Source organism: Pseudopipra pipra, chromosome Z (genome assembly GCF_036250125.1).
Source record: "Pseudopipra pipra isolate bDixPip1 chromosome Z, bDixPip1.hap1, whole genome shotgun sequence".
Taxonomy (NCBI): domain Eukaryota; kingdom Metazoa; phylum Chordata; class Aves; order Passeriformes; family Pipridae; genus Pseudopipra; species Pseudopipra pipra.
Window position 1 is genome coordinate 56,663,229 of NC_087581.1, and position 121,896 is coordinate 56,785,124.

The 121,896-nt window shown below is 37.8% G+C and overlaps 1 protein-coding gene across 4 annotated transcripts; it reads right to left on the reverse strand.

Moving 5' to 3' along the window:
• Nucleotides 1-43,362: 43,362 nt before the first annotated feature.
• On the reverse strand, nt 43,363-121,290 carry DTWD2 (DTW domain containing 2). 4 transcript variants are annotated; one of them, XM_064642627.1, is made up of 7 exons: nt 121,150-121,290; nt 116,256-116,327; nt 96,119-96,209; nt 90,004-90,098; nt 76,827-77,016; nt 52,186-52,314; nt 43,363-46,945 (listed from the first exon to the last, which is right to left on the reverse strand). In XM_064642627.1, exons 1-7 carry the CDS (start codon nt 121,269-121,271, stop codon nt 46,775-46,777), a joined length of 870 nt encoding a protein of 289 aa, XP_064498697.1. In that variant the 5' UTR covers nt 121,272-121,290; the 3' UTR covers nt 43,363-46,774. The 4 variants fall into 4 exon arrangements, with proteins under 4 accessions (XP_064498697.1, XP_064498698.1, XP_064498700.1 ...); XM_064642628.1 differs by lacking the exon at nt 116,256-116,327 and having other exon boundaries at nt 121,150-121,286; XM_064642630.1 differs by lacking the exons at nt 116,256-116,327; nt 121,150-121,290 and adding an exon at nt 120,594-121,012 and having other exon boundaries at nt 96,119-96,211.
• Nucleotides 121,291-121,896: the final 606 nt, after the last annotated feature.

Consider the following 121,896-nt stretch of genomic DNA (forward strand, 5'->3'; position numbering starts at 1 on the left):
CTTGAATGAAATGGCCTTTATTTACTGAGCAGAGACCTTACCTGAGAAAGCATTCAGCATCACTTGGTCAAGCAAATTGCTCACATGAGAGGGGGAACTGGGGTCTTAATTTTTAATTCTGCCACCCACTCATCCCTAGAGAAAAGGGGGTCAGGCCCTGAGAATTGGCTTCATAAATTGGAATCACCATGGAAGGATCTGGCTGTGGAGTGGCACCACCATTTGGCAGCACAGGTGCTGTTTGTAGCGGGGAGGCACTGGCAGCTCCTTGGCATGCTCCTCATACTACAAGTCTGTGCATGTGCACTGGGCTGTCTTTACAACTGGAGCAAGATGCTAAATCTGTCATTGTCTGTCTCTGACTTGCCTCCAACTGCTGTCTGCTGGCAAATGCTGACACACAATGCCTGAATGGGGGCTCTGTGAAGTGTGCACTTGCTATGGTCCACTCCCCCCATCTCATGTTTCAGGACTGATGAGATTTGGAACAGTCTTTCGGGAGCTATAGGTGTTAGATGAGATGATAAGTCTCATCAAGCACAGCTGGGAAATCTCCCTTTTAGGATCCATATAAGAATTATCAATCAAAATCTGTTCCAACTATCACAAAGTTCGTGCTCCCCCACACAAAAATATACATATTTCCCGCTGCCTTTAGGGGTCTCCTAAGAATTGTACAAATAGGAGAAAACTTTTCACAGTGGGCTTATTGTGACTGATGTGCTACTGAAGTGTAACAGATTGAAACTGCATGGCATGTTGTGCCATAATGTCTGTATATGGATTATTCCCTGTTTCAGCAGCTATCAAATGTGGGTTTATCTTCTTTTTTTTTTTTTTGAGTAATTTTTGCTGAATGAAAATAATACAGTCCCTCTGAAGCTTCTGAGGCTTATAAAAAAGGTACTTCATCTTTTCATTTGTGTTTGCACACTTGGGGTTCCTACAGTTTGCGCTCAATCAGTAAAACTGAATGGAAATAAAAATGAAAAATGAAAGATGCAAAGCTTACAGATTTATTTTTATCTTGAGAACCTTCAGGAAGGAAGATTTTTCAGTCTCTAATCTTAATGATACAGCAGTTAGAAGGAGTGATTTTCTCTCTGAGCTATACATATTAATTAAGCTGTATTGTATAGTTTTAGTTGAACTAGTCCTTATTACTACCACCGCTGTGAATGTCCCCTTAAAAAAAAATACAGTTTCTAGTTGCAAAAGAATGCTTGATTTAAACAAGGTAATGAGAAGAGTCAGAAGTCTCTGGGAATAGCTGATTTTATAGTCTATTAAGAGCAAAATCTTTTATAGCAAAGTCCTGATCTATGTGTTATATAAAATAAGTGTTTCGAAAGAAAGGATTACTTTTAGATGATTTTGTGTGGGCATTCTGAATGCTCAAAAACAGCCACAGACTCACTACATAACAGTTACAGATATACAGCAAAACACAGTACAACATATCTGCATTTATTGTCCAGATTTTTTAGATTGCCAAATAGTTTGCAAACAGTAATCAGTACCTCTCTGAAACACCTCAGTACACTGAGGTGACTAGTACTGCCTTTCTCCTTTTACTGTAATAACAAGGTCAAAATGTTCCACTTTGTGTGAATGCTCAATATAGGACAACTGAAACCTCATTTCAGAAGGTACTTAGTGTTCTATAGAGCTTCATTTTGAAAGCACAGCTCAGGGATCCTCTTCCAATTTAAAGGTCTCTGTCAAGCACAAGGAACAGGTGCCAATCATTTGTGAAAAATGTAATCTAGGTCCCCATGGCAAAGGCTGAATTAGCCACATTCCTGTTGCAGTGCTTCCTGTGAGAAGCTCCTTTCCCTTCCCTTTCCTCATCGTACAGCCTGTCCAGACTCTGCAGCAGAGTACATATGGCTCCTGTATTGAACAAATTTTTTAGCTACCTACTCTCTGTACACGGGCTTATTTTAACTAAAGCAGTCATTTAAAGTCCTACCTGAAGCTTATAATTTTTCAGCTTTTCAAATTCTGATGTGGTCTGAACAAGAGTGCAACCTAAACATCCTTTGTGTCACATGCCACTGCTTGCTACATCTTGACAGCCTGATCTTAATCCTTGTATTGAAGCACCAAAAGCACACACTTGAAGAAAACATCACTTTGACAGACACACATCTGTAACTGTACCAATGGGTGATTGGTACATTGTCCATGACTCCTCTCATTCTTCTGTTATGAGCAGCTTCCCCCCTCCTTCTGTCATCATACCACTTGGCTCCACAGTGCAGCTGGATCACCTCCCTACCCTGAAGACTTCAAAAGAGCCATGCATTTTCATTCCACCCGTTATCCTGATCTTTTCATATTTACTACCACATACTAGCAGTAAGAGGACATCAATCTTAAACTAATTTTTTTCCAAATTCTTTAAGAGCGTTTGGGTTGACCTAGAAGCAGTGATATGAGGAATCACTCCACACCTCCTTAGTACAAATTCTCTTCACCCACAAAGAGGAATGTAAAAGTATTCATATAGACATTACAGGAAAGACAAGAATAAGAAAGAAGGTCTTTTATTTTTCCCATATTCAACACAGAGCTTTCCATCTGAACACCCTAAAGCAAAAGTCACAGCCTGAATACAGTATTGTGCTTTAAGTTACTGCAAGAAAGCAGAGCATCTGATAAAAAGAAGCATCCAAAATGTCAGCAGGCAGTGGGCCACTTTGGTGCAATACCCAAAGTTATAACTATGGATGCAACCACCATTTCTTTAAAATACTTGATAGCATTTCAAAGAAATTTTCAGTATTCCTACAGGATTTTCTATAAGGGGCATCTACCGCACATGCTGCCATTTTACTTATTTTGCCCTCATTGGTGTGGTATGGTGGAACACTTCAGTAGCACTAAAACAGGAATGCTCACTGTTTTTATGAGGATTTGTAACACGGACTTTTTATTTGGGCCAATTGTTTTCTTTCTAGCTTACAGTACTGATGGGAGTTCTCTTCTCTCATGTTCCACAGGGATAGGTCCTTCATTTCATACATGCCTGAAGCTGTGTTTACTACTGGGAAATATGCTTCCTACAAGACAATCTTGTAGGAATGGAACAATGACAAATCAATCATTCCAGAGATTGAAAATGGATGTTGAAAGCAGAGCTGTGTAAAATTATTAATTCCAAGATAGAGCAGATAAAATCAGCCTCCAATTTATTTAGGAAGTCTTTATATCTCTGAGTCTGCACCACAATTTGAGTTCAAGCCTCCATAGGGTTGCTGGAGCAATACCTCCATACATATCAAAAGAGCCTCAAAGTGATTTCCTCTCCTGGCATTTTTTCCTCTAAGAATGTATACTTTTTTCATTCTGATTTCAAACAAGTTTCCAACTGCATTCCAGGAAAATTAGTTGTTTATTAATGAAAGCATCTACAGAAATTCAAAAAAAAGATAAAAGTGTAATTAGTAAGACACTAGCCAGTGTGAAGCCCTGCTCACATTACCTAGATCATTTGCTTTCCAGCTGTCCAAATCTCATTTCTCTGTTTTGGTTTCTACCATTTCAATTACGCAAGCACACATTTTAAACACCCTGAAGAGTACCTACCACACTAAATGCTGAAATACTGAACACCATGAATAAGCATATAGTACCTCTTGACACCAGTGTCACTCAATGCACTTGCTAAATTACTCTTAGCTTGCAAAGCAAGCAAGCGAAAAAAAATCAACTCTAACATGTCTACAGTTAAACTGGTAATGTGGGCCCCCTACTATTTCCTATGCATTTTCAACATACACCTCCTATATCTTAAAAAAACAATTACTTTCATCCTTGAAGCAATCTGGAAAAGGTATTTGCAAAACAGTAGGACTGCAAGAAGAAATATGCTTATTGTTAACATGAAGAAATTTACATTAGCTGATTAGCTATATTGACGGCTTCAAAACTCGTAGGATTCTATTATTGACCCTCTGAACCTTGAATTTCTGATGACTTAAAATTTACAGAAGCATTTAATTTTCCTGCCTACCATTGGTAGTAATGAGTAAGCTGTACCTAGCATAGAGCTAACAAATTAGATAATTCAGGAAAGTTACAAATTTTTCTTACATTTCAAGATAATAAATATAATAAATGCAAATTCTTGTTTAGTGTTTTACCATTTTAGTCAAAGCAGGAGAGCAATTTTCTTTACTCCTATTTTAATAGGTAATGGGAAGGTTATTTTGAAAGCTCTGCTTTTACTGAAATCAGTGTGCAGCATCTTCACTATTTAGTCATTGCTGATTAAGTTAACTCTGCCTAAAGTATGAGTCATTCACCACTATAGAATTTTTTGTGCTCATGTGTTCCTTCAAGCAGAATAGAAAGAAGAAATTGTCCACAATACCTTTAGCAATTATGTGCAAGACATTAAACTACAATCAAGCAGAAGGAATTGACAGCAATGCTCAGAAACAAATACATTTTATAGCATGTCCCTCAGGCTGGCTTGTAACCTGTATGCTCTTGACTCCATACAAGAGGATTTTGAACAATACTAATAACAATGAAAGAAGAGTATGTTTTGTGAGAACCCCAAGGAACTATTACACCCAGTTCTTCTAATTTTTGGAGTATTGATAGTCTCCTCCGTTATTTTTGTAAGAACAGATAAGTTAATAGCATAAGGTGTTCTTTCTGTTTCAGGTATCAATGGCAGTTTCAATATACACCCTACTCCCTTTATATGACAGACCATTAAATTGACAGACCTTGTATAGAGTCTAATAATTAGGGGTGCTAAAGTTTAAACTGTGTCTGACTAAACTACATTTTCTAAACAGTCTTTCAGTATTGAGCAAGAACAGCAGGACAGGGAGTACTGGAAGAAAAACACCATTTCCTTAGACATCTTCCCCCAGTGACTCATCCCTCTCCCTCAAAGAAGACACAAATTCCCATTACTTCCTACTTTGTCTGATTTTAAGTCCCAGACATTTGCTTTTTCTTCTGGTTCATTTCAGAAAGTTGTTGTTCCCTCTTGTTAAATTCCTTTCCTTGATGATCTAGATGTATTAAGATAAAGGCCTCTCACACTAACACATTTCATATTACACAGTTCACCAGGTGGATTTTTGTTCTATTGTTCCTTATCCCTTAATTTCTTTTTCAAAACAACTACAGAACCGTGTACAATACACATTATTATATAACTGGACATACACTTCCCATTTTCTCCCATTTGAGCTTACTTATTTCAGAAAAGCATCTACAGATATTTTAGGGATGGAATCATCCACTGATAGTTTCTTCTCATTTCTTGTTGGCTGTGACATCCAGATTTTTTTTTGAAACAAGTTCAGCTTGGTTTTTCATTCCTCTTTTTCCTTTGGAATACAGAAATATCTGTATTTAGATACAGATATATCTGTATTTAGATAAAATATGCTGGAATAATACAAAGGAGGGTCACTATAGCCAATTTTTACTCTTCTTACAGTCTTTCTAATAGTCTTATAATTTTTAACAACCATAAGTTTATTAATTTGCAGGTAATAAAATCCATAATGCTTCCATCAGTCTAGTGCATAATCCAATAAATCAACTAGAAATACCACTATTCAAGGTGATTTTATGAGATATGCATTATCTGACTTTGAATTTATTTAATACACACTTGATTTACTGATATTATTTTAGTGTTCTTTTAAAAATGGAATATCATTGGAATGAACACCTTCAGATAGTTATTTTGCAGCTACCTTGAGGAACCAAAACTATAATCTGACTGAACAAGACCTGTTTTTCAGAGAAAAATGTGAAACTTTTTGCATTACAGTTTTGTTTAATCAAATCCAATATCAGGCCCTTCTGTTACAGCGCCTAAGGCTAAGCTCAGTTTAACAAGTTACTCATGCTACGCTTGTCTACTTCAGATATCTCTCAGAAGTGTTATAATCTTCCACATTTATTAAATATTAATGTTAGCATGAAAGACATTTTAACCAGTGGTATTAGACTGTGCAAATTGTTCAGGCTTTCTGTCTAAAGTGTTTATCTTTAAACATTGTTAATTATTATTCTCCTTAGTGAATGAGAAGGCGGTATGTCATCCTCACAGGATAGTGGCACATCATCTAATTTATTTTCAGATACAGGGGAGAAGTGGTTATGAATACTTGCCTCTTCCCTGCATCATCTTTTTAGGACCTCCATCTGTAAATGGACTGTGCCATTCTTTCTCTATTTTATACAAGAAATTTTAAATATTTTGCTGCTCTTGTCCTTCTTAGCACACTGATTCTAGACTTCACTAAGAATGTTCTATAACATCCTAATTTTTAAAGTTTTATAGTAATTCATATTTTCCCTTTTTTTAAACATTGTTTTGATTGTTTCAATTGAAAACTTTATTTCTCCACTAAGACAGAAGGCCTTCACTGAAACTGTGCTCTTCCTCAAACACATTATTGCAGGTTTTTTATTTCCCCTTAAAATGTAAGATCCAAATTTTTATTCACATTTTCCATCAGAGTTTTATTTATAGTTGTACTTATCTTTGCTGAATAAAGTTTTTTTATGACTTAAAGTAAATATTTGACTGCTTGGCATCTTCCCTTTTCCATATAATAAAAGCAAACAGATAATAATTGCTGATTTATAAACTATCGACCAAATTCCAACCCAGTCATAACATTATCTTAATCCATCAATATAGAGCTCTAAATGTGACAAACACATCCATGTAATATCATTAGAGGTAGAAAAACATCATCTGTAATTGTTAGAGACTTCAATGACTTTATACAATGACTGCTTGCACATTTCCTCCAAATTGAAATTTCACAGTAGCAAAAGAAGTCTCATTTTTATGTATTCAAAACAGTACTCTTTTCCTTTTTTCTGATTCAACAATTCTTAAGTCCAGCATTCCAGAATTTAGACCATAATATTCGAGGATAATTATTACAACTCTGTATTTTTATTGGTACATTGATCACATAAAATCAAGCAATGGTATTTCATCAGAACACCACGTCCCTTAAGTATCTCTAAACTACACTGAGTGTCCTAAGAAGAATTAGGCAGCAAATTTGTCTGGCTTGTAATGTCTCAGTACTAACAAATAGCTCCAATCAGATATTAGAAAAAAATTTCTCACCAGTTGGATTTACAGCTTTCTCTTGTCTGTTATTATTGTCTTTTTATTTCTATTTTTTACATTGATTTTTTTTCATTAATTGCAATTAGTTAAAATTGATTGAAAATTTATGGACAATTTTTTTTAATGAATTGAAATCTTTTTCATTCCACAAATTGGTTTGCCATCTAGTCTATGTTAGACTTGCCACCCTAGCACTCTTTCTTCTAACTAGAGCACCAGGACTGTTTTAGGTAGTCTCCAGATACAAAACACTACCTATAAAATGCAGGCCATAATCCCAAATGTTCAAGAACACCTGTCAGATTGAATATCTAAACTCTTCACTATTTCCTACCTTCTCTCTATCTCAGAGAAGAAAATCGACCACTTTTTCCTGTGCTCTCCTTTGTAATTTCAAAACTATCTACAAACACCAGTGTTCAACTGTCATCTAATTTATTCCCATTTACATAATCAATTGGACAAAATTTTCTGAAGACTCCATAATCTGGCCTAATTGTGCAAGTATAATTTAAGCCTTTTCTTGAAGAGAAATTCATATTCCTACTGCAATTATGTCTTCTTCTGAATTTTCAGTATTTTTAACAACAAATCATCCGGCATCTCAATAAGTTTGTTGTTTTATAAAGTATTTATTTTTCTCAGAGGTTAAGATACGGTGTATTTACCAGAATAAATATTCCTAGCCAAGCTGAGCAAGTTATTATTGCCATTTTTCTCTAGTCAGAAATCTCTCACCTATTTATTTAATCTTAACTATTTACAGTCATGTTAATACAATTTTGTTTCTTTCAAGCCACCCATGGTAATCTCTCCTTAACCTTTGTTTTCTTGAATACTGCACAGCATTGGAATCTGAATTTCCAAAATAAACACTTTCTCCTGCAGCTTATGGCACAACTTGCTCTTTGCAAACCAGAGCTCTGGTCTGTCTGTGTTTCAGAAAAAAGAACACCATAAAAACTTTAGGACACCCACTAGGAGCACATTAAGAGACATTTGTACGATCAGAACAGGATGAGGGAATTCAAAGGAACCTTTCTTCCCAGTGGCAAGCATCAATTAGAAAGCAAGTTTCTGCTAGAAAAGACTTCAGTTAAACAGGTTCTCTGCAAACAAAGAATTAGTAGGAAAATGTCTTTGAGATAAAGTATGAAACACCAGGTTATATACCATACAGATACCAAACATGAAGAAATAGTCCTGACCAATACCTGCTATTTAGTAGATCACTAAAACTACTGTGAACATCTGTAAGAAAGAAAAGCTATCAGTTGGGCCTGCCTTTGTTTTCCAGGGGACTGTGGTGTCCAGAGCATAGCACCTTTCATCTGGACAAACAGTAAAGTTGCAGGAATACTGTCTCTGACATCATTGAAGTTCTGCCAGCTAAAAACATACTAGAACAGACAATTTGGCTCTTTTTCTTGAAAATACTCTTTTTAAGAGCAATGAATCATTATCCTGTGCTGATTCTCAGTTTCCCAAATCCATTGGACTAATATTTATAGAGGTATGATTTGAAAATAAAACTCCCAAAAATATTACCTTCTCTGAAGCTTATTTAAAAAAAAAAAAAAAAAGAAAAAGGAAAAAGAAAAAAGAAAAAAAAAGGGGGGAAAAAACGCACAGAAAGGATACATGGGAGTACCAATATTTTGAGGTCTTTCAATTTATCTAAAACATATGGGTACCACACATCTGTAGTTATCTCTCTGCTGGATGCCTGAACCAAATATTTTCTAAATGGAGAAGGCAGTAAACATATTTCCACCTTTAAGTGTGAATTTTGGGCTTCCACATTCATTCCTTTCAAATTACTCATTTCTTAATCTTTTTGTTTTTCACCCCATAAGAGATTCAAACCTCAATATTCATTGCAGTGGCAAAACATGTCTTTAAGAGATGCCACCACAGGAAATAAAATCCTGCATATTGGGCTTCCTTTGCCACAACCTGGGATCTTTCACACATGTGCAAAGTGGATGTGAAGTACTGTAATCCTCAACCAGATAGAGTGGCCACACAACTGAAAACAGAGACAAGCTTGCAGCTTTTGAAAGAAGAGAGCCTAGGTACTGCTGAAACTCTGCAATGGAAAGAAATATTCTTCCTCTCTGGAAGATCTCCACCCCTGGGACCATGCTGATGTTACTGCTGATCAGTGACACCCATTCTGACAACTTTAGCCAGCAGTGTTATGGTCCTCTGCCATAAAACACAGGCACACATAAAATTCTACATATCTCTAAAAATGTTGAAAGTAGGCCATAGGTGAAATAAAATATACAAATTTTTAAAAAGATCTTTCTTTTTAGGTTGGGATGCCATGTATGTGTGTCTATAGTACTCTAATATGCACTCATGATGAAAAGACTTTTGCCTCATCTAAGATTTGAAGCAGGTAATTTCTGTGGTTCTGTATGCAAAAAAGAGTATGAAATACTTGATAAACCTCAATATGACAACAGCTGTTCTGTTTTTCTCAGAGGAATTGGTGGGCTATTAGCCAGGGAATACTGGAGCCTGTAGGTTCTTTTAGTTTACTTTGCAACTGTGACCTATGAGTTTTTAGTTTTATGTGTGTACATCCATCTCTCACAAGTCAACTTCAATTGTGAAAGAGTTTTCCTCTGTGTATATGTAGATAATGAATTCTTCCTGTTGCAAAGTGACCTCTAGAGTCTGAGAACTAGTTTCATTTCAATTTGTGTCAATGAAATACTTGACAAATTGCTCTATTTAGAGGCACGTACATCCTGGATTTCAGTACTGAGCATTGCTACCCCTCTGACAAAGACAAATCAGGCTGTAAGGTTTGCCCTGCCATGGCTGCAATTACAGATGTGAGTTCAGAGTGTAGTCTCTGAACAAAGCAGGATGCATCACAGTGACACTATTTACTTTCACAAACATAGCAGGCATCAAGCAACTTAAAGATTTTAGAAAAATTTTTAAACAGAACATGGGAAGTGTTTAAGGAAAACAAAACCACCTAACTAGGTAAGTGTATACAGATTTTCTAGGTAAGTGAATACAGAGGGGTTCTTTTCTTCTTTTTTTTTTCTTTAAATAAATACTAGTTAGATGCACCGTCAGCTCAGTTTAGCATTGAGGCTATTGATTTAAGACTCTTCGCAGCATAAAGAGCATTTCTGGAGAGAAGCCATCTCTTGGCTTCTTTTCTGACTCTGCAGGATTCTCCTGAAGGAATCATAACACAATCTTCTTTATTAACCAAAAAAAAAAAAAAAAACAAGGAAAATTTTGTCATGTTGATCTAAAGGCAAAGCCTTCATCACAAAGATGATGAAATCATGTGCTTACGGTTTGCCCTTCCATATGCTGCAGTGATACAAGCCAATGTTTCCTGGAGCATCTGACACTTGTTCTTTTTCTCCTTGCTCCTAAATTATTTCAGCTTCACCTGTTCTTTTCTCAAATTAGCCCCAAATCATTTTTCATTTCTAGACTTATGCCAATGATAATAACTGTGCCAACTGGTACCTAGGCCTGAGATCAGTGGGCCACTCACTTCTGAAACTGTATTCTTAATTTCTTTGATGGAATCAAAGGTTTACAAACTTTCCACAAGAATTCAAAAAGAATGGAATTTTTTCCTGAGCAATATGCATACAAGTGTCCAAACTTACACTATCATGTATCTCAGGAATAAAGAAGTATATAATGTAAGCTCCAAGGAACTAAGCAATCAAATGAAAACACAGAAAAGTGTGATTAGATTAATTAGAAATGGTCTGACTCCAGAATCCTCAGTAAGACTGGACTTAGAAAGTTGTTAATGCTGTCAAGTCCACATGCAAGTGAAAATTGGAATATTTCACTGAAAACCTTTTCTCTTTTTAACCTTGTTTATCATGGTAAGCTCTTACTGACTCTAAAACCATCTATAAACTTTACCTTGACAATATCAATTTAGGACTTATACCCAAATTATTATTTAAAATTACAGTTAAGGTTCATGTTTTATAACAATTAAATTCCTTTGTTCAGTAAGAAAGAAGGTAGATACATAGTTTGCATGCTTCAAACTGAAAGGCAGAAAATAAATCTTTTATTTATTCTTCTAATATTTGTGAAGACCAGAGCATTCAGCATTTACAACATAGCTGTACTTAGTCCACTTGCGTTTTTATATTTCAATTATATTTACTGGGAAAGTAAAAAAAAATATTTTTTTTAAGTGTCTACTCTTTCTTCTTGAGATCTGTTTTCCCTACACATGGTTGTTATTTCAATTTGCAAAACACTTCTTTCCTGATCTGATCTTCAGTAATAGGAGAGGGTGAGTTCTAAACCTTTCATTAATGGCTTTTAATTTAGTTCTCCTCAGACCTTACTTACAGCTCTCATTGAACACATCTTAAAACCTGGAATAAGTCTTATTGACTGAAGGTTGCAAAAATAATTCAATTTCCATCTATCATTTATGATGCAACATGACTAATAGACCAGCCACGATTCAAAGGATGTGTGACTTTAAGACAGTTCCTTATGAAAAGTCCTTAACCAGTTCCTACAAATAATTATCAGTAGACAAGATGAATAAGAATCCCTTGTTTATTAATCCCAAGCTTTAATTTTGTAAGAGAACTGATTATCAGAATTTTCCGTATGCTTCATTTTAGGGACCGGCTAAGCTATTAGTAAAATAGGACCCCTACAGGCTCTGAAAAACTGAGAAAACCTGGTGGTGAAATCCATGTCTTTTTCTCCTAAAAGAAATGTTAGAAAAAATGCATGGCAAAACTTCAGTATATTCCAACCCACCTTCTACAAGGACATTCTGAAAAATATGAGTATCGTTACAAGTAATACTGCTGGTATTACTCTGTAGGGAAAAAAATCCCCTCAAACTCCGCAGAACCATGTTTTCTGCAAGCACAAAGTGTTCAGCCTCCTCGTATATAGCTACAGTAAATCAAAGCAGGCTTTTATGCAGATTGTGTTAGAAAGGGAAAGAGAACTAAATTTGATGTCATGCTTACTTTTGTATTTTTAACTGGGGTTTGGACTGAAGATTTTTTAAATGATATTGAAGTAAAATTAAGAAAAGGCAAAAAGTCATATGCAGGATCACTAATGAAACACAGCCTAGATAATGTGCACCATGTCTTGCTCAATGGGAAGTAATTACTATAACATTAGCTTTGCAGTGTTTAAACAACCATTTCATTATATTTTTTCCACACTGATTAAATTTTCTCAGCATTTATAATGCATCATTACATCTGCTTTGTGCACAGATAACGCACAGCATAGCTGCTTATTAAAATTTCACTGCTCTCCTTCATAATTATAAATAAATCTAATTTGAATGATTTGCACAAAGTTTTAAAAAGAATTGTTAGTTCTTTATTAACACCATATCTTAGGTGTGAAGTGACTAGACTTGCCACTTGCCAAAAGCAGGGTTTTTTTCTGTTTCAAGGCCTCAGAGAACTACACATGCCAGAGGTAAATAATAGTGAGCTCTAGTCATGAATACTGGTATACTACAATGGCCCACAGCCAAGCATGGTATGAGCATATGACCTTACTTCCATTCTCCTTGTTGCTATGGCATTTTGTCTCATGGGTGCAGTAACAGAAAAATATTAAAATGTGGGCCTTCTGGTTCATAATAATCTTCATGGGTACGAAGAATACTTCAGAGAACAACTAAGGAAATACCCTGTTGAAACTGTCTCAAAAAGAATTTTATATTCTCTCCAGCAAAAAGCTACACTTACTATTAAACCAAGTGTTACACTGGCTGAAATTTTTGAGTCTTTTCTGCTGCTTTAAACTAAGACATGAAAAGTCCTAGCTTATTTCTTTAAACCATTGTGAAGCAGATAAATATATTTAATTATTGACCTTGATTTCATCATTAAAAACAGAAATTCATTTCTCTTGGTCATTTATGATTTTATTTCTTTTTATCTTTCCCATATGTCTTACTTTATATGTATAAATGTATCTTCTATTTGGACAACATACTTTGCTGCCAGAGATGACAGATCTGGGAGTTCTGAGGACCCTGGCTCCCAAATACACAGTTGCTGATTATCGGGAATGTGAAGCTTCCTTCCAACTCACAAAGCATCCTGAATTCTGGGGGGAAACCAAATCCTTTGTGACCAGGATGAAAGTACTTTCTGTCTGACATCAGAATAAAAAATCCATTTTCTTTTATCTCTCCAGTAGGAAGTTATAAATCTTGACAAACAAGAAGACTCAATCAAAGCCAAGCTCTAGTTTCAGTAACATTGGCACAAATCAAAAGAATCTTCTCTTACTTTTAGGGTGTCAGTAGTATCCCTGATGGGGATTTGCCCTGACATGTTTAATATTTCTATTATTTTAATTAGAATAAACACAAAGACGGAGTGCTAAATTGATTACTTTTCTAATACCAACTCTTTAATTATTTTACTTCTGTAGTGATCCAAAACTATCACATAATTACTGTCACATGCTTCTAAAAATTTCAGGTCAAGATACTGTATTATAGAATCCAAATTCTGAATGATATTGTCAGTAAAGCCATGCAAACAGGTGGTCACTCCCAAAGAATTATCTTATATCACAAAACAGTGAATTGGACAAGTGAGGAAAATATATTTGAGACTCATTTAAAAGAGAATTATGAGTCTTTCTGCTGTACCTTTTTCAACTGGACATGCCTGTCTCATATTGACCTTTTTAGCCACCAGCCCGCTTGTGACAAACGTGGGTAGAGACCTTTCCCAAATCTTCGTTCCCGAAGCCCAGCCATGATGATGTGCAAATCAGTTATGGTTAATGATGAACATTTGCACTGGGCAATATCTTATTTCTTTCCCAAAAGCATGATGGTTTTGATTTGTGGTTTGTTTTGTTTTTTTTTTAAAGTCACCACAGCCTTCTGTGTGCAAGCTGATCTGTGCTGGACTGGCTTGTTTCTGCTTGCTCTACAGGCACTTCACAACAGAGAAAGGAAAGTTATCTTCTATTCTTGCTATAGACACAGATATTTTCTCTTAGGAGAACTTAAAGATTTTATCTGCTGAGTAAAACATAATTCATCCTCTGTCTTCTCCTCAAAGAGAACATGTTTGTCTGAAAATTTATCTTTGATAGGAATTAAACAACACCAACATTTTATTAGATATACTCAGTCTATACTAACTAGATAGTAATAGCAGATTTATACTAGACATGAAAGCCCAGCATCAGTTTCAGTTTTATGGGCACACTGCTAATAATTACTCCTCAGTAATATTTATGTCACAAAGATTGCTCCTCCATCCTCATCCATCTCTCTCTGAAGGCAGAAGTTCCCAAAGTCCTTCTCCTATATTTATACATAACTATTTCAAAAGAAAATACTGGCCTGTGAGCCAGTGCTTCCTCTTTCCTCCTCTTAGGGTCACACTATTTGAGGTTTGCCAAATAAGACAAATAATAAAAAAAAAAATCAGAAGTTTATAAAGGAACAGCATTTCAACAGCTTAACACAACAGAATAAAACTGGGAAAAGGTAAGAAAAACACCAGAGAATAATAGAACCATTCTGTAGTCCTGCAATGACATAAGCTTTTAAGATCCATTCATTAGAAATAATTACAAGTCTCTCTCTTGAAGAGGAGAACAGCCTTCTTCAGAAAGCTTTACTCCCTGCTACCTTCAGCTGCCAGAAAATCAGAGGTAGAAAGCAAACCACAGGACTTTCATCTTTCAGATCATGAGACCAGATCCTTCAGAGGTGAACAGCATAGCTCTCCAGACAATACTATCCTCTCTTTTTCTATAAACAAAAGGAGTAATAGTGCCCTAGGGCTCATTTAAACTCTTCAATGGAGGTAATTATTATAGTTTTCACTTTCTTTTCCTGTAAAACCATTTTATTTCATTTTAGACTCAGAACACCCACCCATCACATCAAAGAGATTAACAGGTGCTTTTCCACACAGACTGATCCTATGACCTTCAGCAGGGCAGCAGAGGCAGGGGTGTATTTGTCTCCAAACAAGGATACATGTTCACTGTACTTAAGGTTCTTGCTTGAAACCCGTAGGATTTGTAGATGAGCACTCTTTTTCCATTGGTAACACTAATACCTACTGCTCTCAGTAAAGCTAGGAAGTCCATACCAGTGACCAGTTCTTCTTTCTTTCTCACTTCTTTTTTTTTTAAATCCTCACAGAGCAAGCAGAGAGGAATAGGCAAATGGCTTGGATGAAAGCTGCCTAAATAAGAAGGAAACAAAACTACAATATGAAGACATCAGTCAATAAATTAAACAGCTCTTAAATCAAACTCAATGAAAGAGATTAGGAATATGTAAATGTAGCATTTTGGATGCTTGATTTTTTTCTAACACAATTTTGGATGAAAATCATCTCCGATCAACTGCAACCAGTGTTTTACTGAAAGAATGACTAAAGGATAGTGCCTTTATTGTTCTGATCAATATCCTGAGCTGGGAAAATCTTTGCAAGATATATATATGTATATGTGTGTATATATATATACATATATATATATAATTCAGACTAAATACTTATATTCTCCCTACCTCACTACCCTTAACAGTAAAACTAAGTCAGTTACTTTTCCTGATCACGCTTTGGCCTAACTAGCTGCTAAAGATCCTTAACAGCTGGTGTACTGTATTATTTTTTATTCACTTGCAGATATCCTGCAGTTGCTACATTGACCTGCAAAACTTCAGTGATAAAAAGCAAATTGTAGATGACTGTATGGACAAATCAACAAATTCAATCTGTAAATTTGAGGCTAAATAGTAGGACATAAAGAAGGACAACAGTTGGAAAGGACAAGAGCTGAAATACATAGAGTTTTATTTAAGATGCAAAGTTGATAAATCTCATAACCACCTCAGTTAAGAATTACAAGTAGTAGAAGTTCAGTTAAAGATAAGTCTCAGTGTATTTAGCTCTGCTTTTTCTCACCTACCAGTTATGTACACATTAAAGTCTTCTGCTAAAGTCCTTCCTTAAATGCAATTGCATCCACTAATCATAAAAACATCCCAAGGCCTCCTGAGCCTTTTGCCATTACAAACAAAATTCCTATTCTGTTCTACTACTCCTAGAGTAACTATTTATCACTTGCTAGCTGCCAAAAAAAAAAAAAAAAGCAAACCACACAACCAAACCAAAACAACAAAAAAACCTTTCTCCTCCTTTTCTATATTTGTCAATATTAGGCTCCAGATATTTGACTATAAGAGATCCCTTTGCACACTATGGCCTTCTCAATAAAGGCTGCTAGCTAGATGACAGGGACAAATTAAAATAGGGACAGATTAAAGTAATAAAAGAGAGCATCTTTAGCACAAAGTTTTCTGAAAAGCTTGCCTGAAAAAAACTCTCTAGGGTAACAGTGCCTTTAGGATATACAAACCAGGAAAAAAGTACCTGATAATGACCTAATGCGTTCTCCATTAAAATGCAATTCTAATTAAATCATTACTTTGGTACTGGAACAAAAGTTTTCTTTAATGCATATAATATGGTGATATCTGATGCTAAAATTCAATGATTATCCTTATGGAAAAAAAAATTTCAGATGCAATTTATCCTATTCATTCCCTTGTGGATATAAAGTAGAACAGCATTCAACTGAAATTTGTCTCCACATATCTGTTTTAGTACAAAAATACTTCTCCTTTTCCACCTATTTTCCTCATGGTTTTCATCTCGTATAATCATAACATTATTGTGATTTCTGCAACTTAAGGTAGGCCAAGAAGCTTAAACCATTTGTGCAAGAACATGGACTTTGTTTAACTGAGTAGGAGTTCAGTAGAATTTGACCCATTGGTGCTCAGAACCTTGTTAAAGAGTTCAAGGGCTTTACTATGAGGATAACTGTACACTGGAACAAGTTGCCCAGAGAAGTTGTGGAGTCTCCCTCACTTGAGATGTCCAACAACCTTCTGGACACAAACCTCTGCCATATGTTCTGGGGTGACCCTGCTTGAGCAGGTAGGTTGGGCCAGATGACCCGCTGTGGTCCATTCCAACATGACCCATCCTGTGATTTTGTGAAGGATGTGGGTGTAGATGTCTGTGTGACCTATGCTTGATCTATCTATGGAAAGATATCTTTTGTCATTCCAAACATTTTCACTCTGCTGAAAAAAAAAAGAGTCAGCAGTAATCACTATTTGGTATATTGAGGATGGAGACAGCTATCCTACAGAAGGGAAGTGGCCAGCTGTGGTAGCCTAGGCACCAATATAATGAGTATTGCAATGCTCGTGGAGGGACATCCTCTGCTCCTTCTGTTTCCCTTTCCAGTCTGGAAGCAGCAGGAGTGTTCCCATGTGCTCTGCTCCCATCTCCTCTGTGGCCATGGCCCAGCCAGGTGCAACCCCTTTAATGCTTTGGGCATTAAAATTCAGCTCTGATTCAGTCTCAAAAAAACTAATTTCTGAGTCAAGCTTAATCAAGAAAACTGAAGATTTAATGAAATAAAAACTTGGGCTAGCCAACAGGAGACTAAGGCCAGATAAGGCTGCCTCATAGAGGATCAGGAGGTGCTGTTCTACAAAGACCTCATCTCTTGAAGCCTGTTCTTTGGAGTTAGGCTAGAAAATAATTCAAAAAAATAATAAAGGGGGGGAAAAAGAGAAAAATGAATGTTTTATTATTGTTCTGTTCTCCTAAGGAGAACAGAAATAAAAATAGAATTTGGGGCAGAGACAGCAGCACATTCTGGCAGCGAGCATACTCATTTCTTTCTGAAAGATAATACTATCTGTCAAGATCTAGCCCATAAAGGGTTTCATACGCTTCTATTCCACTTCCTCACATTCATGCTGAAAAGGTCAGAAATTGTTTTTCTAGGGACTCAGAGTCAGAAATCATTCTTTCTATCCAGGTTGCAGTAAGAATGAAAAAGGTTATCAAGCCCAAAAAGACAATGAAGAAAGGGTGGTATAAAGGGGAAACATTAAAAGAAATGTGGGTGAAACCTGAAAAGAAATGTGAGTAGAGGCAGTATTCGCAATGCAAATTAGACACAACCTACCAAAGAACTTCAACAGGGGCAGGAAAAATTATTTCAGTATAATGAGCTGCATTCTTAGCAATTCCCACAGGTAGATGTCAAGAAATAAACAAAACTTTGCTCTGATACACCATTTTAAATATTACCACTCCAAGAGCAAGAGCCTGTGAAAATGTCCAGACAAATTTGAGGTAGTTCTGCTAAAAAAGCAATGCTACCAGTGGGACAGAACTTGTATCACGATCAGCAAAGCATTCTGTCAATTACGATTCTTCCGTGCCCAGGCTCTCTCAAGTCTCTGCAGGAGAAAGCAGTAATCACTGGCTTGTGCTAAGCTTGGGGGTGTGTGCTTGGTTGCAACTTATTGCAGGCAACTTAGTCTGCAGGCATTCTGGAACATATACTGACTTCAGATGTAAGTAACACTGAACATCAGTCTTTTAGAGCTCACAAGGTGGCATCCCCAGTACTACCACAGTGCAAATACTAAGTAATAGCAGGAGGACACAAAATTCAGAATTTTGTGACACAGATTTGGTACCATACATTTTGGTAAGGATCCTTCATATCTGTCTGATATCACTTTCTTTCCCTGTGGGAAAAGGATGGTTGTATTCCTACACTATCTCTAACTGGGAAATTACAATCTTGTTCATTTAGTGTTGAGCTGCTCAGAATTCCTGTATTTTAAGTAAAGACATAAAGCAGCCAGAGTTGCCTAGTAGTACAGCCATTAATAGTACTATTACTAAAAGAGAATCCTCAGGTACTTGGAAACTGCTTGGATTGGATGTTGTCTTAGATCAAAAAGACTGATACTGGAAAAACTCTTTTTCAAATAGAAAGTAACTCAACCGCTCAATTAAATTGAACTCTATTGCCTCATTCCTGAAGTTGGACTGGAGTTCACTGGAGCTTCACTGGAACAGACTAAAGTCAGGACTAAATGCTATTCAATTTCATACATTCCTCAAAATACCTGCATAAATCACTGAAGTTTTTATGTTGTGGCTTCTCCATGTTTTTAAATAAAAGAATGGTATGCAATCTTCTCTACCTGTCAGAAGCATCGAGCAAGCATATCCACAAGCATTTCAAACTCAGTTACATTCCTTTTCTATCCTTTGTACTGTCTTTAAAAGTATAGATCCTAAACCATATTTGTTAGCAAGAATGGACTGAAACCAGAAAAATTCAAAAACATTTCAATAAAAATACCAATGGCCATATAGAATATGATAGAGTAATTTCATTACTTCCACTTATCACATTTTCAGCTTCATCTATATTTACAGAAGTTCCACTGTACATTTTTCTTTGAAGCCTTAGAGTATGGAGTAAGCATGAGGTTTTTTGATTGGTACTCTTTCCACAGTTAGGGCATTTGTTTTCAACAGCACATGTTACAATTTATATTCATTTCCCTTCTTCTTTCTCAATCTCATGGGAGGAGAAAAAATGCTACCTGAAGTTTTACATCTGACCACTCTGACAGCTGGTCTCAGACAGGTTTTGCAATCAAACAGAAACTACAATTTTTTTCTGATTAGTGAATAAGTATAACATTATTTTTCACATTCCTTAAAGCAATGACACTCTTTATTTTAAAGGACTTGAAACTGTATGGGGGACCTGGGGGTCCTGGTCGATGGGACGTTGAATATGAGTCAGCAGTGCCCTGACAGCCAGGGGGACCAACATGTCCTGGGGGGCATCAGGCAAAGCCAGTGCCAGGGAGGGAATTGTCCTGCTTTGCTCTGCACTGAGGCATCCTCACCTTGAATATTGTGGTCACTGCAATATTAGAAGGATATAAAGATATTAGGAAGTGTCCAAAGGAGAGCAATGATGATGGTGAAGGGCTTTGAGGGGAAGCCCTATGAGAAGCTAATGAGGTCACTTGGTCTGTTCAGCCTGGAGAAAGGAGACTGAGGGGAGATCTTATTGCAGTCTACAACTTCTTCACAAGGGGCAGGTACTGGTCTCTTCTCTCTAGTGACTAGTGGTAGAACACAAGGGAATGGCCCAAAGTTGTGTCAGGAGAGGCTTAGATTAGATATCAGGAAAAGATTCTTCCCCAGAGAGTGGTTGGGCACTGGAACACACTCCCCAGAGAAGTGGTCACAGCACCAAGCCTGACAGAGTTCAAGAAGTGTTTGGACAACACTCATGGGCACATGCTGTGATTTTTGGGGCTGTCCTGTGTAGAGCCAGGAGCTGGACTCAACAATCCAACAATATGGGAAAAAAATGAAAAGCTCAGAACAAATTACTACCAGTGTTTGAAAATACATAAATCCAATATAAATTCTGATTTTGTCCAAGGGCTTCATTTTCTTTCCTACATAACATGATCTAGAGAGTATAACATTTTATCCTATTGAAATCTTTTTTTTTTTTTTTTCTGGAGATTATTTTACAGTCCTGTATACCTTTGTGGATTTCTCTAAAGATAATTTGTTGAGTACTTAAAGCTTAGCTGAGACATATATTTGCAGGATTAGAATCTTAAAATCCAAAACTTGGGGATACATTCTCTCTGAACAGAACTGAATGAAAAAGGAAGAAAAAACAAAGAAAACTAAGGAAAAAAAAATAAACTAAAAGAATAGCAGAGTGGTTTACTCTTGGTTTTTTTAAATAGACTGTTTGAATCCAGTCTTGCCACCATGTTAGAAGTTCACATATCAACTTGCTTTACCTGTTTTTGTGTCTTTAATACAGCACCTTCCTGAGCATCCCCACCCCTCTTTGCTGGACTCAGCAGTGTTTCTGTCCTCAGTCCAGATCAGCATCTACCAGAAGCGAAGAACTCATTTAATTATAATAAAAGGTGGAGAAAAGGGGCAAGAAACAACCTCACTATAAGATAAACTAGAGTGGAGGTTCTCAAAAAGTTTGGGGATTTCAACTAGATGTAGCCTTCTAGACTTCTGGTACATATTTATCACTGCCTATTGAAGTGATGATCGAAGTGTTGATGATTGCTCTAGAATTAATTGCTCTATATGCATAACTTAAACAGGGGAGAACTTCAAACTATCAAGAATCTCAGTATTGCCACAATTCAAATAATGTCACAAGCTATGGCAGGTCTCTATGGAAATGATTTGCTTCTCAAGGAGATAGCTCTGTTTATGAGCTGCAAAACGTTTGAATCTGAGGTCTGCTATTCAAATCTGCTATTTCTGGCAAGACTTTTGAAAGTTACCTCAGGGGGCAGTTCTAGACAAGTAGGGGAATTGTCCATAAAGTTTACAAGAAGTCATTCTTTAAACATTCTTTAAACATATCCTATGGCATATTTGATCATTCGGTAGATTTTCAGCAATGCACAACTCCTTCTCTGTGGCACTTGCTTCATAAAGCTAGAAATTTGTCAGGTCTTCATGGATTTTTTTTTTCACTTGATCTTCTCTTGCAATCTGGGACTGGGGAGTCTTGGGTATTTTGTGCAGCAGAACACAAACTCATTGGAGGTCTCCTTTTCACATTGATGGCATATTACATAAAACAAAAGTAGGTTTGCTCAATTTTACATTCATTTAGAGAACGCAACATAGAAGGAACTAACAATAACTGGGAATTCCCTTCAGTAAGCAATGAGTCAGTCACAGGTGACTCAACAGTGATCAATATGAGCAAATATCAGACTGTGCACCTCAAGGTACCCCACTCCATATGTTAGAGTGTCTTATTTCCCAAAAGTGCAAGTCTCAGCAGTAAGCAGGGACAGGCCCCAACTCAGGGACCATCTTGTTGGTCAGGAGAAGCCTTAAAAAACCTCTGAGACAAGTTAAGTGATTTGAAGCCAGAGAGTAAAGGGTATTTTTTATCTACACAAATGTCAAAATCAAAGCTTTAGGAACATAAACAATGAGAATTTCTTCACTGTTCACATCCCAGATTTCACAGCCATGTGATGAAGCACCTGCTATGAAATAAAATCCTGTACTGGACAGGCTCCAGGCTCTAAAACAGGTGCTAATGACAGTAACTGAGTCACAGTGGAAATCTTAAGTCCTGCAGTGTAGCCATAAAACAGAAAATGAGGGGGAAAAAAGACATAAAATACACTAAGAAAGTATACAATTTATCAGAACTTTACCAACTTTATCAGAAAAACTACTTAAAACAGGTTCAAATAGCAACACTCAGGTCACTGACACTATATACAACTCTTGTTCTATTAGAAATTAGAGGTTAAAGTGAGGTGGTTGATTAAGCATCTTATTCTTCCTTATTCCAGTATCACAAACACTGGATCATGGCATTCTCCTGTCTCATCACAATCTGCCTTTAGGCTACAATCTTTCTTTGCTTATATCTGTCAGTGAAATACCTGAAAGTTTTGGAAGGGAGTGTAAAATCCACCAGTCAGTGCCAGGAATGTAACACGTGAACACATGAACTCAAATAGACACATTATTAGTTTTTCTGTAAATGAATTAATGCAGAAAGATTTTGCATGTCTCTGTGTGTGTGCATGTGATTTTTCAAGGGTAAAAAGCAGAATGCTGAACCAGTACAGCAATTCACCCAGGTACCCAGTCTTCACCCTGTACCTCCTGTCAATCAAAATTAACAGAAGTTTTGTCACTGACTTCAAGGATATGAAGGTATACTGTACTATCTGAAGCTTCACAGATGCATGTAAGACATGCCATGGGGAAGTATCAGAAAACCAATTTAATAAGTCACCACATCCCTCAAGTAAAATAGCTGCTCAATTATGAAATAAGTTTCAAAGCACCCTTAAAAAATCCTGATTTTGGAACAGTCTTCTCAAATCGTTCATCCCTCCCTCAGCAACCACATTCATAACTCCGCATCATCCATAAGGTTGAGGCTGATAAATATACTGAAAAGGTCATGTCATGCAGCAGTTGCTAAAGGGATACTACAAAAGGCCACAAGTAATAAGTCACACAGGAAAAATTTACTCACAAACCTTAAAACCCTTGCAGAAAGGCAAAATTGTTTGCAGGAACAGTGGATGTTCCTGTCTAGCTAACATTTTCAGTACCTTCCTTTTTCAAGTGTTCTACTCTGACATACCACTTGGTACATTAAAACTATAGAAGGAAAGAGAATGAGACTTTCCACAGTTTTATATAGCTCCATCTTAGCATGGTAATTACCTGGCTTTTCCAAATATAAGATGTGCATAAGGTATCAGTGACACAATTTTCTGTGACTCTCACAATATTCTCAGCATATAGGATATCACAAACAGCATGACTTCTGTTTTGTCAACAGTTTTAATTTACCTATTTACTATTTCACTGCAATCCTATTGCAGCACGTGTAATGTCACAAACACAACTGAAACTGTTTTTCTTCTCTGTTATTTCCCCTTACCTACTAAAAAATAAAAACAGAAATAGACCTGTGTCATGTAAGGGTTAACTCCAGAAATGAGTGCAATAAATGCTCTAAAAGCATTCTCTTGTCTCTTGCAACAAGGCATGGATATTGGAAACTCATCTAAGATATAGACTGTCTTTTTGCCATAGAAATCATATTTAGAAACAAAGTATATGGAACATCAGCTTACCTCACAAGAAAAAATGATGTGAATATTTGCTTTGGTAAAACTCACGGAGAAATGATTACTGATTTGTCAAAAATTTTTAAAGGTAAAATAAGGTTTAGCTCGTCAAAAAAAAGTTAACTAAACTTCAACAGCAAGTAACCTAGGAAATCAAGTTTCTTTATTAGTATTTTTTGCTGTTGTGGCAGTTATGCAGCGGCACATAGCATTTAAAATTATAACCAGTAGTCGAGCTAAAAGAAATCTTCTCATAAAGAGCAGCTTTATCAGAAATATATTCTGCTCTATAAATTTTCAAATGCAAATGACACAAGATATGTGTATCTGGCTACAATAGTGCCCCCAGGTGACGCCCTTGTTTCAGTTAGTTTTTTGTGTGCACTGAAAGGGACCGTGTCAGGATGCTTAGGACCAGTGCTTTGGAGCTGCAGTTCATCCTCTGGGAAGTCTGTGATACACGTACAATTTCCATCTGAGCCCCAGAAAAGAGTAGACTACAGGGCATGTAGGATTCGTCTAGATTTGTCTCCTACCCAGTACTTGAACAGGTCTTGATTGCAAAAAAATCAGCTTCTGCGCAAAGCACAGCTGATGGATGCTGCACTGAAGTTTCATCCTGCTGGGACATCAGGACATTCTGAACTAGGATAAGGGACAAGGAGGGTGGTTTTGGAGGAGACTTTTCCGGGTTTTTTTTCCCATTAGACTGGAGAGTGGAGGAAAAAGGGGATGAGCTTAGTGGAGAGGATACTTCAAAGAAAGATATACTGAGAGTGAGTTTCATGAATTTGCTACACAGGTGCCATTCTGTACACCTTCAACAAATATTTCACATAAAAGCATTTATTCTGATACCAATATTTGCCAAGTAGAAACATACTTTACAAAAGTGTGCTGAGAAGCCAATGGGAATTTGCAAGTGAGCTAGATAAACCAGGCCATCAGGCTGAAAAACCATTCAGTAATTGAACAGGTATTTCTTGGACCTTATTCTGAGATCTTGCATTAACTGGAGAAGAGCCAGACATCTCTTTTAGCCCAAAGAAAAGTTTAATCTACGGCTGGAGTAATATACAATGTTCCTGGCTCCACCACTTAAAGCCAAATATGTCCACTCTTGAGCAGCGCTATCAGGAAGTAGTGCAGAAGATGTAATCCCTCAGTTTCCCCACAGATCTACCCTTGAAGCTTAGGCTTTGAATTCATACAGTACAGTGGTCTCCCAAACCTGACCTAACTATATACCTGAAGTCTAGGGAGGCCAACATGCATGTCATACATCCATGCTGTCTCTCCTGAACTGGCCTCAGGAGTCTCACTTAAATTCCATTTACATTGCTGATGGCTCAGGTGTAACCAGCATCTATCTTTCACTGTAAGACAAATGGAAATCAGGTGGGATTTAATGACTACTATTCTCCCAAATATAGACATTGTTCTCTAAAAATCATCTATAAAGAACCATGAAACTTTAATAGAAGTTCTTCTTTCAAACCACCTGTTCTGGACCACAGGTAAGTCCCAGTTAATTCCTATAGGTATCTCTAAGAACACTCACAAATAACTGAAGTCAAGACAAGCACACCCTGCTCATAACTGACTAAGAAACTTAGTGTGAAGGCCACATTTGCTATCCATCCACCTCTTTGTTAGAGAACTTAAATGCTCCTGCTGTCACTTCCAAGGCTATCAAAAGATGCCTGATTGAGTACTACAGCTCTCCAAGTGTGCATTGCTATTGTTGCATCCATTTCAGTGGACTTATTATTCTGTACAATGAGATAGCACGGGTGTGTCAGTGGTATCCAAGTATATCAGAAAGAGGTCTTACTCCAACATATAAAAGATTTAAACAGATCTTCAGGTCTACATGCAAGTGCAGGCCTTGAAGTTGCAAGTGCTCAGAACCTTACAGGACACAAGTCCTTTACCCTAGAAGCAGTGTGATATCCTCCAGACTGGTGGAGAAGTACAGATTCGACTTCAAACAGCAGAATTTGGGTTTGTTTGGTTTGGTGTTTGGGTTTTGGTTGGGTTTTGTTTGGTTTGTTTTTGGTTTGTTCAGTTGGTTGGTTTTGGTCAGTCTGAGTTTAATACAGAATACAATTGTATTTTCACTTGCTGTTACACCTGCCTTTTTGAAAATTGCACAGTTGAAGGGTTGGCTGCTCCAAACATTTAATCAAAACTATGAATCCCCAGGAGTTGAGTTTTGATTTCTCTTTACTCGTTAACTTCTAAATTTAATAAACGTTTCAAGTCTATTTATTTATGTATAGACTAGATTGTTAGTCATGTGGAAGCTGTGTTCACTCCACTTAAATCCAACTGGCAACATTAAAATTGTTGTCATGAGGAACATTATATTCTGACTTCCTATCGCGCTATAAGTGCAACAAATTTGGACATTAGCCTCTGGGAAGAACTCAAACCAAAATGTACCAAAGAAACCAAAACCATGCTCCCTACCTTTCAAAGCTCAAAATTTATCTAGAGATTTTCAAGTCAGTCAAAAAAGAAAAGACACAGCCATGAAATGGCAAACAAGCACTTTTTTTTCCAAGCTTTGAATTCTGAATACCACTGCACAGTAATACCCAGAATTAATGCAAAGGCTGAGAGGGGTGCTTGAGGTGGTAGCATAAAAGCACACATTCATTACCACTTTTCTGTTTAGCACAGTGTTAATGAAGTACAGCCTTTTCCCTTGCAGAGAGGCAGGATCTGCACTGGTTACAGGTTGGTTTTTGCTCCAAGTGCTGGTTTTTGCTCTAACTGCAAAGGAGTACTTCAGCTGCCACCTTCTGGATAATCAAGCCTACTGCACTGCACCAGAGTTCTTTCCCATCTGCCTTCCTCAGTCTTGTAAAATACAGATGAAATAAGTTCTCCTTTAAGTGTACACTTACCCTAATCCAAACAGGTATTTTATTTCCTGTATTTTTCAACAGCAGACTGACAAACAACACTGTATTTTCAGCCTTGGTCTCAAGTTTGACTGCAAGAGACCAGAAAAACTAGGAACTTGGATATAACACAGAAGGAGAGTGGTGGGTCCAGTGGAGGATGGAACAGCTATTGCAGCCCCCCACTAAGATGGCAGTACTGAACTAGGGGGATCTCTGTTATACTAAGATCTCCCAAGACCTGCCAAGTCTAGCCTTCACAGGGAAAATAAAAGGAGAAATCCTTGATGATTTTATCAACATGATAAGGTAAAACTGGTCATTAAATTAACAGCTTAAATACAGGTTTGTGGTAAGGAGGAGAAGGATATTTACATATGTATTTTTTCATTTGATTACTATTGTGACACCAGCTTCCAGGTAAGCCAGTGTAGGTTAGTCATGAGTGATACCTTAACAATGGCAAGAATGAAGTAAAAGTCTTTGGATGACCAGTGCATTACATCAAAGAAGCTGGAGCCTTTGAAATTCTGCATCTTGTTTACATGGGGCTATGACCCTAAAGTAGAAGGAAAAGAAGAGGATTTTTAGCTTCTTTGAATAAGAATTTGTAAGGAGGCTACATCTATCTATCTATCTATCTGCTGCAATGCCCAAATTGAACTACAGAGAAAATGCTTATGACAAATACGGGTATTTCACACTGGTGACTCACTAAAATAAAGAAGTGTAGGATTCTACTTAGAAAACTGAAATAAATAGAAAAAACTGCATCCTGGACCTCTTAGATATTATGTCTCAAGGCACCCTTGTACTAAAAAAGTCAACAGAAACCGAGATGATGACAACAGATCTCCCTACTCATCAGTCCCATTCGACTCTGTTGGACAAGGCCTGGGTCATAGTTGAACATTTGACCTCAAGTGTCACACTTAGTTAAAAACAGGTTCATAGAGAGTGGAAAATCACAGGTACAACTACCCATATAACTGCAGCCATCAGTACTATCTAGTATCTCCTCAATACGAGTCTTCAGCAGCTTGGGGTATTCTGACACTGTGAAACAAACATATCACACTCTCAGGAAATGCAAGTAGCTCAGACAAGGCCATGGCTGCATCCTCTATTCAAAACCTCTGTTCATGGATGAGAAGGCCAGAGAAGCAGAGCAGCAGACTTAATCCCTGGATTTATAAAGAAGCAGCACTATTTCTTTTTACCATAACGTATCACATTTACTTGCAGCCGAGCAAGACAACACTTACATAAAAACAGCACACTGCAACAAAAATTGCTTGTACATTTGAAGTTTCCCTTTTACTCTCATAATCTCCCTGCAAATTTTCAGTTGTTGTGGGTTTTTCTCTTTTCTGAATTATGACTTGTCCAGTGCTCTGCATCACTTTTTGTCTCTATGTAAAAGAGGCTGGGGATTTCTGGCCTAAAAGTGTAAAGATTGTTAAAATACTAACATTCTCTCCTTAAATTCCTAGTAACTTAGACAATAAGATGGGGAAATCAGAATCAACAATTAACATCAAATGGGGAAATCAATGAATCAACATGTTAAGAATCAGCAAAATGGGTTTAGGAGATTTATCTGAGAAAATCTAATCACTTACTCTAACAGCACATGCTCTGAGGTTTATAACATTAAATATCACCTGTTGATTTTCATCCAGTATTTTTTCCCCACTAGACCTCATTCATAGACTCCTTTCTCCCAGTCCCGATGTCAGTCTCCCAAGAACCTCCTGACTCTCCAATTCCAGCTGAGCTCTTCCCCTAGCCAGTGCCACCTTTTCACCGTGATCTAATAAAGGCATTCTTGCTTATCAGCAAGTTCAAAGTAATTTTTAAAGATGGCATTACTCTCTTTTGGCCTCTGCCATGCACTGTGTAGGTTTATACATAAGCCACAGTCATTTCCAAAACACTCTGAAGCTACTCTTGATGACATGAACTGTATAAATCGTTGTGGCCAGTCTTCGCGAACCAAGATTTGGGAAAGGTCATCACCCTTCGAGCCTGCGCAGTGGATTTTTTAGGTGAGACACAGTGTGCGCTGAACTGAGCCCACCCTTTAATCCTGAGGTTCATCTGCCGGGGCCGAGCGAGCTCGGACGGTGGCAGCGAGGTCCTCAGGACGTAGGTTTGTTTAGAGTGACCTTCTCTTAGATGGATGGCCTTACAGGGCTGACGAGCTCCATCTGCCCGGAGGAGTTCCCTGACCAGGAATCAAACCTGGGTCGCGGCAGTGAGAGTGCTGCATCCTAACCACTAGACCACCAGGGGGCCCCTAACTGTACAAATAATGTAATATTTATTTACAATCTGTACCAATGCTGTACCCAGATCTCACGCAATATTTCATAAGTTTAGGGAGTTGTGACAAGGTTCTTATCAATTGTAATTACTATTTGTTAAAAATGAAACAAAGCAAAATAAAACAACAAACTGATTCCCCTCAAATAATTTAATCAGTTTTTGATCAAATCTTGGAAATACAGGAAAAGCTGAACTAACCCCATTACCCACCTCTCTCTCTGCTTCACTCTGTGTTTCAGTCACTTGTCACTAAGAAGCAGCATAGTTTAAAGGGAAAAAGCTTTCCCTTCTGTCTGGCAACAAAGGGCTTCTTGAAACAGAATGCTTTTTCATTTAGGGGCTGACCTTGTTTTCATTTCCTTTCACTCTTAATCTGCACATCACTACAGCAATGTTACTATGGCAGGGAGATAAAAATCATCTGGCTTTTGCAGGAAATAACACCCAAGAAAGTACAAGCAATTTATACACAACTATTAGGACATGAACTTTTTGAGGATTTCCTTCTCTCCACTAGCTGCAGGAGGGATTTACAGTATCTTTCATTGCTGATCTTACCACCATCTCCTCCACTCACAGAGAACTGTGGAATGCTTGCTCCCTTTTAGCATTCTTAACAATGCACAAATTTGACACAGAAGGACAATATTTTACTGCAGTTTCCCAAGGGCACCAATTAGTTTCCTTTCATCTACACTTCCTTAGTAGGCAGGAGTGACGCTTGGTCACACTGAAGAAGACATATCACCATTAGGGCTCACAAATACACAAACAGCACTGCTCTGAAGAAAACAATGCAAGGAATAAACATGAGCCTGTGCTCAAGGAAATGCAGTGTAAGACAGCTGCTGGGTTAAATATGTACACAGATTATTTTTCTGCTTCATCATCCAGATCTGCAAGTAATACAGCTCAGAACTGATGTTTCATCACCTTGAGGAATTCACAGCTATGCAACATCAGTCAGAGCCAGATCAAAGATCCACTGCTAGAGGCAATAACTTTTTGGTCTCAGCTTGCCTTGTTTCAGAAATGCTGTTTCTCTGCAAAAACTGGACTACTGAACTAGAAAATTCACCAAGCTGTTTCTTTCAATTAGTCATCATGACATGCAGAATGGGTTTTAATGCTTCTCAGCATTCTATACATGTTAGCACTGCTTTCTGAAGATCATTTTGAGGCAGCAGTGTTGGAGGGAGGATCAGGTAGGTCACTGTCATTAAAAACACTTTCACTGAATTTTGGCAAAGTGAAACTGCTGATTGTCCATTAGCACACTCATCTTTCCATACATTCAAGACTGCTTCACAACTAGACCTTGAAGCATCCATTGCCTTTGTTTTTGTAATTCTTGCTGAAAACAGAGTTAGGCAAAACACACTTATTTAGTATTCTCATTCATAATCTTTACTAGGATGAATACGTGTCAGTTTTATTCCTGACTGATATGATGTCAGTAGGGGTTATGAATGCACACATATACTGTTTCAAAAACAAGGAAGCTTTGGGATACAAACAAATTACATTGTAAATCAACCTGAAAAAAAGTCAAACTAGAACCTCTGCACACAAAATAATTCAGAATACTAATACTTGAATGAAGCTCATTATTAGACAGCTCACTAGGATATAGAGCAAGGAAGTAAAAAATTATTTTGGGGTTGCCCATTTCATAACAGGGCAAAGAAGGAACAGTCATTTGCTAGTAAAGTGATAGCACTAAGACTTCTGATACTTAGCTAGACAATTAAAAAATAAAAAATAGGCTTTAGGCTAAGCAGTATCAGCATAAGAGGCTAGAGGACAAATCTGAGGACAAACTGAATTTTGGAAAAACTCTTAAAAGACTATCATGTACATCAGCCTAGCCAAGGTGAAGTAAGGAGAAAAGAAAGTAAGTGGATGCAAACATCTGAAAGGAAGAAACATCAAAGGAAGAAGAATCAATTGCTGAAATAGAAAGCTATGTTGAACAGAGAGATGAAATTAAAATAAGGCCATTTAATACGGTTATTACAAAAAATAGCTTGTGCTAAAAAACATCAGGATATGGGATATATCATGAACAGAACTGAAACTTCATAACTATTTAGAGGAAGAAAAAAAGAAATTTTTTTTTTAATAAGAATTCTGCAGCAGAAATGTGATGTTATAGAAAGTACTGTACAACAGTGATCCTATAGCACTTTAGTTGCCATGTCCTGCCAAAACAGGACTACCCATGTGTTGAGAAACTGCAAACATTCAAGTGCTGCATTGGTAGACATTTTTCTAATAACATTGAAGCCTTTTCAGGCCATTGTAATCATTGACACACTTTTCCACTTCATATATAAAACATTGGGAAATACAACATGAGAGTATTTTTGCAACCCTGGAGAGTAAAAGTTTGGGCAGTTTTTTCTGTTTCAGCCCCTACAATGATACCTCAAAGGAAGAGAGTGTCCCAACATCCATAACAGGGCCCTTTAGAATATACCACCACATCACACAAGGCAAACTAGTGTATCTACACACTTAAACAGAGCCGTTTCCCAGGAGATGTCATCCCCCTGCAGCGCTGTGGCAGCACAGGGACTGTACCAGAGGATACTTTTGAGGTTTTTAAATGATCCATAGCTATTTATGTTATTCATTTCATTATTATTAAAACAGTGACAGTCTGACAAAAACTGCATATTTTCAGACAGATCTGCAGAACTAAGTGGCATAAAGCCTGCAGTCTGGCTGTACACACAATTAAAATGAACAGGCTACAGAGACAGATGCAGTCCTCCCTGACCTTAACAGTGTTGATGTTTACATATGAACCTTCCCACTCCACTGCAGATAAAGAATGACAGACAATATTACAAATTAGTGAAGGTCAACAGAGCAGGAGGCAGCAGTTAGTCAATTACAAAAGCAAATCTTCTGCTGAAGTACCAAGTCCTGTGTTTTCTCAGTGTAATCAACTGTCTCAGTCATGAGGTCTAATAAAATTGACCTGTTTTTCCTTCGTCTAATTGACTGATGCTTAGAATTGCATGAACTTTAGGTGTGCTAGAATTTAAGTCTTAATATCATGCAGCAAAAGACAGACATCTAATTAGTCTGTCTTCAGGTCTAATGGCTGATCCTGCAATGTGCAGTTCTATCCAACCATGACTAAATCTTTGCTTTGAAGGTGTTTACAAAGACAAAAAAAATTGTTTACTAGCTATGTATGAACTTTACTGGGTGCTAGTAAAGTTGCTATAGCAAAACAGTTCCTGTGTGAAGAACAAGGATTGAATTATAGACAGAAAAAAAATCAAAACCAAAAAACTCCCAAATCCTAACACTTTGCTTAGACAAAATGTGTTCTTCCTTTCAGAGATGAAGAAAATCATCACGTTAGTTTCCTTGAAATAGCAAGGTGTAAAAATTTTCCTTATATAGTTATCTACATAACTATTCAGACCCTTTAAAAAGCTATATACTGCTTCAAGATCTTAAAGGGTTGGGGTTTTTTCCACATATTACCTATATATTTTTAGCTTAACTTAAAATAGCCTTCAGAGGAAATGTCTCTTGCTCCCTAGTCATAAGTAGCTGCAACTGCTGCTGCTGCTTTTCCTTTAGCCACTTGTGTGTGTTCCTTAGCTTAGACACCACTGTTGAGCTTTAACTGAAACAAAGTTCGACACTGGTTGCAAGTACTATTTGACAGTTGGATTTTCTAAGGAATCTAGCACACCCAAATCCCACAGCAAGTGTTAGTGTCTAGCAAAATCTTAACCCAAACCAGAACATACTTCACTGTGTTTTGGCCATGTCTCAGCGAAAAAATAGTTGGACATGAAAGGCCCAGTAGGTTTACTTTTACATGGGGCTCTATAACTCTCTTTTCCTCCAACTAGACTCATTGAGATTGGAAATTCAAAAGTAGCTGTTAAACTCCACTATTACATCATTTTCAGTAGGAGAGGAATAATTAAAAATAATGATTTTTAAAAAAAGAGAGGAAAAAATTGAAACAAACTCCAAAATTGTACTTTCTGTGTACAACTCCCTGTGCATTCACAACCATCAGGGAGTTTCTGCTTTGGACAAAACAATTGCCTAGGGTTTCCAATAATAAATTCTGCTTGAAAATATATTAAGAATAAAGTTCCTCCAACAGGCCCTGAAAAGGGATTTTTCTAACACCAGAAACTATAGACCAAGAGGCAGAAAAGAACTCAAAGCAAAATTTTAGCCTTCATTTATGTACAGTTTAGTGACAAAGTACATATATTCTCTGTCTCTCTCTAATCACACACAATATTTTACACAAACACAAAATTGTTTACACATTTTTACATGCGCAAATACAGCATACAATTTAGAAATTCAACTTCTAAATTAATTCAGTTTCCCACTGTTCTATTAGTACTCTCTCTCTCTAAACCTCTAACACATTTTTTCAATAGTTCCTTTCTTTTCCCTGGGAAATTTACTAGCTATTTTCCTTCCCTCCCAGCTGCACATTTACTGATGTCTCACTAACACATTTCCCTTGAACTGATTTTCCTTCTCAACCATCTCTATGTTCCCCAGTGTCATACTGCTATTTCTGGACTAAACAATGCATTCTATCACCACACAAGAGTCATTCCCTAAGAGGCAAATCAATTTATTTGCTATTTCTCATTCCTTTTAGCAAGGGGCTCTCATTTGAAAAATCAGAATTTGTTTTCAACATTCCTAAGAGCAGTACACTTAAAATACACACCATGAACTCAAGTTTTTTTAACAATACTTCAAGTACTAACGTACATTCAGAAGTGAGCAGCCATGGCCTCCAAAGAGTATTAAGACAATACTTCACGTTGCTACACAAGGCTATCTAGATCTACAATAAAAGGCCAGGAAAACTGGAATTCCTTTAGTCACTGCCAGGAGCCTACTACATTCATGAACTGTCACAGAGAAACATTTTAAAAGCAGAAAAAGGAAAAATAAGTAGACTTTACATCTTCTGTTAATCAGATTTAGTACATTCTGCAGGTCCATTCAGTTTTAGACAGTTCCACAGACAGGTCTTAGAAACCTTTCAAAAGCTTAAAACTTCTCTTGAATTAACTCTTATTTAGTTCAAGGGAATTCAATGTCTGACAACATTAGCATTGTCATGCATAGTCAACTTTCACATAAATATTTCCATTCCACTGAAAAATTACTTATAGGATAACACAAAAAAAACCCTGAGCAAACACCAGAAGCCTGCACATCTTATACCCATGCTACAAATTAAAACAAATTAGTAGTATAAATTACTTTTAGTAGGATTAGTGCTCAAATGTATAAGATTCCCTTGAGATCTTTGAGAAATCACAGCCCAAATTTTCCTTTTAAATGAAAGATATGCTTTTGTACTAGACCACGTTAGCAAACAGTAAGGCAAATTTTTTTAAAAATACAGCTTCATTCATTAGTAAACTCTGTTTAAACCCCTCAGCAAGGAAGGAATAACATCACTTTGGTGAGACTACAGTCACTTCTGATGCAGTAAAATTGCATCTTAAAAAAAAAGGGAATGCCTTAACATATCTTTCCTCTGGCCATCACAATCTTTGTCTCATTGTCCAAAGAGGCTTTACAAAGATACAGGAGGAAAATTAGGGGGATAGGAAAAATTAGTGTTCTCACACATCATTTGTGCCTCGTGGTAGCTGGGTCCTGTTGCACACGTCAGCAGGATCAAGTACATTTCCTACTATACTGGGTGTGCTCTGCATGTGGAGCTTGTGGAGCTCAGAAAGACAATACTAGGAGGGCTTAGGCTTTCTGTGGCCACACTGAATAGACACAAAAACAACCTCTGAAAAGACTTTGGTAAATATCTGCACCTCTATGCCTAAATTCACTGAGTGTTGTGCATACCAGTTACATCTCTGCTACGGTACACTTGGGCCCCTTTAAAATGCATCAGTTTTTGCCATAATGGAAAAAGAAAGGCTTGTTTCCAGTTTATGTAGAGCTTATGTCCAAAGCTATAGCTTCCTCAAAAAGGGAAGCAGACACAAACCAAAGCCAAGGCCTATTGTGTATGAATATATAGACAACCAAGGGCAGAATTTACATAAGAAGACAAAAGAGCACCAACATAACCTTACAAACTCATCCACAGACATCTCCTATAATACACTGCACAAATTTTGAGCTGGCTCTTGCATTTTATAGCACTTTTATAGAAGTTATGATCTGGTTAATTGTCAGTTAACATACATGAAGGCCAAAGAGGTCCCAAACAGGTAAATTAGTGAGAGCTTCCTGAAAAGCAAATTCAAAACATAACAGGTTATACAAAACAGATGCCATGGCAGCACCAATTCTATGTTGCAGTTTTAGTTTAAGATACAAGCATATGAACCAGAAAATGTTGTAATCTTATACTGAGATATGAGTTCTGTGGAGCAAAGAAAATGGATCTCTGAAAGGAATTTTAATAGAAATCAGTTAGCACAGTAAGGCAAATGAAAGAACTAATTTACATGCAATTAAACTCCAGAGACTCAGAGAAGTAATTCTTAAGTCTGGCCAAACAAAAACTAGACATATAAAAATAAGAGAAAGAATCTGTTAATTTATTAGTTGGGGAAAACTGGTACTCTGTTTTGTGGCAACTTGTCAGACAGAAGCCAAAGGAAATATATTTAAACATAGGGTTTCAGAGAGGTGGGTTGACATATGCTCTACACTGGGAAGCAGACGTTTCAAGAGACACCAAGGAGGTTAGAATATAATTCCTAGCATAAAGGACATGTTGAAAATCAAGGAAAAGACAACAAAGGAATTCTAAAGGCTTGGAAAATCCAAGCAGTCCTGAAGGGATATCTGCAGTATCTCATGTTTTTTAAAGCACAAATTATGTTTCTACTTGCAATTTATGAGAATTACAATTTTGCTATGGATAAATTGCAGCTTGAGTGAGAAACCTCTGTCAAGACTGCAGACCTGATTTCTGTTTCACAGAGAGTCAAAAGTCTGTCACATTTTTTAATGCTTCTGAAATTAGCTAGTTTTACTTTTGCAGGAACAAACTTAAAGGCTGTTCCACTGAGCATTTGAGGCTAACTGGATAGCTCACTGACTTGAAAAACATAATCACAAGATTCTAACCCTGTAACCACGTTGAACATTAACTGCTCTACCTTGCAGCTTGTATACACATGACCAGTTACCACATCTCACCCATCAAGAAACACTACTATACCATATTACCTGAAATATTTTTGTTCATATCACAAACTAAAAATCATACTCAATCATGTACACCACTAAAAGATGGTGATCTATTTTGGTTTAGCCCTTATTTCCTGGGTTTTATTTGCAGAAGTGGACTCTGACATGCTATCTGGAATTACTATTTTTTAAATTAATTAGCTAAAAGGAAATCAAAAGCCATGGGGAGCCTGAAGTACTGACACTCTTTCTAAAGCTGTCATTACACTTCAGTGGGATCACATCTACTTTCCTGAAATGATGTCATACTGTTCCTTAAGAATCAATGACCTATGTATCACAGCATCACAAATACTGTGTCATGTTTTATTAAAACAGACTTTTGCTTCAAGGAACACTGAAACGTAAACATGTCACAGCAGTTTTCTGTGTCAATATGCTCTAAGTGCCATTAAATGTAAGATCTCTGGCATTACAGAGCATCATTAAAATCCGTTTTGTCAAATTGAGTAGGTTTAATTAAAACCTATTTTACCCTAGAAGGCACACTGCAAAAAACATAGAGAGTATGCAAGAGCTATACACAATCAGTTCTAACAAATGCTGTCAAGTAGAAATTGTCATCTTGTTTAAAAATAGAGAGCTGTTAAGTCTTCAGGTGATGGGGAAAGAATGTAGAGTGGTATTTCAACCAATTACCTTAGACACGTAGTAGAATAATGGAATTATAGAATATCTCAAGTTGGAGGTGACCCTAACAGTCATCGGGTCCAAATCCCTGCTCCTCACAGGACTACCTAAAACTAAACCCTGTAACTCAGAGTGTCATCCACACACCCCATGAACTCTGACAGGCTTGGTGCCACGATGACCACTTCCCTGAGGAACATGTTCCAGTGACCAACCACGCTCTCAGTGAAGAACCTTTTTCTGAAATCCAGTTTCCAGTCAGAAAGGTCTTTTTCCTTGGGTCAGATTGACACTGGTCCTAAATTTGGGGGTTTTTTTCTTCCTCTGCAGTACTGGGCACAGACCTTCGCCAGGGCATCTCTAGGCCATTTTGGGTAAGAGCCTGCCCACTGTTCTTGCAGCATAAAGACAGCAGAGGTGCCCTGAATCCCCAGAGCTGCCACTTTTCAGCCATCCTTGCACTCAGTAAAGGTGCAGTTTTGTCTCTGATCTGTTGCTTGTGTCACGTGTGTGCTGGTCTGGGCCCGGGAATCTTGTCCTGCAGCTGTGCTGTCAGCAGTGCATGTTCACGGTACTGGGCTTTTGTGGCAAGTTTGTGGGGGGAACAGGGGAGAGGCTTCTGTGGGAAGGTGCCAGAAGCTTCTCCCATGTCAGAGTCAGTTCCAGCCAGCTTCAAGATGGACCTGCTACTGGCCAAGGCTGAGCCTGTCAGTGGTATCGGTAAGACTCCTGGGAGAACACAACTAAGAAAGGGAAAAAACTTCTGCAGATATTGCAATGAGTTTTTTAATGCCACTGTGCATTAAAACACATTTTCAGCTCTGGGATGCTGAAACAAATTCTACATGCTGCAGTGAAGTCCTTATGCCCATGCACAATGCCATGACAATGGTAAGGCAGAAGCAAAAGGAGCAGTCTCCAGTTGCACATACCTCAGAGAGGCCTTCAGTAGCCACCATCACTGCAGCATGAACTCTGGCCTAACAAAACAGGTAAACAGGAATGGCACAATCAATCCATTAACTTTCCAAAATCTCATTTTAAGCATAAAGCAAACATGTTAGCAGGTTTTGGCACCACAGTGAAAATGCAGAAACTAAGAAATCTTTTAAACCCCTCAAAGTGTCTCAGATAAAAGTCATTATCCTCTGTATAACTCAAGCATCTAAAGGCTGCATTCACAACAGGGAATACTTGCACAACAAATATATTTGTTTAATAAATATGGAAATTAAAACACAAGAGTTGGTATTTACTGTGCATTTCTTATATGAGCTATCATAGATCATTTTAAAAAGATATTTCTATTTGAGCTTGCTTGTGTTGCTGCTCAGATTATTTACTCAAGGAAATTTAACTCTTCGGGAAGAGTTCCTGTTCTCTTCAGGAAGCAGAGCTACATAAAGTGGAGTACCTGTTTCTTTGCTATAATTTCCACATCCATCTGTAAAATTTTGTCACCACACCCTTTCTTAAAAACCAGTTCAGCCTGTCTGAGAACTGGAGCAACATTAGGCAACAGTGAACTTGCATTCCATTTCATTTTAAAACAGAGCATTTGTGACAGCTTCACAAGCAATATACACGAATCCTGTTTGGGGTTCAACCATACTGCATCCTGGTTATCCTACAGGACAAAACTTATTAATACTTAAAGATCAGCATTAAGACTATAATGCATTTTACATAGGATACTTTGGTTTCAACATGATTTCTTCATTGAGTCACTGGTCAGCAAGGCACTTGCTTCCATCTTACCTGAATTATTCATGGGGCATTTCCCTGTAGAAATCATCAACTGAACTAGAAGAATCACTCAACAGAACACTTCTGTCATATTTTATTTTTTCCTCTTTTTTAGGTTTCATCGTTAATCAAAAGCATTGCATTTCTACCCCCAAGAAAGAAACAGTGTATGAAGCATTTATTCATGGTCATCTGTTACCTGCCACATATCAGAAATAGCACCCTGGACTGAAAGGTGGGAAATCTGTTGTGCACATGACAAAGTCCCTAAAAATGATTGAATAAATACAAAGAGGTAGATATTAAAAACATTTTGATATAAATAAAATTTAATATAAGTAACTACTTGCCAAACATCTACTTCTAGGAGCTACTAATTATCTCAAAGGCACTGATATGACTGTAACTTTAGAGGAGCTTATAAAGGAAATGAAATTGAATAGACATTGAATAGACACAATCTATAGAATTATTTCAGGAGGATGACGTTTCATCATGAAAGCTGAAAACATATACAGAGTGCAACTAGGTTTCCATTTTCTATGGCTGCTTCAGTAATTTTGGAGGCAGAATATACTCAGTATTTTACAGGCAAAAAATCAAAGCTAACCGTAAAACCTGAATTTAATCCAAATCACTAAAATTTAATCCAAAGCTTCACAAAGGCAGAGTTCCTCTAGAAAGGGCAGCAAAGTTCCTTTTTAAAAAAAAAATTATTTATTTCAACAGAATATAAAGATGGAGACTGATTTAGTTCTCTGAAAGGTTATCAAATTCACATTACAATTTTTCTTCAAAGTACTGGGAAGTCAGAGCAGATGCAAACTACAGGGTCAAAACCTCTCTGATTCTGTAACTCACACTGCTCTTTACAACCAATTCAACTTTGGTAACAACTTCTCCCATGCTCCTGAATTTTAGAACTATCTTTAAAAACAAAACCAAACCACAAACATCCAACTTCCTGTCCCCACACTCTGTTATCACTTTGAATTAGTATCAACTTCTCTTATACACACTGTGAAAACAACAACAAAAATAATTCAGAGGTGACTGAGGTCAACAATGCTGACTTCAGGTAAGTGAACACTTCTCATTTGATTTTTAAATACATTTAAATTTCTCTTGATGTAAAGTCCTTAAAAACTTTAAAGAGGACATATCCTAAAGAAGAGGCTGCATCCATCCACAGATTTCCTTTTATAGCAGTCATGCTCAGTATTACAGTTTTGAGCTGCACAACAGTCATGCCCCTTTCCCTCTGTCTTTGAAGTCATACATGCCTCTAGAGATAGAAAGACAAAACTGTTCTTCTATTCCCTTGAACAGAAGGGCTGCGATTTTCCTTGCATCTTGTGAAGGTCACATAAGCAAGGACCTGCTGTTACAAGCTCCTAGGTAAAGTGTAAAATCTGATCCTTAAAAGTTTGCTTTCATAATTTGTCCTTTATCATTGGACAATACTGACATTTTATTTTTTCCATTTCAGATAAACCCCTAGTAAACAGTAACTGCAACAGAAATTGGTGTGTTCCCCCTTCTCTTATCAAAAGCACATAATGCCCCAACAGTGCCACAACAGCTCTGCAAAATATCATCTGCAACTCCACAGTGACAACTGAGTCAAAAGGAAACACGACTGCTGTCTGAACAGATAGGCAAGGAGGATTTAGTTTTGCAGGCAGAGATGTAGGTTCAGCCTGCTTGGCTAAAGAGTGTGAAACTCTCACTGACCACAGCATTGCAAGTGCCATGAATCCCAGAGGGGAGAACTGCTGTCTGGGGAGACAGGTGAACAGAGCCAAGGAGAACAAGAATCTCACAACTGCTTCAAGATCAGCTGAAGTGTGTATCTTGTGTACTACCAACGCCTGCTCAAAGAAGAACAGAAAGAAGAAGTCTTTAAATAAGGCAAGGGTCACAAACCACAGCTCTTCTTTTCTTTTTTTTTGGCAAATACCTGACTACCAGTACTTTCCATTACCAAATCCATTGTTGATAGATTTCAGAATGAGAGAGAATGACCAGTAAGATTCCAGTTATGTGCAATTCTATTACACCTCTATGGAAACAAACAAACAAACCAGGCATAGATACTAGTCCATGGACTTGCATTTTCAGTGAAAATTAACATAATCTTTCTAGGGAAACTTATATGAATAATCTTCTCATCTAAATCTAGTATTCCCCACAATACTGATTCCACATTTGGCATACACCAGCACATCTAGCACTGACTGAAGACATCCTATCTAATGCCTGAAAAGAATAAGGAGCTTGATTTTGGGTAAAGTTAAATTCCTTAGAGGATTGCTTCAAATATAATAAAGCACCATAAGCTGATATATTAATATAGTACAGTGTAATTTTTTCCTCATTGCCTTCTGCTGGTAATTATGAAAAAAAAATCAAAGGCAGTGTATGTGACCTCAATTCTGCAAATGCTTAATCACAACAAGTATATGACCCGTTTCTCAACATATCCACCTAAAAATGTATTTAAAAAAAGAGCATATAAAAATCCCAATAGAAATTTTTATTTTTATCTACACATTTTATATATGTATATATATGAGTCATTCAGCAACAAAAGGAAAACAGGTAACTAGAAGCACTGGCTGTTGTTTCATAGAAATTTAATTTTCCTTTTAAAGCTTTTTTTTTTTAATTGGCAATAACTTCTAATAACTTATGTATTTTATAAACACATGATCTATATTTACATGCATGTATATAAGCAGCAAATGGTTTATATGTTATTAATTTGCCAAATATTCTGTTGCTTTCTTACACTAACACATTAAGTAGGTCTGTCTTAAGGTGCTTTAAATATTTTGTACATACTCTGATATTATCTCCTTATTGAGAGTAAATTCTAGTATTCAAGCCCAAAAGCATCTTGCATATGTAACATAAAGTTCCAGTTTCAGTTCAGCTAAAAAAGCTATAAAAGCTAAAATATGTTACCTGTCCTTACACAGTAGGCCACAGCGTAGCATATGGTCTGTTACAGCTACTGAGGTTTTTAATTACTACTTCCATGGGCAGAGAGAACAGTTCAAAGCCACTTCCAACTGAGCATCTGCTGCCTCTTACATCCAGGACATAAGAAGTGCAGTATGCATGGTCCAACCAGACCAAGTGGTGTATAAACATCAATTTAAGCCCTAACTGTGCTGCAAGCATTGCTGTCCCATAGGTATAGCAATTCTTCTGTTGCTTAGTGATAGAAGTACCTCCTCACATAGAACACTAGTTAGCATCTTTCAGGAAATACAAAGGGATCGAAAGAAATATTGCGTGAATCTTAAACCAAAAAACAATGCAGGTGCCCTACTCCACAGATAAGTCAAACTGTTAGGACAATCTCGGTATTAAGTGAACACGAAGCCACAGTGTCGAGTACCGAGGTTTTCAGCAGACATACCCTAGCAAAAGAAACAACTTTTCCCTTAAGCCTCTGTACTTGTTTTGGCTGGGTTAAGTTAGTTTTCTTCACAGTGGCTGGTATGGGTTTGTGTTTTGGTTGATAATACAGAGAAGGTTTTGTTATTGCTGAGCAGCACTTGCACAGAGCCTTTTTTGCTTTTCATACTGCCAGGCTGGTGAGGTGATGGGGGGGGGGTGGGAGGTTGGAGAAGGCACAGCTGGGACAGGTTATCCCAACTGACCAAAGGGATATTCCAGACTATATGGCATCATGCTCAACATATAAAGCTGGTGGAAGAAGGAAAAGAGGGATGTTCAGAGTGATGGTGTTTGCCTTCCCAAGTCACCGTTATGCGTGAGTGGGCCCTGCTCTCCTGGAGAGGCTGAACACCTGCCTGCCCATGGGAAGCAGTGAATTAATTCCTGTTTCGCTTTACTTGCACATGCGGCTTTTGCTTTTCTTACTAAACTGTCCTCATCAAAACTCAGGAGTTTTCTGGCTTTCACCCTTCTGATTCTCTCCCTGATCTTGCTGGTGAGGGAGTGAACAAGCGGCTGTGTGGGGCTTGGCTCTGGCTGGGGTTAAACCATGACAGTCTCTTATTCAACTTCTTAAAACACAGACCTTTCTCTTTTTCTCTCCTCTTTACTTCCGTCTGTCATATGTCCTTTCACTGCAAAAGCAGCAGCTCTTACAACCAGGACTTTGGAAGGTTTGCAAAATGGGATAAAAGGAACAAGCCTGGCAACCAAGGCAGTATGGAAGCTCCTAAAAGGCAGGTTTTATAGCAGAAAGGTGAGGAATGGCTGCATTAAGAAAGGAACAAGTTCTGGTTTTGGGTTTTTTTTAACATGAGTGTAACAATTTGGGGAAGGAAAAACTGTGGGTGAGGTACAGAATATTCAGCTCATTGCTCCTACTGAGCTGGAGATGCAGAGAGTGTAGGGAGATGTGCATGCTTTTGGGGCAGCAAACGGGAGTTAGCCACCACTGCAGAAATAAAGAAGAGAGCTCTAAAACTGAAACGCTTGAGTAATGGCCAAAGCAATTCAGTCTTCATGCAGGTTTCAGTGGATAACAAAGGAATCCTTTTTCTTCAAACAGCATAGGCAAAGCCATCTCTCTTCATTAACTAACTGAATGGTGTTAAAAAGGCACAAAAAAAGGACTAGGCTTTGTAATACCGCTTTGTATTACTGGTACATGCAAACAAATTCGGTTCTGTAGAGATGTAGTGGCACATCATCACAGTTAATTATATCTTTTATTGCTTTGAGGCAGAAACAAATATATAATTTATGTGCATTCATGTACATAGATATAAAAAACACAAACACCAAGAGAAAAGCACAAAACACTATCCCTTTTAAACCGTTCAGTTTTTAATTATATTTTAAAACAAGCAGGGAAGTTGTACAAAATAATGCAGCATAAGCAATTTTTTATCTAATGTAGCAGTTGAGAAAAAATTCCTTAGTCTTAAAATAATGTTTCCCCTTTTTGAAGTCAGGTTGTTTTTTATCTCAAAAAAACCCTAATAAAATAGTAATTTATTGGTACTATGGGGTTATGAGGCAATGAAAGTAAAACGTTGAAGAAAAATACATTTATGTTTGTCCTAAGCGCCTCCTTAATATGAAAGCTTTCTAAATGAAAGAGGAGATGTGGTGTGTGTTCTTACTTAAAAAGATTTCTAGCTTTGTATTTTTTCTTAGACTGTGTCTCACAGATTATAGAAATATGGCAACTTAACAACGCCCACCTTTGAAAAATATATATATATACCTGTTCAAAAGCCTAATATCCATGTCACCAGTTTTCTAAAGCACAACACTGGGGCACACAGAAGGCAGATTTCATCTTGGTAGCAATATTTGGAAGTACAAAGTGGACAAGGACAAAGGACCAAACATTAGAAGCAAACACATTCCTTCTTTTTTAATCAATATCTTGTTAGACTGGTGGGTTTCATTCATTAATCTTTCGGAAAGTGAAAAATGAAACAGATCTACCATAACAGCAAAAATAAAACTGAAAATTAAATTCATTCTATTGGAATTGCTTACAGAGAATGCTGGTTCATCACACACAACTTAGTCAAAAGAGTTTGGACTTCAGAGTACTCATTTCTTTGAGGTAATGTATTTACAGGCAAATTTTGAATCCAAAAGACCTGAAAACAAACTTTCTAAACTCTTTCTCTTATACTGTGCACATTTTTAAAATCATGAAAGTTCCACCAAAAAAAGTTTTAAAAAGTATTGTGTTTTGTGTTTAATAGCTTCAAACAAACCTAAAACTGAACTTCATGTGACTGCTCTGTTGCATCTAAATGTTCACTATATTATAGCTGAGCCAGGACACACAAAAAAAGCTCCAAAAATAAAATGCCTGGAGGTTTGCAATGAATTGGTTTTAATTTCTTCAGCAACTGCTGCATAGTGATTGATCTAGTATCGTACAACACAGGAAATTAGCAATTAAAGGCTTCCATGCATCCAGCATGAGATCCTACAAATCCTGTTATCCACGGGAGCAAAATTAAAAGAGCAAGAGGAATCAACAAAGCTAAAAAGTGCATATTGTAAGCTGTGCAGAATTTGTCCTTTGGTGAAAAACATGAAAACTCTGCACAGACTGCACACATGGGAGCATTTAATGTAGGATTATAACTCAATTAAGACAACTATTTCTCTGATCCTGTAATTCTAAGGCATTTTGCAGATGGCTCTGAATTCCAGGCTGTAATACAAATTTCTTTCTGTTTTCTATAATATAAACTCACATATTATGTAAAGTCACATTTAATCTTCTGTTTAGGAAAATAATCTTCACGATGTAGGTCAAAAGATACACTACTGTTCTAGATGAATCTAAAATAAGGTAAATCAAATTAACACACACAACATTAGACGTGAACATCATCCATATATGCAAATATGGCATTAACAATAAACCTTAACTGATACCCTTGTTTCCTTAAGGAGTTATTGAGCACATCCCACAGCACAGGGAAAGAAGATTCTCAGCCCAGCAGGAGTCATGCCAATCCCAGAACTGGAGGCAGCATCACACACAAGGCTGCGCAAGCAAATTGCATGAGATTGCAACTTCAGACTCCAAGTTAGCCTGGAGATTGGTGTGTTACAGGAATAAACATGCCCTTTCTCTGTTCCAATGTGAACAAAAGTGCAACTACACTATCATTAATCATATGAGACTGGTTTGCTTCAGATTTGTCAAAACTAATTCAGCTTTGCTGAATATAGCGACAGATACCGGATTTATCTAGACCGGGAGAAGAGAAAAAGGTTATATAAACTTTGCTAACATATCCAGACAAATTATATTGTTTATCCATGCCTAAATAAAAGGTCACTATTAGCTCAGGGTTAACTAAAACTTCTTAGCTAATGTCTGACCTAATTTTGACCTCTCCTGTTAATCGCAGAAAAGCTTTCAGTTAATATATTGATTAGTTGTGTTTACATCCCCCAATTCTGTAGTTTCTTGCCTTGCATCTCATAAATTAAAGACAAAACATCTTTTTCTAAGGTTAATTAGTAGCCAATTAGCTCCATGTTGTTACCTAGAGTGAGACCGACAGTAAAGACAAACATTAAGCATTTTAATCTGTTATATGAAGGAGGCATTTATGTATAAGAAGAAAGGAATAACAGACCCTTTATTTCACTCTGTTTTTTCCTCCAGATCATAGAATATTATTTCAGAAAACTTGTGAAAATACCCAATTCTTCTGCTTCCAGCAATTCCCATTAGAAAGAGGTACAGTTATCTATCACCATTAGAAGTGAAAACCTAAAGAACAAATGAAATCTAAGATCTGTAATCCTGTTAGTAGGCTGTAACCAGACATAATCATTTGTCATTGCATCATACTTCTTACAGAGCCATTTACACTGGACTTGTTTAATTCCTTTAGTAGCATAACCATTGCATGTCAAGATACGGGTATGATATATTCATATCTACAAGATCTCCCCATTTGCAGAAGACTAGTTTTTACTCAAGTAAGAGTGAAGCACCTGAGTTAAAATTCCAAAAATCATTTTTCTACATTGCCTTTTTTTTTTTTTTTTAAATAGGAGTTGTTCAGTTTCTGGTAAAAACATATGCAGGCTTAATTTAAAAATTAAGTCTGAGAGAAACAAAACCTGACTGCATTGTAAAATATATGTAAATTTACAAAAAGGAGTTCTAACAATATAAGAAATAAAAATCTCAAAGTTAAAAAGAACTATCCAAATACCATGCCTTATGTTCATCTGAACCAAGTAATATAAGGAATTACAGTTTGAAAGCCTACTGTAATTAGATACTGAAGCTAAAAAGCTCAGCAGAAATTCAATATAATTCTAAATGCTGAAGCCTTACTGTCCCATCACATTCATATTCATATTTCTTGTCTTTTTGTACTGATAAAAGCCTCCCGAAAATAAATTTATCCAGTCATATTGAGGATCGTATTTGACACTCAAGTGATAGCGTAACTCTAAATTATGTTCAGAGTTTTCTTTCTGTTCTTTCCAGGAAATGAGAATGATCTTCCATCACCTGAAAAAAGGCACCTGGCCTACTGCAAAAATGAAAAAGCTTGTCCATTACTGTTTGTCATGTTGGTAGATAAACTCTTTCCTTTGAAGGCCTAAAAGTTGTTTTATTATAGTACAGTCAACCATTTGGATCAAATCCAGAGTCCTATTCATTTGTGAGCTGCAAATAAATTCCACTGCACAGTCAGTACAGTTTTCTTATATTTTAACATTATTCACCAAAAGCTCCATTCTTCTGAGTTTGCGTTTATTCTTTGGCATTGGCTTGTCATATAAGCCATTTTTGAGAAGATGTTCCTTGCTGTGATGGATCTGGGCACCATGCTGAAGCTGGAAAGAGCATAAAGCTTGAAGTGGATGGAGTATAGTCTGCAAAAAGATGAAGGGGTGGGGGACAAAAAACACAGCCTTTTAGTAAGATATTTTAAAGACATGAATTATTCCATCAATTTTTATTCAATGACTACTTAAAAATGCAGATAAAATATAATTTGGATGATAAATGCTGATAAAATATAACCTTTGGAGACACAGAAGGCACAGCTGAATAAGAGATGTACTGAAAAGAACCACACAGCAGTCATATATTCACCTACCTGCTGCCATCCCTCACTCCTTCCTCAAATCCACTCAATCCTGACTTCAGCCCCAGCTACATTACTGTAAGTTATGGCTTTGACTTGACCTTAGTAATGGACTACAATCAATTACTGTGGCTCGGTCAACAAGCTGTAATAAAGTAAGTCACAATAACTAAGCTGTTTGTGTTTGCACAAAAGTCCCTTGAGGCAGGGTTTTAGAAAGAGAGGAGGGACTCATGGTCGAGGCAGCAGGACTGCTATCCTGGACTGTATCCATGCTTCCAGCAATATTTATACCTAATGATGCCACACAACCAAATTTATCTCAAGAGGTTCCTAACTGTAGATTCTTCATTTTCTGGTTGCCTGACTCAGTATCACACAACCTCATGTGCAGATGTGTACAGCAATCACAAATGTAACTGCAGTCAGCAGGAGCTAAGATTCTACTGAGAAAAACATGACTCTTACGAGCACAGAGGAAAATCAAGTGACTTATACTAGGCATCAAACTAAGTGCCCGTTTTTAACTTCCATAGCTTTCAACTTCAATTCACCATCTTATATGCTGGGAATAGCACTCAATTCAGAGAGCTTTCATGAATGTAGCTCTTGGCTACTGCAACAGTTTGAGAAACAGGTAATTTTGTCTTTGAAAAGTAGGCTGAGCCAGTTCTGAGTGATAAGGATGAAGGAATACAGGTACCAGAATACCAGATGGGTAACTGTGGACATGAACTAAACCCTCAATAAGACAGAAGTCCTAATGAAGAAAAAATATGTTGTTGTAGCACAACAAAGAAAAAAATAAATATAACCCCCCACATATATACATAAGTTTCTTGAAAAGCCTCTTTACACAGGGTTCCAATTTCTGAGCCATACTTTCTTGTGTGTCTACAGACTTTATCCAAGTCTAGTTTTAAATGCAATTGATTTAATGCTAAGGAAACTCTCTAGTGTCACAGAGGCAGATATGGAGGTGGCACACTACACACTATGCAAGTGGCAGGAGTAGTTTTTGACCTGACAACCTTTTATAGTAGACAGAGGCTGAGTATCAAAATATTAATTAGCTGATGCAAAGGTGTATGAGCAATGCAGGGTGAACAGTAGCAAGTAGTGGGTACATGGATGAGCTTTAAATCGCTTTTCACAGATCCTTCTGTACTACATCCTGAGCACACGATCAGATTGCAGACCAGGGCCTATGGTGCAAAACTACTCATAGGTGTTTTTCAGAAGGCTTTTTAAAATTATATTACTAATGTCAGCAACAAAAAATTAAGAAGGACATTATCTTAATGACCTCTTCCATCACAGACTAGTGGGATCACAACTTACAAGGAAAGGCTAATGTTGATTTAGTATTCTTTGACCTGGGATAAACTTAAACTCAAGAACTATTAAGTCCCAAATTCCTCCAATGACATATAAGAGTTGTGAGTTGGCTGTTAGGAAGACATAACCCAGTGGGTTGCATTCCACGCCTCCAGGAGTGCTGGAGGTCAGTGGCCCTGTCTTACAACAGCATTTAATCTTCAAGATAGCTGTGAGTGGGTATTCAGATCATCTCTGCTGTCTAGTTTTTGCAGAGAAAAACTTACGATTTTCCATGCAGTACTATACTCAATCTCCTGTCACAACCTGTTATCAGGTTTTTGAGAGTCAAAGATCACCTTGCTGTGCTTCAACTTCAAAGGATAATTAAAAATTACCAATCTATTAAAAATGATAGTGGTTATTTGACTTCAATAAATATTCCAAGATCAACACATGCTAAAAATGAAATTAATCCTATCTGACTGCTAACTAAATGAAACTTTTTAGTCTAGCACCAGTTACTCTAAACATCTGTCAGCTCAGTAATTTTGAATTCAGATCTTAAGTGAAGTTAACCTTAAATTTAAGGGAGTTAAACAATTTAATATCCTATGTAAGGGAGACAGGAACTTTACTAATCTTCAAATTTTTTCAAGTTTCTCCTATCTTGAAAATGCTCAATTTTTAACAAGTTGTATCCAAAGGTATTTTACAAATTCCCAACAGCCTCATCTGGTAGTACCTGAAGTAATACTGTTCCTCACTAATAGAATATGAAGAAATTGGGGGATATATGTGAATTTTTCTATGACAGTTTTGTTCTCAACTGAAGTAAATAAACATTTTGAAGTGTGTACACATACATATCATATCCCAACATTTATTGTAGGATGTGCAAATTAAAATTATAAACTCTCCTGACTTTAAGTGGCTTCATGTTTTAGCTACCACTAGGAAAAAACACAAGAAAGTCAAAGTCACTGCTTGCCATATTGTTCAGTATCAAAGAAACATAAATCAACTAAATAATCATCATGTTTTTCTGGCTTCATGAAAATTAAGACATCAGAGTGATTTTAGACTATAACCTCTGACAAGCTTGCTAATATATTCCTTTGCTACAAATACTAATTGTACTTCAGAGCGAGCATAACTTGGGTAACATAAAGAGTTCAACACGTACATTCCACATATTAGTACAAGTGAACAGTTGTTAACAGCTACTTAACAGAGTACACAAAATAAAGCAATTTTCTATACACTATAGTTAAGAAATACCCAAAAGAAAGCTGTGTTTTTTAAAAAATCAGTCTAGCACCTTACATTTGTACAATTTTGTATATTACACATGCCTGGTACACAGTCTATGTTTTGAAGTTTTGTACTAAAAAATGTCAAGTGAACTTAGAAAAACATCACACGAAGAGATAACTAAAACACTGCATCTCCACACGACTTTCCCTGCAATATACATAGCAGTACTTCTATTTGCTTGGGTCTAAGTCTCCAGCTGCCTTCTCTACAGATTTTTATTTTGTATTGCAGCAATCACAGCATGTATTTGGCACCTTGAAATCAACTTTTTAAAGAAGTAATATATATGCGATGAGAATCTGAGTCACTCTTCTCATTATATACAGAGGGACAGGAAGAAGTGTGGAAGAGAGTATTACAGGATAAGAAAATGTGATGGGAAAGAAGAATGAGGTAGAAGGAAAGAAGGAACTGGAAGACACTACAACACTGTCATTCTACCAGTCATTTGCCTTTCCTGACTTGGGTGGCGTGGCTGGAGCACTTGCTGTTGAAGACTAAGGCGTACAGTTGTTGAGAACATCAGCCTTCTCTTTGTCCAAGGTACCCATTTCCCTGTAGAGAGGGCCAACAGTATTCCTAGTCTTTCTTTCCTTGTAATAGATCTACAGAAGTCCTTCCGGTTATCCTTGATATCACTGGCCAGACTCAATTCTAACTTGGCTTCCCTAAGCTTACCCCTAGCTTCCTGTACAATTTCCCCATGTTCCTTCCAGGGCACCTGTCCTCATTTCCACTTTCTGAAAGCTTCTTTTTTGGTCTGAGTTTGCTCAGCAGCTCCTTATCCATCCATGGGGGCCTCCTGGCATTTTTGCCTGATTTCCTCCAATGTTGGGATGCATCACTCCTGAGCTTGGAGGAGGTGATCCTTGAAATTCAGCCAGCATTCTTGGGCCCCTCTGCCCTCCAGGGCTCCATCCCCTGGGACTCTACCAAGTAGTTCCTTGAAGAGGTCACAGGCTGCTCCTCCTGAAGTCCAGGGTAGTGAGCTTGCTGAGTGCCATTTTCACTGGCCTGAGGATCTCAAACTCCACCATCTCATGGTCCCTGCAGCCAAGGCTGCCTCAGAGCACTAAATTCCTCACCCTGTTGGTGAGCACAAGGTCCAGCATGACACCTGTCCCTGTCAGCTCCTCAATCACTTGTGTAAGGAAGTGATTGACACATTCGAGGAACCTCTGGGATTGCTTGTGCCCTGCTGTGCTGTCCCTCCAACAGATATCAGGGTGCTTGAAATCCCCTATGAGAACCAGGGCTTGTGAGCCCCACGAGAACCAGGGCTGCTCCTATCTGCCTAGAGAGGGCTTCATCCACACCATCCTCCTGATCAGGTGGCCTGTAGCAGACCCCAATATAACATCCCCTGTCCTCCCTTTAAACTTCACCCAGAAGCTCTCAGCTGGCTGCTCATCCTTCCTCAGGCAGAGTTCCATACTCTCCAGCTGGTTCTTGACAGAGAGGGCTACATCCCCTCCTTGACTGGCAGCACTGGGATAGATAGGTGCCCTCTCCTGAAAAATCTAGTTTAAAGCCCCATTCAACGGATTGGCAAGTCTCCAACCAAAGATACATTTTCCCTCCCTTGTCAGACCAACCCCACCACCTCCCCAGGAAATCAGGCTTAGGAAAGCAAGTCCCATGGTCTGAGTAAAAAATCCTCACTACAGTCCCATCACTTTAAACATTTGCTGACCTGTCAGATTCAGCTGGTCATTTCGAGACCCTCTCCTTTGACCTGAAGGACTGATGAAAAAACTACTCGAGCTCCAGAGCCCTTTACTGACTCTGTAATCCCCCAGACTGCTGCAAGCTCTCACATGGAACACTAATAGTGGGTAATAATCAGTGGGTTTAACTAGGCTTCTCAGTGACATTCCTTATCTGGGCTCCCTGAAGGCAACACACCTCTCTTGAGAGCAGGTCAGGCCCTTAAGAGATAAGCGTCTCATAAAGCAGAGTCACCCACTACTACCACCCACTGCCTTTTCTTGGTTGAACTAGTTGCTAATTTCTTTATTTGTGGAGCAGGTTGGGCTGCCCCAGTTAGCTCCCTCTGTGTCAGGTGTTGCCTCATTAGCCTGTAGAGCTACAAAGCTAACAAACATTCAGCTTGTACCTAAAAAGTTTCCTTAGCAATCTCACAGCTATGTTGGGTAAAGAACAGGAAAACCGTAGAGCCTTTATGGACAAACATGAAGGAATCAGAGTAGTCTGAACACATTGAAGAAAAATGGTTTCCATTGGTACATTCTTGTTTAGTTTCCTATTCAACAAAACCATTACAATGTCATTAAGATTTTAACTGTCAAATGTGTTACACTAATAGCAAAGTACCTTTGCTGCTCCTCTACCATTCATAGAAGAAAAACCCAGGTGTTTGAAATTACGTACCTCTTGTATGCTCTTATTCTTTTCCATGATAGTAAGAGCAACAGCTGCACATTCAAGTGTAGACAGACAGGTGTTTGTTGGCTGTGTACGAATTACATATTGACTCGAATGATTGGTTTTTAACTGCACCTGAAAAATAGTAAACTCTAGTAAAATAAACAGGTCAGGATAGCAAACAGTATACCTATTCTCTACACCAAGCAAAACACATCCCCTTTCTCTTTGTGGTCACTTGCCCTTTTTTTGCTGTTTTGCCTCCCAGTAGACAATGAACTTATGCTACTGCTAAGTTTAATACTGTAACACATGTGAGTCACCATCAGAAACAAAAACTGCACATTTGTTACTGTACAAACATGTAAAGGAAATACGACTGTTTCCTAGAGAAAGATTAAGTTAAATTTTAGCAACCACTGATATGCTATAACAAAAATAAAATTATTCACTCATGCTTGTTTTATTGCACACTCTAAACAGATACATAATCCCGTGCAATGTACAATGGCCATATAGTCACTAACACTATATACCTTGGCTAAATATTATTTGTCAAGTTCTGGATTAAAGATTTCTAGAAACTACACTTACTCATATAATGTACTAGGTCACTGATTAGGGCTATTTGCTTACCTAAATCACGTTTGAAAATTATTTAACAGCTCTGCCTCAAGCAATAAACACTTTACACCTTGCAAGTTAAAGGTTTTTTTAAAAAAGAAATTTAATTCAACTACTCCATGGCCTGTTTTATCAGTTCCAAGAGCTTTTTACTAAGTTTATAATCAGTGGCTGAAACACCACAGAATTTACACTATTAGACTCTATGTGAAAATTCAGATATTATTCCTTTATTCCACAGATTTCCATCTCCACATACACCTAAAATGTAATTTGCAAAACAAGTAATGTTTTAGCAATATTCCCAACCAAAAATTCTCTGTTCCCTTTCCAAAAAAATTCTAGTACAGAACCATAAAGCCTGATGAATTATTCTAAAAGAGCAAGGAGGTTTTTTTAATCTCATCCAAAAAATTGCCTTTTGATTCTTCCTGAAAAAATGAGTGACTGATTCCCATGGCCATCATCATATTGCTCCCATTTTGCTCGCCAGAAGTCTGTCAGCATTCCTCACTTCATTCAACACTTTCCCCCTTCACTTTCTCATTTTTGTTTTTATTTGTAATGTTTCATTTTCCTTCATCTCTTTTACATGCAGTTACCCATTCTCTAAAGTTCAAAGTGGCTCATTTATAAAAGGAAAACTCCAAGCTGCTGAAGAAACATGAATGAATAAGATCAAATTCCACTGCTTTACCTGATCTCAATTTAATGGAAATAACAAATAAGAAAATAAAAAGAAGGCAACAAGAGAAGAGAAAATGCACTCTGGAAAGTACAAGTAAGTTAGCTATAAAACCTCAATCTACTAAAATACAAGAAAAAACAGAAAACTGTAGCCTTTATCAACTACCTTCTTTAATTTGGTATTGAAAAACAAGAAAAGAATAAACGAATTTAGGAGACAAAATGTAGAATTTGGACATCAGTATATGTAATGAAATTAAAAAGAAAATTAAAAATTAAATTAAATTAAGATTTTCATTTGTTATTCCTCAAGGTTTTCTTTGGTTTTATGCTTCCTCTCCTGGCACCATGTATAGATCTTCATCACAACAGAGTAGGAACACTAGTTATTTGAAGTATACAGAAATCTATGCTGCCAGAAGCTTATAGTTCCTACTTAGAAACTTACAGACAGGTATCAAAAACCAAGGTGAACTCAGTCCACCATTTCTCCAACATGTAACCTGAGCAGCAAAGCAGACATATACCCACACCTTTTCTCAACAGCCACATTCTTCACAGAGTATCTCTACAGAGGTCGAAACCGCCTGATGGACTACCTGCAGCACACGGGCTTCCCCCTCCTTGGGCAGTGCCTTAAGGTGCTTTTTTTGTAGAGTTTGGAAGTAGCTGTGTCTACTGGTTTCTATACTTCATTTCTTGGGTGTCATGCTGAAAAATATTTACGATAATCAGCACTCCAGAGAAAGAAAAATTATTCATGATTGCAAGACAACTTCTACAGTGAAGAAAAGCTGCCTGCACTATGCCACACACTGTGGAGCTCAAAGGTCTGTAAGTTCAGCTCTCAAACAACAGACAATGTATAGAAGGGCAACTTTCTAGTTCTAATAGCAACAGCAGCAGCAACCAAATTCCTTCTTTCCTGGGAAGAATGTGAAAGGATGGAAACAAGTGGTGCCCATCCATTTTTCTGAAATATTACATATTCCCTGGGATAAGATTAAAATACCACAGACAGTGGTGGAGATAGAGGAAGAATACCCGATCAGGACAACTTTCTGCTACAGTTTGTCTCTTTGGCTTCTTTCAGTATACACTGTACCCTAGTCTTTAATCCAGAGTATCTACATAAGTGATACTTAGTCATCTGATATACAGTCAGGGTAGCCTTTATCTATCACAAATTGCACAGATTCACCAAAGTTTCTATCTGAAACTAGGGACATTCACTGAATCAATAAAACCGACAATGCGCTGCTAACTCACAGTATAAACTGAATGCTAAGACAAAGACAAAACAATACAGAAACTAAAACAAATTAGTATAGTTAATACTTATTTCAGACATGGGATGAATATCTTCTTAAAAAAAAATGCCTAGATATAGGAAACATTTACTGTTCTCAAACTTGACTGGGTAGGAGGATGACTTCTGTCATTTTCAGCCAACAGGTCTAAAACTTGTCTTGTCTTTTGTGGAGTTAATAATGTCAGGTAGAGTATTGCAACAGTCTCATGCAAAGGACATATGGATTCCTTGTCTGTCACTTGCATATCTCAAATCCAGGTGAAAAAGTTTAATTCAGATTTAGATAAATGTTCATCTCCAGTTAATTTAAACAAAATCACATTATTTACCTCTGACATTAGACTTTAAAAACTCAGAATGAGCATACATAAATATCCTATTCAAGAACATTTCAAAACAACAATCATGATATTTTACAAGCACTTCTCCATTAAAGAACAAATACCACAACACAACAATTTACTTTTTTTCTTTTGCTTCAAAGAAATTTGCAAATCATATGTACACTCTGAAATAGTATTAGTTTCTAACAAAATATAGCAATGTCAAGTTGGAAAAACAGCAGCTGATTTAACACCACACACCTAAATAAACAATAACATAAGACAGAAGATGGAAACTATCTCAACCAATTCAAACTAGAGTGGAATTTAGATAAACTGAATGCAATTACTTGCTGGAATTTAGCCAAGACACTGAAATGAGTGTATCTATTCTCTGTAAGTTCAGGGGAGTTTGGGGACTTAAGTTTCCAAGCCATCAGAAATATGAAGCAACACATAAAATCAAATTTTATTTCTACTGTAACTCAACACCTGTGGTTTCCAAAAGCCTGAATTTCAGCAATTCTCACAAACTGTTACATTAACTTAATAAACACTGGTTTATCTGCCAGTGCACCACTCAATTAGCAAATGCTACAGACTTTGAGCATTTACAAAGGATTTGAACCACAGTAAAAACAGTGACCCTCCAGTGTTTCTCAGGGCTGAGTTTTTCTTCCCGGGCCTTCTTTGGACATACCCCAGGCAAGTAACGATCCCAGCTGATCCCATTCAGCTGTTCAAAGCTGATGGAAGAAAAAGTGTTGCCTTGATGGGGTCGAAGACCCACTGTTTGAAATTTTAAAAATTTAAGCCACTAAAACCAGGAAATTGATTTCTGCTTTTATTTTAAATAACAGAACTGGAGCTCTCACAGAAAGCTCTAAGTGCTTTTCTCAGTCCCCTCCTTAATGTCAATATACTTAACTTTCTACCTTTTCTATGCCAATTTTTTCATCATTATTCTTACTAGCTTTACTTTCCAAATAGAATTCAGCATTATCCAGAATTATATTTGGAAAACATGCCTCACCAAGAACTCAAAAAGGCTACAGAGTTAGTACACCTGTCTCACAGGGCACACTAAACAATTCCTGCCTGTCCTGTTGTCTGCAATAACACTACAGGCATCTCAAAACAGGCAGAAGCACAACATATTCTTCTGTGGCTTCTACGAAAAACCTAGTACTTAAGATCCCCTCTTTTTTACTTACGTGTCTTTACAAAATCTGAATTTCTGTTTGGGAATTAATCTGCTAAACTCTCCAAGAATGAAGCAAGCAAGCACCATCTGTCCTCCTGCTTAACATAGGTAGTAGTTATTGTTCATACGTTCTATTACTTTAATAAGTATCTTTCAGAATTTTTTTAAACAAAAGGCACAAAAAAAATCCCAGAAAGAGTACAACCATATCCTGCCATCTTCCCTGTCCTTCTAGAAACTAAGAAAAAAATTGCTTTTAAGGTGCTGAGGGGGAAGAGCATTTTCTGTGTTCTACAGCACAAAAAAACTCACACAGATGATGGGTGTCAGGTATGGAAAGATTTTTCACTCAGTATCCAGTTGGTACAAGCATCTTTTTCCTGTTAGCTAAAACAAATTTCTCTTTTTGACGAAATTTCATACAGTTAAATAAAATTACCTTTCTGCCAAGGAAGACAGCCTGAGTAAATTGAGTCTCAGCATGCTACTGAAATTTAAATCAAGAATATAAATAAATTATTTTGTTCAAAATCTTGGCTTTAATTTAAAGTGACATCTTAAGAGCACTCTGTTTCTAAAATACTGGAGGGAATAACTGCCATGCAACTGTCACAAATGGACAGCTGGAAAAAGCATACGAAGCTGTCACAAAACCCTCTATCCACCTTGCACGACTTTGATGACTGGAAAAAGAGAAATATAGCCCCCATTATTAAAAAGGGGAATGCAGAAGACCTGGTGATCTACAGACCAGTCAGTCTCACCTCTGTGCCAGGCAAGATCATGGAGCGGATACTCTTGAAAACCGTGTATGACGGTGCTGCAGCTCTGGTGGACTGGGGCAGAGCAACTGACATCGCCCATCTAGACTTATCCGAAGCGTTTGACACTGTGCTGCTGGAGAGACAGAGATTTGATGGATGGGCCACATGGTGGATAAAGAACTGGCTGTATTGATGCACAGAAAGAGTTGTCAACAGCTCTTTGTCCCTGTGGAGAACAGTGATGAGTGGTGTCCCTCAGGGGTCGGTACTGGGACCAGTACTGTTCAACACCTTTGTCAGCTTCATGGACAGTGGGATCGAGAGCACCCTCAGCAAGTTCACTGACAACTTCAAGTTGTGTGGTGCAGCTGACACCCTGGAGGGAAGGGACGCCATCCAGAGGGACCTGGTCTGTGTAAACCTCATGAAGCTCAACAAAGTGAAGTGGAAGGTCCTACACCTGGGCTGTGGCAATCCCCAGACATACCTACAGGTTGGTTGGAGAAGTGATTTGAGAGCAGCCCTGTGGCAAAACATTTGGGGTTGATGGTAGATGAAAAACTCAACGTGAGCTGGCAGTGTGTGCTCACAGCCCAGAAAACCAGCCCTGTCCTGGGCTGCATCAAAAGGAATGTGGCCAGCAGGGCAAGGGAGGTGATTCTTCCCTTCTACTCTGCTCTTGGAGTACTGCATCCACTTCTGGTATCCCCAACATAAGGACATGGAACTGTTGGAACAAGTCCAGAGGAGGCCACAAGGTTGATTAGGGGACTGGAGCATGTCCCCTACAAAGACAGTCTGAGAAAATTAGGGCTGTTCAGCCTGGAGAAGAGACGGTTGCGTGGAGACCTCACAGCAGCCTTTCAGTATTTGAAGGGGGCCTATAGGGAAGCTGGAAAAGGACTCTTTGTCAGGAAATTGTAGTGATAGGACAAGGAGTAATGGGTTCAAATTGAAAGAGGGGAAATTTAATTTAGATATTAGGAAGAAATTCTTTACTGTGAGGGTGGTGAGACAGTGGAACAGGTTGCCCAAGAAGGTTATGGATGCAGCAGCTCTGGCAGTGTTCAAGGCCAGGCTGGATAAAGCCTTGAGCAACCTGGTCTAGTGGGAGGTGTTCTTGCCCATGGGAGAGTGCATGGTAAGTAGATGATTTTTAAGGCCCCTTCCAATCCTTGACATTCTATGATTTATGATTCTATTTTGATTGAATATTTAGGAATATCCATGTAAAATGGTGAAACAAGTCATAGATTATATAGTGACTTTCAGGTAAACCTGAAATAATCTGTTCAATTTCTAGGAAATATTTTGCAGACTGTCTTTGACAATTTCCCAGGAACTCTTCTCTTTAGGTATCCCATAAACCCTTTCTCTCAGGCAATTTATGGTGTCAGGTTAGACTCCAGAGTCTCATTACTACAACAAGCCTCAGGATATCTCACTGCTGCTACGGTGGGATTCTGTGGTAAGTATATAATATTGTCTGTGTGGAAGAGAAGCATAATGACTTTTGCTGAACAGTGGCTGTGTGTAGGTTCTGCCTACTTGCACTCCTTTCAACCTATGCAGAGCTGCCATTCAAATTAGCTCTTTTGCAGGTCAAAATCAGAAGCCTTCTTACACCCTTATAAAACACATCTCTGTAAGATCAGTGCCCAGATTTTCTTTCATCAAGTATGCTGTTCATGTATGAAAATACATTAAACCTCTATGTGCTTTCAAGAATGCCCTTTCTTTGCTTCTGGAACCAAAACAATTTAAGAACCATACTTCATTGCTGGGGGCTATTATATGATAAAGATAAATGGTCCAGAAGAAATCAGTAGAACTACTCACTGAATGACTTAATGTTCATAATCTGAATATAATCCTACACGATGTCTCTCTGTCCCATGACTATGTCAAATGACAACTATTTTTAAAAAATCACCTCTAGTGATTTTTCATTATGTCTCTTTCCTGTATAAACAAGTTCAAAATAACATAAGTATACTGTAATTTGACATATAGAAAAATATTTGAGAACGCCACAAGTAAATCCTGGGAAAAAATCAGTTTTAGTGTTTCCAGATACTCTGACCCCTCTTAAAACATCTTTTTCAATGAGAATAACTCAGATTGCACAAAGTATTTTTCTACTGTGTTCCTTGCTTTCACTCTCAGATGCAGCTGATTGACAAGAAGATAAAGTAAATTGCAAAAGGAATGTGTCCTTCATAAACAGAGATTCTTACATCACACTCCTAAGAATTTTTATTTTTTTTTTAAACAAAACAAAGCAAAAGAAGAGAAATTTTGGGGGAAAAAACCCCAAACACAAGCACATGCACTTTATCCACCCCACCGTTGCCAGGCTGAGTTTTTAGATTGCTCCTACTGTGCTTCAGCCAATTTCTTGGGCTGGGCAAGGAAGCGATGAATGTAAAAAGGAAATACTGCCTTTAAAAAGTAAATAAGAATAAATACAAAGCTTTTATGATCATATATGATATGATAACATTACATTTTCTACATGTAAAAAATTGTGGTAAATTAACCAAGACAGAAAAAACACTGATAAAAAACCATTACTAATAGGATAATTTATCTAAGGAAGACAAGTTTCTCACCTAGCAAGCTTCCTACTTTGTAATTTATTCTGTGTAAAGACCAGAGAATCTGACACATAAACATGAAACTTCCATTTATTAAATAGGTCAAAGAACTGCAAGCTAAATATTTACTAAAGTTAAAAAATGGCAACCAAAATAGACACCTCACTTTTCCAAATATATCTGTAATCTAATCTGTATATCTACATTGATCATCTTTACACATGATACTATATGAAGTTAAGTGAAAATTCAGGTTCCAAAGCCCAATTCTGCTTGAAAGAGAACCTCGTAATTCAAAATACTTAGTACCATGTATGCAGACTGTTTTGACAAAGTCCAACAACTACTTAATCATTCCTTAGGCTACATAGTTCTGGTTTTAATGCACTATGAAATCAAAGGTCTAAACAAAAACACAAGATAGTTTTCAGTGACCTTCTTAGTACTTTTCTTCTATGAAACTATTTACAATGGGCCCTTCTTTCTGTTTATGCAATAATTTCTGAAGTGTTTTAACCAGGAATCCCACATTAAAGTTTTTGTAAGAATTCAAATTTTTGGCATCTTCTCAAAGATGCTAAGAGAATTCAACAGTTTAGCACTCGTCACGTCTTGCAAAGTCAAATTCAATTGTCTCCTCTTTCGATTGTCAAATAAGGCAGCAGAAACACCAGCAAACTTCAGTAGTTTAGAAACATCACCAAAGTAAACAATGCTTTTGAAAGTTACTTCAGATGCTTATGCCCATCCGTATACTTTGATCCTTAACCACAGAATTGTAGAATGTTAAGGGTTGGAAGGGACCTTAAAGATCATCTTAGTCCCAACCCTCCCAGCCATGGGACACCTCCCATTAGACCAGGTTTCTCAAGGCCTTTCTGGGCTGTGAGCACACACTGCCAGCTCATGTACAGTTTTCCATCAACCACCACCCCCAAGTCTTTCTCCGCAGGGCTGCTCTCAATCACTTCTCCAACTAACCCGCAGGGCTGTCTGGGATTGCCACAGGCGTAGCACTTTGTTTTCTTGAACTTCATGAAGTTTACACAGGCCCATGCACACCTCTCAAGCCTATCCAGATCCCTCTGGATGGCATCCCTTCTCTCCAGTGTGTCAATTGCACCACACAACTTGAAGTTGTCACTGAACGTGCTGAGGGTGCCCTCGATCCCACTGTCCACATCACTGACAAGGGTGTTGAACAGTATCAGCCCCAGTACCAATCCCTGAGGGATACATACATTCCCCCTTTTCTTGTATGAATATTTCCAAGCACAAGAGGCACTAAAAAAAAAAACCCAGCAGGCTCTACTATCCTTACAAAAAGCAAAATAGATTTGCCTTCAGTTAAAATAGCTAACTGAAATAAAGCCCAATGAAGACAAGCTGTAGTTCTAATCTAAAAGTAATAGTTCTAATTCCTGTAAAAGAAGGCAGCACAAGGCTTACTCAAATATCCTAAAAATTAACAGCTAAGAGACAATGAAACTGTAAGGAGACGAAAACCCTTACAGCTAAGGCATTACAGAAGATAGGACTGACCCAGTAATGTCTGGACTATGCATTTTGCACAAATAACTGAAATACCGTCTGATTATGGTCTCCAGTTCTGATAGTGCATGGTTTTATCTATAACTAAGGAATGAAATAATTCTATGTTATATGAAAATAATTACATTTAAGCGCAAGTCATATAGGGCATACCTGGCACTTTGTAAAATGACTATGCATTTCCAGTTAATTTGCATGTCTTGCAATTCTTTTGTACTTAAAGAAGGGAAAATCCAGAAATTATTCTGGTAATAACTCTCTTGTTCTGCTTACATTTAAAAAATTAATGTCAGCCAACAGTTCAATATTTTATGCAGCACTATTCTTTTAATAATTAATAAAACAGGAAAGTGCTGCGAGTAAGTTCAGTCAGTGAACAGAGTATGGATCTAGAGAATGGGGTCATGAAATGAAGGAAGAAAAATTAATTATGTGCATTGTCACAGCCATTTAACTTTAATTACCTGCAAATATCAGAAAATTGAAAAGGAAAATTAAATACCTCAGTGTCAGAATGTAGTATCAATGCAATGACACTGTTCTTTGGAATCTACTAATTACTTTTGCTTTCTGTGATTTCTTTCTTTCTTATTATACATGAATAGTAGTAAGCACTTTCTTGGATGGGGAAAAAGCAGTGGAAGAAGCTCCTGAGAAGAATTTTGGCAAGGGCACGAGAGAACATAAAAAGAAAGACTAAAACGAGAAAAAAGCCTTCAATTAACCTAGCTATTTTAAAGCAAACAATCAAAATGAAACATATTTCTAGTTTACTTTTCAAAAAATGTTCATATCCCATGAGAATTTCAACATGGGTACAATGGTACACAATATGCAACTGATACTGAGGTTTTTTAGCAACTTGATATTCAGATATTTGTCAAAGAGTGTGACAGCAATTATGAAAGAAATAGCAAAAAAAAAAAAAGCAAAGTTTTTGCCCAAAAAAAGCATATGCTTTTGACATCTGGCAAATTACCTTTCAGTCACAAAGAAAATGTCACTGTATTGAGAGGTAATAAATACATACTTACGACTAGAAAAATGTCAAAACGGACCAGTGTCATTCAAATTAACCTAAATGTCAGAAGGACAGACTGCTGTTGATTGCTCAGAATCATATCTCAACTATGAGATAGTCAATCTTGACCCAAAATAATTCCCAGTTCTCTCCATCTGATCTCAGCCTTCTCAAACAGCAATTTCTCCCAATCCTTTGTTCTCTAGAGTTCAAAATATTTTTTTTAATGTTTAAGTTGTAATGAGACAGCAGCTAAAAACTGAACACATCAAACATTTCCCAGTATGCGACAGGTTTTAGTGATTATGTTTATCTTACAAGTCATCATAGCCAGGAGAGGATGTGCGTTACTTACTCCATGAAAACAAGTTTTCTTACTACATCAAAAATTACACAATTGGAAAAAAACCAACATAACTCACAAACAAAAATTTACTATCAAAGCTCACAAAGACTTCTCCACTCTAAGGATAACTGGGTTGTCCTGTGGGATTATAAGTGAAATTACCACTGTCACACACATATAGATAAAAACATGTTTAAAACAAGTCAGTGAAAATGGAGTATTTTTCTTCCATTAGTATGAGGATGTATGGATGAATGTATACCACTTTCTGGGACCAACTTTACTACAGTTTTCCTGCTGCAACTATTGTGGCTTACCTTTGTTGCCTTGGGTTCTGATTTGCCTCCTGCCCACCTGCACCCCTCATTCACAACCATACTTCTTTCCCTTGCAGAATTTAACTGGGCATTGTCCATTTATTTAGGTTCTATGGCAAAAACTGGTATTCAATCTCTCTCTATCATGCAAATTGGAAATTGTAACAAATAAAAACAGAGATAGGAAAGAATATAGATAAAGAGGGACAGTAAAAAATGCATTTACTACTTGGCACTATTTAATATTTAGTCCTCATGTAATCACTTCCCTAAGTCTCATAGCTGTGGAAGATGAACAAGTGTATTTTTCTCTGCATCTCCTGAGCTCACTGAATAGGAGATTTAATAAAAATTAATTCAAAGTGCATTTTTCTCTGCATCTCCTGAGCTCACTGAATAGGAGATTTAATAAAAATTAATTCAAAGTGCAAACATCAGAAAAAGAATAAACTAAGATACAGCCAGATGACAACAGTGATTCTTGCTATTTTGCCTTTTCTTCTGTTCTGGGTGTTTTCTGTGTGCAGATGAATGGATTTTTTTATATTTCTACTTTTACATTAATTGTAATCCTCTCTCAAGGTGTTCAGACAGTTGGCTATACAAGTTAAACTGTATTAAATTCTGTGTCTGTGAGCACTACATATAATAACCTCCTCTAGAAGGAATTCATCTAAATAGTAGATTGCACTTTAGAATCGCTGCTTGCCCCATCAACAAAATTCTTCTGATTTTTGGACATGCTTTCAGAAACAAACTGCTACTCATTCTTTAACCCTCTAGGCTTGAAAATGGCAAATCCCCAAATAAAGTTTTATAACCTAAATACACCAGAGGACTAGATCACAAAACCTACTTTCTGTTAAAAAGCACAATATAACTATTTACACAACTTGTGAATCATTACAGTTTGTCTACCAACTCCTTCATGACTCTACCTATCATTACCTGAAAAATAACAGAATTAAATTCAGTTTTTGCTCGATTATGCACGCTGTCAATTTTGTATTGATAATTCTGGTATTGTTTCAAGTTGAATTGCTGACAGAAGACCCTACAGCCAACCACAATTCAATGTCTTATACCTTTTGACACTTTTGCATTTTATCTCATCTGCCACAGAGTTTGCCTTAAACTTAATGTCATTTTTTGACTTCCTATTTTGCATTTAATCCTTCAGGGGAAGCTCATGGGCTTCTCCTACATAGTAACTCCAGCAGCACCACTTGAATTGAAAAGCAAGTGGATCTCTAAAGGAACAGGTTTTTTAACTTTGTTTTTCTTTTCTTTTAAATAAAGAGAGTGGCAAGAGTGTTTTGAGCAGGCTCATTTGAACAAAGATTCCTTCCCTTGCTTTCCATACTCCAAGAGCAGTTCCTTCCTTTCTTACTGACACAGTGCTCAGTGAGGTGGTGAGAATAGTTTGAGCATCCCTTCACCAATTCCTACAGAGGAAGGATGAGTATGCCCTCCCAAAGAGTCCCTAGGATGACAGCATTTCAAGTAAGGTGCTTGATAAGACTTACTCTCAGGCATCCCATGCCATCTGTGAACCCATGCTCACCCAGCAGAGGCAACACAGAAACTACAAACACAATCCAGTGCCACTCACTTTGCACAGCATGAAGTTTTGACATGAACAACAAGGTAAATTGGCAACAAATTCTTAAAGCAGATGTTGATGTGACTGACTTTGGTGCAAGACCAAAACTCTGGAAACTCAGAGAGCAGTTTGTGTTGACAACTCCTCAGGCATATTACAAGATGGTCAGTGAACACTTGAAAAGAAACAGAAATGCCTAAGTGTTTCATAAATATTTAATCACACCATCTTCCAAACTGAAACAAACATGTGGACCACGTTTCTCAGAAGCCGAGAGTAAGAAAAGCTTCCCCTGCCTGACATATTGCCAAAGTTCTCTTTCACTGACTGGAGTTCTAGATAGCAGATAACCTTGACATTTCAAATTCTAGGTCCTTTTTAGAAGACAGCATATCAACTATAAACTGGCAACAATGCTTTTAATTAACCAGTTTATGAGGTCAAAGACCACAGTTTCTTGTCATCGGCAGCACCTTTGGTAAACCTTTCCTTTCTATTGAAGACAATGAAGTATTTTGAAGGGCTTTTTTGGAGTATTATGGTATTTTAACTTACTAATAAATTTTCTTAACAACCTGATTATACTGTTTGCAAATTAAAGCACGTTCAGTAGCTTGTGCCCATCCTATGCGTGGAGTGAGAATGTTACGACAAGGTCATATAGAAGGGAGTAAATAAATAAACTTGGAGGGAATAACCCTTTGATAAATGCAGTGCTGAGTAAGAATATTCACATGATACCTTGAAACTTTGCACTTTATTGCCACAAACAAGTTCATAAGTCACCCTGAAGGTCTTGGCTCAAAACCATTATGTTTACCTGTGAATATACAACCTATTTTAATAGCTTTATTATGATGCATTTTACCATAGGATTCCTAAGATCTTATACAAATATGAAGAACTGATAGTAAAAAAAAAGTTTATGAAAGAAAACATATGGCAGCATTTACCTCACCTAGCAGGTCACATTTTTTTCTAGTTCATTTCAAGTCCATCAAACTGCGTATCAAAGAACAACCAAATTCAATCGGGAAGAGAAACTGAATGTAAGGAAAGGTTTAACCACTCTGGGAAAAATTTGGCTAGGATACTTGAGCTAAAAGCCTATCACACGTGGGAAGACAAAAACTTCAGGGGTTTGGTACTTGTTTTAATTTATTTATTTGCATAGAATCATAGAATAGTTTTGTTAGAAGGGACTTTTTATGGGTCATTTAGTCCAACCTTCCCCACTTGTCCTTGCTGAACCTCATGAGGTTCCCACAGGTCCACTCCTCAAGCTTGTCAAGATCCATCTGAATGGCATCCCGTCCTTCAGGAGTGTGAACTGCACCCCTCAGCTTGGTGTCATCTGAAAACTTGTTAAGGGTGCATTCGATCCCTCTGTCTATGTAATTAGTGAAGATATTAAATAACACTGGTCCCCATATGGAACCCTGAGGGCACCACTTGTCACTGATCTCCACTGGAGCACTGAGGCATTGATCACTACCCTCTGGATCTGACTGTCCAACCAATTCCTCATCCATCAAATCCATCTCTCTCCAATTTAGAGGAAAGGATGTTGTGGGAGACCCTGTTAAAAGTTTTACAGAAGTCCAGATAGATGACATCCATAGCCCTTCCCTTGTCCAGTGATGTAGTCTCTCCATTGTAGCAGGGATTGGAACTAGACATCTTTTAAGGTCCCTTCCAATCCAAATCATCCTATGGTTCTACAATTTGCAAGAGAAATTTTTGTATACACTGTAGAAGACCTTGAACGATTTGCCAAGGCAGTAAAATACAAACAGGTAAGATTTGCGCAGGATAAAGAGACCACTCAGCTAGAATGGACTCAGGTACAAATAAATGCTGCAGAAGGTATTACATTACATGTCACGGAAATAAGTCTAAAAAGGCTGCATGTTGAGAGTGTCGTATGAAGTTAATCTACCATCATATTTGATTGCTACTACTAAATAGAATGTCAACTAATTGAAATCCCACTTCCAATTAACTTCAAAAGAATTTCTGCACTGGACTGACAAATACCTTTTTAAATTGTAGTAAAGAAGTGTTTCAGTTGTATTTAGTGAAAAGATTTCAAAGTAGAAAATATCTTGTTGGCAGTGGTGTTGCCTAGGGGCATGTCAATTTAACAATTCCAAATCAGGTCCTGAATTTGAAATATTGTCTTCTGGGTATGTAAAATCCAAAACATACATAGATAATGTAGTTAGATGCTTGAGTTCAGCCCCTAAATGAGACTATCTTTTTAAGTAAATGCAAGAATTACTATCAAATGCCCAAGTTCACCAGCACAAGGACTGCAAAAAAGCCACTACTTACACTTCTAAGTAGTTTCTTACATGAATATTAAGTAATTGCTCAGTGGTATGAAAAAGACTATGGAATGAACTTTTAAAACAAAGGACCAAATTCTGCTATTCTTTTTTTGCATGGTAAAATAGTAAGTAAATTCAACTTAAATAAATGTAACTGATTTGTTACATGAATAAGAGAAGCAAATTCTGTTCCTAATTTCTCTTCTAACACAGTGAGACCTCACTTCAAAATTTCACTTTTAAAAATAAAAAACACATCTAATTGTCTCCTTGACTCAATAAACCCTGAAGAACTACCACTCCTTCAGAATGGCTGAAAAGTGTCTTTATCAACAGCATGAACTTTCATTTAAAAAATGTGAAACAAAATAGTTTCTATAAAAGATTTTGGCCCTATGAACTTTCAGGTGGTGAGGTCAAAAAAAGTTTGCTTCAGCTTTCTCATAAGCTGAAGATAAAGGACTTTAATAAAATAAATGGTTATTCTAAAAATAAATTGATACTGGAAGAGCTAGTGAAACTGCCTGCACTGGAGTGGAAATCTAAAATAAAAAGAGGAATGTGACCAATTACAGAATCTGGAAAATCACAGAAGTGACTATTGAAGTCAAATAGTTCAGTAGTTGGTGAAAAAAACAATAGACTGACCAAGTAGCACAAAAGACCTTTAAAAAGATTAAACAAAAAGAAAGCCTGATTTAGAAAAGTCAAAAAGTGGCTGCAGAGATAGGAATCCAACTAACTTCTGTTAGAATCTAACTTCTGTTAGAAGTAATTTATACCAAAAATTTATATAGACAATGACATATAGAATAGAGAAGATGAAAGTAAATTAGTGACTCTGCAGAAGAGAAGTAGGCACTACTGGGCAGAAAATACCACAAGAAAGTAAACAAAAATAGGCAACAGGCTGTCAATTTTAACAGGTTTTAATACTGAAGAAGGTAACAGTACCTGTATAAACATGCCAAAATTATGTGACTGGCGGCTCTTGTAAAATTTACTTCTTGTCTCTCTGTTGAAGATTCAGTTGTATCTGTTCTCACCATCAGTTGCTACTTCTTAGTTACACTGACACCACCCACTTAAGACCCCATCAGATTTCAGGGTCTGGGCATCAATCTCCTCCTGGCTCATTGTCACCTTCATTATTCCATCTTTTCACCCAATTTAGTTTCACTACTTCCTCTTTTGGGGTATGGATAGAGGGATGGAGCAACAAAATATTTATTTTGTAAAGTATGGGTTTACATCTGTCCTTAATGGGAAAAACAAAAACATAACCCAACATTAACAGCAGAAGACTAAACATTAGAATGTTTTTCTAACCTTCAAGAACCCAGGGTCTCATAGGCTGGAAGTGAGCCCTTGGCATTTAACAACAATTTAATCCTTGATGGATTTTTCTTTCATGATTTTGTCCAGCTAACTTCTAAATTTCAAAAATATATGAATTCCAAATGTAAAAAATTCCAGTGCTTTTATACCTGTGCGAAGAACTTTGGGGTTTCTTCTATGCAGCCCACCTCATATTCTGATCATTTGTAGGCTTTCTCTGAACCTCTTATGGTTGTGAATTTTTGTGCAATTTTTTAATAGAAGGGCTTTGGGCCTGAAAGGGAAAGCATGCATGCATTCAAGCAAGCAGATGTACATCTAACATTAAGTAATATTTCAATGTTCTTGGGCACTGAATTGAAGTTTTGACAGAACTTGCTATTATAATCCAAAAATCTCATTGCTGATGAATGAAGTGCCCAGTTAAGAAGTATTAAAAAAAAAAAAGACAACAAAATTAAGATACTTTTTTTAATATGCTCTGATTAACATTTCTCTACAGGGAATTTCCTGTGCTTTGTTAATGTCCAGTTACTAAGCTTCACAGTCTTTTACAACTCTTCACAGATGGTCCTTCTCGCTACCACTCTAAATAACTTAACATCTTGATGAAATTTTATCACTGAACTAGTAAGCCTTCAGTATTACTTCAGAATATGCTAAACAGCATGGATTCACTGCAGGCTCCACTGGTTTTTTCTCTACAAACTGTAAAATAAAATTACAACCACTCTGAAAACAGACCAGTTACTGCTGTCTTGTTTAGCATTTTTTTTATGAGACAGTGTTTCTTCTTACAACACCTAGTTTTATTGAGGGTATTCCATGAGGGCACCTGCCAAGAGTGACCTCTGCACACCGCTTCAGTCAGGTTACTTCTGAAGGAACCACAAAGCAGGGGGGTAAAGCCTCCAGTAAACTTGTGAGATATGTTTCCCGTTTCCAACAGCTGCACTGAGCTAGCCCAATACTGCATATATAACCCTGGATCTTCTAATTCTATTCTTTATCAGATTTTACATTAAGTTATTTGCTACAGGTATTAATGCAGTCTACCTAGATATGTGGAAAGATACACAGAAACACAGCCAATAACATGCAGCACTTGAGGAATAATCAGGGACTGTGATAATCTTAGACTGCGGAGATGTTGAGACTTCCTGGTGCTCACACTTGCCCACACTCTCCGTGTTGACAGGGTGAGATGGCAATGAGGCATGACTGTCTGCAGAAAACTGATGGATCTAGATCTGAACATAAGTTTTGTGGCCAAAAGATCATTCTGGGATACTTTACCCTTATTTCAAGAATCTCCTTTCCATCAAGTGTCCTTGAAGTTAAAAGCACTGGCAGGAATGACTTTGCAGGATGCATGTCCTTACACACATATCATGCAGTCTAACACATAGGAGACTAGCACCTCTTCTGATACAGACATTTTTGCGTGCCAAGTATTGATACGTGTATACATCAACAAAATGATACTTACAATTTTAAATTACATGGCTCTCATTAAAAATGCTTATATAGAGAGCCCGCTTTGCATTAGTTGAAATAATTACTGGCTATTAAAGGTTGTTTTTCTCAAGGCTTACTGCAAATAGATTACCTCAATATTGATAAAAAACTCCAGCATCCAAAATCTCTATATAGAGATTGTCTACTGCAATAGACAGTGTTTGTCAAAACCTCTGAATTACAATCAAAGTCTGTACACATACATTCTTGTAATTTCTGGGTGCTCCTGCCTTATATTGTCAAGATGGTATTTGGAACTCTCACCTCTCTTTCAGAAGAAGAAATACACAAATCACTTTTAACTGTTTAAGCCCTAGTTACAGTAAGTCAGATTTACTGATGATTCCCTGATCTCAAAGCTACCTCTTATTTTTTAAAAGCTCTAGCAAGACTGAAGGCAGATCTTATAAAAGTCTTTAAAAGTCATATCCTGAGCTTTGATGAAGCTGGTTAGGAAAATAAATTCCACCTCAGGGATGGAAGGGTGAGGAGGGAGAAAGAGCAAGAGCAAGAGAGATCTCAAGCATAACCTTGGATATGAAAATATCAACTTGTGTGAGGAGTAGTGCTTGAAACAGTACAAGCATACACTAACAACCACTCCCCACTAGTCAAGCAGATTTAAGCATACAGTGCAAGCTGAATTGAACAGTAAACCTCAAAGGTTAAAAATTTGAGAAACCAGATTTCAGCTGATGATACCAATTTTCATATAACAAAGGAAGTATAAGGAAAACAAACTAGATGCGTCAGAAATTGTGAAGGCATGATGGGAAAAGAAAATGAGGTGTTGAATACATGAATAACAGGGATACTGTGATGAATGCATAAGCAGAATGATTTGTTGGCACAATGCTGCTTACACTATTATGCCCGTCAATTAGTAGAGGAGTGCCTCAACAAAGAATTATAGAGTTACAGTGAATATGAAACTACCTATAGCCTCAAACCAAGGTCACTCATCCACAAGAAGGCACAGCATTCATATCAACAGTGATTTAAGCCAGAAACAGAAAGTTACACAATCTCTGCAAATGGTAACATTACAATTGGAATTACCGGTTCATGAAAACATTCTATAGTCTTCCAAGACGTTTACAAAGTATTTTGTCACTACAAAATGTCAAGGAATTACAGATTGTTAGGTATAAATGTTATGCATAACAATATAGGAAGAAAAAGCAAAATAATTAACACTGTATGCCCCATTCCTGACTTTCTAAAATCAAATTTTTCTTGGCTGTTAGCTAAACAGATATTAGCTTAAAAACAGAAAGAAATAGAGTTTTCATACATAATTCTACAGTCACTTAGAATTATTTATTGATACCTGTACATTAACTCTGCCCCACCCCCAAAATTCTCAAAATCACATGTGATTTGACTGGGGTGGTGGGAGCTACTCTAGAACCTGGGTGGGCACAGTTCCTTTGGCATCACCGTGGCACAGTGCAGCTCCTGGTGCCACTGCTGCTCAGTCTTGCCTGGCATGCTGACACACCCCAAGCATTGTTTCTGATGCAAAACTACCATTATCTGGAGCTGCACCACTACTGCCTGTAGCTCTCAGGGGACAAAGAAAGTTACTCTGTTTCACAGAAGGACAAAAACAAAAGAGAAGCAAAAAGCAAGAACCCAAACTTCAAGCTTGACCAAACATTAACATGTTGTTAAGAACTCAGTCCAAATGCCTCTTAAACACAGAGGCTTGGGCTATTGATGACCTCTCAAGGAAGCCTGTTCCAGTGTTTAACCACCCTCTCAGTAAAGAAATCATTCCTGATGTCCAGTCTGAACCTCCACTGGTGCAGCTTTGAGCCATTCCCGCATGTCCTGCCACTAGACCCCAGAGAGAAGAAATCAGTACCTCCCTCTCTGCATCCTCGTCCCCAGGAAACTGCAGAGAGTGATGAGGTCACCCCTCAGCCTCCTTTTCTCCACATTAGACAAGTCCAAAGTCTCAGCCTCTCCTCAGAGGAAATGCCTTCCAGCCCTCTCAGCAAGTTGGTTGCCCTCCTCTGGAGGCGTTCAAGGACCTTCATATACTCTCCCAGTGGTGGGGCCCAGTACTGAGCAAAGCTCCAGATGAAGCTGCATCAATGCTGAACATACTGGGACAATGCCCTCTCTTGACCCACTGGCCACACTATGTTTGATGTGCCCAGGATGCAGTTTGCCCTCTCAGCTGTCTGGGAACGCCACTGACTCTCCTTGAGCCTGCTGCTGACCAGCATACCCATGTTGCTTTCTGCAGGGCTGCTCTGCAGCCGCTCCTCTTCCAGTTGAGACCTGTGCCAGGAGTTATTCCCTCCTAGCTGCACTGGTTCAATTTCACGCACTGATGTGGGCCCAGTGCTCTAATCTATCCAGATCCCTCTGCAAAGCCTCTTGTCCTTCAAGAGGGTCAACAACACCTTCCACTTTAGTATCATCAGAAAATTTGCTAATGTGGCATTCAACTCCTGAATCCAGATCATGGATCAAAATATTGAACAGCACAGGGGTAAAGATGGAGCCCTGAGGGCACTGCTGGTGATGGCTCACCGGCCAGACATGGCCATTCACTGGAACCCTCTGATTCCTGCCATCTAGCTGGCTCTTCACCCAGCACACTATGAACCCACCCAGCCACAGCTGGACAACTCGTAAAGCCTCTTCTCCCAAGCAACTAGTGATTGGACAAGGGGAAACAGCCTCAAGTTGCATCAAGGGACATTCAGGCTAGATATTAGGAAAAATTTATTCACTGAAAGAATGGGGAAGGTGGCGGGGTCATCATCCCTGGAACGTCCAAAAAACAGGGAGATTATGGCACTTCATGATATGTTTTAGTGGGCACAGTGGTATTCAGTTGAAGACTGGACTTGATGATCTTGGAGTTCATTTGCAACTTTAATGATTTCATGGTTCTATGATGTCCCAGCAATCCTTTTCCACTCCAGACTAGCAAGTCTAGTGTGGCTGTCAGTAAGTCAATTTTTTCAATCTTTTTTTTGGTGCCGAAGGAGTAAAAGGACAAACTGAGTTTTTTAGCCATCTGTTCCCGCAATGCTCTGCTTATCTCTTCATAGCCAGAAGCAGCTTCACCCACAGCAGTCTGTGATTGCTTCATACAATACACCACCACACCAATAGTGCCTACAATGCCTGCTGTGCAAACCAGGCACTCATTCCCTCAAACTAATTGTGTCAACTTCTCCTAGTTAACTGAATACTTTCTCTGTATCACCTCTGTTAAATATTTTAGGTTCATAAATATATTTCCTCTGGGGCTTTCTGGAAGAGCTCAATTGAAATATCTTCAAATATTTTTTTCAAAGGAGAATGCTCTGCTCTAGCTGTTAATTGAGTTTTTATTGAAGATCTAGAGATTTTAATACTAATTTGAAACAAAGTTTATTAAAATATCCTACATTATCTTTAAAATCATTCAACATAGCAATTTTTATTACCCAAAATCAGCAAAGCTGCGAAGGAACAAAATTAAATGTTTCTTTCAATGCTTCCAATCTATTGTGTCTTTGTAGTATATCTTGCAATTAAGAATTGCTAATCTCTTCATTACTAAAATAGCTCTTTCCTACCTCCAGAATATTGATTAAATGCTCCAATCACTATTTATTGAATAATTTTAGTTTCTTTTTAAATCACAGATAATGTCTGCAGGAATCAATCCTCTTCTCCTTGAATATCCCCTTCATTTAGCTATTGTCATGTCCATCTTATCTTCTTTCTGGGACCAAAGCTTACCTTCTTATATTTCAAATATAATGATACTTCACTCATTTTCATCTCACAAAACTGCATTATCAAATCCAAGGTTTCAAGATATGATCAACAAAAACTCTATTGAAACAGAGAACCATTTACAAAATATTTAAATATGAACTATAACGTAGAAAACAATAAATAATAAAAAGCCAGTAAAACCCTACAGTGTTGGTCATGGTGTTTAGCTCAATCAGAAAGGTGAAACTCTATCACAGGGTGAACAAAATTCAGTCTGTAAGTGTGCTGGTGTTTGCTTGAAGGCAGTTTTATTATAACCTTTTAACACCTGACTGCTAATTTTAACTACTTAGAAGTTATAGTGGATTGCACAAGTACCTCTAATTCATTTCAGCACAAAATAACCAAACTTAGTGTAACACACAGTTGTGTACGCAGCGCATAAATGTAGTCTTTGCACTGCTCCACGCTCAGCTGGTGCCTCTGCTGAGCACCACCTGTCTCACAGGTGCCTGCAGCACAAGTTCTGACTTAGCAAAGGACAGCAGAAATAAAGCTGAAATAACAGTCAAACCACTAAGTATATTTTTTAAACTTGATCTAAGAGACTAAAGCCAGTCAGGTCACACTTCATCATAGGAAAACATCTTTTTTCCTGCAGGAAGCTATTTCTGCGTGTGGGAATAATGTCATTAAAACAGCTCCATGTGATTTGAATCATAGCAAGTATCAACTAGCATATAAAAATAAAAATCAAACCAAATATTGATTTTAGCTGTCGTAGATTTAGTAATAAGCCATCCATCCATCATATTTTTAAAAAATTAATACTTGTGTTAACCTTAACTTGTGTGACTTCAAGAGTCACTGTATTTTTCATTTTAACTAAGACTTTAAACCCTTTAAAACAAGAGTTGCAATGCAATTCCAATAAAAAAGAAGGGTAAGGAGAGTCAAATACTTTTCTCCTTAAAAAAAAAAAAAAGGACCAGATAAAAAGTACCATGTTAATTAATAACTGCAACTGAAATAGAGAATTCAAGTACGCACAAAGAAGCAAATCTCCTAACAACGTTTCTGGTATTCCTGCTCTCTGCTCATGTTTTCCTCAGGAGTTTTAAGTATGACCCTTCGCATCACTGTTTCATAAACCAATGCCTCTGAACTTTTTCAGAAAGCAAGTCTGTGACTCACCCAGTGCCAAACTATATCTGATATTTCACTTTTGCAAAGTCTTAAACCCTGTACAGAGGTTTACACTGCAGGGAGGGAAGGCAAACGGTACTCTGTTAACAATTTCCACCTGCAAGACAGATTCTCAGGGCTGTCCGGTAGTTACATGGTTTTATCCATGTTCATGTACAGAGATTTATAGCTTAACATTGCTACACCTCGTTTGCTCCTATAGCCATGAAATTTTGTACAAAACAGGATACAAAAAACAGTTATGGGCAAATTAAGTGTCTATAAAATCCTATGTAGATGTGATTCCTACCTAATCTTTCTGGTGTAATAAACTCCCATGGTAGGAATACATTTGTTTGTAAACAGGAAATGCTTTTTCATTTGCCGTAGTAGACAAATACATTTGAATATCTTGATGAAATCTCCTGTAATAGTAAAGTAAATCTAAAGTAAAGTAATAAACTGGGGTTTATGAGATTTTTAAAGTATTTATTATTTATATATTTAATAGCTGTATTAAACAAGGTTTCATGCACCATAGTTAATACTACTGCTCACTTTCCCAAGAGTTTTTGGAGTAGTGTCTTACTTTACTTCCATTACATTATTTTTACTTGTTCTATCACCTCAAAGTCTTTTTCAGTTTCATTTTGCATTAGGCAGGATTTCATAATTTTAAAAGCATCATTTGTATGTAAAATGATCCATAATTTTGCTGTCCATTATTTTAATAAAATAAACATTTTAACAGCCTCAGAGATACTAATTACATTTTATACTCCACTACAAGGCCTAAAAATATTTTAGGTAGGTAAAATGCCAAAATACTAATGGTTTTAGACCACATCCCTTTGACTTTCAGCAAATGCTCAGACCACATGAGCATTTATGTAGCTAGGTTCATTCAGACAGTACTTAACAGCACTGGTTTAAGTAACCTTTCTACCAGGATCATAACAACACATACACATACACAGCACATGCTGTTACCATAACTGTTGTGCTAAGATTGATACTGAGATTTAAGTAAGAGACTAGTTTAAACCAATTGCTTCAAAACTGTCTCGAAGACATATCCATAATCAGGAAAACAGCCCTCTCAAGTGCAACACAGCTATAATTTTAGGACTCCAAGTGTCAACACTTGAAAATGGAATTAAACACTGGAGTCTCTTCAAACTTGACAGTTATCACCTTCAATATTTGCCTACTATCTCATCTAGCTCTGCAATACTTCTTGTCTTTTCTCCATGGTGAAGAGAAGGCTCAGGGGGATTTCATCACAGTATTACAGTACTTTAAGGGTATCTACAAAGAGTAGAGAGATTCTCACTTCACAAGGAGCCTCAAGGAAAGGACAAGTGGCAGCTGGCACAAGTTGCACTGGTAGGAGTTTCATCTAAATATAAATTATTTTTTTACAGTGAGAACAATCAAATGCTGGAACAACCTCCTCAGAGAGGTGATGGAGTACCCATCGTTGGACAAAGTGGTGCACAATCTCATTCAGGCTTCCCTTCCCACAAAAGGGTGGAGCAGATGATCCTCTGAGATTGCTTCCAACCTGGGCCATTCTATGGTTCTGCAGTTATGGTCCAGGAGTTCCCGTGTCAAAGAAAATACCATAGCATAAAGACAAGCAATCCTAGTCTCATGGAAATACTTAAGAAATAGACACAAAATTATTGTTCATACAACCCAGAGGGCAGTATTTGCCAACCATTTGCCAAGAGAGAAAGTTTTTAGTATGGTAGAGACCACACATTGGGGAAGAGTGTGACATTTTTGTAAGAAGCTACAAAATTCTACTTTCAGCTTTCCTATTACTGCAATGCAAAATACTTATGCAGGGGAAAAGAAATGCTTATTTCAATCAAGAAATGTTATTTCAATCTGTATGTTCTAACATCTTAAACAACATGCTACAATTTTCTACACAAATCAGTTTTCAATTTGCAAAACAATGATTCCCTATGAAGTAAGATACACTGACAGAACAAATTTCAAGTGGGGAAGTGAAAACCCTCAATATTTACAATCATCTTTCTTACAGTCTTACAGATTGCTTTATATAATTGTTGAAGCTGTCATTCTATTGTCAGCTGGCTACAGCCTCAAAAAACCACTCCCTTCAGGCTGATCAAAGCAAGCATCTACCAGACAAAATTAATTTTTTTATTTTACATTTTTTAACTCACCTGCTTGGGAAGACGGAAGAGAGAATTTTTGTAAAATATATCTTTAGCCTGGCTCCATGTTCCATCAATGATGATCATAACAGATGAACTAGGAGACATCACTGCAACTTCTTCCAAATTGGTTGCTTCAGCTCCAGGATATAAAATTAGAGTATTGGGATTCCTGCACACAGTTGCTAATTCAGGATACCTTCCATGCACAGAAACAAAATTAAAATAATTATTGAAAGTTTTCATGACAGACACATACTTGCAGATACTCTAAGTTACTAGCTCCCACTCATTTTCCCCAAATTTTACTTAAAATGTTCCTTTCTCAGCTACCACTTTCTTTTTCCAACAACTCAGAAGTTGTTGGTTGTCTCTCCTGTGAAGAGGGAAAAAACACACAAAAGTAATCAATGAAACCTTTATAAAGCAATATATCAGGAATATTTTCCAGCACTTTAATCACTAAGTCTAACGCCTATTAGAACCAAAGATGTTTTGAATTGTTTACAAAAATTTAACATGTATCTAGCAAAATTTGTTCAAGCACTTGCCATGCTGATGGCAAACTCATTGAAGCCACTAAATTTCAAGTGGAGATTGAGAAGCTGAATTTCTAAAAAAGTACTTTTCTTCCTACAGATCAGAGGTTGACTTTTAAAGAATTTAAAATTCCGTATCAGCCAGGGCAAAAAAGAGAGAGAACATTGCCACATGAGAAATAAAAGGTCTTAAACAGTCTGTTTCCCCTGAGTGACAATGTGAACTTACTTCTTAATTTAGGTACTGTACTTCAGTATATTTCCAGACTGTAGGCTTTAGAATTACTTTGTTTTCAAGCTACTTCACAAACAACTTTTTTCATTCAAAGAGTGGATCACAAAGAATTTCAAATACAAAAATTGTCCTATGTTAACTTAAAAGCCATGAAGACAATCAACTAAGCACAGTCTTCATTTACTTTGTTACACGTATCCATGCACTATTAAAAACACTTATCCAAAGCTTCATGTAGATTTGTTATGATTAAGACTTGGAAGCCATGAATCTCCATCCTTAAGTAACAATCTCAAAAGAGTATAGCAAATCTCTGATGAAATTAGGAATATACACAATTCACTCATACATATGTAACAAGAAAAAAGATATGTAACATTCCACCCTTAGCCAAAGCAATCATTTGACTGAGCTCTTAATTGTGAGTGGGAGGGGGAAGAAGAATACAGCATGAGTTTTTCTTTCAGAAATATTATTCTCTATATAATATATATATGTATGTATATATATGCCATATACATAAACTGAGGACCCCTGGTGGTCTAGTGGTTAGGATGTGACGCTCTCACCGCCGCGGCCCGGGTTCGATTCCTGGTCAAGGGAAACTCCTCCGGGCAGATGGAGCTCGTCAGCCCTGTAAGGCCATCCATCTAAGAGAAGGTCACTCTAAACAAACCTACGTCCTGAGGACCTCGCTGCCACTGTCCAAGCTCACTCAGCCCCGGCAGATGAACCTCAGGATTAAAGGGTGGGCTCAGTTCAGCGCACACTGTGTCTCACCTAAAAAATCCACTGCGCAGGCTCGAAGGGTGATGGCCGTGATACATAAACTATATAAACTACAAGAGTTTATAATAGTTTTTAGTTGATGTCATCTGAAAGGACCTGATAATGAACGTGACTTAGTTGCCTGTAAAGGCATGATTTAGGTTTCTTAATTAGTGTTAAGTGAGTACTAAGCAATACAAACCCTGAGATTAGCTCAGTTGGTTAGAGAACAGTGCTAATAATGCCAAGGTTGTGGGTTTGATTCCCACAGGGGCCATTCACTTACAAGTTGGATTCAATGGTCCTTGAGGGTCCCTTCCAACTCAGAATATTCTGTGATTATGTGAAAAATAATTACTAGAATGTGATTTAAGTGATGGAAGTGACACTTGGTAGGAATTAAAAGACTTTAAATTATATGTGCTAGATGTTAAAGAAAAAGAGCTTACTTGAAAAATACACTCAGTTAAAAGGAAGTTTTATTTTCTCTGAAGCCTGCAAGGCAGAGTAAGATTTGTTCTTTTCTCTGTTTGTCTCCAAGTAAAAACTAAGGAACAAAAGATTAAAGTGGGGGCATATGAAGAATCAGATGGCTTGGATTTTTCTTTTCTAACCAAGACAACAGAATTTTAAAACCAAAAGCTATTCACAGAATTGATGGGCAATACTACAAATAAGTATGAAAGAAAAAAACAAATCAGAAAACAAAATACAGCAATGCAATGAGAACTTTTTCCATATCCTGAACACTTCACTGATGTCATAAACTGTATGAAATAGAATAAGTATAAGCAAACATGAACACAGATCCAACAGGGACTCTCTAAGACACTAAAGATGGCTATGAAAGTATAGCACAAGACTAAACGAGTACAACAAGAACCATCACACTTGTCTGCAATCCAGAGAAAGAATTAGTAATAAATAAAATTAGCAATAAGTAGAATCTCAAAAAACATATTTCACAGTCGACTTTTTCAATGGAATAATGTGGGCAACACCAGCAGCATCAACCCACAAGTCAGCTCATACATTAAAATACAGACTACCTCAAAAAGTCCTCTGCTGCAATTAAAATGCAATGTTCTTTCCTATACACACAAACCCCCCCACACACACACAAAATTCTGCAGAAAGTCCACTAGCAAAAACAAGAGAGATGAAACTAACTTATTCTGCACATCCATAGAGGACAAGAAAAGAAATAATAACTGCAGCAATAAAGATGCAAACTAAACAGGAACAAAACCTCTCAGGCTTTCTAATGGTAATAAGTTCATATGTTCAAACAGATCTACAGAGAATTCTGCAGACTCTTCTGTAAGTGCTATTAATACCAGGCCTACTTGCAGCTGATCTCACTTTCGCAGGAGAGTAACTATTGGCATCTTGATTATCTTTTTATCCCTACTTCTCCAACTATGCTGCTACATATAGCAGCATTTGATGTATATATACATCAAATATAGCATCAGTTTGATGATACCAAACTGAGTGGGCAAGTGTACACCTTGGAAGAGAGCGTCATCTTACAGGAAGACCTGGACAGGCTGAAAGAGTGGGCTAACAAGAACCACATGAAGTTCAACAGAGACAACTATAAGGTCTTGGACTTAGGAAAACATAATCCATGAGTGCAGCATGGTCTGGGATCTAGCCGGCTGGGGAGAAGCTCTGTGGAATGCAACCTGGAGGTCCTGGTGGACAACAAGTTTAGTCTGAGTGAACTGTCCTGCTGTGGCAGAGGAAGCCAACAGGATGTTGGCTGCATGAACACTAGCATAGATAGAGAAGTAATTATCTCACTCTACTCAGCACTCGTCAGGCTACACCTGGAATACTGTGTTCAGTTTTGGTTCTCACAATATAAAGAAGATGTGGACAGGCTGGAGAGGGTCTGGAGAAGGGACACAAAGAACCAGGAGGCCTGCCAGATGGGAAAAGGGTGAGAGAACTGGGTTTTTTCTGCCTTGAGAAAGAAGGCCTAGGGGAGACCCAATCACTGTGTTTCAGTATTTAAATTGTGCCTACAAAAGAGATGAACACTCTCTTCTTACAAGGAGTCACATGGAAAAGATGAGGGGTACTACATACAAGTTACATCAGGAGAGATTCCAATTGGACAAAAGAGAAAAAAAAAATTGCAATAATCTCCCCAAGGAGTGATGGATTCCCCGAAGTTGGATACTTTTAAGACTTGGCTGGGCCAAGGTGTCTGGCCATCTTGTCTAGACTGCTTTTGCCAAGAAAGTCTGGACCAGATGATCCTTGAGATCCCCTTCTACCTTGGTATTCTATAATTCTATGGTACATATATAATGCGTATCAATGGCCAATGTTGCTCTTTAGCTGATCTTATTCTTAAAACACAATGATTTCAAGTAATTGAAGGAATATCCTCTATACTGACTATGCTTAAGAAATATCATCTGTTCATATATCATGACATTTCCAGTACTTTCATTAGCAGTTTGCAGACTTTAGAAAATGCTGGAATTCCCAAGAGAAATCAATTTTTATCATTTACAGTTGAAGTAATCCAGTCTGAAGATAACCACTTTCTTTCTGTAAATACAGCAACACAGAATTTCTCATCTGTTAGCCATCTTTCCATGACCAACAGTTAATGTAAAGTTCAAGAAGATGATATCATTTAAAAGACATGCCGTAATGTGCAACTATGGACTTGAACTCTTAAAAGAAATACTTGCAATATTTGCTTCTCATACAAAGCACTGTTCAGCTTTGGGTTTGGTATGCAGCAGGCATTTAAGGCCTTTATAATCCATTTAGTCTGATAACAATCTCTGCTAGAGCAGAACTATTCAGATGTTTCATTCATGCCTCAATTATATCCAACTGCTTTGTCATAGCAGATTTATACATTCTCATGATTGTACTTAAGACAAGTAGCATTTCATTATTTCTGGGATCCATGCTCTTGAGATCCATAATTTAGACACTATCTTATCTCATAATCCCGTTTTTGTATCATAAACATTTTTATTACACATGCACAGTCAGTTGCTCTCAAACTCTCTAAATGGTTTTAGTTCCACAGAGATGTATCAAACTTTGTCAAGGTGAAAGGTAAGCATTCAAATTTTAAAAATCCAACAATGCCATTCGGTAGCAAACAATACTAATATTAAAGAACAGATGCTAATTTATTATCTGTAGAAAACCATCACGTTAATGGGAACTTCTCAGTTTTTGCTGTCATTTTTACTATTTCACCTTAGCCATAAGAAGGTACCTTGGCCTTTCTCAATACTCCCGTGCTTGGGAGAATGTAGGAATGCTGATTGCCATAATTCCCATAAGGTAGCAATTCCCATCAAGTAATAAAATGAATAAAAATAAAGGCAACCATCCTCTGTCATTTCCCCATTCAGAAAGATGCCCTTAGGATCAGGACTGAAGCATGAGAGATATCCAGCAAGAGATATCAACTGCTTTTTTATCTACTTTTTTATCATTTATCTACTTTTTTGTAGATAAATGACATTTACTCTCTAATACACTCTGTATTTTTGTTCTTCACTTTTAAATATGTTAATTGTATACACAAATTATCTTTGGTCAAAAGATCAAATAATGACAGATATTTTTAAGGTTTTGAAACCTGTAATTTTATAACTAAATGTTTTAACATTTACTAGGGAAAGAGGTCATAAATGCAGCTTATTAAATAACCCTTTTTATTCTATGAAAATATGTATATAAAAAACTTTTCTAGCAAAGGTTCTACTGAGTTCCCCTGTAAAAAAAAGCAGCATTACTACCACCTCCAAATAACATTCGCTTTTACAGCATAACATGGAAATAAAACAAAGGTGAGTTTGTACTGGTACCCTAGTGCTTGATATTACTGTGACAAGTGGAGCTGGCCTGCAACATTTAATAGACTACAATAAAAAGGAATAATAGGTAATAGTGGGTTGTTTTTATTGTCTTCTATTACTTCAATTTCAATTTACTTCTCCCTCCTCATATACTGTGCTTAAAGCAAAAATAGAACATAAGCTAGTAATAAAAGGAAAACTATTTCCTGCCTGTACTATCAAAGTACATACTTTTCTAGAAAAAATGGTTTTCAACCAATCTCAACATGTAAAAAAACCTGATTATTCCAACCAGTATGTCCACAATCATATTTGGTGACATTGGCAGATTAGTTTTGAAAATGAATGTAATGGCAAGGAGGGGAAGAGGGGAAGGAATTCCTAAAGTTACAGGTCTAGCTTGGTAGGAAATATATATATATATACACACACATATATACACACACACATATATACGCACACACCTTAATTCTAGCTCGATGTATAACAAGAAAACAAAGCAGAGAATTTTACAGAGAAAAGAGTTCAGATCAAAACTTCTAAAAACAGCTAAAATATTGAAGCAAATTAGAAACCGAAGTACAGGAAATAAACTACGTATTTGAAACAGCAGCAGCAATTATTGTATCTAGAAATGCTATATCACTTTAACATAAATAGCATCCATTACTGTTTCTCTGAAAAAGCTGCATGTTTTGCTTCAAGGAAGTCATGCACCTGTTTCTCATCTCTAATGGCCTAGTGTAATTAATTTCACTATTACCATAAAGCATTCACAACAAATTATTTCCAAGTGAAACAAGGGGAATAAATTACTAATGCCAAGCAACTTCTACTTTTTACTCAAGGTGAAAAAAGAAAAAAAATTCAGTGCAAATTCTGGCACTAATTCACAAAGGTGTTGCTGAAATGGGCCCAGAGGCATCATCTTGCTAAGGCAAATTCGAACCTCCACATTATCTTACACAGCTGGTAAAGCACAGCTCCTGGTCACTACATTCACTTGCACAGTTCTTTAGCTGCATAGTGCAGAGAAATAGTGTAGCAATAGTGCACATTTGAAAACAAAAAGCCCATAATATCAAGTCTTTCTCTTCTACCTTCTATGCTTCACTTATGAAGATTATGAAGCATAATCTTTAAGAACAGAAACATTAGGAGAAGGATCACGGAATCATAGAATTCTTTACATTTGAAAAGGCCTCAAAGACAGTCAAGTCTAATTGGACACACTGCCAAGTCCACCACTAAACCATATCCCCAGGTTCCACACCTGCAGGTCTTCTAAGTACCTCCAGGAATGGCGACTCAACCACTTTCCCGGGCAGCCTGTTCCAGTGCCTGACCATCCTTTTGGTGAAGAAATTTTCCTAATACCCAATCTAAACCTCTCATGGAAGCACAGCTTGAGGCCATTTCCTCTTATTCTGTCTGTTCATTGTTACGTGGGAAAAGAAACCAACACCCATCTCAGTACAACCTCTTTTCAGGAAGTTGTAGAGAGCAAGAACATCTCCCCTTATATATCATTTGCTGTGTTGGGTTCATGTCAAGGTTTTGGTAGAGCATAAGCTGCAAGTGTCCCCTGTGGATACGCCTGGAAGTGAGCTGCAGCCCATAGACAGCACGCAAACTAAGGTAAAGTATGAGGAGGAAGGAGTGGCAGAAAGCAACTGCTATGTACTGACTGCAAAGCTGAAGGCTGCAGTATTCAAAGGAAAAATAGCCAGAGAGAGTGTTATCCAAATCATATGGAGTAATGTGAAATTTGATATGGTAAAGTACAGTCTCGGACGTAAAACAACACATGTTCGGTTAGCCAGCATTAATTACTCTCATACACAGAACCAAGAGAAGCTGTGACAAGCCAATGATCTCTGGTCATTGTTGACTGAGATAAGCAGAAAAAAATGTGCAAATTTAGTTTGATAACACAATGGCAGCAAAGCACAAGAAAAAAAGCTTACCTGAATAAATAGCTTTAAATTTTTTGTTAAGTGGCAAGATTCGATACAGTAAGAATTTTTGATACAGTAAGAATTTGATACAGTAAGAATTTTTCTTTCTCAACAAGCACTAGAAAGTGCCATACCTACTGTATTAATTACCATAAACAACTTTATAAAATCAACAGAAATAAGTGACATTTTATTACTCCAAAACTGAAGTTACAAATTTTTCCAAGTGCTCCAATTAATTTCAGATCCAAACTACTGAACTGTAGCAGAGGCCACAACTATACTGAGATATCACAGAATCACAGGATATTTTGAGTTGGAAAGGACCCACAAGGATCATTGAGTCCAACTCCTGGCCCTGCACAGGACACTCCAAGAATCACACCAGGTGCTGAGAGCGTTGTCCAAACGCTTCTTGAACTCTAACAGGCTTGAGAGCCTCTTCCACTGCTCAGTCACCTTCTAGGTGAAAAACTTTCTCCTGATATCCAACCCAGACCTCCCCTGACTCAACTTCATGCTGTTTCCCTGAGTCCTGTCACTAGTCACAAGAGTGAAGAGATTGGTACCTGCCCCTCCACATCCTCCTGAGGATGCTGAAGACCACAATGAGGTCACCCCTCAGTCTCCTCTTCTCCAGGCTGAATACACCAAGTGACCTCAGCTGTTCCTCATATGGCTTCCCCTCAAGGCTCTTCACCATCTTCGTTGCCCCCCTTTGGACACTCTCTAATGGCTTAATGTCTCTTCTATATTGCAGTGCACAAATTGCCACAATATTCAAGGTGAGGCTGCTCCACTGCAGAGCAGAGTGGGACAATCCCCTCCATCAGCTGGCTGGTGATGCTTTGCCTGATGCCCCCCAGGACACAGTTGGCCCTCCTGGCTGCCAGGGCACTGCTGACTCATATTCAACTTGCCATCGACCAGGACCCCCAGGTCTCTTTCCACAGCAATGCTCTCTGGCCTCTCATTCCCTAGTCTATACACACAGCCAGGGCTGTCCCATCCCAGGTGCAGAATCTGACACTTGACTCCAGAGACTCCAGAGAGCAATGCAGATAAATTTGTAACTGCCCTCTCACTGTCCTAAATAATGGGGTGGTGGATGCAGAGATATTTGCATCTGTTTTCCTTTAAGTGATCACCCATTAGAATGCATAATTTAATCACAGCATCCGGAATTACCAAAGTGTGAATATTTGCAAGGAGGAAAGGTCTGAGAATAAGATTACCTTTTCAGAAAAATAAAATAAACAAAGTAAAATAAGGCAAAATCACTTTCATTTTTTACTTTGTGACCAAACAGTCACAAAGTAAAAAATGAAACTCAAAAGCAATAGTGCCAAGGTTGTCTATAAAACTATGATATCAAATTAAAATAATTCAAATTTTTTACATGTTAGACTTCAGAAATAGTTGCTATCGCTGTTCAATATATGCCCAAAATTCCTGTTGAGTGGAACAGTATTATTATTCAAAATCAGTTGCCTACAAAATTTTATTAGTAGCCTAAAAAGAACATCATATTTTATTCATGAATATGAGACTAAAGTTGTTTTTTGCCCTAACATTTCCACAATGAATAGCAAAACTACTGCTGAAATATGCTGCAATTATGAGATACAATCCTAAGAACAATGCTAGGAAAAGGCATTAGCACACTTCTTTCCCCTGCCCTGGTTCATTCCACTTTTTTGAAATTTCTATTTATAGCAAGAATCTTAATAGACATCCTTCAAATGTAAATGCTTCTGTCAACTGCAGTTTCAGAAACCATACTGCAAGTGTCTATCCAGCAATATAAATTACATCTTAACTCTGTATCCAGGAAAGAATAATTACCCAGACAAATTAAGACAACAAATACCCCAGCCACCCTTCTATCCTCCCCGAAACCTTTTATTAACTGCCCCTGCTCATGTATACTAACAATTACATACCATTTTAAGTGAAGGAAAGAAAACAGCAAATATTAAGAACTCATAAAAAGGCTATTTTTACAATACCACCACTTACATTGTGTAAGTATGTCCTGGTTTTGTCTGTGGTAATGTTAACTTTCCTCCCAGTGGGTGGTATGGGGCTGTATGTTGGATTTGTGCTGAACATGGGGTTGATAACATAGTGATGCTTTTGCTATTGCTGAGCAGAGCTTACACTTACATAAAGCATATAAGCAGAGCTTATATGATTTTCATACTGCCACGCTGGCAAGGAAGGTGGGAGGTTGGAAGGAGACACAGCTGGGACAGGTGATCCAAAATGATCCAATGGATATTCCAGACCATATGACATCATGCTCAGTCTATAGAGCTGGAGGGAAGAAGGAGGAAGGAGAGATCTGGAGTGATGGTGTTTGTCTTCCCAAGTAACTGTTACACATAATGGGGCCCTGCTCTCCTGGAGAGGCAGAACACCCGCCTGCCCATAGGAAGCAGTGAATCAGATCTTTGTTTTTCTTTGCTTGTGTGCACACAGCCTTTTCTTTCCCCATTAGACTGTCACTATCTCAATCCAAGAGTTTTCTGGCTTTCAGCCCTCTGATTCTCTCCGATCCTGCTGGTGGGGGAAGTAAGGGAGTGGCTGCCTGGGGCTTGGCGTTGGCTGGGGTAAACAACAACAAAGTACTTATGCCAAACTGTTTGGTTTTAGCTTAATCATTTTGGCACATCAAAGATTCATCCAAGTATCTGATACTAATGTAATCAATACCAAAAAAAAGTCACTCTTTTCAGTACTTGGGAAAAAAAATCCAATTAACCAACAGAACTGGTCTTTTATTTCAGAAAAGCCATCTGATGAGCCAAGTCACCATGCAAACATTGCATATTTTCAGTAGAATTAAAATGTCAGCTTACAGGAAGAATGGACAAGACTGGGAAAGATGACATATTAGCTCTTAAAAAATTAATCACTTCTCATCTTTACCATTTCTTTATCAATTATATGTTGAAGATATCAACTTCTGGAAAGACTTCTAAAAGTGGGTTCTCTAGCTTTTCTGCAATATAGGTCAATCAAGAATAAGGTAAATTTAATCTACATAATTTGTTTATCGGCTTCAACCACAAGAAAAGGTGTACCCAAGGAGGAATTGAGTAGAGGAAATGATTAAAAAACAAGGGGGTAAAAAAAGTGCTTTATGTTTACTCTTTCATCCAAACATAAGTTTAATAAAAAATAAAATTTTGATTTTCAGTCCTACTGTCATAACCATCAGAGGTCCAAATGTTAAGCTTTCATTCAAATCATGACATTTATTCTAGAGGATGCAATTCTGTGTGGAGCTCCTCATAAAATCCCTCTGCGCTCCTCATACATTTTGGATGCTGATGACAAAGCACAGGAAAAATAACCAAGACACACTTGAAAAACAAACTTGCCTTCTCCTTCAAAAGAGGGGCACTGAAGACTAAAGAGCTGCCCAGCTGAGATGGTACGTACATTTTCCCCTGAAAGCAACCTCCTCTGACAGCTACAGATTCACAACAGTCAGTCTGCCAGTTGGCACACCACTGCTGGAGCTGCTGCAATGGAGACCAAAAACAATCAGCTGCTGTGTACAGCTTAGTTTCCACTCAAATCCATAATGACAATTAATTCTGTTCACGAAGGCTGCCTTGAAGTGTTCTAAGTTTACAGATCTGTTGCCAAGAGCTGCTGGATCCCATGATAATACAAGTATGTGCACTACCATTCTATTCTGATAATTTACAAAAATATGGGCAACCATCAAGGTCATCACTTTCACAGGTCTGCTGCGTGGTAGGGCTTCTACATGTACATGGAGAAACAATGTGTGCACCACGTTACCCCTCCACCTGCAGGCACTGCTCACATGCAAGATCAGCGCAAGCAGAGATTCTGAGTTATACTGATTTATTCCCTTCCAAACCATGCACTTATGGTGGAAGCAGCAAGTGACATAAACACTATTACACACTGTCAGGAAAAAAAACACAGCAAAAGTACGGCCTTAATGTGCTTCAAAACAATGATACTTCTAAAATGTATCAACAAGCATTCTTTAATAATTTATTTCTTCAAAGTAACTAAGAACAGGGGGCAAGGTTGATCAAGCTGCTTGTACAGCACCTTGCTTACATACAGCATGGCTTTTAAGAAATCTAGAAAACAAACAAGTCCTGTTTAGTTTAATATGTTGTAAAACATCAGCTGGACCACTGCAATTTATGAAGCTTTAAAAATCCCATTAGCAGAGATTTTCACCCTAAGAGAAGAGCAGGGACCGGTACAGCCCTTCTCATCTACATTAAAACATTGACACGCTTCCACCCATCTGCAGATGCCTGTTGCATTGCTGTTATAAAGAAGGAATATTGATTAACACATTGACAGAATGTATTTATGGCTAAGAAAAAAAGTATGTAGAAATAACACACTGCAAAGCTGGAAAATAATTTTTCACCTCTTCTCATCTTTCCTCTTTCCAAAAAGGTGATCACAAACTCAGTGACTGAGCACTCTCAATTTTACCAGTCTCACATCAACAGAGCAAAGTAGGCATAGTGCAGATGCTTAAAGTGGAGCCATGACTATCACCTAAGTAGTTTTAGCACTCCATCTGGGTAAGACAAATCACCAAAATTCATATTAAACCAAGGAAAACTTTCGCTTCTTTCACCATCTCCAGTGTGTTTTTATGGAAAAAAAAAATTAATAGGAACTAAGTAATTATGAATCAATTTAGACTATTTTAGGCTGAGATGTCCTACAAGCAGTTTTGGCCTAAAGAGGATCCTTTAGGTTAGAGAAATATCCCTGTATTCAAACTTTAAGAAGCTTTAATACCGTAATTGTCTCTTCTTCAAAAAAAAAAAAAAAAACCAAAAAAAAAAAAAGGAGATTTACTAGAAGCAGGCTGTACTGACAGCATTCCACCCTGTGCATATCAGTTTGAAAAGTTGCTTCATTTTCAGGTTTTAACAGGAAGACAGTATAACTTCCCTGTAGTCTGGAACTTTTCAGATAATTATTAGAGTTATTATCATAGAAGACTAAAAAAAAAAAGCAATGTATTTCTAATGTTTTCTAATTAGTATATGGGCAGCACAAACATGTGGAAGCACCATTCTGAATTATCTTCCACAACATTTTTGTTCACTGAACTCTACAGAAAGTTTTCTCCAAGGATTAAATTCAATTTTAGAATCAATTTCCTTCAATTTCCTTCATGATTTCTATTTGCTTTACTGAAAATGTATGTAGTAAAATTTCACTGGCATTTGTACCAAGAATTGGTTTCTAAGACTTAGCTTCATCTAATGAAGATTAAAGATGTTACATGGGAAAGTAATATTTTCCAAGGTCTCAGAATATTAGAAGAAAAAATAATTAAAAAAACTCCAAGAGCTATACTTTCTTATAATTAATTTTAGAGAAAGAGGAAAGAATTTGAAAAAACTACATTCACTAAGAGTTTTTTACCACGGGGTTGTCAAATTCCCACACTCGAGTAAAAACTATTAACTTCAGCGACACCAAATGGTTAGTCAGACAAAGCAAATCAAAGAAAGAACCAAACAGAATAGCAAGACAAACCTAGTACCAGGTAAGAACAGAACTGCAAACAGCCAAGAGTTTGACAGTAGCCACTCGAACCTTCAAGAGTATAAAACTGAGATCATCAATACTACAACCTAGAGGAAGAATATCAAGTGTTTCTGACTACCTTGGGAAATCAGAAGCTTGTATCAAAAGTGAATATGCACACTTGAAATAAAAATTAGGAGCACTGTTGGTTGTTAATAAAGACATTGAAAAAAATATCTCTATAGTTTACAGAGAATCAGAAAATGCACAGACAATCCTGCTCACCTGTCTTCACTAAAACGTCGACCAACCAAAATTTTACATTTGTCTGGAGGGAGACAAGCTGCTAGCAAAGGCACTGTCCTTAACACTCGACTTTCCTGTAAAAAAAGAAAATTTACTTTTGAATCAAATCAAGGAAGGCTTCTATGAATGCTTAAAGCTTTCATTTTCTATCAAATTCTCTTGACTAAAGTTACAGAAAAGAACCTTACCACATAATAGGAAAAAACAATCTACAAGAAAAATACCCAGTCTTGATGCTACAAATTGTATTGTTTCGATGACAGCATTTACATTTTAACTCTAGGCTAACAGTATCAAAAACAGTAACAAAACTTCTCAGACAAATAAAGACTAGGCAACAAAACAGCCTTAGCATTAATGATGTAACAGTCTGGGGAGCTAATGTCTCTATACCAGAAAATGAGGGGAGAGCTCGATTTCCACAAACAGATGCTAAAATTAAAAGCACTGGGTGCATCAGACCAGACACTGTGAAATGCAAACATCTCCACTCTGCTGTCACTTCATTTCACAGTAACCAGGACAATGACACCTATGCTGCCATGAATCTTCCAACTTATGCCATTCAGGCTGTATTGATCAGGCATCTGCCTACATCTTTGTGACACAGAGAGGAAGGTGACCACCACGCTTGAGTGGGGAGCAGGGGCTCTTCAGATCTCAGAGCATTAAAGAGAGCTATGGGGAAGCAGGATTTCAGAAAGTGGAGGAGGGGTGAAGTAATAACAGCTGAAACAAACTACCTACTCGTCAAACAGAGCAATTTATTTCTGTTCTTTATTTAACACAGCTGGGAACAAACTTTTTGCTAGACAAGAACTAATGCAAACTGAGCCTCATTTGTGGGATGTCAATTCTTGTTTTCCCATCAAGGAAATGGAAGCAACAGAAAGCCAACACTAAAACACTGAATGAAAGTTTCAGTTACTTTATTTATCATAAGATGAACAGAGGAAAGCTAATAGCTGAATCTAGCAGGAGGCAAGCACTAGATGTCAGGTGAGGATTATGAAAGCCCTAAACCCAGTAAAAGAAAGAGTTCTTACAACACAATGCACATCTTACAATCTGAATGTCTCATGAAAATCCAAACATCAATCCCTAAACTATGGGATTCATTAACAAAAACCCAAGGGGGCTTTTGGTCTGCCTTTTGATTTAAGAGCCTTACCTCAAAAACACAATATTTGTGAACATGTGAACATGAGGCTCTGATTAACTCACTCTGGGCAGATGTTACTTTCACAAGCATCAATGTGCAGCCATCTGCACTCTCACATTGTCTTGCTACCAAACTCCTGTTAAAATAGTTTTGTGAAAACTTTTATTACTGTTGCCTAAAACCTCTATTTGTTTTGCTTTTTCTGATCCTTATCTACTGATCTTCTATAAACAAAACATCGTGGAGTTGAAGGAGTAAGTTTTTCTGCTACATCCACCACTATTCCTCATGGCAGCAGCAGCGTAATGGCTCCTAGGGACAGATGAAGATCAAAGTACCTTGGGAGTGAAGTGCCAGCAAAGGGAGGGAGAAGTATTCTTTAATTGACATCAATTTCTTCTACCTCAGAACAGTAGAATCATCCATCAACAGTGTCATAGTATTACTTGCTTTTATTTCATCATAATTAAATAACATTCTAATTCACTAGTCAGAAGCCTCCCTTCTCCATAAGAATGTAACAAGTGGCAATAAAGGACCTGGAAGAAAATCAATTATTTGCCTCTGATAAGCAAAACCAAAAGAGCTGTCAGCAGTCAGGAGAAAGTTATTCAACTATTCTGTCCAATGTCACATCATAACTTCAGAATTACCTTTCATTCAAATAAATACATTCTTTACCAAAATAGAAAATTGAGTTTTCCAATCTAAAAACAATATGTGCTTATAGGAAGATAAAACATAAAATGTAAAGCTCAAAGGAATTGAGAACAGAAGCTTAAGAACAGTTAAGTCAAACTAACACTAAAAAAGGTTTCATTTGTTTATAACGCTCTTCATTAAAGAATTTGTATTTAACCAGACTATAGATAACTTATTTGTTATCCTACCGACAATTTTCCATTTACTAGTTTGAAAGTGAGCAGTTACTCTCTTTGTTCTTCTCAGTGTTCTAGCAGTTATTTGCAACTATTGGCTTATTAATTATTTGACTATTAAAGTATATAAACAGAAATAGGACTGGGGGACTTACGTGGTGGGCTGACCTTGGTGGGCCTCCAGCCAAGGTGCCCACCAGCCATGCAATTACTCCCCCTTCTCAGCAGGACAGAGGGGAAAAAATAAGATGAAAATGAACTCTTGGGTCAAAAAGGCCAGGGGTGGAAGCAAAAGGCAATAAAAATATTTTATTCTTATTTCCCATCAGCAGGTCAAGTCCAGCCACTTCCTCAGAAGCAGAACCTCAGCAGGCGTAGCAGTTCCTACAGAAGACAAATGCCTTAATCACAGATGCCATTCCCCACCCACCCACCCCCAGCTTTTACTGTGTCATGAGGTATGGAACATCCCTCTGGTCAGCTTGGGTCAGCTGTTCTGGCCATGTCCCCTCACAGTCTCTTGTCCACCCCCAGGTTACTGGCCTTTGTGGGCATTTTGGAGGGACAGCCCTGATGCTGCGTGAGCACTGCTCAGCACTAGTCAAACTCTAGTGGCATGCTACTGTGGTGACTGCAACGTGGAAACTTAATTCCATTCCAGCTGGACTCAAAACAACTTACTTTTGTTGTTCTTTTTCTTTTCTGGGGATTTGTGGTAATTTTGGTTACCATAGCATTATCCATCGACAATGAATAGGACAGTTCAAACTAATAAAAATATTTATTAAAGCCAGGAGATATATATTTCTTCCATTTCTTTTTTCTGAATTGCTAGGACAAGCAGCAAGAATTTCCCCCTTACATTTGATTCCTGCTGTTCAATAAGGAATACTATACAGCAGAAGTACTATAACGAGCAAGTCAAAGCTAATTCCTGGCATTAGATCAATACATAGAATCATTAAATACGCACAATCTAAATTTTCTTCTCAGATGCTTAACACCGAAAATTCTTACTCTTACAGAAAGAAAGAAGGCAGGGAATGAAAACAACTTAAACAGACACCCTCTGCTATGCTTTAGGGGTTCTGTCCCAACTTATACTTATCATCCAGCTTTTGAAAAGCACATAATGGCCTACATTGTACTGGCAGTCACATTAAGAATGATCAAAGGCAAAAGTAAGACAAAAATGTACAGGGGTTTATACTCTTAGCTGTGTCACTGATCAGTCCTACGGATCATAAGAGTAGGCATGAAACAGGAAAAATGACAATTTTATTTTTTTTTTACTTCTACATATATATATATTTACATATAAATTTATCTATATGCAAAGAAGAAAAATAAATTACTAGGCATATAAATCTTTCACTTTTGTACTAGTCCTGATGCTGGGTTTCTTTATATTTAGTTTTACATTACTTTCACAATGAATAATGGTACAATAACAGTACCATCTGAAAACAAGTATTTGCCCCTTGATACGGAATGCTGAATTCCGGATTCCTTCACAAATAAAAATCTAATTAATTCATGTACCTATTATGCAAATAATTCCTCACTTGTGATCCACTGTTCTACAGTTCCTCTCTCTTTCACAATACGTGACACATGCACAGGTCTTTCTGGCAGCACGGTCTCTGGAAAGTATGAATGTGGAGACTTAGTCACATTAATCAGGCACCAGGAATGTTGCCCCTGACTTTCTACATTACTATCTTGCCTGAATACAAGTCTCAATAGCATCATTTAACCATAGTTGAAGGCTTACTTCACTGCACTGCAGACTTCCAAAGACAATAAATAATGAAGCACATGAAGGATGACAGTTGGGGCTGACATGCAGTAAGGGAAAAACATTCACTATCTGGTTAATTCAATGAGATATTTTTGAAACTGAGTGTACCTGCAATGAAATGGCAGACTGAAGGATCAGATGCAGTTCAGAAGGCTTATCTGCATTCAAGATCGATTCTGTTTTGAGTATGAGCAACTACAAGCAAATGGAACTTACCTCTTGTCAGGTATGCCCCTGCTGTTATGGAATCAAAAGCATCACCCGTGAACACTTTCAAAGACCACTGTAAGATGTTCTTAGCTTCCCACCATTTGTTTGGATTTATCTCTGATAAGCCAAGTGCCCTCATATAGCCAGATAGTGGTCTTCCAATACTGTGTGAATTATTATTATGCAATATATACTAACAGAAAACTTGCATCCCACTGTAACAGACAACTGTTGTGATTGCTGATTAATAAAATTGTAGACAGTCACTCAGACTGTCACAGGTATGGTGTATGAAATCTAAAAAAAAACCTGCCAACTTTTTCTAATACCTTCCACTATGAATAGGAAATTCAACACAATTCAAACACCAGTTCAAAGTCTCTGACGCATTTTTAAACCCTTTTTTCCCTTCAAGTTATTTTAGCATATATAGAAGTACTTCTGAAATAAGAAGTAACACAGAAGAGTATTCCTATTATAATTATGTGAATTTAAAATTACAGTTTTCCCATTTAGGGCCCAAATATGTCATGGCCTCTGTTTTGTTTCCCTGTGAGAGAATACTTTTTTTAAACTCGCTTTTTTGCATTCTGTTTAAGTTCCTTCAGGCAAAGACTCTTTGCATATTGGCCGAGCTACTGTAAAATGTCAAGCTGGACCACAAGAGAACAGCTTTTTGAACTTCACAGTCTTATCTGTAGACCCACCATCTACCCAAATATGTGTAGCTGCAGTTCAATTTCCAAAACCCTTATGATACACAGACAAGAAAAACATTAATATATATTCTCCTATTGGTAAACCAAAACATACTGTTCTGAGGCTAAATAGTTTTCCATTGGCTAAAATAGCTAAGGTCATCACTACAATGAATTGCTTAATTCATATTTTTAACAGAACACTAACATCAATAAAAGACCACTGCCATAATCAAACACATTCATCCCTATATCAACTCCAAACACCTCTGTGAGACACTGTGTTCGTAGAATCCTAGAATATGCTGAGTTGGAAGGGACCCATCAGGATCATTGAATCCAACTCCTGGCCCTGTGCAGGACACCCCAAGAATCACACCATGTGCCTTTATGTTATTTATTGTTATTTAACAATTATTTTATTTAATGTTAATTAATGTTATTAATTTTTACAATTTGTACCAAGGCAAGCAGATTTCAGATTCGAGTAGGACTATTCAGATAAGATGAGATGTCTTGCATGCATGGAATTGCAGAAATAAGATGTGATTTCAGAAGATAAAATAATTCAGAAGAACTGAACAAAAAATACAGCAACTCAGCTGAACTGGCATTCAATCATCAAATTTAAAAGGAAAAATCATGATATGACAGTCCTAGTTTTGGCTGGGATAGAATCCATGTTTTTCCAGTAGCTTGTACAGTGCAGTTTTGGATTCAGGATGAGAATAATGTTGATAGCAACAACCAAAACACCAGTGTGCTAAGTAGTGTTTACCCTAAGACAAAGAATTCTCAGTGTCTCATGCCCTGTCAGTGAGGAGGTGCACAAGAAATCCTGAGAGAGCATGTCCAGGACAGATGACTTAAACTGGCCAAAAGGATATTCCATACCAAAGAATGTCATGCCCAGTATATAAACTGGGGATGGCCAGGAGCCACCAATTACTGCTAAGGGATGGGATGGGCATTGATCAGTGTGTGGTGAGCATTGTATTGTGCATCACTTGTCTTTCTTGGGTTTTATCTCTCTCTCTCTCTTCTTTTTATTGCAATTATTATTGCTATTATTATCATTAGAATTATTAGTACTATTATATTTTACTTTGTTTCAATTATTAAACTGTTCTTATCTAAACCCACAAGTTTTTACCCTTTTTTCACTGATTCTCCTCCCCATCCTATCTGGCACAGGGGAAAGTAAACTGATGTAAACTGAAAGTTAGCTGATGGCTGGGGTTGAAGCATGACAATGATGGTAACAGCATAGCTGTTTCCTCTTGCCTACCATTTGCTGCATTAAGATTCTAGATGAACTCTCAACAGTTAGCACAGCCTTACTCACCTCTGCTGGATGCTGGATTATATACAAGCAGGTGGAGACCTTTAGCGGATGTACGGGCAGGAATGGACACAAACACACCTTCTGAGGACGGCTACATGGCAAAAGGAAGCAAAAGAACAACAAAAGCAATCAACAATTTGTGAAAGATGTTGTAAATACACTGCACAAATACACACTGCATCCCAGAAGGCACAATGAGAACTTCTTCTGACAACACTGTACTAAACCTGATTTTTTTTTTTCATGGCTGGGCTTCGCGAACGAAGATTTGGGAAAGGCTCTATCCACATTTGTTACAGGTACGCTGGTGGCTTATGAGGCCAATACGAGATAGACATGTCCGACTGCGGAAGGCACAGCAGAAAGACTCCTTAGGTGGTAAATTCTGCAAGACACGATTCTTTCTGCATTGTCTTTTCTCCTCGAGAGTGATCCTGCATGCTTTCTCAAAGGAAGCAGCAGCGTTATAGATGGTGTGTCTCCAGGCCTCCCAACTGGAGGCCAGAGTAGACCAGCTTTGTAGATCAATATGGCCAAGGCTGAGATGTTGGTTCAGGGAGTCCTTGTATCTTTTCTTCGGGGCTCCTCTCTTGCGGCAGTCGGTGGCAAGTTCACCATAAAGCAAGATCTTAGGGAGGCGGTGGTCCTTCATCCTGGAGACGTGCCCTGCCCAGCACAGCTGTGTTCTCAGCAACATGGCCTCTATACTTGTGAGTGCTGCTTGTTCTAGAACAGATGTATTGGTCACATAATCTGACCAGTGGATGTTTAGGATTGTATAGAGGCAGCGTTGATGGAAGCGTTCTAGGAGACGCAGGTGGTGGTGGTAGATGACCCATGATTCGGAACCATATAAAAGAGTAGACAGCACACTGGCTCTGTAAACACTGATCTTGGTACTTTTCTTCAAGTGTTTACTACGCCATACTCTTTTATGGAGTTTTCCAAAAGCACTATATGCCTTTGCTAACCTGTTGTCTATCTTCCCATCAATCTTACCGTCTGAGGAGATGAGGCTACCTAGGTAATTAAACTGCTGGACTGATTTGAGCTCTGATTGGCCAATGGTGATATGGGGATGATGGAAGACTTCCTGATGTGCAGGTTGATGGAGAACTTCTGTCTTCTTCAAGCTGACTTCCAGCCCAAAGAGCTCACCAGTGTCTGCAAAGCAGAATGTTAAATGCTGAAGAGCTGCTTCTGTGTGGGCAACAAGGGTGGCGTCATCAGCATAAAGCAGCTCCCGGACAAGATGATTTAAGGTCTTAGTGTGGGCTTTCAGTTGCCTTAGGTTGAATAGGCTTCCATCAGTACGGTATCGAATGTAGATACCGTCCTGATCATCGAGGTCTGCCATGGCCCTTTGGAACATCGTGCTGAAAAAGACTGTGAACAGAGTTGATGAAAGAATGCAGCCTTGTTTCACACCATTGGTAATTAGAAAGGGTTCAGAAAGTGCATTGCCATATCTGATTTGGCCACACTGATCCTCATGGAGAGAGATGATCATTTTGAGGAACTTGGGGGACATCCTAAACATTCCAAAATCTGCCACAGACCTTTTCTGCTCACAGTATCAAAAGCCTTGGTGAGATCAACGAAGGTTACATAGAGACCTTGTTCTGTTCCCTCCACTTCTCTTGCAGTTGTCTGAGAACAAATACCATGTCTGTGGTGCTCCTGTTGGCTCTGAAACCACATTGGCTTTCAGGTAGAATTCCTTCTGCTATAGCGGGTATTAGTCTGTTCAAGAGTATTCTTGCCAGGATTTCACCAGCAATGGAGAGGAGAGTAATACCGCAGTAATTTGAACAGTCTGATTTATCTCCTTTCTTCTTATACAAGGTGATGATGACTGCATCACGAAGGTCTGATGGTAGTTTGCCTAGTTCCCAACAGCACACCACAAACTTGTGAAATTTAGCATGGAGAGCAAGACCCCCATGTTTCCAGATTTCAGGTGGAATTCCATCAACCCCAGCTGCCTTGCCAGTTTTCACCTGCTGTATGGCCTTAAGAGTTTCTCCCAAAGTGGGGGCAATATCCAAATCATTCTTCACTGGTTGTTGTGGGATGGACTGAATTGTTGAGTCTTGAACTACTCGACTAGTACTGAGGAGAGTCTGAAAGTGTTCAGACCATCAATTCAGAAGGGAGGTTTTATCTGTGAGAAGCGTTTGACCATCTGCGCTGAGTAGAGGGCTTTGGACCTGGTATGTAGGCCCGTATGCTGTTTTCAAGGCCTCATGGAATCCTCTGTGATCACCTATATCTGCACATAATTGAGTTTTCTCAGCTAGATTGATCCACCACTTGTTCTGAATGTCACAGAGTTTCTGTTGGAGCTTGCTGCATGCAAGACAAAAGGCTGCTTTTCTTACGTGACAGGAAGGCAGTGCAAGCTGTGCTTGGTGAGCAGTTCTCTTCTTCCTCAACAATTCCTAGATCTCTTGATTGTTTTCATCAAACCAGTCCTTGTTCTTCTTGAAGGAGAACCCTAAGGTTTCTTCAGAGGACTGCTGGATGCTGTTTTTAATACGGTGCCAAATTGTTTCAGGAGAGGAATCTGTAGAATCTATGGAATGGTTTTCGAGCCTAGTTTGAAGGTTTGCCTGGAACCTGTCTCTCACCGTGGCTGATTGGAGATTGTTAACTTGGAGTCTCCTCCTTGGGATACTGCCCTTTTTTGGTTTGAACTTAAGGTTGAAGTTGAGTTTACAGCGCACAAGCCAATGGTCTGTTTGGCATTCTGCGCTGGGCATCACGCGGGTATGGTGGACATCGCGGGCATCCCTTCGTCGCACCAAGACATAATCAATGAGATGCCAATGCTTAGATCTGGGGTGCATCCAGGTTGTCTTCAGACTATTTTTCTGTTGAAAGATAGTATTAGTGATGGTGAGCTGTTGCTCCGCACAGAATTCTAGCAGAAGGCAACCATTATCATTGCAGTTTCCAACACCATGCTTGCCTAATATTCCTTTCCAGGCTTCAAAGTTCTTACCTACTCTGGCGTTGAAATCACCAAGGATTATGATCTTATCATCCGCAGGAACCTTTTGGATAAGGCAGCGCAGGTCGGTGTAAAATTTATCTTTTTTGGCAGGGTCAGCTTGGAGAGTTGGGGCATATATACTAAAGATGACAACGTGTTGCTTGTTGTGAAGTGGAAGACATAGGGAGATAATGCGGTCAGAGTGACCTGTTGGCAGATTTTCGAGTTTAGGAACAATAGAGTTTTTGATCATGAAGCCGACTCCCAAGAGGTGCCTTTCGGTTCTAGGTTTACCTGACCATAAACCTGATGTAATTTTGTTTGAAATTCCCTCCATTTCTAAAATTAAAGAAGCAAGGCTTTCATTGAAACATTTGAGAACAGTGCACAAACCCTCCCTGTGGGCTGGTTAGAGTTAAAGCACTCTAAAAATCCTTTTGTCATATTCAAGATGAGCAGCTTACTAGTATCTATAACCCTATCAGAGAATTCTGTTACTGCTTTCCTAACAAGTTAGTTTCAACAATTTGATATACTATTATAATAGAACAATGTCTATAATTTACATATTTATAAGATTGATTGAAATAAAACATTTCAGAAGTATCCAAACATGAAACCCCAGACATGCTGTATTTTAGTTTTTTGTAATTCCATTTATGTTGAAATACGTAGCAGAAATATGTTTTCAGTATGAAAACAGAAGTCCTTATTAGGAACTTCTAATCTAAGTCTGAAAAAAAAAATATCTATAATTCTTCAGTATACTGCATGAAGCTGTTGGAATGGCTAACTAAAGAATTGTGTCTAAAGAAATTAACTTAAATATTGCATGACATGAAACTGATATGCTGAATGATCAAGAATAAACAGAAGCAAAGAACAAAGTTTGAAGTTATAGACTAATTGAAGTTGTTACTCCAGAAAACCACACATACGTGCACGTGCACACACAGATATCACTCTGGCTACTTGCATATGTTATTCAAGAGCTCAGAGAAATTAAGGACTTCCTTAACAGCGAAGCTATTGCCTGTTTTCACCAACTAAAATCATACCAACCCTGCAAACAAAGCTCTTTGAGCTTAACAAATACAAAGTCAGTATTTTCAGCACAATGATAGGGGCTTGGAGCACTCTTTCACCTGCATCATCCTTGTAGTCTTCATTGGCAACAGTTCACGTGTTGCTCACATATCAGAGACACTAAGCAATCAATCACTGCAGCAGATATGATTCACAGAAGTGAATTCTGAAGGCAGGCTCAGATTAAATTCATGACAAGCCTGTCACTGAATGTGCTCGTCCACAAGAGCACACACTCACACAAGATGTACTAAGTATTGTTACAGTAGTCCAAGCCAGTACAACTGTTTCCTAGTCAAACAGTAAGGTAGTAACAACAGGTAAGCTCCTCCTTATCAGCTGACAGGTTGTGTTAATTGAAACTCCCTATTTCTAGCTGCAGCTACTGTGGCTGAGAGACTATTCCCTTCTCCACAGGGAAAATATTTTAAATATTTTAGTAACTTTTAAAATATTTTAAATTATTAAATAAAAATAAATTATTAAATAAAAATTAAATATGTTAAAATATTTAGACTAGAAGGTCCACAGGCAAGCAATCAGTCTAATAACAAATTGGAAATTACTCTGATACACTCTTCTGGTATACTGTTCCAGTGGCCCATGTTTGTCTTTTGTTCACACTTCTGGTGCCGGTAATTTCCTGTTGCTAATTCTGCATAAATTTGGCACATTCTCTTATATAAGGCCAGGCTGTGGGCCTAGAACTAAGTACTCAACAATTTTACTATTCAGTGCGCTACTCTTGGGACCTTCATCATGAATGAACTGAAACCAACCTCACTTTCAGGTCTAGTGGGTTGTTCTCCAGTGCTGTACCATTGCTTTTCCCCCAAATTTTCTCATGTGTAAGCAATTTAAACAGAAATTTCTGAAAACGGTTTTGTTAACAACTGGAAGCAGCAAGTACTGCAGAGGCTGTTTGTTGCCTGTGTCCTGATTGTTAGGTAGAAGTTCATCCTCTTTTTGATCATCAGAAACTCAATTTTTACCAACTGTGATTCCTTGGTTTCTCCCCAATAGTTGGTTTCACTAACAAAAGAAGTTTTTAAAGTTCTTCCCATTATGTCATTTTCTGCTGAGGAGATATTAGGACATGACAAAGCTGTTCCAGTAAGCTGTTCCAACAGTAAGCTGGTGACTTCAATCCAATGAGTTGCATTGCTCATAGCTCTTATAAGCAGACAAAGAGAGCTTCCAGTGATTTCTGACCTCAAGGTGTTTAATTACAACAAATTTCACTAAACAGAACTTATGTTCAAGGCTCCCTTTAACATACACTTTTTGTATTTTCCACAACAGTTTGGATTTTTCACAGGTAGTTTTTTAAGCTTTCTTAACCTCACCAAAAAAACAAAACAAAACAGAAAACACATACACACAACAAAAACCACCAAACATAAACAAAAAGAAGGAAATTACCTGGAAAGCAAACAAACAGTTGCAGAATAAGCTCTGCCTATATTCTAAGGAGCAGAGCACAGACTATGACAAATAAAATACTTTCCAATATAATTTAATTACTTACATATGCATATATATCACTTAACTTTAAGCACCCTATTAGATTCCTAATCATGTTGAATACATAGGTTTACAACCCCATCCTGGGGCACAAGACTTATTTATTTCTGTGATTTTACTTCGGAACGTAATGGTTATTGTGCTGAGACAAAAACATTATTCCTACATGAAACTGACGTTACCAGCCTACATCTGCCAGACAGGAAGCACTGCAGAACAAAAGAAGTTCTGTTCCACCACCACAAAAGCCGCCTTTGCTCTGAGAAAGGCCACCTAGGCAGAAAAGGCTATTTGTCTTTTTCTTTTGTTTAAAGATTCTGTTACATTCTTGCCCTACATACAGAGGTGGAGTTACAGAAGAGCAGGGAAAGCACCAGGAACCTATTCCGCGCTGAACATCAGTTTTCTCCCATTTCTGGAAATCAAAGTAGCAATCAGCTCTAGGCAGGAACAGTAGCACTCAGAACATTAAAGAAAAGGTGTGCAGGTGGGGATCAGGATTTGAAGGAGTATAATTTTTATAGTATTATTCACCTGTATGCGATTTCGGTACAGTTCAAAGCTACTCAGTTCATTCTTAATTGTTTTTAAATACAGCATTTCTAGTTTAAAAACTTACGACAAAGTAACCTTGGCAAAGTAACAATGGCATCTAAAATAATCATTCCACATCTCACAAAGTGCTTCATATGCAAGAGACAGCCATGCACATGCACTGACTTCTCACAGCTTTCTTTCCATTATTCATATCTAAATTAATGATGTTCAGAATAACATTTAGTTTATCTTCCCAGGAGAACTGAATCTGGACAGTGGATTGTGCTGCGGTGTCAGATTTAGTGTAATTACTAGTTTTTGGGCAGAGATACTCTAAAAGTGAATTTGCAGTAGTCTGGAAAATAGTGAGCTAATTCTGAAACTCTTTCCAAGTCTCTGTATTATTTTCCTGTAAATAAGTCCTCCCTTGCTTCAGAACTAAGTTTTACCTTGTTACAGGCCCAAAGAGCTTCTGAAAACAGGCATCATTCTGGGAATGCAAACAACTGTAGTCTTACACCCATATTCAGAAAACTACAGGTAGTAAATTCAAGGATTTAAAACAGAGTAAGCAAAGACTAACAAAGTTACAATTTTATGCTCAGCATACATAGACATTTCTACAGAAACACATAAAGGGGTCGAGTGCGCCAACCACATCTTCTAGAAACAATGCGAAGAAGCTGATGTTTTTAAACTACTAACACTTGTAGCAACATTTCCATGTTCCAGCACATATTGCCAAGGTCAGGCCCTAGACTCCATATTTTCAAAAAAACACGCCTGCCAAAATAGAAACGGCTGCTTCAAGTAAATTAGATTTCTCTACTGTTTTTGTCAAAACACCAAGGGTTTCAAGGTCAAAGCCCACCTGAGAAGTCTGGAGAAACAGCAAAGTTACCATATGTTTGTTTTATACTAATGCTTTTGTATGTGTTTTATACTGACACAAGTCCATTACACACAAGCATTAAAACAACATTCAGAAGTTTTACAAAGCTGTGTGGGAAGTTTATAAGGAGAAGCCCATACCTTTTAAAAAATTTGAGAACAAATGTTATTTTTGCTTGTTTTATGTTACAGGACAAACCCAAGCTAAAAATTGCTTTAAGATTATATTTTGCATCCTCCACCTTAACCACTACAGCTATAGAGGGAACATAAAAAAGAATGAGTGGATGAAGTTAAACATAGATAAACAAATTTATGCATTTAGGAAGAAACAATCCTAACCCAATAATTAGAAAAAAAAACAGCGTCTATGGTTTACATGACATAAAATTCAACAGTATGAACTCACAATAAACAATTCTGTGAAAATAGCAGTTTAAAATGCCTGGCAGTTCTCAAAAATGCAGATCAGATGTTAAGTGTTACTAGTAAAGGATTAAATAATTAAACATGGAACATTATTATGACACTACATAAACCTCTGGTTTGCACTCTAAGTGCTAGAGAAGCCAGGTCAAAACCACAAGGAGTAATTCCTCATGCCATCTGCACTGTCAAGATTTCTTCTAGGCTTATTTTGAACATTCTTTGCTCAAGCAAAATTTTCAAGCCTTAGTTTTAATGGTGCTTCCTAAGAAAAATCAGGCATAGAAAAATTACTCTGACTTCATTGTTTCCCAGTTTCCATTCTTTCCTCCAGTCTCTTTCGAAAGACTTTGGAACTCATTGGTCATGAGGCATTATAATGTAAAATTAAATTCTTACAAACTTCATTAAGAGCCAACAGTCACATAAAAACACAGTATCAGAAACACAGGTGGAGAGAGTACCAAGATCAACAGAGCACTTCCTTTTCCACTTAATAATCTGTATAGCACCAGCTTCCTGGCAAAGCAAAATCAAAAACAAGAAAAAAAGAAGGCATATTGTGAAGTTTTGCTTCCCTCAAAAAGTTATAAATAAATAAAACAGGTGTATGGGTTTGTTTCATTTTGTTGTTTTAGTTTTTTTAATGATGCAGCCCCTGAATTTCACAGAATATATCCCAGTTTCCTGAGTAAAAACATACTCAGGAATGTATCTCAATGGAGAAGCATTACATACAAATCACAGTAAAATTTTCTGTTCAAAGAAAAGACCGCACATAATACAAGAAAACTTGTTTCCATGTTACCTGACAATATGAATCAATTATTTCACAAACAAACTGCCTTTAGATGTAAAGAGGTAACTATTTTAAGAAATTTTACAGTTATCCTGCACAAAAGCTTTTATAACCTTTTCAATACAGCAGCTTCAAGCAATCTAACACAGAAATAAAGTAACTCAACTGTTCAGAAATCTAGAATATTGTTCTAATTCATATAAAAAGTTCTACCATGGCTCTCATAGTATCATGAGAGAGCTATGGAGTCACTTGGTGTCTCTGCATTTTGCAGATCATTTTCCAATGCACAGTGAATGTGAACTGTGCTAGTGAGCTACTGGTACTGAGTTTGAATGTCAGGACTCCGTGTAACATCATATCATATCAGCTTCCTCCTTTCCTTGCTTCAGAGTGCCAGGCAGAAACAAAAAGCATCCTCGTACAACCATGCATTTAGGGCATTATCAGACTAGATCAACAGCAGAATGGCCTGAGTTGAAAGGGTTTCTCAAGATCATCTCATTCCATACCTCTTGCCCTGGAAAGGGACACCATCCAGTAGATCAGGTTCTTCAAAGACCCATCCTGGCCCTGAATGCTTCCAGGGATGGGTCATCCACAGCTTCTCTGGAACAACTGTTTCAGTGCCTCACGACCCTTATAACAAGGAATTTCTTCCTAATATCTAATTTAAACCTACTTCCTAATATCTAAGTTAAACCTACTCTCTTTCAATTTAAAGACATTGGCCCTTTTACAATTCAAAGTTGCAATGTATTCTGTTACAAGTTCCAAAACTTTTCTATCTAGTTCCAGAAAAAGCCACTGCAGCAAATTCATTAAAATATACCAGTTTAAGTTTAGCATTTTGCATCAGAAGACAATCAAGGCAGTGGCACAAATTTCCAAACCAACATGACCATAAAACTGACCAATTGAATACAGGTTACCACTGTATTCAACAAGATCATTTCCAGGAGACTTTCCTGGTTGTTGTACAGTCAACATAACATAGCTAAGTTAGCAGAGCACACTTCTTCTTGCCACAAGGCACTATCAACACAGCAAGCCTGGCCATGGTATAAAGAGGCATGATATACAGCAGAGCCATCCAAAAAGCAGTACAATATTTTTAGACAAAAACTGCCTTTGAACTGATCTAGTATTCCACTGAAACTATCATGGGCAAGGGCTGCAGCAATGGTAAGGGGTCAGAGATATGCCAGAGAAGAGGTACAGAAAGAGGTACAGAAAGATGTTCTGAAAGGGGAGAGGGAGACAGAGCCATCTCCCTGCCTCTCAATGAGACATACACTACTAATGAGCAGCTAAGAGATCACAGAAAAATTTCCTAGCATTCAGATACCCATGGCACCACCACTCAGCAGTTCTCCTGCTCCTACATTCTATGGTGAGAACATACATCCCTTGTCATTTTCTTTTCTGCTCTCAGCATTATGGCCTCCTGATCAAAACCCTGATTATGTTTTCCATCATATTCACTGAAGATTTCTCCTTCCATTTGAAAACTGTTGCCTTCTTGTAAATTTGAAATAATCCTGGGCCTCTGCCCAGACCACTGGACTTCAGAAAACCCAAACAAAGAATAAGGTAGTTAATTGGTAGAGGTATCAAGCAATACCAGCAGAGACCAAGTTCAAAAACAAACACTATTTACATCTGTTCCATGAACACGTATCACAGGATGGAAGGGAGGGGGGGAGAAATTCACAGCAATAAAAAGTTAATAAAGCATGAAGATATGCTTTTTAGTTCAGAAAATCACAGAACCACTATTCCTATCAGCCACAAAATACCACTCTACAAGTGCCCTGTACTTATGCTGACTCCCAGGCACCTGTTATTCATTGCTCAGCTCTTCAGCACACAAATCTTGGGTTTGTTCTGAGCATGGTTTACTGGCACAATCACTACTTAAAAGAATACAAGCTGTCAGGCCATGCCAAGCAGTTCTCAGGTCTTTCAGTCTTCCTCAGTACCCTACACATGAGTGCAGGTTTTACTGCTAGTGAACAACGATACGAACATGTGGGTGAGCCACAGATCTAAAAACAAAATCAAACCAACCAAACAAAAAAACTTAAAAAAAAACCAAGGCAATACACCATTATCCAGCTCCTAGTCTCAGCAGGAGAAAATAAAGGTCGGTAAGATAAGTGTTCAAAACAAGATCATAGACTATATGTGGTCCCACTTTAACATTTACTTTCAAAGCAATCCAATACATTTCAGGGATTATGTCCTGAGCTCTTACTGGGAAAAAAAGTGAAACATCTGTCGGAAAAAGCAAAACCATAAGAAGTATCCACAACGTAAGCCTTCAAAGAAGATGTTGTGTTACTGCTGATTTTCAGCTTGGAGTTTTCTGTTGTTGACAGCCAGCCACCAGAAATGGATTTACATCTCAACTCATTTCTTTTTCAGCACCAAGCAATGATCAACTTGTAATGATTTTCAGTCAAAGTTCAGCTGGTCTGCTTTTGAACAACCTTAGCAAAACATTCGAAAAGCCTTACTTACAAAGTCTACAAGACTTAATTCTTCCTAGATTTAAGACTAACATTGGACAAATGACGCAACACTCCAGAGGTAAGGGATGGAAAGTCACTTAGTTCATGACAAGCTCTGAGTTCTCCTTAAGGACAACTCTCCTATCTTTTGGAAAATTACATCAGTTAGTGCTGTAATTAGGCAAGTAAGTAAACACACATACATATCTATCTCTCTGTTTAGAAAATGTGTATTTGTAAAAATATCTAAAATTAGTGAAGAAAAAAATCCTTCAAGTATTTGGTAGCTTATGCATCATTCCCAACTTCCCTTCTATTTTGCATTACCATATTCTTCACAGTAGTTTGGAACACTAAGTAAATAGTACAACAGATTTTATTACCATCATCATCAGTAATAGCAGGAGCAGCAGCAGCACACTGCTATTGTGTTGTATCTAGAAAATTACCATTTAGGGATGAACTGGCTTTTATGGAGAAGTTGGTAACACTAAAGTGACAAGCAATTATATTAGGAGTATTTTCAATTAGTTTGGACATTTCTTTAGAGATTGACACTATAACAGAAAGCAACAGGTTACCCAACAAAATTAGTAGATTCATTAGCACAGCTTCTGTATGAATGTTCCACGTGTGAGCTATCTTCAATGAATCTTCTTTCACATATTTTCATGCTGAAGGTAAACAGACAAAAATCATTATATTTCAGAAATGTGGGCAAAAGCAGCATAGACCTTATTAAAGGCTTTTTAGTTTTGCAGTGTTCTCATGCGTCCATTTCCCAAGGCAAATAACCTTTTTGCCTGACCAGTTAAATCATAAATAAAGGACAAACAAGTAAGTTTGGGGATTTTTTTAGCCTGGAATGTTCATGGCAGCTTTACAAGGTTAAACAGAACATATTCAACAAATATCTTCTAGTGCATTAAAAGAGAAAAGGTACAAAGAAGAAAGGAATAAAATATTCACCCTGTATAATCTTTTGAACTTATTACATGTAAGGAGACTTTGGCAGGCTGCTTTCCTTGTAAACAACCTAAATTAACAAATCAGTAGGAGAACACTCTTTCAACTATTTCAAATGTTTCCATTAAAGTTGGCTGTGGTTTCCACTGTAACTAATAGGAGTAAGTTAAAAAACACAGCATTTAGCTTATGCAGCACTGCAGTCATTACAGAAAGGCCAGGAAAGCCAAAAATTAATGAGCCTGAGATTGTTGACATTTTCATGCATCTTGGCTCTACAGTCTGGCAAAATAGCTGGCAATCTGACAAGCCTGATGCCAGACAGTTAGCAGAGCTTTAAATTTGTTGAAGAACTGAAGGAGTAATGGCATTTAAAGTGAGCCACTGAGACATTAAGAAGTTAAACTGAAGTCCTACATTGCCAGCTCTATAATTCCCAACCTGTTTCAGAAGTTTAGAGGCTATCACAAGGAAAGACAAAGCAGGAAAATTCTGTAACCAAAGTGACTTGTAGAAAAGCTCAGAATTTCCCAGGGGAGAGAGGAACCCACCAATCCAAGAACGAAAAAGAAAAATAAAGATTTCCAACAATACAGAGTCAGCATTTTGGGTCTGGTAGACTTGCTAGCCCCTTGCAAGCCTGCCCCAAGAGCCTCTCCATGGAAGACCAGAAACTGTGGCTAGCCAGTCCTTCTCCCCCTCTCCTTCTCAGTCTGGTACCTCGATGTGAGGGAATACAGGCTCTTAACACTTCTTGTGCAATAAAGGTTCATAATGAACCATGCAGTGGGGAAAGGTAGCTTGAGAAACTGAGGGATTAAGACACTGCAAGCAGGAGAAGCTGACAGTACATTTCATCTGCACTCAGTGGTTCAAACAGCAACTGAAGTAGTGTAAATGCAGCCTAAAAAATCTAAAGTTAAATTACCTAAAAGCTTCCTGCATTTTTGTTTTGTTATTGCTGGTTTCTTGATTTAAAAAAAGCATGATTACAACTTGTCATTACGGGTAACACTGCAAGAACCTACGCAAAAATAAAAACTTCTAACACTACACTTCCATGTCCCAGTATGTATTTTTTTTTTCAGTTTTGATTTTAAGTTAGTTTAAGTTACATGCATAGAATTCTCTTGTTCCAAAAACACTGACCATGTTTCAAGAAAACCAGCCTTTTTAATTCCACAAAAGCAATAGGCCTTTTCAAATCTGAAATTTAGGTCTCCCTATGCAATTTCACCTTATTTAATATAGTAGTTTAAAGATGGAGCCTATTGACATGTATACTTTATTCATTAATAATAAAACAAGTCTGGATCCAAGTCTGAAGCAAGCAGATGAGAAAAGTGAGTTTAAAAAAAAAAGCTAAGTTCTGCACCAAGTGAAGTCAAGTGAATTCTTCAATTGATTTTTAATGAAAGCAGGCTCAGTACCCAGGCATCTCCCAGAAGTTAAAAGAAGAAGTTCTTGTGTTTCTCAGTCCATGCCACAATGCCATATCCTGTCACTTACAGCTATGAATTTTAGCTTTTTTTTTTCAGAAATAAAAAATAATTTTAAAAAATCAGTTAAATTAAGGTATTGCTCTAATTTATTATGGTAAAACAGAATACACAACAGAATGCTCATTCTAAATTATATTTAGCATTAACATAAAAGCAGATACCTCCTATCAGACAAAACTTCTTTAAAGAGTACATACTCTTCTTAAAAGATAGATTCTCTGTAGTTTATCTTCAACTGAATGTAAGCAAAAATACAGTTAACAAAGCTTCCAGTATTTCCTAAAAACTATGAGGAAAATGGTTAAATTTTCAATTGAAGCATTCTAGTGTATTATCAACTTCTGCCATACATGGTAGAAGAATAGAGTTGTGTTTACACATTCAGAAAACTTCAGTGTATTTTAACATTATAACACCCTATGCAAAAAGGCAGTTTGCAAACAGTGTTCTGTTCAGAAGCCTTCATGATGCTGCTTCACTGTAAGAGCACTATAAATGCTACACTACACTCTAGTGTCCTTTTTCTGAATAGCAGCACTTTTGTTGAACACACTGGTTTTTGCTCTAGCACCAATATTTTTAAAAAGTAGTCAATTGGTTTCCTGGTATAATATAACACAATAATGTATTTTAAAACATTATACCTGCTATTTAACTGTAAAAGGTTATTATATTTCATCAAAACATGTTGATTTTTACTGAATACAGAATATTTCATTTATTTAACCAGGCATCAAGTTCATTAAGCCATTCTAAAGCTTTTCAGGGATACTGGAAGATGCTGCTTTTAAGGTAGGTAATCCATTAAGCACAAGTGCTTTTTAAATGCTGAATATAGCAGTCACCACATCAAACTTCAGAACCATATTGATTTGTACCACTCAAGGCACTTTGCAGGCTGCATGTCTTGAGAATAATACCTTACAATAATGCCTGCTTTTAAATAAGAAAGCTAGAAGTCCACTGCATAGATGAAACTTTCTTATGTAACTTGAAAACACTATTTTTATAACTAATGAAGTATATTTAACAAGCATGTTTGTAAAACTTAATAAAAACAAGGTTAGACTGCACCCGAGTACCTCATTGAGAGACTGACAGGAATAAGAAGGACCGCAACAGTTAAGATTTTGCACTGAGGAAAACAGCATTGCTTGATCTGAAAGGCCACTGGTATTAACTTATGCAGAACACAGCAGTACAAAGTCATAAACAGACCCATAAAATAACTCAGAATTGGACAGATTTGGACTGAAAGCAGGACTAATTTCAAAGGACTTGAGCCCCCTGATCTGAGCGTTCTTATAGGTTCACCAGGCAATGAGCATTTAACCCCTCTCACAAAGCGCGATTCATTTTTCTGAAGCTGAAACACAGCTACACTCTCGTTGACAGGATACACTTGACATCTTCTCCCACTAGGGGATGCTGCTGGTCCCTGCTCAGCCCGCTGCCCACCTTTGCTGCAGGGTGGTTCCTTCGCTGACAGTGCTGCATGGGTTCGTTCAGCCCTGGGCACAGAGCTTTCAATGTGCTGAGTTTCAGGAGTTTCCTCATGACTAGACAGATGTCAACGTCTCTCTGAGTGGCAGCTCTAACCTACAGCAGTACAGCAATTGCTCCATCCACCTGGCTTCACCTGCTGGCTGTGTAAGTCTTCACCCTGCCAACCTGGGCACCAGGAGCATGTTCAACAGCTTTGCACGCAGCATAAACCCCCACGAAAACCTCTCCTACTTTGAACTGTCAACTGTTTGAGGTCAACAGCCCAGGCAGCTCTCTTTGTTGGTTCTGTAGACCTATTCCTCCAGTCTGTATCTTCCCAGCTTGACTACCAGGATATTGTAGAAAACTGCCAAACGTTCCCTTAGTATTCCTATCCACTCAGAAAAATGTAACCACCCCTGCTCCAAAAGCTGTCATCATGGTTAGATACTGTTAAATCCATTAACCAGTCTGTCAAAGAAGGTGGGCACTTCTATGCCCACTTGTTTTAGTGGTACATGACTTTAGTCCTCTGATACTGCCCTTACTAAATTTCTCCTCTGACTCCTCTCCAAACAGCTACATAATCTGTACTTGCAAACAGGAACTGAACACAAAACCAAAACAGTTGCTCATAGCAGAATTATATTAAAGGATAACTAACTTAACAGGGTTTGACAGATTATATCCACTGTACCATTATAAACATCAAAAATATTACTAAACCAGTTCTAAGCTTTAAGATATTTAGGTGTCTAGATCCCTTTAAAACTACTTGAGTTTAAAACACATTCACCAGCATCCCTGCTTCAGTTTTGTCAGGCATGAAGGGGCTATACATATAAGTAGGCTTGTTGTACACTGTGGGTTTTCTTTTAACCTACTTGAAGATGGCATATTCTAAAAGCCACTTAAAATCTACTTAATGTACTGCATTAGCTGCCTGCTTTCTCATATATTACGGCTGTTAAAAGAACTTAGATGTTCATGAAGAATTGACATAGATCTCCAGGAGAATCAGCATATGTGTTATTTTAATGAAGAAATTCCCTATTAGAGGGTACAATTAACATGCTCTTCTATTAAAGATAGCAAAACACATTTAAACTCTAAGGATTTTACAGGCTGAAAACTTTATTTGATGAAAACGCTAACAAAGAGAGTTTCTAAAGTTTCTGAATCAAATTCTAATAAACACAGAGAAAAAAATTAAAGGGCTTATTCCCGAATTGCTCAAGTGTAATATTGAATTCAGAACTATAAGGAAAAATTAATTCCATACATTATAAAACTGAAGTGGACCACTACTATTGTTCCATACGCATAACAAACCATAAGAACCCCCAAATCACCCTTTTTTGAGAATTCTTCTTTATAAATTACCACCCACTTGATTTACCATTTTATAGTCATTAGAAATATGTGTTAACAAAACTAGACTTATCTCTGATTAACTTTTCTGGCAGTGGATTTCCTCAGACTGTTTAGCTTCCTTAATAAGCCTATAAACTCTAGGTGCTTTTTGGGTAAGGTGTATTTTCTTTCCACTATCTGATATGAGCATCAAAATACAGAATTCTTGAATATTTCACATCCATTCCAATTTGATCCATTTATTCTCTCCCTAGTGCACAATTCACCTATTTTCAAATTCATTAAACTGGACTTCTGAAATAAACAGAAATGTTGAAGTGCTGGTACTAAACAGAAATATAGGGAAGAATGCCTATTTTATGATACCATAAGAAAAAAAAAATTTATACGCAATATTGTAAGGGTGTACAAGCAGATACTGTTAATTCATACAAGTGTGCATTTAAAGGCAATCCTTCTAAAATGTAAGAAGCATGCTCACTCAATTTTATTTAACATTTCTAACCTTTTGGTTGACTGCTTAAAAAGGAAAAAAGGTCAAAAAAACCTCTCAAAAATTGTATTATCAATTATTAATATATCAACAATTAAGAAAAACATGTAGAAAGAAATAAAGATGAGCCACAGTAAGTATTCAACTACTCATTAGGTAAGAAAAATTCATGTTAATTTTACAGCATAATCTACTATCTGCTACTGTTGTGTCAGAAGAGCCAGGACTTATTTGATCCATTTTTACACAGCTCAGTAAGACAAAAATGCTCAGCATTTTTATACAGAGAGGACATATTCCCCTTCATGTGACTAAGCTAATACAGGTGGACATTCATAAGGAGCTAAACTTGAGATTAAATAAAAATCACCTGTTACAGACAGTTTGCAAGTCTTCAATATTGATATGCTCAATAGATTTAGGAACTCAGGACATGAATTTAAAAAGAAATTCTTATCATAAATTTTAGCCATCATCAGTGTAACTCATAAATGCTATGTAGAAAGATGGAGGAAAAAATAGCTGAGGACTTTGTCTTAGAAGCCAAAGGAGAGCTTTGCAACTACTACACTGACACATCCAGGAGTCTGAAGTTGGATTATTTGTTCCAAGAAAAAAGCATTACAGACTGATGAAAAACATTTCAGCAGAGCTTGCGAAGCAAAAGTACCACTCTGGTAAAGCTATAAAAGTGCCAAGTAAAAACTGCATCCCCTGCTCAGAACACCGTTTGACTTTAAAGAAACGAGAATATGACACACAAGTGCATCGCAAAGGCTAAATCTGGATGGCAGATGAGATGGTGGAATGAAATACAGTCACTATAAGGAAGAGAGAAGACTCCAACAACCACTTTCCACAGCTGAAATGGAAAACAAAAAAAAATTCATAAATGAGAGACAACCAAAAAAACAGGTGGATGAAGTCAAAGCACTCTGATAATCCAGCCTCAGGGTAGTCAGGAAAAAAACCAAACATCTAAGACATTCTAGGCATACAGTTTCAAGAAGGGAAGGAGGTTTGAGTGGTGCACCTGAAATCACAGGAAAGCTTGTTTCTTTTAAAAAGTGAAACTCAGACAGAGGCAAAAACAAAAGAATAAGGAAAAAAACCAGGATAACTGAAAAGAATCTGACTGAAGACAACATTAGTCACAGGAGGTGAAGACAAGCTCTGTAGTACTTTTACATCATAAACAATGCTAAAATATGTCAGAGCTGGGTCTTCTCAAAAGGAGACAGCACTGCAGGTGAAATTCACCTATGCCAATATCAGATGTAAGCCTCAGAAAATACATGAAAAATCACTGGATTTGCTGCACTTAAATCAACTTTTATTTGGGTATATGGATAACAGCCTTCAGCTCTCACCTAATTTTCTAACCCCCACAGAGTGAAAAGTAAAGTTTCTTTTTTTAGGTTTTTGCTTTGTGTTATGTTTATAAAAATCAATGGCAATTCTTGTAAAGTAACCACTGGTATTTTTAGTATTCTTTATGATTAAATTGGGGAGGTTTGATCAATGTTGAAACATCTTTGGCTTCCCTTATAATACACTACCATCCCCAAGGCAAAGTTGCACTTGGTGTAATTACAGAAAAGCCAATCAAAGGTACTAGAGTCACTTTAATTAACAAGATTATTCTTTGCTGCAGTTCTTGTCTCTGGTTGTGTTTCTCTTAGCCTACAGTTGTCTATAGTCAAAACTATGTGGCCAGTTATATTCTTTTTCTTTTTTTTAATGCCAGATCAAAATGCATGCTAACCAAGTCAGCTGAGGCACAAAATAAGCGGCCTAAAAAGGTCTCTACTCATTAATCTGAACACAACATAATAAGAAATTAATAAATACCTTTGAAATTTAGCCAAACAGAAATAAGTAACATTGAAGTCACAAAATTTTTAATTCACCAACAGTTCTGGCACCACTCATTACTGTTAATACAGGCTAAAGAAAGAGCAGCATGAGAAACTACTGCACATACAGCAACTGCTACATGCAGACCAAAATTTAACAATGTTAGCTTTATATTTATAACTCTAACCAAGAGAAGACACAGAATTTAGTGTGCAACCAACAATCATTTAAAGCAACATTAATAAAAGCATGTTAAGATTATAAGAGGCACTGAACTTCAAAACTAATGCTTGGTAATTTTTCCACTTAGCTTCTCTTCTTAAAATGTGGTACACATTATTTATATCCTGTTCATCAATTTCAAACAAGTTACATCTTAATCTTTTTTACTGCATCCAAGCTGGCTAAGAATGTATAAATCAAGTATCAAAAAAGAATACAGTCATGGGAACAGAGCCCTTCTTGCCATTCGCATTTGCTATGGGGCTGACAAAGCCCCAGAGAAGGGTCAGACATCTGATCTACACCAAGGTCTCTCTTACTTTCTCAACTGCCTATATACCTATGCTAATGAAAATGGATACATATTTACATCTCTGCCCCTAGATATTAACTTATTTATATAAAAATCACCCAACAACAGGAATAAACACTTATTTTACATTCACAGTAAGATGAGAAATCTTTGCCAAATACTTCTAGTTATTTTTTGAAAAAATTCAACCTATGGGTGAAAAGGCCCATAACTATTTTATCAGGCTTATCTGTGTTGAAAGCAGCTTACATAAGCCTCATTCCAATTAAGGAATTGGGGGATGAGGGGAAATCAGTGGATGTTGTTTACCTCAGCTGCAGTAATCCTTCTGACAGTGTCAGCCTCCCATAACATCCTCCTAGACAAGCTGATCAAGTACCACTTAGATAAACTGGCAGGGAGGAGAACTGGTTCAACAGCTGGGTGCTGCAGGCAGGACCAGAGGGACAAAGTCCAGTTGGAGGCAAGCTGCTAGTGGAGTATTCCAGGCACTGATATTGGGGCGAACACTAAACCCCTTCATTACTGACCTGGATGATGGAACAGAGTGCACCCTTAGCAGGATCACAGCCAACAGAGTAGCGAGTACATGGCTGTGCAGCCATCAGAGGTGCAACCAATGATAAATGAACCCTTCAAGAAAAGGTGGTTCAGGAAACAATGCAGGAAAATCACCAGTGTTATCACAAAGGAAGATGGACTTATTTCAATACAAAGGGGACTGGAAGAGGGACTTTGCTTTAGATAAACTGCTCTATGGGTCAACTGTTTGTCTAAATGGTCTCCCCTAAGAAAATCCATAGAGATTATTATCTCCCTGACCCAGCCAGACTAGCATGGAGAAAGTATTTATGTGACTCAGCACAGTACAAAAGCTGAGCAAATGCCAAATGAGCTCTGAAAAGAGCAATGAGCTCAAGCTGGGTTCAACCCATGCACTCCTTTACAGTAATTTAAGAAGCACAGTGATAGCTAGCATATAGATACCAGTAATCACATTTCTATGATGATTCAATATCCTCTGTAGACTGCAACTCTCATATTGTGATTCTATTATTATTTTAGTATACTGCTAAATTAAAATTCATGTAACAGCAGATATCTTCTATTAAACTTTCAATCTTTCCCCATTGGTACATCCAGAAGAACCTTACCAGGGAATACTGGCATCTGGCAGGACAGACCTTGACAGGCTGGAAGGAATTTCATGAAATTTCAGCAAAGTCCTGCATAGGAGGAAGAACAACCTCAGGCACCAATACACTCTATGGAACCACTTAATACCAAATTATGAGATAGAGTCACTCCCTCCTGAAATCCTGCAAGATCCCTTCCAGTGACACAGTGAACCCACCTCTCCCAGTGAAGGAAAATAATTACTGGCACAACCTTGGTTTTAGTTGCTGATAAATTAAGACGTTTCATCTGTTCCACCTCATCCTTTCTGTCTCCTGATGATGCACAAATTTAGCTCCTTCTAAACTCTGCAGAATCACCTTATTTATCCACGTAAAACATGCAGGTTTGATATGCAGATTCTCAGATACAGGCAATTGTAAACCCACTCTATGCATTTAACTACACTGGACATGAGTAAATTCAGAAAAAATATTCCTCTGATTTAGCAGTCTTTAAAAGGGCTAATAACATTTTAAAAAATTTGCACTTGATACATCACTTAAGAACCTGGAACAATAAAACTCAATCAACTGATGCCTGTCACCTAACCTTGTGCAGTTTTTTTTCTTTTTTTTCAATGCAAACAGAATAGGAAATGCATGAAACCTTTTAGAAAAATATCCTACAGAACTGTAAGTCACCTCTTAGAAGTCAAAGACCCACAGGAAAATATAGTTTCAGTTACATAAGAAGTTTATTTATTTATTGATTACAAATCAATACTTTCAGGGATTGAAAAACTGCAATAAACTTAGAGCAGTGAAATTAAATGCCTTTAAAGTTCATTTCTAAGAACATAAAAGAAATCAAAGACTATGAAGCTATTTTCTTGCAACAGGCACTGCTAATGCATGCTAATTAATATTTATAATTCATGTTTGCATCTAAATACCATAGCAGTGTGCTATAAAGAAACTGCATATATTTATTGTGTTGAAAAAAGCCCACATGGCTTCTTCAGACTCAATCTTTATATGATTTAACAGAATTATTAACAAATATGTGACACTTATGTAAGAACACTACATTTTTCCTCAAAGTATGAAGCAGCACTCTGTCATCTTATGTCATTATCAATTTACCAATGCTATCAAGAGCCCTCAGACAGTACCCAGATTCAGTAGAATATCTGTAATATTTTAGATATGGGTAAAGGAAACATTTGTATTAAAGGATAAAAGTTATTCCTTCTCTTCCCCTCCCCTTGAAATACAAATACAGTACAGCAGCATATATAATAGAGACCCTGAGAACACACCAATTTTTATTATCCTAACTTTACAACATAACTCAGTCCTGCAAACAAAGAGGACTGTTTCCAGTGGGGATCTGTGATGGCATACAGGAGACCTAGAAATCCCCAGAGATCATAAATTATATTCAGTTTAAAATCTTAATTTCTCCTGAAAACATTTCCCAGAAGTTCTCCTACTACAATAAAATTCTGCATATGCACAATCAAGATCTGTGGCAAGAAATCATTAAGGTTCTTGTTTAAGGCTCTTGTATTACCAAAAGGTTCTTTCCTTAACTCCACACAATGTATCTAGAAAACAGTGAAATCTGACCCACAGAAGGACAATGTTTCAAAATGTTATATTACTTTCAGTGTCACACCACAAAATCAAATTGTTGTCCTACATTACTTCAGTTGTGGGGCCTGCCTCATTTTGGTTTTCAAGTTAACAGCAACTAGGAAACTATATTCAGCGTATTCTCCTATTTAAATGTTTGGGTGTGGGGCTTTAACTTCTAAAAACAAATAGTCAGCTATGAAAGCCTTAAGAAGTTATCAATTCAAAGTTTATCACCACCGACCTTTTGGTTTTGGCAAACAGAGTATGTATTAAATTGTATCCTCAAGAATAAACCAGCATAAAGTCAACTGCATATACTTCACTTGCATCAGCTGTTTGCCATCTCAAACACCAACTACAAGCTGGGTAATTTCACACTTTTTTTTTTTTTAAACTGGCACTTACATACAAACACCTTCAAAATGTAAAATCTCATTATCTTATTTCACTCAAATTCTCTACCATAAGCTATTTCAAATAGTTGTATTTTCTCCACAACCATCATAGGCAATAGAAAGTCTCAAATACTTAATAGTTAGAAACATTCTGTTCCTTCAGGATACTGAAGTCACTCATATTATCCAAAATGAAAACTTATCTACTATACACCTACATTTCTATTGACATTTTGACTGCCAGAGTACTTGGTTAAAAAATTGTCAATCAGGTGTCTTGACATATTTTTTAAAAAGTCAGAACCTGAAGTCAGTCCCCATGAGGAACCATCATAAAGAGAACCCATTCTTCCATGCTTTTGCATTGAATTCAGATCATCATGACAACTAAGTCACAGTCATTAAGGTGCTAACAGTAAAAATCTATAGTTCAGGAAACGAGTGAGTCAGATAAACATACCCGGCCCCAGCCAACAGGATAACATTTCTTCCCATGATGTACCCTAAGTCACAGCCTTACTCTACTCAGCACTTCTGCACTTCTACTCCAAGTCATGCCACAGAACGTCATGCTCATTGAAAATCATAACTTAGTTATATTCCCGAGGAAGAGAATGGAGAAGATACACTGCAAAAATACACTGTGTGCACAATTTACTCGTAGTCACCTCCACCAAAACTTCAATTAAAAAATGCCACTTCCTTTTTTTTTCTTAAAAAGTAAGCAACTCTGTTGTCTTTTCATCCTCCTTGGTTTTTCTGCCCCTACATTTCCTTCAGTGTCTGTGCTCATTGTACCCATGCTCTTCACAGCAGGTGTAATTCATTCACAGCTCTTCAGAAAGCCAACTACTACGTGGTATTGAGGAGCTGAGTAAATACTTTCCATCAGATTTACCACAAAAGTCTATTTTAGAAACCATTTCTGAAGGTGACTGATCAGAGAATCTGTCCAAAATTGAAGGAACTAGGGTAGAGGTCATGAAACACAATGACAAAAAAAACTCAACAGTAATGAACAGTACACTATTGGCATTTTGAAAGAGCCCAAGGTTAAACACCTCCATAAAGAATGACAGTGGGTTAACTCTCATTCAGTGGTTTCTTGACGTGTCAGGACTAGAAATGGAAAGCAGAAAACAACTAAAAATAAAAATCTTCAACAAATAAAACTGTTTGTGTGAACAGAAGCTACAATTAAAAATATGGTTAGTGGACCCTTACAAAAAGTAGAAGAAGAATTGGCATGGCTTTTGCAAAAGGAAATCCTACTTTTCAAAACTATTTAAGATCTCTGAAAGAGTCAATAAATACAGCGGTGAGGGTGCTGTAGTTGTCAAAATCAACTTTGGCTTTCCAAAATACTTCCCAAAATCCCTTACCAAAAGGTTACAAGGAAGCTAAGCAGCCATAGCATGAGGAACGGTCCTATAAGCAGAAGAACATTAGCCAAGGTTCAATCTGGCTGGCTCACTCATATCTTATATACTATGTGAAGAAGAGGAAGGTAGAAATCATAACAAAAATAAAACAAAAGGTAATTCCCTCCACTCTGGGGTTTGTAGGCCTGGGGTGTCTTCCTGCCAGCCTGATGTTGCTGACACAAGAACTTTACATGGGTTCAAGGGGGACTGGAGAAATTCACACCAAAAAAAAAAACCAAAAAAACCCTATGTCTACTGCAGCATACAAATACACACAACACCACATCCAGTTCAAGAAGTTATTTGAGCTACAAATCACTGGAGAAAAAAAAAGGGCAGCAAAAAGCAAGTGTCCTGCATCTGTTCTTTGGGCTTCAGCTACTGACTATGACTACTTTTTTCAACAGTGAACACTTAAAAATATTATGACTTGCACAGTACATATTTTTTAATGACAACTTATATACAGGAATCTTACAAAAAATAAGCTTCTGAACTCTGACACTTTAGCAAAATTACATGTCTTTCTACTTGTTTCACCAATTAACAGAAACAGAAGAAATCAGTGTAGGTGCGGGGAATCTTTTCCTTTGGCTGTTATGCACAGTGAAGGAACATCTGACATCCTGCCACTCACTCTAATAAAAGGACATATGTACAAAGACATAAAATCAGGTTATGAGATATTTCCATAACACCAGAAGTGACTGCCTGCTTTAGAGAGATACCCGAATTCACAACAAGTTATATTAACCCCTCCATGCCCCGGTGCTTGAATGGCTTTCAAAATTAGCTGTAAAGTTGTTAGATAAGGCTAGTTTCTCGTTTTCTTTTCACAAAGCACCAAGGACTGCCCAGCCCTGCTGAAGTCTCTGCGTGGCACTGGGGCGATGCACCTTCCCCCTCCCACCTCATCTTTTGCTCTTCAGGTGTGTTCGTACAGAGAAAAGGTGTAGCACTCCCTGCCGAGCCTCTATATATTCCTTGCCACACTCCGTCATTCCCCCTCCATAACAAAGTTACTTCACGTCATGATTTTGTTACACACGAGGTGCGCACATGCTCTCAGGACACGATGCCTTCAGGACAAGAGGCAATGCGCAGAAACTGATGCACAGGAAGTTCCACCTGAACATGAGAAAGAACTTCTTTGCTCTCCACTGGAACAGACTGCCCAGAGAAGCTGTGGAGTCTCCCTCACTGGGGATGTCCAAGGGCCATCTGGACACAATCCCGTGCCACGTGCTCTGGGATGACCCTGCTGGAGCGGGGAGGTGGGACCACATGCCCTCCGTGGTGCCCCCCAGCCCGGCCCATCTGTGACTGTGCGATGCCACACGCGCTGCTGGGCGGGCGGGCCCCCGCTGACACCGACCCGCTCGGTGCGGGTGTCCCCGGGGGCGGCTCCGGCCCCGCCGCGACACCGCCCCGCGCCCGCCCCGTGGCCTCGGCGCGGCCCCGCGTCCCCGTCACCTGCAGCGCCCGCACTCGGGCCGCCTCTCGCAGCGCTCCACCGGCAGCTCCCAAAGCCCCTCGCAGCCCTCCTCCTCCTCTCCCGGGGCCGGGGCCGGGTCCCCCCCGCCGCTCCCCTCCATTGCCGGCCCGCCCGAGCCGCGCGGCCGCCGCCCGCCAGGGGGCTCCAGGAGGGCGCCAGAGGAAGGGGGGCGCGCGCCTCCCGCGCTCACGTGTTGGGAGGCGGCACCGCCCCTTCCCTGGGCTCGCCCAATGGGGGCGCGCGGAGCGCCGTCCAATGGGGAGGCTCCGAGGGGAGCCTCGCCATGCCCGGAGCGGCCGGCAGGGGGCGCTGTGGGCGCGCGGCGCTCCCGGAGAGTGGCGATCCTTCCCGGAAACCGCCGGGAACGAGGAAGGGGGGCCTGGGGTCCGCTGCCGCTGCTCTCATCACTGCCCTCACCTGTACGGGTATTGCTGCCGAGAGAGAGCGAGATATCAGCCAAGGGCTGGAGCCCCCAGCGCCCCACCGAGCGCGGATAATCAGCTTCTGGTGCTGGTGCCCTTGGAGGTGGAGATTGAAATTCAGTAGCGTTTTTTAATTAAAAAAACCACGAACTTCTGGTCGTTAAGTGATTATCTGACCGTTTTAATTGGTATTTTGTTCCAAGTGGTGCAGAGTAGGGGTTTGAGAGTTCCCATGCCCGTGGATCCCTTTTACCCTCCCTTGGGCTCTAGGACAGTTCCTGCAATACATGCATAAATGTAAGT

Coding starts and splice junctions, on each gene's coding strand:
- DTWD2 (XM_064642627.1), bottom strand. CDS start 121,271: ATGGAGGGGAGCGGCGGGGGGGACCCGGCCCCGGCCCCGGGAGAGGAG. Junction 90,099..96,118: donor TAATCCAGCATCCAGCAGAG/GTGAGTAAGGCT, acceptor CTTTTTTTACAG/GAAAGTCGAGTGTTAAGGAC. Junction 77,017..90,003: donor CGACGTTTTAGTGAAGACAG/GTGAGCAGGATT, acceptor TGTGCATGGAAG/GTATCCTGAATTAGCAACTG.